The sequence below is a fragment of the Bos mutus genome, chromosome 7 (assembly GCF_027580195.1).
Source record: "Bos mutus isolate GX-2022 chromosome 7, NWIPB_WYAK_1.1, whole genome shotgun sequence".
NCBI classification, from domain to species: Eukaryota; Metazoa; Chordata; class Mammalia; order Artiodactyla; family Bovidae; genus Bos; species Bos mutus.
Window position 1 is genome coordinate 42354714 of NC_091623.1, and position 110339 is coordinate 42465052.

The 110339-nt window shown below is 39.2% G+C and overlaps 4 protein-coding genes, 1 non-coding gene and 1 pseudogene across 5 annotated transcripts; 4 read left to right on the plus strand and 2 right to left on the minus strand.

Moving 5' to 3' along the window:
* Window positions 1-23884: 23884 nt before the first annotated feature.
* Window positions 23885-24760, plus strand: LOC102285200 (olfactory receptor 7A17). The gene has a single exon (XM_005905660.2). The coding sequence runs from the start codon at window positions 23885-23887 to the stop codon at window positions 24758-24760; it is 876 nt and encodes a 291-aa protein (XP_005905722.2).
* Window positions 24761-44538: 19778 nt separating this feature from the next.
* On the plus strand, window positions 44539-56835 carry LOC102284544 (olfactory receptor 7A17). Its single transcript, XM_014481564.2, is given in 4 exon segments — window positions 44539-45035; window positions 54341-54352; window positions 55882-56276; window positions 56279-56835. Coding segments are annotated over 4 exon segments (1461 nt in total).
* Window positions 56836-62218: 5383 nt separating this feature from the next.
* LOC102284266 (olfactory receptor 7A10) lies at window positions 62219-65816 on the plus strand. Its single transcript, XM_005906117.2, is given in 3 exon segments — window positions 62219-62335; window positions 64834-65536; window positions 65539-65816. Coding segments are annotated over 3 exon segments (1098 nt in total).
* A 1166-nt stretch (window positions 65817-66982) lies between these two features.
* On the minus strand, window positions 66983-76018 carry LOC138988579 (olfactory receptor 1571-like; annotated as a pseudogene).
* An 11696-nt stretch (window positions 76019-87714) lies between these two features.
* Window positions 87715-88543, plus strand: LOC102287854 (olfactory receptor 7A10). The gene is made up of 2 exons (XR_011464893.1): window positions 87715-88066; window positions 88352-88543. It is a non-coding gene; the product is annotated as an olfactory receptor 7A10 (transcript).
* A 2431-nt stretch (window positions 88544-90974) lies between these two features.
* Window positions 90975-98660, minus strand: LOC102287573 (olfactory receptor-like protein OLF4). The gene is made up of 3 exons (XM_070374687.1): window positions 98306-98660; window positions 97839-98020; window positions 90975-91163 (listed from the first exon to the last, which is right to left on the minus strand). The coding sequence occupies exons 1-3, from the start codon at window positions 98658-98660 to the stop codon at window positions 90975-90977; spliced, it is 726 nt and encodes a 241-aa protein (XP_070230788.1).
* Between the last annotated feature and the right edge of the window lie 11679 nt (window positions 98661-110339).

The following is a 110339-nucleotide window of genomic DNA, read 5'->3' on the forward strand; positions in this document are numbered from 1 at the left end:
GAGGTCAGGGGTAGTGGCCTAGAGTGCCAGGCTGAAATGGCACAGGAACGGCCGAGAAGAGCTACCCAAGTCCGAGGTCAGGGGCAGAGGCCGAAAGGAGCTACCCTGAGTCTGAGGTCAGGGGTGGCGGCTGGGAGGAGCTACAACACGCCCCCACACCCAAGACCAGGGGCGGCAGCCGGGAGGAGCTACCCCATGTCTAAGGAGTGGTGGCTGCATGGGTATAGGAGGGCCTAGAGGAGCTATCCCTAGGTCAGGAAGGTCAGGAAGGGCAGCAGTGAGGAGATATCCCTCATCCAAGGTAAGGAGCAGTGGCTGCGCTTTGCTGGAGCAGCCATGAAGAGATACCCTATGCCCAAGGTAAGAGAAACCCAAATAAGATGGTAGGTCTTGCAAGAGGACATCAGAGGGCAGACACACTGAAACCATGCTCACAGAAAACTAGTCAATCTAATCACACTAGGACCACAGTCTTGTCGAACTCAATGAAACTAAGCCATGCCCATGGGGCAACCCAAGACGGGCGAGACATGGTGGAGAGATCTGACAGAATATGGTCCACTGGAGAAGGGAATGGAAAACCACTTCAGTATTCTTGCCTTGAGAACCCCATGAACAGTATAAAAAGGCAAAATGATAGGATACTAAAAGAGAAACTCCCCAGGTCAGTAGGTGCCCAATATGCTACTGGAGATCAGTGGAGAAATAACTCCAGAAAGAATGAAGGGATGGAGCCAAAGCAAAAAGAATACCCAGCTGTGGATGTGACTGGTGATAGAAGCAAGGTCTGATGCTGTAAAGAGCAATATTGCATAGGAATCTGGAATGTCAGGTCCATGAATCAAGGAAAATTGGAAGTGGTCAAACAGGAGATGGCAAGAGTGAACATTGACATTCTAGGAATCAGCAAACTCAGATGGACTGGAATGGGTGAATTTAACACGGATGACCATTATATCTACTACTGCGGGAAGGAATCCCTTCCTTCCATCATGGTCAATAAAAGAGTGGGAAATGCAGTACTTGGATGCAATCTCAAAAACGACAGAATGATCTCTGTTCGTGTGCAAGGCAAGCCATTCAATATCACAGTAATCCAAATCTATGCCCCAACCAGTAATGCTGAAGAAGCTGAAGGTGAACGGTCCTATGAAGACCTACAAGACCTTTTAGAACTAACACCCAAAAAAGATGTTCTTTTCATTATAGGGGGCTAGAATGCAAAAGTAGAAAGTCAAGAAACACCTGGAGTAACAGGCAAATTTGGCCTTGGAATACGAAATGAAGCAGGGCAAAGACTAATAAAGTTTTGCCAAGAAAATGAACTGGTCATAACAAACACCCTCTTCTAACAACACAAGAGAAGACTCTCACAGGGACATCACCAGATGGTCAACACCAAAGTCAGATTGATTATATTCCTTGCAGCCAAAGATGGAGAAGCTCTATACAGTCAACAAAAACAAGACCAAGAGCTGACTGTGGCTCAGATCATGAACTCCTTATTACCAAACTCAGACTTAAATTGAAGAAAGTAGGGAAAAATCACTAAACCATTCAGGAATGACCTAAATCAAATCCCTTATGATTATACAGTGGAAGTAAGAAATAGATTTAAGGGCCTAGATCTGATAGATAGGGTGCCTGATGAACTATGGACTGAGGTTCATGACATTGTACAGGAGACAGGGATCAAGACATCCCTGTGGAAAAGAAATGCAAAAAAGCAAAATGGCTGTCTGGGGAGGCCTTACACATAGCTGTGAAAAGAAGAGAAGTGAAAAGCAAAGAGAAAAGGAACGATATAAGCATCTGAATGCAGAGTTCCAAAGAATAGCAAGAAGAGATAAGAAAGCCTTCTTCAGTGATCAATGCAAAGAAATAGAGGAAAACAACAGAATGGGAAAGACTAGAGATCTCTTCAAGAAAATTAGAGGTACCAAGGGAACATTTCATGCAAAGTTGGGCTTGATAAGGGACAGAAATGATATGGACCTAACAGAAGCAGAAGATATTAAGAATAGGAGGCAAGAACACACAGAATTACTGTACAAAAAATATCTTCAAGACCTAGATAATCACGATGGTATGATCACTCACCTAGAGCCAGACATCCTGGAATGTGAAGTCAAGTGGGCCTTAGAAAGCATCACTACGAACAAAGCTAGTGGAGGTGATGGAATTCCAGTGGAGCTATTTCAAATCCTGAAAAATGATGCTGTGAAAGTGCTGCACTCAATATGCCAGCAAATTTGGAAAACTCAGCAGTGGCCACAGGACTGGAAAAGGTCAGTTTTCATGCCAATCCCAAAGAAAGGCAATGCCAAAAAATGCTCAAACTACTGCACAATTGCACTCATCTCACATGCTAGTAAAGTAATGCTCAAAATTCTCCAAGCCAGGCTTCAGCAATATGTGAACCGTGAACTTCCTGATGTTCAAGCTGGTTTTCGAAAAGGCAGAGGAACCAGAAATCAAATTGCCAACATCTGCTGGATCATCGAAAAAGCAAGAGCGTTCCAGAAAAATATCTATTTCTGTGTTATTGACTATGCCAAAGCCTTTGACTGTGTGGATCACAATAAACTGTGGAAAATTCTGAAAGAGATGGGAATACCAGACCACCTGACCTGCATCTTGAGAAATCTGTATGCAGTTCAGGAAGTAACTGATAGAACTGGACATGGAACAACATACTGGTTCCAAATGGGAAAAGAAGTACTTCAAGGCTGTATATTGTCACCCTGCTTATTTAATTTATGTGCAGAGTACATCATGAGAAACTCTGGACTGGAAGAAACACAAGCTGGAATGAAGATTGCCGGGAAAAATATCAATAACCTCAGATATGCAGATGACACCACTCTTATAGCAGAAAGGGAAGAGGAACTAAAAAGCCTCTTGATGAAAGTGAAAGAGGAGAGTGAAAAAGTTGGCTTAAAGCTCAACATTCAGAAAACGAAGATCATGGCATCCGGTCCCATCACTTCATGGGAAATAGATGGGGAAACAGTGGAAACAGTGTCAGACTTTATTTTTTGGGGCTCCAAAATCACTGCAGATGGTGATTGCAGCCAAGAAAATAAAAGATGCTTACTCCTTGGAAGGAAAGTTATGACCAACCTAGACAGCATATTGAAAAGCAGAGACATTACTTTGCCGACAAAGGTCCGTCTAGTCAAGGCTATGGTTTTTCCTGTGGTCATGTATGGATGTGAGAGTTGGATTGTGAAGGCTGAGCGCCGAAGAATTGATGCTTTTGAACTGTGGTATTGGAGAAGACTCTTGAGAGTCCCTTGGACTGCAAGGAGATCCAACCAGTCCATTCTGAAGGAGATCAGCCCTGTGATTTCTTTGGAAGGAATGATGCTAAAGCTGAAACTCCAGTACTTTGGCCACCTCATGCGAAGCGTTGACTCATTGGAAAAGACTCTGATGCTGGGAGGAATTGGGGGCTGGAGGAGAAGGGGCCAACAGAGGATGAGATGGCTGGATGGCATCACTGATTCGATGGATGTGAGTCTGAGTGAACTCCAGGAGTTGGTGATGGACAGGGAGGCCTGGCGTGCTGTGATTCATGGGGTCGCAAAGAGTCGGACACGACTGAGTGACTGAACAGAACTGAACTGAATACTCCATTGTGTATATGCACCACAGCTTTCTTATCCATTCATCTGCTGATGGACATCTAGGTTGCTTTCATGTCCTGGCTATTATAAACAGCAGTGCGATGAATATTGGGGTACATGTGTCTCCTTCAATTCTGGTTTCCTTGGTGTGTATGCCAAGCAGTGGTAATGCTGGGTCATAAGGCAGTTATATTTCCAGTTTATTAAGGAATCTCCACATTGTTCTCCCTAGTGTCTGTACTAGTTTGCATTCCCACTGACAGTGTAAGAGGGTTCCCTTTTCTCCACACCCTCTCCAGCATTTATTGCTTGTAGACTTTTGGATATCAGCCATTCTGACTGGCGTGAAATGGTACCTCATTGTGGTTTTGATTTGCCTTTCTCTGATAATGAGTGATGTTTTGCATCTTTCATGTGTTTGTTAGCCATCTGTATGTCTTTTTTGGAGAAATGTCTGTTTAGTCTTTGGACCATTTTTTGATTGGGCCATTTTTTTTCTGGAATTGAGCTGCATAAGTTGTTTGTATATTTTTGAGATTAGTTGTTTGTCAGTTGCTTCATTTGCTATTATTTTCTCCCATTCTGAAGGCTGTCTTTTCACCTTGCTTATAGTTTCCTTTGTTGTGCAGAAGCTTTTAATTTTAACTAGGTCCCATTTGTTTATTTTTGCTTTAATTTCCAGTATTCTGGGAGGTGGGTCATAAAGGATCCTGCTGTGATGTATGTCGGAGAGTGTTTTGCCCAAGTTCTTCTCTAAGGGTTTTATAGTTCCTGGTCTTATGTTTAAATCTTTAATCCATTTTGAGTTTATTTTTGTGTATGGTTTAGAAAGTGTTCTAGTTTCATTCTTTTACAAGTGGTTGATCAGTTTTCCCAGCACCACTTGTTAAAGAGATTGTTTTCTCTCCATTATATATTCTTGCCTCCTTTGTCAAAGATAAGGTGTCCATAGGTGCGTGGATTTATCTCTGGGCTTTCTATTTCATTCCATTGATCTATATTTCTGTTTTTGTGCCAGTACCATAGTGTCTTGATGACTTCGGCTTTGTAGTAGAGCCTGAAGTCAGGCAGGTTGATTCCTCCATTTCCATTCTTCTTTCTCAAGATTGATTTGGCTTTTTGAGGTTTTTTGTATTTCCATACAAATTGTGAAATCATTTGTTCTAACTCTGTGTAAAATACTGTTGGTATTTTTATCTTGATAGGGATTGCATTGAATCTATAGATTGCTTTGGGTAGTATACTCATTTTCACGATATTGATTCTTCTGATCCATGAACACGGTATATTTCTCCATTTATTAGTGTCCTCTTTGATATCTTTCACCAGTGTTTTATAGTTTTCTGTATATAGGTCTTTAATTTTCCTACCTTTGAATCAAAAATGTCTGGAAATTCCATTTCTTTGATGGGGTACCATAGGTTTATTAAGAATAATTACTTCTCAAATTAAATATGGCATCCTAATTAATTTCTCCTCTTTCCCTGAAGTGATGAGTTGCATTATTCATTAAAAAAATACATTTAAAAACTAAGATAATTTGTATTATTTTTTTTAATTTGGTTGAATCAGTGATACAGAAAGATAAGTTTATAGGAGGATTTTTGCCTATGCAGTAGGTTGGAACCCAGCCCTCTTTTTGTTCAAAGGTGAACCTGTGTGTCTATATACACTGCTTTGCCCAAAAGGTTGATTTTTTCCGCCCATACCACAGCATCCTGGGCTTTCCTGGTGACTCAGAAGGTAAGAAACTGCCTGCAATACAGGAGACCCAGGTTTGATCCCTGGGTCAGGAAAATCCCATGGAGAAGGAAATGACTACTTTCTTGCCTGGTGAATTCCACGGAGAGGGGAGCCTAGTGGGCTACAGTCCACAGGGTCCCAAGGAATCAAACACGACTGGAAGCAAATAGCATGCACACATATTGGATGACATATTTTAATATTTTCATTGAATTATTTCATTGCTTCCTTTTGAAAACTTCCAATGATTCTTATAAATATGACTCTTCCCATTGCTCTAAATAAAATAACTCAATTTTTTTCTAAATTTCATCATAAACACTAAGGGGGAAGCAGATAAACTATAACTCTTATATATCCCCTATATATTCAATACAAAGGCATTTCTTCAACTTCATTATTATAAATTACTCATAAGACAACTTGAATCTACCTGTTCATGGTATTCAAGGTAAGCACCAGCATGCTAACCTTGGTGCAGCAATGTTTCTGCACCAACATACATGTCCTGAAAAGCTCTCCTGGGTAGCTGGAAAGGATATCTGTGAAGTCATCCTTTAATACTGTTACCTGACAAAAAGATAAATAATGCTACAGTCAGAAGGGTTATCTTCAAATATAAGAATAAATGTCAAAATTAAGATCAATATAGTCATAGCTGTGGTTTTTCCAGTAGTTATGTATGGATGTGAGATTTGGACCATAAAGAAGGCTGAGCACTGAATTGATGCTTTTGAACTGTGGGGCTGGAGAAGACTCTTGAGAGTCCCTTGGGCAGCAAGGAGGTCAAACCAGTCAATCCTGAAGGAAATCAACCCTGAATATTCATTGGAAAGACTGGTGCTGAAGCTCCAATACTTTGGCCATCTGATGTGAAGAGCCAACTCATTGGAAAAGTATCTGATGCTTGGAAAGGTTGAAGGCAAAAGAATAAGGGGGCAACAGAGGATGAGATGGTTGGATTGCATCACTGATTCAATGCACACATTGTTACTCTTTTTCAGTCACCCAATAGTGTCTGACTCTTTGCAAAACTCTTTGCAACCCCATGTGCTGCAGCACGCGAGGCCTCTCTGTCCTTCATCATCTTCCAAAGTTTGCCCAAGTTCATGTCCATTGCATTGGTGATGCCATCTAGACATCCCATCCTCTGACATCCTCTTCTCCTTCTGCCCTCAATCTTTCCCAGCATCAGGGATTTTTCCATTGAGTCGGCTGTTCACATCAGATGAACAAAATACTGCAGTTTCAACTTCAGCGTCAGTCCTTCCAATGAATATTCAGGGTTGATTTCCCTTAAGATTGACTGATCTGATCTCCTTGCTGTCCAAGGGTCTCTCAGGAATCTTCACCAGCACCACTGTTTGAAGGCATCAATTCTTCAGCACTCAACCTTCTTTACAGTCCAACTTTCACAACCATACATGACCACTGGGAAGAACATAGCCTTGACTATCAATGGACATTTGTTGGCAGAGTAATTAATGTCTTTGCTTTTAGCACACTGTCTAGATTTGTCAAAGCTTTCTTGCCAAGAAGCAAATGTCTTCTGATTTCATGGCTTCAGTCACCATCAACAGTGATTTTAGAGCCTAAGAAGAGGAAATCTGTCATCACTTCCACTCCCCCCCCCGCCATTTGCCATGAAGTAATGGGACCAGATGTCACGATCTTAGTTTTTTTTTTTTTTTTTTATTTAGTTTTAAGCCAGCTCTTTCACCCTCATCAAGAGGCTCTTTATTTCCTCTTCACTTTCTGCCATTAGAGTGGTATCATCCACATATCTGAGATTGTTGATGTTTCTCCCACCTGTCTTGATTTCAGTTTGTAACTCATCTAGCCCAACTTTTCTCATGATGTACTCAGTGTATAGGTTAAACAAACAAGGTGACAGCAGACAGCTCTGTTGTACTCCTTTCTCAATCTTGAACCAAACAGTTTTTCTATTCAGGGTTCTAACTATTGCTTCTTGACCCACATACAGGTTTTTCAGGAGACAGGTAAGATGGCCTGGTATTCCCATCTCTTTGAGAGCTTTCCACACTTTATTATGATCCACATGATCAAAGACATAATTAATGAAACATAGGTAGGTGTTTTTTTGGAATTCCCTATCTTTCTCTATGATCCAGTGAATGTTGGAAATTTGATCTCCAGTTCCTCTTCCTTGTGTACATCCAGCTTGGCCATCTGGAAGTTCTTGCTTCACATAATGCCAAAGCCTGTCATGAAAGATTTTAAGCATGACCTTACTAGCATGCGAGATGAGTGAAGTTGTTTGATGGTTGGTATATTATTTAGTATTACCCATTTTGAGAATTGGAATGAGGATTGACCTCTTAAAGGATGATACCATCAACGTGTTGCATTCAATATGTCAGCAAATCTGGAAGACAAAGCAGTGGCCACAGGACTAGAAAAGGTCAATCCTCAATGGACATGAGTCTGAGCAAACTCAGGAAGATAGTGAAGGATAGGGAAGCCGGGCATGCTCCAGTTCATAGGGTAGCAAAGAGTTAGACATGACTTAGTGACTGAAAAAAACAAAAACAAAGAGGAGCAGAGTATATTCACTGATGTCAATTCTGTTTGTTCTGGTTATTTAATCAACAATTTCCTCAGTTATTGCAGCATAACAAGCCAATCTAAAATAAAATGATTTATCATCATGTCTTTATTATTGAATGGGGCAGTCAGGTGGGGAGTGGTACCGAGCCCTGCCTGGCACCTGATGAATCTATATTCAGTTGTGAGTCTCTACATTGTGTTTCTAAGGCTCATCCATGAATCTGCCTGTGACTCTTGTGCCCTTTTCCCTCAAACATATTTATACTCATCTTACTCCATGTTTATAACTAAGTTACCCATTTACAGAAAGTAAATGAGCTTTTAAATGTGAATATTCTTAATTTAAGGTCACTGTTGCTATGTCCATATATGTTGTTGTTTAATGGCTGTCATGTCTCCAACTCTGTGACCCCATGGGTTGTATCCCACCAGGCTCCTCTTTCTATGGAATTTCCAGGCAAGAACACTGGAGTTGGCTGCCATTTCCTTCTCCAGGGGATCTTCTCAACCCAGGGATCAAACTCAAGTCTCCTGCATCAGCAGACAGATTCTTATAAACACACGCACAAAAATAAATAAATAAATAAACCCCCCAAATAAAAGGAATCTTTCAAAAGAAAAATGGAACTGTAGGAATCAGACTTCCTGACTTCAGACTATACTTCAAAGCTAAAGTACCAAAACAGTATGGTATTGGGACAAAAATATAAGTGTTCATCAATGCAACAGAATAGAAAGCTCTCAGAATTAAGCCCACTTACCTAAGATCAACCAATCTATGACAAAGGAAGAGAAACTAAACCATAAGCATAGTCTCTTCAATAAGTGATGCTGGGAAAACTGAACAGCTTCATGAACAAGAATGAAATTAGAACATTCTCTCTAACAGCATACAGAAAATAAACTTAAAGTGGATTAAAAACCTAAATATAAGACCAGATACTATAAGCTCTTAGACGAAAACATAGGCAGGACTTTCACTTAATCGCAGCAGTATCTTTTGGATCTCTGTCCTAGAGTAATAGAAATGAAAATAAAAATAAAAAATGGTACTTAATTAAGCTTAAATGCTTTTGCACAGTGAAGGAAACCATAAGCAAAGCAAACAAAAATTTTTCCTAAAGATGTGACCAGTAAGAGTTAATCTCCTGAATATATCAAACATCTCATGCAGCTCAATATATATTAAAAAATTCCAATTAAAAATTAGCAGAAGGTCTACATATTTCTCAAAAGACACAGATGTCTAAAAGGCATATGAAAAGATAATCAAAATCACTATTGTGTGCTGTGCTGTCACTTCAGTCATGTATGACTCTCTGCGACCTTTTGGACTTTAGTCCCCCAAGCTCCTCTCCAGGCAAGAATACTGGAGTGGGTTGCCATTTTCTTCTCCAGGGGATCTTCTCAACCCAGGGATCAAACCCACATCTCTGGGTTCTGTAATAACCTATAAGGGAAGAGAATTTGAAGGAACATATATACATATATATATATATATATACACACACAAACACACTTGTGTGTGTGTGTATGAATTATTGTGCTGAATACCTAAAACAAAAATGGTAGTGTAATTCAACTATACTTCAATAAAAATAAATTAATAATTGTCAATGATTTTTAAAAATTTACAAAGATGTTTACCATTTTATCTTTTAAAAATATCCTACTATTGTACATGGTATTTACTGTTGCAAATTGTGGGTTTATTCCCTTAGCTCATTAAATCTGAGATATCATTCCTTTCTCTTTTGAATACATTGACTTTTTCTGCTTTAATTGTAATTCTGGGCATTATGGGGATTTAGCAGTTGGACGGCTGCCAGAATTGATTAATCTTTTTCCTTTTCAGGTCTCTGAGGGTCTACTTGAGCTCACTAGATACTTTTTTTGCCTTTTATGGCCATTTTCCTCTATCACTGTTTCTTTAACCAATTTTTAAAGTTTCTTTAATTACAAAACACAAAATTATCATATTAAAAGGGAGACATATTTACATATGCATTAAATGATATTTGTGTGTGTGTGTGTGTGTGTGTACCATTTTACGCTCAGTTCTCAGTCATGTCCAACTCTTTGTGACCTCAAGGACTGTAGCCCACCAGGCTCCTCTTTCCAAGGAAATTTCCAGGCAAGAAGAATACTGGAGTGGGTTGCCATTTCCTTCTCCCAGGGATCTTCTGGACCAAGGGATCAAACCTGTGTCTCTTGTGTCTCCTGCACTGGCAGGCAGATTTTTATTTTTCACCACTGTGCCACCTGGGAAACCTCAGGAAATGATAAGGGATAGAATTTGGGTACTATATCTATATATTATATAGATATAATATACTGTTGAAGTAAATCCCATTATGTTTCCTTCTCTGTCTGATTTATAGGCAGATTTCCCCTTTGCCATTTCCTACTTTATCATTTTTTTTTTTTCAGACTTGATGCACAATATTTAAAATTCCCATTTATTTTAGGGGCTTTTGAGAAACCTATATGCAGGTGAGGAACCAACAGTTAGAACTCGACATGGAACAACAGACTGGTTCCAAATAGGAAAAGGAGTACATCAAGGCTGAATATTGTCACCCTGCCTATTTAACTTCTATGCGGAGTACATCATGAGAAACGCTGGGCTGGAAGAAGCACAAGCTGGAATCAAGATTGCCAGCAGAAATATCAATAACCTCAGATATGCAGATGACATCACCTAATGGTAGAAAGTGAAGAGGAACTAAAAAGCCTCTTGATGAAAGTGAAAGTGGAGAGTGAAAAAGTTGGCTTAAAGCTCAACATTCAGAAAACTACGATCATGGCATTTGGTCCCATCACTTCATGGGAAATAGATGGGAAAACAGTGAAAACAGTGACAGACTTTATTTTTGGGGGGCTCCAAAATCACTGCAGATGGTGATTGCAGCCATGAAATTAAAAGACGCTTACTCCTTAGAAGAAAAGTTATGACCAACCGAGATAGCATACTGAAAAGCAGAGACATTACTTTGCCAACAAATGTCCGTCTAGTCAAGGCTATGGTTTTTCCAGTGCTCATGTATGGATGTGAGAGTTGGACTGTGCAGAAAGCTGAGTGCTGAAGAATTGATGCTTTTGAATTGTGGTGTTGGAGAAGACTCTTGAGAGTCCCTTGGACTGCAAGGAGATCCAACTAGTCCATTCTGAAGGAGATCAGCCCTGGGTGTTCTTTGGAAGGAATGATGCTAAAGCTGAAACTCCAGTACTTTGGCCACCTCATGCGAAGAGTTGACTCATTGGTAAAGACTCTGATGCTGGGAGGGATTGAGGGCAGGAGGAAAAGGGGATGCCAGAGAATGAGATGGCTGGATGTCATCACTGACTCGATGGACGTGAGTCTGATTGAACTCCGGGAGTTGGTGATGGACCGGGAGGCCTGACATGCTGCGATTTATGGGGTCGCAAATAGTCGGACACGACTGAGCGACTGAACTGAACTGAACATATATTTCTAAAGAATAATTTCTTCTCAAGTGACAGACATTATTCCAAGTAATTTTTATTTTGTATTACTGAAAGAATAGTCACAAGTTACATTATTCATATGGAAAAACACTACACCTAATAGCTGGGGCAAGACATAAAGTTTTGTGATAGAGGAAAGCTGATACCACTGTTTTCACTTCTGTGTACATCGTCCCTATGTTAATCACTGTCTTAACTGCCCTTCTTAAAAATGGAGTACTTAAGTTATTTTTTTTCATATTGGTGGTTATTCAGTTTTATTCTTCACTTTAGTATGTTCTCTCATTCATTTGTGTTCACAGTGCCTAGCCTAGTCTGTGGGACAATGATTATCAACTATGTGACTCCAAGTGCAGTCTACAACAGGAGTCACCTGTTGTAAAACAACTCATGCAAATGGTTACTAGAGGGCCTAGCCAGGGTCCAAATTCAAATAGATTCACTTAGTATTACCTTTGAATCAGGGAAAATGTTAAAAATGATAAAATTTTAATTTACATTTTATATTTCTGAGCAAAATATATCATTTTCATTTTCTATATCTGTTCATTGAAGTATGGGTTTTGGTATCTATGGGAACAAATCTTATTTCAGTAGGGTGAAGGATTGGCTGGTTTACACTTTACAAAAACTGTTAACACTTTTTAAATTGAAGTATCTACTTGTATCTGTTTGCAAACTTCCAGTGCTGCATAGAAATGACTCTTTCTACTGCTTTAAACAAAATATATCCTCTTTTCAATTTTTTAATAACCATGAATAGGAAGTGGGCCTCCCTGGTGGCTCAGACAGTAAAGAATCTGCCTGTAATGTGGGAGACCTGGGTTGATCCCTGGTTCGGGAAGTTCACCTGGAGGAGGAAATGGAAACCCACTCCTGTATTCTTGCCTGGAGAATTCCATGAACAGAGGAGGCTGGTGGGCTACAGTCCATGGGGTCATGAAGAGTCAGACACGACTGAGCACCTACATAATCATATGTAATATCCATTTATCCTCATGATCAAAGAATGACTCATTAGAGAGCTTCAATTTATGTCTGTACATGTGACTCAGGTCAGCATTTTGTACAGAGAGGCACATGTCCTTTTGACTCATGATTTCCTGGAGGGAACTTCCACAGAGTCTCTCATAAACACAATTATCTGTATTTAACCACGAATGTTATCTTCAAATATCAATAAAAATACTTAGAATGATATAAAACAAATTATTATAATTTCCCTGTTTTTCCAGAAGTTTTCACTTTTGTCTCAGGTTCAAAGGATTTGTTAACAAAATAAGCCACTCATTATACCCAAGTAAATATTACCAATATTTATTAGAGAATTATCTAGCTTACTTTTAATATATTAACATTAAAAGAAAAGTAGAAACAGCAGTGGATGCATCCAGACTCAAACAGCACTGAGAAGTCCCGTGACACAGCTCATCTGGAGTCCCCATCGAAAACGTTTCCAGGCAGTGTGTCCTATCTATAGGTGAGACTTCAAAGATTGCAGTTTGGGGTTCCCAGATATAATCCCAGGACTCAAACTAATATCATCATTAGTGTGTGAGCAAATTGCACCTCTGATTTCATGTTTATGCTGTTGGTTTTGTCATGTGAAACTTGAAAAGTGGTTAAGCCTGGGGCCTGTTGGCCAGACCATCTCCAGGCGCTCAACAGTCTCAAGATTCCTCCCCCATCTCATCTAAGGTGCTGCAAGTCTTGCACTCACAGTAAGCAGTCATTCACAGTCACCCATATTCAGGTCAGTGTCCAGGCAGGTTAGAAGCAAGGTCAGAGGCCTGCTCTGTTTTGCCCCTGAAGCCTAAACAAGTCTATTTAATTTATCTAACATTCCTCAGTTCTGTTAGCTTTTATTGGTTGGCTCTTACTGCATAAGAAGCTAACTTAAAAACACTTATATTATGATAGTTCTAAAACAACTCTATTAGTTCTATTGGTTGGCTCTTACTGCATAAGAAGCTAACTTAAAAACACTTATTTTATGATAGTTCCATTACCAATCCAGTGATTGTTTGGTGAGATTTTTCCAACCTCTTCTGGGCTGCCCATAGATCTAATTCAGCTGTCATTTGTTTCTGAAGCTTATGCATGATGTTGCATCTGTACTCTTCTCCTTTCTTCAACCAATATATGATGTTTACTCCATTTATATATGTATGTTAACCCTTTATGGGAGAAATAGTTTACAAATTTAAATTGGCTTAATTTCACTATTTCTCTATCAATATATAACACTTTTCTTTCTTCATAGTTATGTTAGGAAACCTCCCACTCTGGCTAGGCACCACAGTAACCATTGGCATGAGTTGTTTTAAGACAGGAGGTCCTGGGAAGGAACATGGAACTAATAAGCCGTCATGAACCGGAAGAGTTTGGGGAAGGTCAAAAGGAGACACTACATATCTGACCACCTCCCAGAATCCTCACTAGCATCCATCTTGGCTGAATAAGGTGGGCATCACCCAGAAGGACTCTGAGTGAGAATGATTGTCTAAAGACAACCCAGAAACTAATCCCATCACCATAAAACCAGAGAGCCAGTGGCACAGCAGTTCTCCTAGGTTCCCTTACCCTAGTACTCTCCACCTGGCCACCCTTTCCCAATAAAATCTCCTTGGACAATTCATTTCTGAGTGTTAGACAAGAGTCCAGTTTCAGGGGCCCTGGAAGGGGTCCCCCTTCCTGCAACAGTTATAAGGTGACTCTTCTAGCAGTGTCTGGAGTGAATCAGCTATATTTAGATATGACCTGACTCATGAACACTAAAATTTTAATTTTAATTAATTTACAAGAGTACAATCATATTCAGTAATCTTCACATCTCTCTGTGCTTGAAAAAAAAATGTACAATCTGCCAAATTAAAGGATTCTTACAAAACTGATAATACATAATATATGGATTCATTTGTATGCAACTGAAGAAGATACTGAATAAGTTTGAACTGCTTTCTCAAATAATTGTTAAAATGTAATCCACCTGGGAATAAGACCCTTATTTCTGAAGGCAGTATGGGATAATACAACTTAATTCAGATGAAAGTTGTGAAATACATGAAATGGTGGATATATTTTGAGTCCAAAGAAAACCTTCAGGAGTAAGGAGTGTGTGTATATATACATGTATGTGCATTCGTGAACATCCCTCTTTCAACTAAACAGACTCACACATTGTTTTAGGAAGCAGGTGCACCCCTCCAGCTCCCCAAGAGTGGGCTCTTGTCTAAGACTTGGAAAAGAATTGTCTAAGGAGACACGTGCTGACAAAGTAAGAGACTTTACTGGAAGAAGGCACCCGGGCAGAGAGCAGCAGGCTAAGAGAACCTAGGAGGACTGCTCTGCCACTTGGTTCACAGTCTCAGGTTTTATGGTAATGGGATTAATTTCTGGGTTGTCTTTGGCCAATCATTCTGACTCAGAATCCTTCCTGCTGGTGCACGCATCATTTAGCCAGGATGGATACTAGCGAGAGGGATTCTGGCAGGTGGACAGACTTGGGGCATCTCCTTATGACTTTTCCTGAACTCTTCCAATTGGTGGTGGCTTATTAGTTCCGTATTCCTTACCAGGACCTCCTGTTGTAAAACAAGTCATGCAAATGGTTACTAGAGGGCCTGGCCAGGGTGGGCTGTTTCAGTCAGTATGCTTCCTCTGACACTGTGTCTTGAAATGAGTCTCATTGGGTTTAAATCAAGACATCTGGAGGGCTTGGATCTTTCAGGATGCTCCAGGTGAGGAATAATTCTTTCTCCTATTTCAATTTTCAGGGACCACCTGTATTCCATATATCTTGGAATGATATATATTCTTATATCCTTCCTCCATCTTCAAAGCCAGCAGCATAACACCTTCACATGTTTCTCTGACTCCAGTTCTTCCTCTCATTCACACTTAGAGGGTCATTGTCCTTACACTAGTCCAAAGTGAAAATTCAGGCTAATTTTTATATCTTAAAATACATTTCAGTTCAGTTCAGTCACTCAGTCGTGTCTGACTCTTTGTGACCCCATGAATCGCAGCATGGCAGGCCTCTCTGTCCATTCACCAACTCCCGGAGTTCATTCAGACTCACATCCATCGAGTCAGTGATGCCATCCAGCCATCTCATCCTCTGTCGTCCCCTTCTCCTCCTGCCCCCAAACCCTCCCAGCATCAGAGTCTTTTCCAATGAGTCAACTCTTCGCATGAGGTGGCCAAAGTACTGGAGTTTCAGCTTTAGCATCATTCCTTCCAAAGAAATCCCAGGGCTGATGTCCTTCAGAATGGACTGGTTGGATCTCCTTGCAGTCCAAGGGACTCTCAAGAGTCTTCTCCAACACTACAGTTCAAAAGCATCAATTCTTCGGCGCTCAGCCTTCTTCACAGTCTAACTCTCACATCCATACATGACTACAGGAAAAACCATAGCCTTGACTAGATGGACCTTTGTTGGCAAAGTAATGTCTCTGCTTTTGAATATGCTGTCTCGATTGGTAATAACTTTTCTTCCAAGGAGTAAGCGTCTTTTAATTTCATGGCTGCAATCACCATCTGTCATGATTTTGGAGCCCAAAAAAATTAAGTCTGACACTGTTTCCACTGTTTCCTCATCTATTTCCCATGAAGTGATGGGACCAGATGCCATGATCGTAGTTTTCTGAATGTTGAGCTTTAAGCCAATTTTTTCACTCTCCACTTTCAATTTCATCAAGAGACTTCTAGTTCCTCTTCACTTTCTGCCATAAGAGTGGTGTCATCTGCATATCTGAGGTCATTGATTTTTCTCCCAGCAATCTTGATCCAGCTTGTGCTTCTTCCAGCCCAGTGTTTCTCATGATGTACTCTGCATATAAGTTAAATAAGCAGGGTGATAATATACAGCTTTGACGTACTTCTTTTCGTATTTGGAACCAGTCTATTGTTCCATGCCCAGTTCTAACTGTTGCTTCCTGACCGGCATATAGGTTTCTCAAGAGGCTGGTCAGGTGGTCTGGTATCCCCATCTCTTTCAGAATCTTCCAAAGTATATTGTGATCCACACAGTCAAAGGCTTTGCCATAGTCAATAATGCAGAAATATATATTTTTCTGGAACTCTCTTGCTTTTTCCATGATCCAGCAGACGTTCACAATTTGACCTCTGGTTCCTCTGCCTTTTCTAAAACCAGTTTGAACATCTGGAGGTTCACAGTTCACTTATTGCTGAAGCCTAGCTTGGAGAATTTTGAGCATTATTTTACTAGCATGTGAGATGAGTGCAATTGTGCAGTAGTTTGAGCATTTTTTGGCATTGACTTTCTTTGGGATTGGAATGAAAACTGACCTTTTCCAGTCCTGTGGTCACTGCTGAGTTTTCCAAATTTGCTGGCATATTGAGTGCAGCACTTTCACAGCATCATCTTTCAGGATTTGAAAGACCTCAACTGGAATTCCATCACCTCCACTAGCTTTGTTCGTAGTGATGCTTCCTAAGGCCCACTTGACTTCACATTCCAGGATGTCTGGCTCTAGGTGAGTGATCACACCATCGTGATTATCTGGGTCATGAAGATCTATTTTGTACAGTTCTTCTGTGTATTCTTGCCACCTCTTCTTAATATCTTCTGCTTCTGTTAGGTCCATACCATTTCTGTCCTTTATCAAGCCCATCTTTGCATGAAATGTCCCTTTGGTATCTCTAATTTTCTTGAAGAGATCTGTAGTCTTTCCCATTCTGTTGTTGTCCTCTATTTCTTTGCATTGGTCGCTGAGGAAGGCTTTCTTATCTCTTCTTGCTATTCTTTGGAACTCTGCATTCAGATGTTTATATCTTTCCTTTTCTCCTTTGCTTTTCATTTCTCTTCTCTTCACAGCTATTTATAAGTCCTCCCAAGACAGCCATTTTGCTTTTTTGCATTTCTTTTCCATAGGGATGGTCTTGATCCCTGTCTCCTGTACAATGTCACGAACCTCAGTCCATAGTTCATCAGGCACTCTATCTATCAGATCTAGTCCCTTAAATCTATTTCTCACTTCCACTGTATAATCATAAGGGATTTGATTTAGGTCATACCTGAATGGTCTAGTGCTTTTCCCTACTTTCTTCATTTTAAGTCTGAATTTGGTAATAAGGAGTTCATGGTCTGAGCCACAGTCAGCTCCTGATCTTGTTTTTGCTGACTGTATAGAGCTTCTCCATCTTTGGCTGCAAAGGATATAATCAATCTGATTTCGGTGTTGACCATCTGGTGATGTCCAGGTGTAGAGTCTTCTCTTGTGTTGTTGGAAGAGAGTGTTTGCTATGACCTGTGCATTTTCTTGGCAAACTCTATTAGCTTTTGCCCTGCTTCATTCTGTATTCCAAGGCCAAATTTGCCTGTTACTCCAGGTGTTTCTTGACTTCCTACTTTTGCATTCCAGTCCCCTATAATGAAAAGGATATCTTTTTTGGGTGTTACTTCTAAAAGGTCTTGTAGGTCTTCACAGAACCATTCAACTTCAGCTTCTTCAGAGTTACTGGTTTGGGCATAGACTTGCATTTCTGTGATATTGAATGGTTTGCCTTGGAAAAGAACAGAGATCACTAAGACACATTACTAGTAGCTATATTTCATCTACTGTCTTAATTATCCTGCTATGTAAACTAATATATTAGAAAGTTATTTGGTTTAGAATGTGATGTCTTTTGGAGTCCTTTATTTTCTCTATCACAAACTCTTCTTAATATGTATATTTTATTTATGATACTCAAGAGCTCTTATATTTAAAAGATCTGCCACATAATTCACTGCCACCTATAAAATGAGTGAATTTTTTTTTCAAAATTACATACATAAAAGAGCCTCTGTGGAGTAGACTAAAGCTATATACACTTGACCCTAACATAGGAGTGCTGCCTTGATGCCCAAACTGTCGTCCACAGACCAATACTTGCAGTTTCAATAACTAAGAGCTTATTTGAAATCCATTCCATGGGCCAATTAGAGACCTCATGAAACAGATTTTGCGTTTCAACCACAGACCTTGGTGATTTTTATGCAAAATGAACTTGTAGAAGTTCTGGTCCAAAATAACTTTTCTTACCTTCTTACTGTTGGTATTTGGGACAGTACAATTACTTTTATTGGACTCTCTCTTGTAGTATATAAGAGATTAACAGAATCCCTTTGCTGCTGTTTAGTCGCTCAGTTATGTCTGAATCTTTGCAACCCCATGGACTATAGCCCACTAGGATCCTCTGTCCATGAGATTTCCCAGAGTGAGCATCCCTTTAAACATTGCCAGATATTCCTAGGAGAAAAATCATCTATGGTTAAGAACCTCTGCCCAGAATCTGAAAACTGGAAGTATCTTCAAGGTTTCATCCCTCACTTGGTATGTGCCTTTAAGCAGAACATTAAATCCCTCTGAGTTCCATCTCTACAATGGAGAATGAAATTCATATAAGTTCTAACTCATAGAACAAAGTGTTTTAAAAATTAAATTTGACGGTCTCTATAGTATGTAGGTTAGTAGTGCATAAGAGTATATATAAAGGTCTTCAATAGTTACAAATATTTTATAAAGAAGGATAAATGACAGCTCTTAACTTCTGATATAAGCAGGGAATCCATATTGGAACTGCAAAACTTTCATGAAACCAATGATTATAATACCCAATACTTTTATTAAAGGAGTAAAATTATCCCCCTCTAGGATGAGTGGGAATAGTCACATTCAGAGATTTCAGAGGTTGTGTTCCACCACAAATCAAAGCATTGAAGAACCAAGGTACCTGGTCAAGACAAACCTTCAATATTATACTTTTGAGAATATTTGAACTCAGGGATGTGATGAAGTGCTGGGAGTCAGAGCTTTGGAAGAAGGAGAGATAAAGGAGAAGGAGTGATGAAAACTGGATTCATCTAATGTAATGCAGTCTGCTAGGAATGGAGAAGCAATAAAAATATTCATTATGTCCATATCAGCATCCCCAAGGGAAATCATGTACTTGGAGGTTGGAGTAACAAGAGGAAAACATGACTAATGAGCTGATATAGAAAGATGTAAATACCTCCTTGGCTATAGTCCTCAGCTTGTGCAACTTTGGACAGAATGTGGTTGCTGCCTTTGCAGTCCTAAATCTAGCTGGGTGATCAATGCTTGATCCTCTTCCCTATTGTGTGGTTTGGGAACAAAACCTGTCTCCATTGGCAATCATTTATGAAGGAATTTTGACTTCCACACCAAAAGCTTCTTCCCAGAGTCTCCATGCAGGTGAATCTGAGAGCTTAATAGGCACTTCAGGAGAGGACCGGAGAGCAAGGAAGCCGTGAACTTGTCCCAGAGGTCACCTAAGAGCCAATACAGCATAGCACAGAGGCCAGAGATCACTCAGGTTGTTTGCTGGCTTTCTTAATAATGCATTTATTTATGATGCTGACAAAGGAACATTGCATTTAGAAACTCAATTGCCAATGTTGACAATTAAAGTGTGCTAGTGGAAGCCCAGTGGAAGAAAGAATGGGAGCTATAAATTGCTTCCAATGAAAGTAGTAGTTGTTCAGTCACTAAGTCTGGTCCAGCTCTTTGCCACCCCATGAACTTCAGCACGCCTGGCTTCTCTGTCCATTGCTATCTCCCTAGTTTGGTCAAACTCATGTCCATTAAATTAGTGATGTCATCCAACTATCTCATCATCTGTCTCCCCCTTCTCCACAATTTTTCAGGTCTTTTCCAAAAGGTGGCCAAAGTATGGGAGCTTTAGCTTCAGAATCAATGTTTCAATGAATGTTCATAATACAATAAATTACAGGACTAGACAAATAGGTTATTACCTGAGAGGGATATCCAGTGAAATAAGGACATTTCTTTTTGTTTTAAGATGAGACATATTAGACTACATATGCTATGGTTTCTCATATCATACAGATATCACTGTTCCTGTCCTTGGGGAAAACAGAAAGGTATTTATGTTTATGATTTTTTTGTGGCACCAAAGAATGTAGCTGAAGTTGGAAGGCTGCCCAACTAAGAAAGCTTTTCTTCATCACATTGTCTCAGGGACCATTTGAGCTTATTAGATATTTTTCCTTCATTTTTTCCCCTCTCTATCCCTCTCCCATAACTTTTTTATTTCTTTAAAAACAGGGCAGAAAGTGGCCATAGCAAAAAGGAACCTCAAATCTATTCTTCTCTTGGAAGCTTATAAACTGGAATTTCTGGGTTTTCCACATTCTTTAGGAGAAAGCTAATCTGATCTGACCAGCTTGAATTGTCATCCCCAATGGCTTAAGGAGGGTGGTTCTGGGAGTGAAATTCATGATAGAAACACAGCCCAGGAGACCATGGTGTGTCTGCAAACCTGTGCCTGTGGAGTGAGAGAAGTTCCTAAAACAGAGGCACTTGGACTCGTGTATTTGTTTTTGTTATTCGCTAAATCATGTCTGACTCTTTTGCAACTCCATGCTCTGTAGCCTACCAGGCTCCTCTGTCCATGGGATTTCCCAGGCAAGAATGCTGGAACTGGTTACCATTTTTTTCTCCAGAGGAGCTTGCCAACCCAGAGATTGAGCCAGTGACTCCTACATTAGCAGGCAGATTCTTTACCATTTGAGCCACCAGGAAAGCCCATTCCCTGTGCCAGGCACACATTTTTTCTGATCCCTCTAGATCCTTCTCTCTCTTTCTTGAGCTGAAAGTGAAAGTGAAGTCTCTCAGTCATGTCTGACTCTTTGCGACCCCATGAACTGTAGCCTACCAGGCTCCTCAGACCATGGGATTTTCCAGGCAAGAGTACTGGAGTGGGTTGCCATTTCCTTCTCCAGGGGATCTGCCTCACCCAGAGATCAAACCCTGGTCTCCTGCATTATAGACAGATGCTTTGCCATCTGAGCCACCAGGGAAGCTCCTTTCTTGAGCTATCTGTTCAATCATCATCTTGTTTGCTGGCCTTGCCTGAACACTCAATACAGAAGAGCACCTCTTGCCTCTCCTTCCTTTATACCTGGTTTTATTTTCTTCATAGAATCTGCCATCAGTGGATATAGTCTATATAATATTTATTTGAATATTATCTTTCATCTTTCTTGGAATGTGGGGGATTTGTTTCTCTGTATCTCTGTTTATTCCCAGTATGTGTTTGAAATATGTTGACTCTCAATATACACTTCTCAAAGTCATGAAAGAGTTTCTCATTAGAACTGTACATATTGTGCTGACAAAAAAAAAAAAAAAAAGTTCCTTCATTTTTTCAAGTAAAATAAAAGACATGTTTTTCCTTTTCACCAAGAACTTTATTGGACAGCATATTCATTGTTTTGTTCCACTACTTTCTGCCATTTTCCAGGCAACTTCATAATTCCATCTTCCTAAAATGTTAAATCTTTTTGAACAGAGAATTGCCCCAGGTGCTTTTTGCAGTCTTCCAGGGAAGTGAAAAAAAATTTTTTCTCTCCATAAAGAGAATTTTGTAAAGACTGAAATAAATGGAAATTTGAAGGTACAATGATGGTGAATATGGTGGATGACTCAGAACTTCCTAGCCAAGAAGTAACAATTTTTTCCTGTTCATCAAAGAAATAAGCAGTCTTGTGGTTTCCTGATGGAAGATTATGCATTTCTGTTCACTAATTCTGGATGTTATTCATCAAGTGCTGCCTTCAGTTGGTCTAATTGGGAGCAGTACTTGTTGGAATTAATCTTTTGATTTTTGAGAAAGACCTCACAATAGAGGACTCCCTTCCAGTCCCACCATATACACAGCATCACCTTCTTTGATGGTTGGTGGTGGGTTAATTTTGCTTGGCCCATGAGCTCTTCCATTCCACATTATTGTGCAGTACTCTTTCCATTGCCCATCACATATTGTTTCAAAAGTAGAATGTTTTCATTAAATTTAAGTAGAGTCACATGTGGAAATGTGGTCAAAAAGGATTTTATTTCTTTCTTTCTTCTTTTTTTTTTTTTGCTTAACTTATGTGATAAGGGCTTCCGTTGTTGCACAGTTGATAAAGAATCTACTTCTATGTGGGAGAACTGGGTTTGATCCCTGGGTTGAGAAGACCCACTGGAGTTGGGAAAGGCTACTCACTCTAGTATTCTGGCCTGGAGAATTCCATGGACTGTATAGCCCATGGGGTCACAAATAGTTGGACACAGCTGAACAACTTTGACTTATGTGACAAGCAACCTAGATGCCCATCAGCAAATGAATGGATAAGAAAGCTGTGGTACATATACACAATGGAGTATTACTCAGCCATTAAAAAGAATACATTTGAATCAGTTCTAATGAGGTGGATGAAACTGGAGTCTATTATACAGAGTGAAGTAAGCCAGAAGGAAAAACACCAATACAGTATACTAATGCATATATACGGAATTTAGAAAGATGGTAACAATAACCCTGTGAACGAGACAGAAAAAGAGACAGTGATGTATAGAACAGTCTTATGGACTCTGTGGGAGAGGGAGAGGGTGGGAAGATTTGGGAGAATGGCATTGAAACATGTAAAATATCATGTATGAAATGAGATGCCAGTCCAGGTTTGATGCACGATACTGGATGCTTGGGGCTAGTGCACTGGGACAACCCAGAGGGATGGTATGGGGAGGGAGGAGGGTTCAGGATGGGGAACATATGTATACCTGTGGTAGATTCATTTTGACATTTGGCAAAACTAATACAATTATGTAAAGTTTAAAAATTAAATAAAATTTTTTTAAAAAGTTAAAAACAGAAAAAAAAAAAAAACATCAAAGTGATTAACAAAACCAAGCTAATGATTGTAAACACTTGATTTGGATATTTTGAGTTTATTAACTCTCTCCTTCTTGGTGTAATGTTGGCTGTTCTCAGTGAACATCTTGATTTTATTGTTATCATGTTTAACTGGTATTCTTGTCCAAGGTGCATTGTACACCGAGAAATCTCCAGCATGAAACTTTGTAAACCTCTTTTGACATGCTTGATCAGTCACATCATCTTTTCCATACATTTCACAAATTTTTTTGTCATTTTTTTTTTTTACCTTTTGTCATTGTGTTTTTACCGTTCTTGAAATAATAAAGAATAGAATTCTGAGAATGTTGTGTTTCTCTTCCATCTTCAATATTAAAATAGCTATACAAAAATTCACCAATTTTTATGTTTTTCTAATGCATGCCGATATGATATCTGTCACGATATAATCAAACACAATTGTTTCAAATGACGTTAAAGACAAGTGAGTGCTACTATATCCATCTTACAGGAGAAAAACAATGAGCAAATCTTTTGGCCCACCCAATACATGAACTCTTTAAAAATATACTGTGAACAGGACAAAATTTTTTAATAACAGGTGAAATGGGGTATACCCTCAAGGAGAATTTATCTGTATATACCATCTTAACATCAATTTCTTGCCAGCAAAATAGAAATTAAAGTAGTTCAGTTATGTAAATTATGCCTGTTCAAGTGAAAATTATTCTTAGTATTTTCTTTTTCCCAATAGTCACTTCCACCACATGGAACCAAGGAACAATACAAAATTTTCAAAACTTCTTCTTCTGGGACTTTCAGAGGAAATAGAACTGCAATCCCTCATATCTGGACTTTTCCTCTCCATGTACCTGATCACTGTGTTTGGAAACCTGCTCATTATCCTGGCTGTCAGCTCAGGCTCCCATCTCCACACCCCCATATACTTCTTCCTCTCCAACCTGTCATTTGTAGACATCTGCTTCATCTCCACCACCATCCCAAAGATGCTATGGAACATCCAGATGCCGAGCCAAGTCATAACCTATGAAGGCTGCATCACCCAGATGTGTTTTTACATTCTCTTTGGATCATTAGATGACTTTCTCCTGGCTGTGATGGCCTATGATCGCTACGTGGCCATCTGCCACCCTTTGCACTACACAGTCATCATGAACCTATGGCTCTGTGGATGTCTGGTTCTGGTGTCCTGGGTAATAAGTGCAACGTACTCATTGTTACACAGCTTAATGGTGTTGCATTTGTCCTTCTGCTCAGACTTGGAAATACACCACTTTTTCTGTGAAACCAAACAGCTTGTCCAACTTGCCTGTTATGACACTTTCCTCAATAACACAACGCTGTGTTTTGGAGCTGTGATTATGGGTGGTGGTCCCCTGACTGGTATTCTTTACTCTTACTCAAAGATAGTGTCCTCTATCTGTGGAATCTCATCAGCCCATGGAAAGTATAAAGCATTTTCAACCTGTGTGTCTCATCTCTCCATTGTCTCCTTATTTTATTTTTCTGGCTTAGGAGTGTACCTTAGCTCTGCTGCTACCCACAGCTCCCACTCAAGTGCAACAGGCTCGGTGATGTACACTGTGGTCACACCCATGCTGACCCCTTTATCTACAGTTTGAGAAATAAAGACATAAAGAGGGCTCTGAAAAGATTATTTGGGATGGAAACTTTTATAAAGGGCCATTTTCTCTTGAGCTGAAGAAATGTCCATGATACCCTGGCTGAAAGCCTCAGAGCCAAGTATTTTGACTCTTTGATTGTTTTGTGATTATAGCAATTGTTTCTTCAATTGACTGCTTGGCATTTACTTTTCTTTGATTTCAGCTTCTCTATACTTCTGTTCTCTGTCATGTATAGTTTTTATTTTGTCACTTTTTGAGTCTCCAAAATTGATTTGAAAATGTGAAATATATGTAAATTTCCAATTTCTTAAGAATAAATTCTTGTTAGATAAAATACTTTACACTGAGTCATTTTTTTTTCACTTTACTAAAAGTATAATCATGAATTGTGCTACTTATATGGAAAAAAGAATAAAAATCATGACAACAAAAACAATTACATAATTCCATAGAAGAGACAAATATGAAACCAGTTTATCACTTTTTAGTTCAGTATAACTTGGAACATCACTACAATAATTACTCTATCTGAAAATGTATTCATAGACATTAGCAGAGAGTGTGTTTCATAACTGGTCATCTGATTTTACTCCCTCACAGTGTACTGTTCTCCATTTAGCTCAGTGTCCATGTTGCCTACAGGACATACTGGCAAAATGGAGCATCAGATGTATGTCTCCAATTGTCTATCTGAAGCAAATTTCAATAAAGACTTTGACATTATAAGGTCTTGATTCAAAGAGGATTCTAAGCATGATGTAGCAAAACTTTATGTCAGATTATTACCATGCCAAATAGTTTTTCATGGTGTTCATTCATGAAGGGGTTTATTGTTGGGGTGAAGTAGTGTTTGGTTTAACTATATCTTTCTGTTTCTGCTTGAAATTTTCCATTACTGATTACAAATATGATTCCTTCCACTGCTCTAAATGAAGTATTTCCCACATTCCAAGTTCTGTCATTTCCACAAAAAGAGTAGTCAATGAATAATATGAAAGTGAAAGTCACTCAGTTGTGTCCAACTCTTTGTGACTGCATAGTCCATGGAATTCTCCAGGCCAGAATACTGGAGTGGGTAGCCTTTCCCTTCTCCAGCAGATCTTCCCAAGCCAGGAATCACCCAGGATCTCCTGCATTACAGGCGGATTCTTTACCAACTTAGCTATCAGGGAAGTCCTAATAATATAAATATTATATGTATGTGTGTGTATATATATATATATATATATATGTGTGTGTGTGTGTGTGTGTGTGTGTGTGTGTGTGTGTGTGTGTATAATCTCCAAAGTGTGGCTCACTAGACAGCTTAAACTCCTATACAGTCCTGTGGTTCAGTAACAAGTTTTGTACAAACAGGTATATCCTTTTAAATTTTCTTGCTTACTTAAAAGGAAACCTCAGTGGAATCCCTTTTTAACACAACTGTATGAAATAAACTTGAATAACAGGGAAATCATGAATGCTATTAAAATATCCCAACAATTGCCTAGGAAAAAAGCAGCATGTTATTATAACTTACCTCAGTTTTGTTCACATTGCTTATTGCAGCAGTTAGCTCTTGCTACATAGAAAGTCATCCTAAAAGCAAATGGTCTAATATAATGGATTTATGATCAAATGGATTTCTATGATGGGGATTTTATCTGAGTTCTGATTTGTCTCCTCGTGGGTCTATTGTCAGCTGTCAGGCTCTATGTTGTGTTATAAAAGCTCATCCATCCAAAAAAGCTTCTCTGTTTTGAACCACTTTATGTGAAAAGCAGAGACATTATTTTGCCAACAAAGGTCCGTCTAGTCAAGGCTATGGTTTTTCCAGTGGTCATGTATGCATGTGCGAGTTGGACTGTGAAGAAAGCTGAGTGCTGAAGAATTGATGCTTTTGAACTGTGGTGTTGGAGAAGATTCTTGAGAGTCCCTTGGACTGCAAGGAGATCCAACCAGTCCATTCTGAAGGAGCCCTGGGATTTCTTTGGAGGGAGTGATGCTAAAGCTGAAACTCCAGTACTTTGGCCACCTCATGCGAAGAGTTGATTCATTGGAAAAGACTCTGATGCTGGGAGGGATTGAGGGCAGGAGGAGAAGGGGACGACAGAGGATGAGATGGCTGGATGGTATCACTGACTTGATGGACGTGAGTCTGATTGAACTCCGGGAGGTGGTGATGGACAGGGAGGCCTAGCGTGCTGCAATTCATGGGGTTGCAAGGAGTTGGACACGACTGAGCAACTGAACTGAACTGATGTAAAATTCTTCCTTTTATATATGCAGGTTAGTTTAACAAGAAAAAAGATGGGTTTCTCAAATGTTAACTATTTTATCTAAATTTCACCATTACTATATCCATAAGTGATGTTTTGTTTCTTCCTAGTTAGAGGAGCTGGTGGTAGTTTAGTCAGTAAGTTGTGTTTTGTGACCCCATGGGCTATAGCCCATCAGGCTCCTCAGTCCATGGGATTTCTCAAGCAAGGATACTGCAGTGGGTTGTCATTTCCTCCTCCAAGGGGTCTTCCTGACGCACGGATCAAACCCAGGTCCCCTGCACACTCTTCACTGGCTAAGCCAATGGAGCTGACTACCACTAGAGCACGTAGAGGAGCAATCTCTCACCAGTTTTAGGTTTGACTCAACTACATGTGCTTAACATACTATGCTAAACAATGTACCAATGAAATGTTTAATTCTTAACTAATTTATTAAAGTGTAATTACATAGAATAAACTGCACATGTTTAAAACATGCAATTTTCTGGATTTCAAAAAAATAAAAACATCATTCAATTTGTGTATGATTTCAGAAGGTGCACAAGATGTTTTAATTCATTTTTAATGTTATTGTTGATCATACAATTTGCTCTTAGCCTAAGTTTTGCTTATTTCAGAATAAATTTTGAGATGATTAATTCTAACTCACTTGAACGTTGCGAAAAATGAATTAAATATATAGAAATACTTTGCTGAGTCCACTATTTTCAAGTTTAGAAGTACATGTATGTTATTTGTATACACCTTTCTCTCAAACAGTCACACTCATCCATACATATACATGGACACAGTCTCATTTGTAATCCCATCCATTGTTTTAGAAGAAAACTTGAGAGAAAGTTGGAAGGATAGTCATGAAAGAATAAATGCTTGAATTAACATAAATTGAATATAAAAAGTTTAACAAGAAGATGTAAAATAGAGTGTATGATCTTAATTTTGATAATGACTTACTTTTTTAAATTTAAATTTATTTATTTTAATTGGAGGCTAATTACTTTACAATATTGTATTGGTTTTGCTATACATCAACATGAATCCACCATTGGTGTACATGTGTTTCTCATCCTGAACCCCCTTCCTCCTCCCTCCCTGTACCATCCCTCTTAAATTCTCCAAGACCTTAAAGTCAAAACCATATTTACATTTGTTGTTATTGTTTAGTCCCTAAATTGTGTCTGACTCTTGTGACACTGTGGACTATAGCCCTGTAGGCTCCTCTGTCCATGGGATTTTCCAGGCAAGAATACTGGAGACAGTTGCCATTTCCTTCTCCAATATTTATATTGGGCAATGTGAAATTCCCTGTACCACCTAATGGGGCAAAATTTCTCCAAACTGACTCTAATTTTCTTATACTTAAAATAGGAATTCAACACAGAATGCCTTTTAAGGGAAGCTCACTGACTGTATTGAAAAGCTTAAACTCAGCTCAGAGGGACAATATCTGATTGAACAAATATCTGTATTGAAATTCTAGAAAGTCAGGAAACTGAAATGGATCTCTTTGGCTAAAATTGAAATGTTGGCAGGTCTTTGATCCTCATGGACACTCCAGAGGACAAGTATTCCCTTTCTTATTTTATTTACATTGGTCACCAGCATTCCTGGGCTCATGGTCCTTCCTCTATCTTCAAACACAAATGCATAGCATTTTAAACTGCCTATCTAACTTCACTTCTTCTTCTTTCCCACTTTTAAAGGGTTACTGTGATTACATTAGTCCAACTTGGATAATCTGTGCTAATCTTCTTATATCAAGATTAATTAACAATCTCATTGCATCTGCTATTGTAATTTTTCTTGCAGTGCAAGCTAGGATATTTAAAAGTTCTTGGGAATATGATGAGGACATAGTTTTTGAGGATTTTATTCTGCCTGTGTTTTGTCACTTTGACTCTTTACAACCTGGTGAACTGTAATCCAACAGGTTCTTCTTTCCATGGAACTGTCCAGGAAATAATGTTGGAATAGCTTGCCATTTCCTGCTCTAGGGAACAACCCAACCCAGGGACTGAAATTGCCTTTCTTGCTTCTGCATTGGGAGGCAGATCCTTTACCACTAGCACCACCTGGGAAGCTCCTTTATTCTGCCTACTGCAAAGTATTTTTCAGACAGAAATTATTTGATGTTACTCATTTATTTTACATAAATAAAAAATCAAATAAATTTACCACTATAAAGTAAGTGAAACTATTTTCTTTCAAAATTACATATACGAAATATTTTTGGTAAAGACCTAAGACTACCAACACAGGAGTCAAATTTAGGACCACTGTCTTGCTGTTCAAATTGTGGTCCACAGACCAGGATCTGTGGCATCAATAACATTTAGCATCTTGATAGAAATGCAGAGATCCTGGGCTACATGAATCAGACTTGTTGAATCATGATTTGAATTTGAACTACAACCTTAACAATTTGTGGAAATAGTGAATTAGAGACATGCTGGTCTAGAATAAATTTTCTCACTTTCTCACTGTTGACATTTGGGGCAGTATAATCATCTGTGTTGGATGCTGTCCTGCACAGATTTTCAGTGGCAGCCCTACAGATAAGCCAAATATCACCAGTTGTAAAATGGTCTTTGGTTGACAATCGCTGTCTCAGAGTTTGAGAGAACTGGAAGAATCCTGAGAGAGTCCAGTCAAAATGCATTGTCTTACTTGTTTAAAACTTTGATTAGAACATTAAACCTGTCTGAATCTCTTTTGTACAATGGAGAATGAAGTGCATAAGAGGACAACATCAGAGAATGATCTTCTATAAAATTAAAGCAGACTGTAATTTCCAAGGAAGGTAATGGTATATAAAAATATCTAAATATGTCTCATAATAACAAACATTTTGTAATGAGAGGCTAAATGATGGCTCTAACTTCTGAAACCAAGTATGAAATTTCTTATAGCTTTGGGAAAAGATTCAGGAATGCAAGCATTGTAGTGCCCAAAGTTTTATATGAAAGAAAAATGTTATTCCACTTGTGAAAAGGGGAATAACAATTTTCTAGAGCTATCAAGAGCTGTCTAGTCAATGATTGGTAGATTTGAGGGACCTAATCAAGAGAGAATTCACAGTCTTAAACTTTGAGGAAACTTTAACTCAGGCTGGGACAATGTGCTGAGAGGTTTAGACCTCCAGATGCAGGAGAGTTCATGAAGAAGGAGGAATAAAATCTAAACTCATCTTCCTTGTAACGTGGTCTCCTAGGAGCAGAGAGTCAGGTGGAAATAGTTCCTTCTGTCCAGACCTGTGTTCCACAGGGAAATCATGACATAAATGTGGGTTACAACAGAAAAGATACCTAATAAGAATACAAAGTGAGCTATAAAACTCCTCTGCTGCAATTCCCTCAGCCTGAGAAATCTTGGACTTCATAGGATGTGTTTCCTTTGGAGACCTAAGTCTGTCTGGTCTTCAAGTCCTTCCTGCTGTTTTGTGAGACAGAGCTTCAGTCTCCAATATCAACCCTCCAGGAGGCATTCGAACTTCCACACAGAGACCTTTCTCTCAGTTCCCATCCAGGTGAGTCTGAGAGCCCAGTAGCTATTGCAGGAGAGGATTGGTGCTGGTGCTAAGTCGCTGCAGTCATGTCTGACTCTTTGTGACCCCATGGACTGTAGCCCACCAGGCTTTTCTACCCATGGATTCTCCAGGCAAGAATACTGGAGTGGGTTTCCATCTCCTACTCCAGGTGACCTTCCCAATCCAGGTATCGAATCCATGTTTTTTGTGTCTCCTGAGATGTTTTACCACTGCACCACCGGGGAAGCCAATGGGAGAGGACTGGAGAAAAAGAAATCCTTGAACCTCTATCAAAGGTCACCTGTGAGCCAATCCAGTCTAGTTCAGATATCAAAGGTTATTGGCCAGAGAAGCAAATATTGGCCTCAGTAAGGCAGGCTCAGTGTTGACAATTCAATATAAAAACATGTCCATTAAGAAGAGGGAATGGGAGGCATAAAATGCTCCAAGTAAAAGTGGAACATAAGTGTTATGATATTACTAAATAACAAGAGTAGAAAAATAACGTTATTAGTGGTTGAGTGACATACAGTGAAATGAAGGCATTTCATTTTATTTTAAGATGGACATTTTGACAGTTTCCATATTAATTAGAAAGATCCTAACCAGGGGATTTATGCAAATATATCCCTACAACAGCATTTTTTGTAACTTATGTATCCTAGTATCTCTTCTCTCTCTTTCTGGATACTCACATAAAAAACATGTGAACATGGGCAAACTAAAGAGATTTACTTTGCCGTTATTTTGTTATCTGTGAGGTTGTATATATATTTCCATTTGTTAACCGTTTGCTTTCTCCACAAAAAGTTGTCTGTGAGAACCCTTAGCTTTTGTATAGTATTTCTGGATTATAAGCATAAAAAATAATTTGAGGTTTTACTTTTTCACAAAATTATTGTCTGCAGTTCAGTTATTTTATGTGTCTATAGATATATTTATGGGGATATTTGAGATTCTAAACTATGTATGGTTAAATTATCAACCATATGGTGTTCTTCCCATTGCTTATAATTTTTTAAAAAAATTTTTTTCTGACTGAAATAACTGACCTATCACTTTATATTCTTCATGTGCAAAATCTTGTTTTAAACAAGAATAATAATAAATGTTCTCATGCATACTGTGAATAAATAAATTTGTACACATATCTCTAACTTTATCTATTTTTCTGTATTGTTCCATTCAGCGTTTGTGATTAAATGTATTTCTAAAAGTTATATTACCTTTGGGCATCATGTAGAGAACATTCTTCTTTATCTTTGGAATAAAAAAGGTCACCTTAATCTTCCATAGGGATTTCCTGGTGGCTCAGGATGTAAAGGATCTGCTCACAATGCAGGAGATCCAAGCTCAATCCCTGAGTTGGGAAGATCCCCTGGAGGAGGAAATGGCAACCCACTCCAGTATTCTTGCCTGGGAAATACCATGGACAGAGGAGCCTGGCAGGCTACAGTCCATCGGGTTGCACAGAGTCAGACAAGACTGATCAACTAACACTTCACTTCAATCTTCTGTAAATGTATTTGAATCCATATATCTTTATATGAGAATAAATTATAACTAGACTATTCCTCTCTCCTCACATTTTAAAATCTGTTCTGCTATAATCTTTTATTTCCAAGTCTTTGACAATTTAATATTGAACTGTGGCCCATATTAATGTCATTAAATTATTCCCATTTTATATCTTCATATAAATGAACTGTAGACTTTCATTCAGTTTTGTTATATTCAATTATTTTGAAATCTTCATACTTAATTTCATTCTCATTCACATTTTCACATAGGTTCTTGGTTTCTTTTAAAATTTCTCTTTCTGTGTTATGTATGCATATCTATTCATACACTTTTCTACAAATGCATAAATGCTCTTTATATTTCAGTACAGTCTTTTTTCTACCTGTTTCCCATTTTCCTTATTTATCAGTATGCACCAGGGGCTTTCTTCCTATGCAGTACTAGTTTATTATTTTCAATAGCTATTTAATAATTCATGGTAGGGGATGTGCTATTTACACTATGAATGATCTTCCATAATCTTTCCCTTTAAAGTGCTATTGTATCATTGCTACAAAAATATTTGAGATGGTTAAGTTCTAACTATTGTTCTGACTGGGAGAAGCTATGTTTCCAGAGAACACTGAGAAATGCTCGTACAAATGTCTGTCTGTCACACTGAGGAGGGATGGCTGGAGGCCAGGGATGCTCTAGACATCCTATAAGTCACAGGACAGACCCCGCCACAGAGAACACCTGCTTGAGAATGTCAATAATGCTGAGACTGAGAAACTTTGAGTTAAAGAACTTCTATACTTGTAATATCTATACCATTCTTCAGAATGTTTTCCCAACATTGTAACACTATAAATTTCTGTCAGCAGGAATAGATAGTACCTGTTTGCTCCTTGTTTCAAGGTACCACTGCAAACAGCGTGATGGCTCTTTAAGTGTTTTCCAAGGCTGTGGGGTGTGGAAAAGTTTGTTGTTTTCTAAACTAGTACTGAGTTTGATCATAGTCACATATTTGATCACCATTCTAGTTTGCCTGTTATTATCATATGGCGATATATTATATGTATATTGCTTGTGTGTGTGCTTAGTCACTGTTGTGTCCGACTCTTGCAACCCCCTGGACTGTAGCCCACCAGGCTCCTCTGTCCATGGAATTCTCCAGGCAAAAATCCTGGGGTTATTTGCCATTTCCTACTCCAGGGGATGTGAAATATTTTTATGGCCAAATATTTATGTTTATGTATACATATACATTATATGTTTATTACTCTACCATTATCAGCCTTTCAAATAAATTTTTAAAAGCTAGGGTTTTTCAGTTGGCATTTGGAGGATGTTCTGGCCATACAAATACTTCACCTTTTATTTAGTTAAATATGGTTATCTTTTTACTTGTCAGTTTCTTGCCTTAATTAAAATTCCTTGCTCCACCTATAGATTGTAATATGTAGTTTTCTAGATGTTCACCCAAAATTATTACTCTTACAGTGAATAGATAATCCCTGTGATTTTTTTGGTAATATGAATGAGGGAGGGGGAAAACTTCATTTTCTTCCAGGTACATATCCACTTTTACCAACTTTTATTCAATAATCTAGCCTTGCCAAATAAACTGAAATATAACCTTATCATATATTCAGTATACATCTATACTGAGACCTAATTCCTGATTCAGTCAACAAATAATAACTGAACATCTACTATATGCCACTGTTTCTAGGAACATTGTCTATTATATTCACTTATGCCTATAGCTTTGCCAATTTAATTACTAATCCATGTGACATCATTAAGTCATTACAATTTTTGCCACCTTTCTTTTATAAATTTTTGCCACCTTTAGTTTTTTTTTTTGAAGTATATTTGATTTACAAAATTATATTCATTTTAGATGTGTGACATGATGACAGCATTATTATAGATTATACACCATATAAAGTTTTTATAAAATGCTGGCTATATTCCCTATGCTGTACAAAGTATCCTTGCAATTTATTTATTTTATACATAGTAGTTTGTGCTTCTCAATTCCATGCTTCTATCTTGACACTTCCCTGTTCCTTTTCCTCAATGGTGACAGACAAAGCAAATGTTAATGCTTATATGTAGAATCTAAAAAAAAAAAAAAAAGAATATACCCAACAGACTCACAGATGTAGAGAATGAACTACTTTTTCGGTTAGTTTTTGATGCTCCATTAAATTTTGTTTAATATAGTTTCTCTGAAACTAATCTATTTAACCTGGCTTCATTCTATCTGCCCTTCTTTTTATTTCATAATTTCACATTTACTTAAATGTTTTCTGTGTAAGTACAGATATAGTCACACATCTTTCTGAAAATAAGAAATGAAAAAGTAAGTGAAGTCTCTAATGATTAAGATCTTACATTATAGTGGCAACATTAGGCGTGCTAAATTGCTTTAGTCATGTTTGACTCTGATCCTGTGGACGGTAGCCCACCAGGGTCCTCTGTCAATGGGATTCTCCAGGCAAGAATACTGGAGTTGGTTGTCATTTCCTCCTCCAGAGGATCTTTTGACCCAGGGATGGAACTGGCATCTCTTATGTCTCCTGCATTGGCAGGCAGGTTCTTTACCACTAGCGTCACTTTATTTTTAGATGGCAACATCATAGTACAGTGAAATAAACATGTGTGTGACATAGTGTTCTTGGGCTTAAATCATTTGAAGAAAGTTACCACAATAAAAGAATGGATATTCAGGATGTGCTCAAGATTTACAGAGCAGGGTCTGGAAAAGTCTTTGCATTTTGGACAAAGACAGGAACCAGGATTAAAGTGTACCCATGTATTTATAAAAGGAAAATAAGACAAAATATTAAACCCAAAAATAACAGACAAGCAATTGCCTATAGTCTATAAATTAATTAAATGCAAAACAAAAAAAGGGCTTTATTATTCTTTGTAAATCACATCAAATTTCATAACAATGATTAAAAACCTGGCCTCTGGACTCAAACTCTTTGGGTTAAAATACCAACTGTCTAGCTTTGAGACCCTGGGAAAGTCATTTCACTGCTCTGTGCTTCAGTTTCCTATCATCAAAAATTCAGATAATAATGAAACTGCTTTGTAAGTTGTGAAGATTAAGTGAAAACAATCCATTTAATGCATTGGTTCATGTTAAATATTCAGTTAAGTGTTAGCCACTTGCTGTTGTTAGCCATAAGTCGTGTCCAACTCTTTTTCCACCCCATGGACTGTAGCCTGCCAAGCCTCTCTGTCCAGGGGATTTCCCAGGCAAGAATATTGGAGTAGGTTATCATTTCTTCCTCCGGAAGATATTCCTGATCCAGATATTGAACCCAAGTCTCCTGCATTGGCAGGCAGGTTCTTTACCACTGAGCCTTCAGGGAAGACCTAAATGTTAGACATTAATATCTTTTATAACATCATGCTCAATAGATATTTATTAAATAAATGAACAGTGAGATATTAAATTCATGTTTCAGGTTTATCTGTATTAGATTAATGGTATTTGAAGATATTTAATATGAAAAATATTTATTAAAAATGTTAATTAAAAACATGCTTACAAAAACAAACAAAAAAAGCAGTGCCCTATAAGAAAACTGAGACAGGGCTTGCTTCATTCCCTATCAGATTGTTCTCAGAGAGACAGTAGTCTTGAAGCAGGATCTTATTTCCCTGTCCTTGTATTGAATTTAGCTATTAGTCCACCAAGAAGTGAAAGTGAAAGTCACTCAGTCATGACCGACTCTATGGAATTCTCCAGGCCAGAATACTGGAGTAGGTAGTGTTTCCCTTCTCCAGGGGACCTTCCCAACCCAGAAATTGAACCCAGGTCTCACTCAATGCAGGCAGATTCTTCACCAGCTGAGCCACAAGGGACACTCAAGAATACTGGAGTGGGTAGGCTATCCCTTTTCCAGCAGATCTTTCTGACCCAGGGATCGAATGGGAGTCTCCTGCATTGCAGGTGGATTCTTTACCAACTGAGCTATTAAGGAAGCCTTAGACCACCAAGGCTAGAAGCAAAGTTCCCTGATTCTCACCCCGTTTGAAAGCAAAAATGTTTCAAGGAGGCAAAGACTGCAAAACAGGTACAAAGTTTATTATTAAGAGACACAGCACAAAAAATGGAAGGATACCCAGAGAAGCAGTTTATTTATTTAAATCAGCACAGAAATACACCCCCAGAGAGGAGTGCTGGTGTCCTGAATAAGGAGCACAGTAAAAAGGTGATTTAAATCATATACAAAGGACAGTCCTTCTGGGTCTTTGCTTACATTTGGCCAGTCAACTTGTTTTCTTTATCACACCTGATTGGTCCTAGGACCCTCACCAAGATGCATACAGAACTTTTTGCTAAGATGGGTCCCATCACAGACCTGTGGGTGCGTGTCCACACTTATTTTTGGATGGCACCCCCTCCCTTCTCGACTCCCAAGGAGCCTCCCTGCACACGTGCAGACACGGAAGTCTTCCTTGACCTTAGGAGTGGGCTCTTTATCTCTTTACTTCAGCAGAAATCAGCTTCTGCCTCTAGCTTTGTCCTTGGAGTATCTGGGTGAGAGCAAAACTTCAATTTTACTCCATTTGACCAACACCAGCTATCCAGTCCAGGCGCAGGGCTCATCTATCTCCTACTTCAAGACCACAAAAATGAAAAAGTCTAAAAATATGGAAAAGTTTCAGGACAAATCTTATACTGCTTAATGCAAGACATACTAAACTCTTATTGTGTCTGTATATGCCCTTTTGTGAACTGTTGATTTATTCCTTTTGCTTATTTTTTCTTGGATATTCAATCTGTATGGTGTTTCACATCATACACATATCACTGTCTGTGTTGTTGGAATACAGGTACTTTTTCCTCTTGACATCAAGGAAATCTTACAGGGGCTGGAATTTTGCCAAACCGAAGAAGTTATTCTTCATCACATTGTCTTAGAGAACATTTGAGCTTAGTAGATCATTTTCCCACAATATCCATTTCATTTCTTTTAGTCTCTCTTGTACTTAAATACATACACACATACTTTATGGCACCGCTAGTGCAGAGGCACTACTGCTCTTCTTTGTGGCACTGCTACTCTTCATTGCGGTGCACTGGCTCCTCATCTTGGTGGCTTCTCCTGTTGCTGAGCATGGGTTCTAGGCGCACAGGTTTCAGCAGTTGTGATGAATGGACTTAGTTGCCAAGTGGCATATGGGATCTTCCGGGAGCAGTGCTCAAACCTGTGTCCCTCAGGTTGGCAGACAGATTCGTAACCACTGGACCATCAGGGAAGCGCTCTCTCTTACTTTTTATTTTTAAAAATACATAGCAGAAAAACTCATACCTAAAAGGAACCCCTAGTTTATTGGTCCATGGAAAGCTTAGGAAGTGGAATTTCTGGGTACCATTTATACATTATTTAAGAGAAAGATAATCTGATTTGACCAGCCTCAATTGTAATGACACAGGCAGGTAGTTCTGGGTGAGAAGTGCATGGTAGTAACACAGCCCAGGAGGATTTGGTATGTGTCTGTGCCCTGTGGCTTGAGAGCAGTTCCTAAAGCAGAGGCACCTGGGCTTATATATTAAGGTGACGTAACACGGAGGTCAGAATTCAGTCAACAGATAGTATTAAGAAATTTGTTTGAATTCACAGGAAGCCTTGGCAACAAATTAATCAAATGCAAGAAAGAACATACAAAAAGGGATTCTCTGTGGACTGAAATGTAATATGTATCAGGGAAGCCACCTTGTTCCTCAGCATCCCTGACACCATCTCTAATCACTCCCCATCTTGCTTATTCCTCTGCCCCAGTGGCTTCCTTGTTTGCATTTGAACACGTGGAACAAATATCTTCCTCAGGTCCATGGCAGTGGCCATTCCCTCTGCCAGGCACATGCTCCTCCTGATGTCATACTACACCATTCTCTTTCCTTCTTGAGGTACCTGCTGAATTATCACCTGTTTGCCAGCCTTATTTGAACACTCAGCACAAGATAATATCTCCTACCAAGATTTTTTTTTAATACATGGATTTGTTTCCTTCATAGCATTTGTCACCACCTGACATACTTATTTGCATAACATTTTCACTGTCATTGGATGGTGGGGTATTTATTTTTAAGCACCCTATGCTTATTGCCTATGTGTTCTCGGAATGTGGTTGGCACTTGAAATATGTTCCTCAAATACATGCAAGAATTTCTTCCTACAATTGCAGCATGTATGATATTTTTGAGAATATGCTGAGAATGGGGCAAAATTTCCTACGCAGAGATGAAATGAGTGGGGCATAATCTCAAGAAGAACTTATCTATAACCAATTAAAATCAATATTGACTGCAAAATAAAAATTGTCCAGGTTAAGTAATATGGGTAATGCCCATTGGTGTGAAAATTATTCATGTTCTGTTTTGACACCTTTCTTAATAACTCAGTGATGTATTTTGCATCAGTGCTGCTGGCTGGTGATCCCCTTGTTAAATTAGTATCCTCCATATATGCAATCTCTTCACCTCAGTGAAAGAATAAAGCATTTTCCACCTGTGCATCTCAGCTCTCAGGTGTCTCTTTATTTTATTGTAGGCGCTTAGGAATATATCTTAGTTCTGTGGCTACCCACAGCTCAAACTTAAGTGCAAAAGCCTCAGTGATGTACATAGGTGTCAAACTCATGATGGGCCCATTTCTCTAGAGTTTGAGGAATAAAAACATAAATGAAGTTCAGAAGAGTTCCTGTATGATGACAAGAATAAAATGGACAGATATCCTGGGTGTGATAAAATACTCTCAACTGCACAGTTCAAAGCCTTGGAACTAAAAATTGTGGTACTTTGATCATTGTAGAATCAGCTTTGTTCTGTCCATTTACTTCCTGGGATTTTTATTTTTTAATTAAAATTCTTTATGCAGTGTCTGTAACTCATTTTATTAAACTTTCTCCTCAGTCTAATATAAAGCCAGTTTTTTTTTATTTGTATATTTTTAAATTTACAAACTTTGCCGATCTTTGCATAGAAATATATGGAAATTTTCAATTCTTTATAGGGTGAGACATCAATTTCTCAATGATAATTTCTGTTCTGACATTTTTCTTAATAACATGGTGATGCATTTTTTATCCCAAGTAATTTTTTCTTGTTTTCCCAAAACAGTAGTTGTCGTTATATTACTCATTTTAAGAAATACAATTAAAAACCAAAATAATTTGTAGAATTTTTTACTAGAGGAAAATCTGAGACCATAATTTTTTTCACCTTTGTGTAAATCATTCCTTTGCATGTCATATTTTAACTGTTTGTTCTGATAAAGTGAAAGTGTTAGTCTCTCAGTTGTGTCCAACTTTTGTGACCCCATGAACTATAGCCTGCCAGGCTCCTCTGTCCATGTAAATTTCCAGGCAAGAAAACTAGAGTCGGCAGCCATTTGTAGACTTAAATAATAGTGTGTGTATATGTGGGCATTGAGTTTTACTCTCCTTAAAAGGATCCTATTCTCTTATTCAGCTCCATGTCCACAGTGCCTGCTCGAGTGACTGTTGAAATGGTCACCAAATACACATCAGCAGGCGGAGTCTACACTGAAACAAATTTGATTAAATAAAATTTATTTATTTAATGTTACTTATTATACTTAATATGGCTTTTGAGTTAGGAAAAACATGAATACAAAGAAAATTTTTAAATTTTCTTTGTATTACTAAGTGAAATACTTATTATGCTATACATTCACACATTGAAGTATGGAAGATCGATGTCCCTGTGGAAGGATGTGTTTCACTGAGGTGATGGTTTGTTATGCTTAAGTTGTTTTTTATTGAATTTTCTTCCTGATTTCATCTTGAAATATTTCAATGATGCCTGTAGATGCTACTCTTTCCGTTGCTCTAAACAAAATTAAAATTTTTATGATCATTAAATGTTCAGTGATTAACAATATAAATGTCATTCATTATTACATATAATAGATATATAATATATACTATATAATATACACTACATATTGTAAAATACATATTATATAGTATATATACCATATACAATATATATTGAATATTGTATTATATATTATGATATATAATATATATCATAATATATAATACATAGTAGTGTTTATATTTGTGTGTGTGTGGTGTGTGTGTGTGTGGTGTGTGTGTGCACACTCAGTTGTTTATGACTCTGCAATTCCATGGACTACAGCCTCCAGGTTCCTATGTCCATGGAATTTTCCAGGCAAGAATACTGGAGCTAGTTGCCATTTCCTTCTCCAGACGACCTCCCAACCCAGGGATTAAACCCAAACCTCCTGCATTCCAGATGGATTCTTTACCACTGAGCCACAAGGAAAGCAGAGGCCCTGTGAGTCCCACCCATATCACCTTGATCCTTTATATTTCTGAGGTTTTAAGTACAACTGCCAATAGTTACCTCCTAAATCTCTTTACCTGGGGGCTTTACCTGACCAACAAAATCTCTCTGCCTACTTGCATGGCTATCTGACAGTGACAGTGGTATAATAATTGCACCCTCAGGAGAGGAATTCTACATTTTCATTTATTTTCTTGGGCTCCAAAATCACTGTGGATGGTGATTGCAACCATGAAATTAAAAGATACTTCCTCCTTGGAAAAAAGCTATGAAAAACCTAGACAGTGTATTAAAAAGCAGAGACATCACTTTGCTGACAAAGGTTCCTATAGTCAAAGCTATGGTTTTCCAGTAGTCATGTACAGATGTGAGAATTGAATCACAAAAAAGGCTGAACACTCAAGAATTGATGCTTTAGAACTGTGGAGCTGGAGAAGACCCCTGAGAGTCCCTTGGACTGCAAGACCAAACCAGTCAATCTTAAATGAAATCAACCCTGAATATTCATTGGGAGGACTGATGCTGAAGCTGAAGCTCCAACATTTTGCCACCTTATGAGAAGAGCCAACTCATTAGAAAAGACCCTAATTCTGGGAAAGACTGAATGCAGGAGGAGAAGGGGATGACAGAGGATGAGATGGTTGGATGGCATCACTGACTCAAGGGGCATGAGTTTGAGCAAACTCTGGGAGATAGTGAAGGACAGGGAAGCCTGGAGAGCTACAGTCCATGGGGTCACAAAGAGTCAGACATAAGTTAGCAACTGAACAACAACAACAATATGAACTAGATTCTCCTGACATCTAACCTGGTCTCCTTGGAACAGAGTATCATAAGAATAATTTCTTGTCTAACTAGACCAGTGCCCACAGGGAAGTGTTGTGCTCAGAGGTGGGAGTAACAATGGAAACAGTGCCTAATGAGCAGACACAGGGAGTAGTAAGTATCTCCTCTGCTGCAGTCCCTCAGTCTATACAACCTAGACCTGCACAGGACATGGGTTGTTGGTTTTGAAGTCCTACATCTGAATAAGGACCAATGCTTCTCTCTTTCCTTCTGACCTGCCTGGGAACAGAGCTCCAGTCCATCATTCACCATCCAGGGAGGAATTTGAATTTCCACACAGGAACTTTCTTCTCATAGTCCCCATCTAGGTGAGTGTGAGAGTTCTATAGGTACTTCAAGAAAGGTTCAGAGAGAATGGAAGTAGAAAACTTTTACCTGAGGTCACCTGAGTGCCTAATCATCTTATAACAGAGCAGAGATATTAGTCATGCTGTTTTGCTCGGTTGACTAATTATAATTTTCTTATTTAATGTTCAAATGAGAAGTGTCTGATAGACTCAGCAACACAAGAGTCTTTGCTGACAATTAAGCGATGGGAATGGAAGTCTGATTCGGAGACATGAATGAAGGAGGAATTGGGACCTCAAACTGGTTCAGGTAAAGTAGAGCAGGTTAGAAGTTCATAGTTACAGAGAAAAAGAAACCTAGGTTTGGAGGCATGAGCGGTGAAACATACACCTTTTTTCAGCATTCTAAGATGGGATATATTTGACATCTTCCATTTTTCCCCACATCTATTGAATTAGGTATTGCCTTGGAACAGAGTTCTTGAGACATACATTTCACAGTATCTTCTCTCACATTGAGTGTTCACATGAAAAAGCTGTATTTGATATGCAAGATGATATACTACTGAGCTTTAGTTTGCAACTCTTCGTTACCAAGTGGTGGGAAGGCAATGGAGACATTTGTGAGGTAGAAGAAAATAATCAGCCAAACTCATCACAAGTTATGATCATTCACTTAGTGACATGAAACAAGTATGTTAAGTTTTGTATACACATTGAGTAAATTTGTCTACCAACTTAGACGAATGGATACCTCTTCCCTCACTTTTTGTGTAAAGATATTAACAGTTAGAATGGGTCTGTAGTCTCACTAATTACAAACAGCTGATAGATGGTAGTTCTGAGATTCAAACAGGGTTTTCTGACTCAAAAACTTTTCATTTAAAATCATTTAGAACCTCTATACCACTTAAGTTTAAAATCCTCATCTATTGTTGAACATTGTATATTTTCTGTTGTAAATTGTGGGCTAATTCCCTTTGCTCCTTTTTCTAGTAGAGTTCAGTTAGTAAAATGCATTATCATTACAAAGATAATGATTCATGTTTCCTTTGATAAATTCCTTTAGGGTACCTTATTAAGTATTCTGGGCATCAAGGGAGTATAACTGGGATTGGGATGCTGCTGAAACCAAGGAGTCTCTCTTTTTCACTGTCTCCCAGAGACTGCCTGAGCTTATTAGATCTTGTTTTGTAAATAAAGGGGTTCAGCATGGGGGTTACCATAGTGTAGATCACTGAGGCCGTCAGACTTATCCAAGAAGATGAAATACCTGCAGAACTGAGATACACATACTCCAAGGACAGTGCCCTAAAGCAAGGCAACCACCAAGAGGTGGGATCTATAGGCAGTGTTTATTTTCTTCCACATGTTCTATTCTTTCTTCTCTCTCAGTTTTTTTTTTTTTTAAACTGCTTGTCCAGGGATCAAACCTGGGTCTCCCGCACTACAGGTAGATTCTTTACCATCTGAGCTACCAGGGCAGCCCAACATAAATTTTCTTTTCAGAGAAGGCAAAAAAAAGAGCTCATATTAAATGGAATGCCACTTCCTCAAGAGGCTTTCCAGCTTTAATTTAGGTACTATTTCTACATTCTTTATGGCAAAGATAATTTGCTATTAATAGATAGCAAAATGTCCTAATTATTGTTACTGGAAGTAGGAAAAGCCAAGAAGTAACAAACCCAGCAAACCATAATATGCTGTATTTGTGTGTGTTTGCAATGAGCTTTTCTCTGGGCAGTGATACCTGAGTTTATGTACTCCAAAATGGACAAATCCTGCAATGTTAACAGCAGAAGGGCATAAGGAGTGGATCCACTTCTACTCAGAGGAATGAATCAAAACAAACAAAAAAATGTGAGAGGAACAACATGTGAATTAAGGTCTCACCTGTAGCAGGGAGGTCGCCTTGTTCCTCAGCAGCCTCTGACACCATCTCTCATAACTCTCCCTCTTGCTTATTCCTCTAGACACTTTGCCTTCCTTTTAAGTCTAGAATTTGAAGCAAGTGACATACTTAGGACCTTCTCACTGACTCTTTCTCCAACAGGGCACACTATTTCACCAGGTAATTTTGTGTCTCTGCTTTGTCTTTCTTCAGGCTTCTGTTCAAATTTCTCCTAGTTTGCAGATCTGGTTAAACTTGCATTCAAATGTAACACCTTCATTCACTCTATTTATACTTATTTTTTCCCCTAAAACCTATCACCAGGTATATACTTTTTGTTTGCTAATTTATATTATTCCTTTATTATTTATCATTGGGAGTCTCATTGTCAACATCCTATAATTTTAGCCCAGAATACAGTCAATTATTGTTTAATAGTTAATTTATGTCTGACTCTTTTGCAATCTCATGGACTATAGCCTGCCAGGCTCCTCTATCCATGGGATTTCCCAGACAAGAATACTGGAGTGGGTTGCCATTCCTTCTTCAGGGGATCTTCCTGACCCAGGTATTGAACTCTCATCTATTGCATTGGCAGGTGGATTCTTTAACACTGAGCCACCTGAGAAGGCCAAGAGACAGTATTCAACATAAATTCCTCAAATGTATGAGAGAATTTTGCATTTAAACTGTGTAATAAGAGTACCTGTTGGTGGAAAACCTGCCTATGGGAATTTCTATTCATTGTTGTCACAGCTTCCCTGGTGGCTCAGACCATAAAGAGTCTGCCTGCAATGCAGGAGACCAGGGTTCAATCCCTGAGTCAGGAAGATCCCCTGGAAAAGGGAATGGTAACCCACTCCAGTATCCTTGCCTGAAGGATCCCATGGATGGAGGAGACTGGTGGGCTGTAGTCCATGGGGTCGCAAAGAGTCAGATATGACTGAGCAACTGAACTGAACTGAATTGATAACACTTATGATGTCACAGAAGGCCATTTAAAATGACTGAATATAATTTACAGCATTTCACTATGCTAAGGTGTATATGTGTAAAAATTAGTCATTTTTCTTTCTGTCCTAGTAGTGATCACTACCACATGGTACCAGGCAACAATACACAAATTTCAGAATTTGTTCTTCTGGGATTCTCAAAGGAACCAGAATTTCAGCTCCTTATATTTGGCCTTTTCCTATCCATGTACCTGATCACTGTGTTTGGAAATCTGCTCATCATCCTGGCTATCATCTCAGATTCCCACCTCCACACCCCCATGTACTTCTTCCTCTCCAACCTGTCCTTTGTAGACATCTGCTTCACCTCCACCACTATTCCAAAGATGCTGCTGAATATAATAACTCAAACCAAAGTCATTACCTACGAAGACTGCCTCACCCAGATGTATTTTTTCCTACTGTTTGTACAGTTGGACAATTTTCTTCTGACTGTGATGTCCTATGACCGCTTCATAGCCATCTGCCACCCCCTGCACTACACAGTCATCATGAACCCTGTTCTCTGTGGACTGCTGGTGCTGATATCATGGCTAATAGGTGCCTTGAATTCCTTGTTACAAAGCTTACTGGCATTACGACTGTCTTTCTGTACCGTCTTGGAAATCCCCCACTTTTTCTGTGAATTCAAAGATGTGATCCAACTTGCCTGTTCTAATACCTTTCTCAATAATGTGATGATGTATTTTGCAATTGGGCTGTTTGGTGGTGGTCCATTCACTGGGATATGTTACTCTTACTCTAAGATAGTTTTCTCCATATGTGGAATCTCATCAGCTCGAGGGAAGTATAAAGCCTTTTCCACCTGTGCATCTCACCTCTCAGTCGTCTCCTTGTTTTATTGTACAGGCTTAGGAGTGTACCTTAGCTCTGCTGTTACCCATGGCTCACACTCAAGTGCAACAGCCTCTGTGATGTACACAGTGGTCACACCCATGCTGAACCCCTTCATCTACAGTCTGAGAAACAAAGACATAAAGAGATTTCTAAGAAGATTCTTTGGGATGGCAGCTGTAAAAGGGCCAATTGTCCTGGGGCTGAAGAAGTGTCAGTTATTACAGCACTCAAAGCATTAGAGGCAGAAATTGTGATTCTTGATCAGATTGCAGAAAGAGCTCTTATTCCTTACATTTATTTCCTGGTCTTTCTATTTCTTTGATTTCAACTTCTCCATATAATTTAAGTAAGTCACTTGATTAAGCTTTCTATTCTGTCTGGTATATGGATACCTTTCCTTTCTTCTCTAAGTTTCTTATTTTTTTCTGAAATTGGATAAGGAATATTTGAAAATTTCCATTTACTTCATGGGAAAATTTTTGTTCCTCATTTTTTCCCTTTAAATGAGAGCTATCTTCCCAAGTAATTTTTTTTTTAATTTTCCATAAAGAATTGTCTTGAGTTGTATCACTCACATAGAAAGACCACACTTAGCAGCTAGAGTAACCTATAGAATTCCATTGCAGAGTGAAATCCAAACCAGTTTGTTATTTTGAGTCTCTCATTTTTTGTCTATATCATAACCTTATTTCCATGATATTTTGGTAATATCAACTTTATTCATACTATTGAGTTTTATAACTGCTCTTCTGGGGTTATATGCTGCTTGTTCAACCTGTGTCCCTAGTATCTACCATGCTGTTGCTGTTAAGTCGCTTCAGTCGTGTCCAACTCTGTGTGACCCCATAGACAGCAGCCCACCAGGCTCCCCCATCCCTGGGATTCTCCAGGCAAGAACACTGGAGTGGCTTGCCATTTCCTTCTCCAATGCATGAAAGTGAAAAGTGAAAGTGAAGTCGCTCAGGTTGTCTACTTGAAAGTTATACAGTCGTGTCTGACTCCTAGAGACCCCATGGACTGCAGTCTACCAGGCTCCTCCGTCCATGAGATTTTCCAGGCAAGAGTACTGGAGTGGGGTGCCATTGCCTTCTCCGAGTATCTATCATAGTCACCTATTAAAAATCATCATCAAATGTGTATCTTCCAGTAAAATCTATATTGAAATGCAAATGTGAATAAACAGACTGACCTAATATGGTCTTTGTGCTCCAAAATCACTTCTAATGGTGACTGCAGCAATGATATTAAAAGACTCTTGTTCCTTGGAAGAAAAGTTATGAAAAATCTAGACAGCATATTACAAAACAGAGACATTACTTTGCCAACAAAGGTGCAAATAGTCAAAGCTATGGTTTTTTCAGTAGTTTTGTATGGATGTGAGAGTTGAACCATAAAGAAAGTCAAGCACTAAAGAACTGATGCTTTCAAACTGCGATGTTGGATAGGACTCTTGAGAGTCCCTTAACTGCAAGGAGATCAAGCCAGTCAATCCTAAAAGAAACCAACCCTGAATATTCACTGGAAGAACTGATGCTGAAGCTGAAGCTCTAATACTTTGGTAAACTGATGTGAAGAGCAGAGTCATTGGAAAAGATCCTGATTCTGGGAAAGATTGAAGGCAGGAGAAGGGGATGACAGGATGAGATGGTTGGATGGCATCACCAACTCAACGGACATGAGCTTGAGCAAACGCTGGTATATGGTGAAGGACCGGGAAGCCTGGCCTGCCGCAGTCCATGGGGTCACAGAGTCAGACATAACATCAACTGAACAACAGCAACAGTATGGTCCTATTGTCACAGATAACCTTAAATATGTCATAGCAAATTTTCAACCTTACATGTAAAAAATTTCTGTCTATATATCTACTCATTGAAAAGTGGAAAATTGGTGTCCAAGAGAGAGGGAGTCTATACACTGGAGTTAGTGATTATTTGGTGTGTTTTATAATTGTTTTCCTGGATCACTCAATTTTGACTTTAAAATTTCCTGTCCTGATTACAGTTATGACTCCTCTGTTGCTCTGAACGAAGGATCTTCACTTTTCTAAATTTCATCATAACCACTAAAGAATCATGAGCAGTGAATGAACAATATCAAGCTGAATGATTTCATATGTCCTTCCTCCTCAGGAACCTTCATTCTTCAGGATCAAAGGATGACTCACAAGCAAGCTGAAATTTCTCCTAGTCATGTGATTCCAGATCACCATTTACTTTGGCACAACGTGCATATCCTTCCAACCATTCCAAGTTTCTTAGAACAAGTTCCTCATTAAGGAGAAACCAATGAACCAATTGATAATCTAGTTATCTGAAACAAGTTTAAATAATAATCATGAATATTGTCCCCAAATCAAGATGTATGCCAAAAATAAAAAGCAGTGGGTTTTTATGCGTGCTCTCATTACGGTTTGCTTTGTTGTTTCAGTTAGCTATTGCTGCATAACATCCTATATCATATAGTTTATTACAATGCCTTTCTTATCAAGTGAAATTAAATAGCTGGAGGTGCTCTGATCACTATTCAAATGCTCATAAGTCCATATAGCTGAGTACAACATTGTGTACATTGTGTATCATCCTATCATCCCAATGTGCTCACTCCATACCTGTGTGCTCACCTCACATCAATAAATTCAAGAATAGTAGATTTTCAACAAATCCCCAAGGGATGAACCATGCTATTTATATCTGTATTAGATACTGGTGTGTCCCACATTTATCATCTTGATTCTTTCCATATATGAAATTTCTCAGCCCAACTACAAACTGCCAGCTTCTGTAATTATTTGCCCAAGAGCTTTATTTGACAATCAACTTTGCCTGGTCTGTCAACTTGCATGACTATCTAGTAGTTGCAGTGAAATAATACCCCCTGCAATGTACTTCTTCTCATACAGCAAGTCCATACCTGACCTCTAGAAATTGATTAATATTTTTTGCCACTCCTGTTAGTCTTTTCCAGGCAAGTTGTTTCTCACATCCTCATTCATGACTCTCACTGAGGGTGTCTGTCTTTCTTTATGTTTCAAGTTAGCTAGTTTCTCTGGCATCATGCCTCCTCTGAGGTGGAACAGGTCAATGCCATGTGCAACGTTTGGTCTTCTGATTTCTCCCACAAAAAAAGTGAAAGCATATGAGTGAGAGTCAAGCTTCCCCAGCTGTGCAGGAGACTCAGTGACTACATGTCCATCCAGAAAACTGACATAACCTTCATGACAAGGGGGTGGAGAGAGACTGGAATAACAGCAGCCGGGACTCTTGAAGGGAATCATAGATAAGCAGATTCTAACAACTGCTTCATGAATTCTATCAGGAAATGTTCTAAAACTGTTGATGGTTGTAGATATCTAAGAATGTGCTAAAAAAATTGAATTGTACATTTAAAATTGGCAAATTGGATGGCATGTGAATCATACCTCAATAAAGCTAATTTTAAAAGTTAAAAAATCTTTAAAGAAGGAAAAAGGAAACTATAGTCCAATATATTGGATGAATATACATGAAAAATTTCTAAACAAGATATTGTAAACCAAGTTCTATGGAGCATTAAATGGATCATAACCAAGGATCACATGGGGTTAATCTCTGGGACACAAGTGTGGTTCAACAAAAGCATATCAATCAATGTAATACACCATATGAATGGAATTAAATAACCATAGATGCAGAAGAATAATTTGACAAAATTCAACATTCTTTCGTGATAAAAATTCTACCAAAGTCAATGTAGAAGGAATGAACCTCAACAGTAAAATGACCATATATGAAAAGCCCATAGATGACACTATACTGACTGGTAAAAATTGAAAACATATTCTTTAAGATCAGACACAAGACAAGAGGGTCCACTCTTACACTTCTATTCAACATAGTCCTGAAAGTTCTCATTAGAGTACCTAGGAAAGAAAATAAAGGCATCCTAATTGAAAAGAAAAACATTAATTTTTCTGCTTGAAGAAGATAAATCTTTATATCTATCTATCTATCTATCTATATGAAAACCTTAAGTCTCCATCAAAAACATTATAACATGTAAACAAATTCAGTAAATTTGCAGGATAGAAAATCAATATGTAAAAATCAATTATGTCTATATACACTAACAATGAACAATCTAGAAAAGAAAACTCTCAATTACAATAGCATCAAAAAGAATGTAAAAATATTCAGAACCAAGAGGTCAAATTCCTATACACTAAACCATTTTTAAGACTTTCATGAAAGAAGTGGAAGTAGGCACAAATAAATGGAGCAATATCATATGTTCTTGGATCAGAAGAATTAATATGTATAAATGGTAGACAACAAATTAAATAATTACTTTTCCTATATTAATGTCTCAAGGACATCGCAATCTAAAGCACATTTACATTTATGCAATGAGAAAATCTCTATCATCTAAAAAGTGTGAATATCCCCAAATTGAATTTAAATTTCCTCTTCTACTTAAGAGGAGATTACAACACAGTATGTCTTTCCCCAGGGGAAGCTAAATGAATACACTCAGAAATGTAATCTCAGTTTCTTGAACAAAATTTTATTGGCTAAATGTCTATGGTGTTGGTGGTGGTTTAGTCGATAAGTCGTGTCTGACTCTTCGTGACCCTACGGACTGTAGGCTTCTCTGTCGATTGGATTCTCCAGACAAGAATACTGGAGTGGGTTGCCATTTCCTTCTCCACCTGATCTTCCTGGACCAGGGACTGAACTGGTATCTTCTACATTGTAGGTAGATTACCAACTGAACAACCAGGGAAGTTGAATAAATATCTATAGCCAGTTCCTAATGCAAATGTAAAATTACCACACTAATGATTTAAACAAACACATTTATGCTCCTACAATTCTGGAGGTCAAAAGACTGAATGAGTCTCATTGGGCAAAGTCAAAATGATTGTGGTACTGGATTTCTTCTGGAAGCTATAAGGAAGAACATATCTACTTTCCTATTCGAGTAAATATTACAGAGGGAAAAAATCCAAATATATACCTTACAATTAACAAACATTTCAATGTGAGGTACTAAATGACAATTCTTAACTTGTGATATAATTATGAAATTCCAAATGATTTTGAACAATGTGGCATGAAACTGAGGTGTGCAGAGCTCAAGGTTTGTACCAAAGGAATAAAGTTATCCTCCTTGACCTTGTTAAAGAGAAGAGCAATTTTCTCTAGCCATCAGGGGCTGTGTCTCTACTACAAAATACTTTATAGACTCAAGGAATCTAATCTATGCAAGTATGTAATGTAGTCTTAAATTTGGAGAAAATCTTAAGTCAGGTTTGAGATGAGGTGCTGGAAGGTTAGACTGAATAATTCAGAATGTCCACAAGGAAGAACTATGATAATAAGCTGTGGATTCTCTTGACTCTAACCTGGTCTCTTGGAAACCCAGAGTCTCCAAGACATTCTCTTCCGTCTTCAGACTAGTGTCCCACTGGGAAATCATGTGCTTAGGCTTTGGAGTAACAAGACAGAAATGTGCTGATGAGCAGACAAGGGGAGCTATAAATATCTCCTCTGCTGTATCCCTCAGCCTGTACAACCTTGGACTGCATGGGGCATGGTAGTTGCTCTTGGAGTCCTAAGTCTGGCTGGGAGACTCTTGTCACCCTCCTTCCTGCTGTCTTTTGAGGAGCCAGAGTGTCAGTCTCCATCATTAACCATCCAGGAGGAGTTTGGAGTTCCCCTCAGTGACCTTCCTCTCAGAGTTCCCAACCAGGTGAGTTAGCAAGTCCAAGAGGTACTGCAGAAAAGGATCAGAGAAAATCAAATCCAAGAACATATCCTTGAGGTCACCTGATAGCCGCTTGCTGGGCCCAACGCTAAGATATTGCTAGTTGTTTGCTTTTCTGATTAACTAATTAATACATTTATTTATCATGCTGAAAAGGGATGTGAGCATGCACCTTCACAGGGGTGACTATTGACTATTAAGTGAAGGTAACCCATTAGAGTCAAGAATGGCTGGTGTATAGTGCTTCTAGTAAAAGCAGGACTTATCTAAGGGGTTTTGGAAAAAAAGAAAGTAAATAAAAATCATTTGGTGTGGAGGTAGTCCGATGAATTGTGGGTATTTCTTTTTTTTTTAATTTTTAAGATGGGCTACTTTTGAAACATTTCTATATTTGTAAGAAAGATCCAGACCAATGTATTGTTTGCAAATATTACTTTGTAATAAAAGTTCATGATACATTAATGTTACATTATCTCTTTTTCACTCTGGGTATTCAGATTAAAAATATCTTTGAGAATTAGAAAGCAGTATGCTAAATAGCTTTATTTTGCAATTATTTTCCTGTGAAGCTGAATACTATTTATGGATTACTTTTTCATTTGTATTCTCTATTATAGTCTATACAAAATCTTTACATTTGTGTAGGAAGGGTTGGAGAATTTTTATTCTTGTTTTTTATTACATTGTCCCAAATAAGGAACTGGAGTTTTTCAACCAAATCTCTGTTTAAGACTGAGTTCTTTTTATGAATGTACAGGTGTATATGTAAGGGATTGTGAGTGTTTATTCATAGTATGTGGTCAAATATATCACTCAGTCTATTCTGTTTTCTCCATATTTTTCCTTACTGAAAAATTGAGCTGTCACTTTAGTATTCTTAAAGATCTTTGATAGAAACAAAAATGAAAGTGAATATTCTTCTGTATGTATGGAAGCGTGCTCAGTCACTAGGTCATCTCTGACTCTTTACGACCCTATGAACTGTAGCCCTCCAGGCTCCTCTGTCTATGGATTATCCTGACAAGAATATTGAAGTGGGTTGCCATGCTCTCCTTCAGGGAATCTTCCCAAACAAAGGATCAAATCCTCATCTCCTGTGTCTCTTGCATTGCATAAACTTATATGAATCAGTATATTCTTATATAGGATGAAAATAAAACTAGGCACTGCACTGCTTCTTCCATGAGTTTAAAAGACCTTCCCTTATATCCTTACACTGCACTGCTTCTTCTATGAGTTTAAAAGACCTTCCCTTATATCCTTACATTTCCAAGTCTTTGGAAATTTAATCTGTAGCCAGAGACCCATGATGTTACTGTCAAATTTTTATCATATAATTTTGCTGTATAAGTTAGTTTTGGATTGTCATTCAATTTTGCTTCATATGGTTGATTCAGTTCAGTTCAGTTCAGTCACTCAGGTCGTGTCTGACTCTTTGCAACCCCATGAACTGCAGCATGCCAGGCCTCCCTGTACATCACCAACTCCTGGAGTCCACCCAAACCCATGCCCATTGAGTTGGTGATGCCATCCAACCATCTCATCCTCTGTTGTCCCCTACTCCTCCTGCCTTCAATTTTTCCCAGTATCAGGGTCTTTTCAAATGAGTCAGCTCTTTGCATCAGGTGGCCACAGTATTGGAGTTTCAGCTTCAGTATCAGTCCTTCCAATGAATATTCAGGACTGATTTCCTTTAGGATGAACTGGTTGGATCTCCTTGCAGTCCAAGGGACTCTCAAGAATCTTCTCCAACACCACAGTTCAAAAGCATCAATTCTTTGGTGCTCAGCTTTCTTTATAGTCCAGCTCTCACATCCATACATGACCACTGAAAAAACCATAGCCTTGACTAGTCGGACCTTTGTTGACAAAGTAATGTCTCTGCTTTTCAATATGCTGTCTAGGTTGGTCATAACTTTCCTTCCAAAGAGTAAATGTCTTTTAATTTCATGGCTGCAATCACCATCTGCAGTGATTTTGGAGCCCAGAAAAATAAAGTCAGCCACTGTTTCCACTGTTTCCCCATCTATTTCCCATGAAGTGATGAGACCAGATGCCATGATCTTAGTCTTCTGAATGTTGAGCTTTAAGCTAACTTTTTTCACTCTCTTCTTTCACTTTCATCAAGAGGTTCTTTAGTTCTTCACTTTTTGCCAAAAGGGTGGTGTCATCTGAATATCTGAGGTTATTCTCCCAGCAATCTTGATTCCAGCCTGTGCTCTTTCAGCCCAGCGTTTTTCGTGATGTACTCTGCATATAAGTTAAATAAGCAGGGTGACAATATACAGCCTGATGTACTCCTTTTCCTATTTGGAACCAGTCTGTTGTTCCATGTCCAGTGCTAACTGTTGCTTCCTGACCTGCATAGAAACCACTAATTCTAGTCTAATTGAATTCTTACTGACACTCTCTACATTATAAATTCTTTTTAAACTTCTTTTCCTGTAGATATATAATCTATATATAATGTATATATTTGCATATATATTCATATACTTGTATTTCAATAAATAAATAGAATTATGTGCATGTCATATGCACTCTTTATTTTTTAATGCTGTCTTGTTTCTTCTTTGTGTCCACTGTTCCTTCTTACTCATTAAAACCTTATGGACTTGCCTCCAGTCCACCAGTGTTTTGCTCATTCACTATTTCAATGTCTGCCTAATATTCGATGCTATGGCTGTGCTACTCACATTTTGAAAACTCCTGGATGTTTCACTCCTGGACACTCTTTCACACTTCCTTTCATCATTTTCCCCTTTGCACATTCATCTTGCAGCGTTAGCTTCGTATTTATTGCTTAAACACTTGCATCAAGCAGCTTTCTCTTTGCCCTGTCATTCACAGGACTGAACATGGAGACTCATCACCACTGGCAACCATTCTTTTGCAAATAGGAAGGTGAGGCTAATCTTTTTGTGTGTATTGTCAACCACCTCAGGAAGATAAATACCACTCTTCCCATTATTTGGGTAAACACGTAAAAATATAGAATGATTAAATTGCCTTTTATAAATAGATACTACGTGGTAGATCCAAGATTTGATGAAAGGTTTCCTAATTTTAAAAGGATGTGTCTAATACAATTTAGAAGTGTATTTTACCATTTCCCTTTAAAATCCTTTCACTGTTTTTGTATATTGTGCATTTCCATTTGCAAGTTCTGGGTTTATTCTCTTCACGGATTTTTCTATGGGATGTTGAATTGATAGGATGACTTATTATCATAAAGATGTAACTCTTTTTTTTTTTTCAATCTGGAGATGTATATACATATATTCCCTTGCGGCTCAGACAGCAAAGAATCTGCCCCGAGTGCAGGAGACGCGGGTTTGATCCCTGGGTCAGGAAGATCCTCCCTTGGAGAAGGGAATGGCTACCCTTTCCAGTACTTTTGTCTGGAAACTGCCACGGACAGAGGAGCCTGGCAGGCTACAATCCATAAGGTCACAAAGAGTCAGACATGATTGAGAGACTAACATATATATATAATATGTATATATGTTCAGTTCAGTTCAGTTCAGTCGCTCAGTCGTGTCCGACTCTTTGCGACCCCATGAATTGCAGCATGCCAGGCCTCCCTGTCCGTCACCAACTCCTGAAGTTCACCCAGACTCAAGTCCATCGAGTCAATGATGCCATCCAGCCATCTCATCCTCTGTCGTCCCCTTCTCCTCCTGCCCCCAATCTCTCCCAGCATCAGAGTCTTTCCCAATAAGTCAACTCTTCGCATGAGGTGGCCAAAATACTGGAGTTTCAGCTTTAGCATCATTCCTTCCAAAGAAATCCCAGGGCTGATGTCCTTCAGAATGGACTGGTTGGATCTCCTTGCAGTCCAAGGGACTCTCAAGAGTCTTCTCCAACACCACAGTTCAAAAGCATCAATTCTTCGGTGTTCAGCCTTCTTCACAGTCCAACTCTCACATCCATACATGACCACAGGAAAAACCATAGCCTTGACTAGACAAACTTTTGTATGTGTATATATATGCATGTATATATATTATATATATATATATTTGCTTTATTAGTTATTCTGAGCCTCAAGCAGATGTACAGAGAGCAAGGAACAATACACTGGATGATGTTTTCCCCATGTTTTGAAGTTTTAGTAATAGCACAAAAGTCACTTTATTTTTCAGCATCCTCTGACACAATCCTTTATCGTCCTCCCTCTTACATTCCCCTGAACACTGGCTTACTTTTGAGCTTAAATATCTAGAAAAAGATCTTCAGTATCATTGCAGGTTCTTTTACCTACAGGACATGTACATGACCTGATAAACTCTTGTCATCTATTGTGTCTTCCTTGAATTCTGTTTTCAAACATCATCTAGTTAGCAGATTAACTGAACTCTCAATGAAAAATAAGTGCCATCCACTCACTTTTATACCTGCATCTTTCCTTTATTCATAGCACCTAACACCACCCAGCATGGTATATATTTGCTTACAGTCTTTCTCTGTAATGGGACTATAGGGATTTTTGAAAGGCAAAGTCCAGGACAAAAACTCACAAAGAAGTCATAGAGACCCATGTAACAGGATGAATCCCATAGAAAATATATATATTGGCAACTCACTCCAGTGTTCTTGCCTGAAAAGCTCCATGGACAGAGGAGCCTGGTGGCCTCCAGTACATGGGAGTTGCAAAGAGTGGAACACAGCTGAGCCAATTAGTATGCATGTACACACACACACACACACACACACACATGTAGCTTAACCTCAAAATATTAATTGTAAAATTCCACCTATTTTAGTAATGGCTATTTGTATGAAAATTAGTCATATATATATATTTTTTTTCTTTCCTAGTTGTCACATCAATCTTATGGACCTAGTAATAATACACAGATTTCAGAATTTCTACTTCTGGGATTATCAAATGAACCAGAACTGCAGCCTCTCATATTTGGACTTTTCCTCTTCATGTACCTGATCACTGTGTTTGGAAACCTGCTCATCATCCTGGCTGTCAGCTCAGACTTCCACCTCCATACCCCCATGTACTTCTTCCTCTCCAACCTGTCCTTTGCAGACATTTGTTTCACCTCCACCATCATCCCAAAGATGCTGTGGAACATCCAGACTCACAGCAAAGTCATAACCTACGAAGGCTGCATCATCCAGATGTATTTTTTCTTACTGTTTGGGGGATTGGATGTCTTCCTCCTGACCATGATGGCCTATGATCGATATATGGCCATCTGTCACCCTCTACACTACATGGTCATCATGAAACCCGGCTCTGTGGTCTCCTGGTTCTGTCATCTTTTATTATGAGTTTCCTATATGCCCTGATGCAAAGCTTAATGGTGGTACAGTTGTCCTTCTGTACAAAGCAGGTAATCCCCCACTTTTTCTGTGAAGCCAACTTGATGATCAAACTTGCCTGTTCTGACACCTTCATCTGTGACATGGTGGTATATTTTGTATCAGTGATGCTGGGTGGTGGTTCCCTTGGTGCTATTCTTTACTCTTACTCTAAGATAATTGCCTGCATAAATGGAATCTCATCAGCTCAGGGGAAGTATAAAGCATTTTCCACCTGTGCATCTCATCTCTCAATTGTCTCCTTATTTTCTTGTTCAGTCCTGGGAGTGTACCTTACCTCTGCTGATACTCACAGCTCACACTCAAGTGTGATCGCCTCGGTGATGTACAGTGTGGTCACACCCATGCTGAATCCCTTCATGTACAGTCTCAGGAATAAAGACATTAAAAAAGCTCTGAAAATATTTGGGAAGGAAACTAATAAAGAGTTAATTGTTCTGGGGCTGAAGAACTGCCACTGATTGCAGGGCTTAAAACTCAGAGCCATAAATGGTGAATTTTTAAAATTTCATTTTGAAGTAGAAGTTGCTCTTTCTATTTATTTCTGGAATTTTTATTTCTTTGGCTTCCATTTATCTATATAAGTTAACTCACTTTATTAAGCTTTCTTCTCTCTGTGATACTGAGAGTTTTCCCCTTTGTTGTCTTCCTATTATTCCTAATTTATTTGCCATCTTGGAAAAGAAATATTTGGACATTCCCATTTATCTCGTAGGACTATATGCAATTCTTAATAATTTTTCTCAAATGAAAAATGTAATCCCATGCAATATTTACTTAGGTTTCCTAAGAGTACTAGGTTGTACAAACTCTATGAAAAAACACACTTGGAAACAAATACAATTGATAGGTTTAACAGTTCAAGTCAGTTGCTCCCTTGTGTCCGACTCTTTGTGACCCCATGGACTGCAGCATGCCAGGCTTCCCTGTCCATCACCAACTCCCAGAGCTTGCTCAAATATGTCCATCTAGTTGGTGATGCCATAAAACCATCTCGTCCTCTGTTGTCCCCTTCTCCTCCTGCCTTCAATCTTTCCCAGTATCAGGGTCCTTACCAAAGAGTCAGTTGATAAGTTTATATGACAGGAAAATCTAAGACCACAGCTTTTCACTATATGTCCACCAATCATAGTATATTACTAATTTAGTTGCATTTCATAATAATATAAATTAACATACAGTGTCTTATAGCAGCCTATTTGTTTTTATTCTCCTGACTAGGGTAATCCTCTTCTCTAACTCACCTTTGTGTACACAGCTCCAACACTAGCTCTTGATTAAAATCGATTATCAAATACATGTCTGTTAGTGATTTCTGCACAGAAACAGAAATTAAAATAAAAAGGTGAATTGATATTACCTTGAACTGTTGTTGCTTAGTCACTAAGTTGTGTTTGACTCTTTTTTTTTTTAATCTTTAACCCAAAGTCTTTTAATTCTTCATGTCTTTTGTATCCATTCTTTACATTTTAACCATCATCACATTGTACTGATTCTTCTTTTTTTTTTTTTTACTTTACAATATTGTATTTGTTTTGCCACACATCAACTTGAGCCATGGGTGTACACGTGTTCCTTGACCTGAACCCTCCTCCCACTTCCCTCCCCACACCATCCCACTGGGTCATCCCAGTGCACCAGCCCCAAGCATCCTGTATCATGCATCAAACCTGGACTAACGATTCATTTAATATATGATATTATACATGTTTAAATGCCATTCTCCCAAATAATTCCACCCTCTCCCTCTCCCTCTCCCACAGAATCCAAAAGACTGTTCTATACTTCTGTGTCTCTTTTGCTTTGACTCTTTTTTTGACCCCAAGGACTGAAGCCTGTCATGTGCCTTCTATTGATATTGCTGATAATATGGCTCCTCCTTGCCTTGCTCTAAATGAAATAACTCCCTGATTTAAAGTATTGCCATAACCACTAAAGGTATCATGATTAATCATTATCAGTATCTTTCATTATATATCCCCTCTACGGTCAGAAATCTCTTCATCTTTCTGGTCAAAGAATGCCTCAAGCAAGAGCTTGAATTCCTGTCCAAGCATATAAATCAGGGTCATCAGTTTTCCTACACAAAAATGTATATCCTTTCAATCTTTCTTGGTTACCTGAAAAGGAATCCCAATAGGATAATCTTTTTAATACAGCTGTCTGAAAAGAAGTCATGAATGTTGTCTTCACATATGATAACAAGCCAAAAGTAAGCAGCAGCAGATTATTATCATTGCCCTCACTTCTGTTCACTTTGATTAGATATAAGTTAGCTAATGTTGTGCCAGATATCCAAAAAGCCAGTGATCAGATTCTATGGTGAAATGTTGTTATGAGCTCTGCTGTTCTCCTCCTGAGTCTATCTGGGTCTCTACCCTGTGCTTCTGCATCTCATTAATGATGTAAGATGTGGTCATGGTGCTCTTCTCTCTTGAACAAATATATTATCAGTTTCTGCTATTCACCTATTTTACCTTCTATTTTACTGGGAAAAAAGTGCATCAAGTATGAATTGCCTTAATTTAGTACTACTGTTTCCAAATAGGAAAAGGAGTTCATCAAGGCTGTATATTGTCACCCTGTTTATTTAACTTATATGCAGAGTACATTATGAGAAACGCTGGACTGGAAGAAAAACAAGCTGGAATCAAGATTGCCGGGAGAAATATCAATAACCTCAGATATGCAGATGACACCACCCTTATGGCAGAAAGTGAAGAGGAACTCAAAAACCTCTTGATGAAAGTGAAAGTGGAGAGTAAAAAAGTTGGCTTAAAGCTCAACATTCAGAAAATGAAGATCATGGCATCTGGTCCCACCACTTCATGGGAAATAGATGGGGAAACAGTGGAAACAGTGTCAGACTTTATTTTTCTGGGCTCCAAAATCACTACAGATGGTCACTGCAGCCATGAAATTAAAAGACGCTTACTCCTTGGAAGTAAAGTTATGACCAACCTAGATAGCATATTCAAAAGCAGAGACATTACTTTGCCAACAAAGGTTCGTCTAGTCAAGGCTATGGTTTTTCCTGTGGTCATGTATGGATGTGAGAGTTGGACTGTGAAGAAGGCTGAGTGCCGAAGAATTGACGCTTTTGAACTGTGGTGATGGAGAAGACTCTTGAGAGTCCCTTGGGCTGCAAGGAGATCCAACCAGTCCATTCTGAAGGACATCAGCCCTGGGATTTCTTTGGAAGGAATGATGCTAAAGCTGAAACTCCAGTATTTTGGCCACCTCATGCGAAGAGTTGACTTATTGGGAAAGACTCTGATGCTGGGAGAGATTGGGGGTAGGAGAAGAAGGGGACCACAGAGGATGAGATGGCTGGATGGCATCACTGACTCGATGGAAGTGAGTCTGAGTGAACTCCAGGAGTTGGTGATAGACAGGGAGGCCTGGCGTGCTGTGATTCATGGGGTCGCAAAGAGTCAGACTCGACTGAGTGACTGATCTGATCTGAGAGTCCCTATATCTACATTTTCCTTTTTCACAGGCAGATGAGACATCCACTAACACTGCTCAGTGTGAATCAGGTACCCGGGGTTCAGGTTCCTCTTTGATCCATGCCCAGCTGTATTTTATTTCTGAAGGCAATGGCACCCCACTCCAGTACTCTTGCCTGGAAAATCCCATGAATGGAGGAGCCTGGTGGGCTGCAGTCCATGGGGTCGCTAAGAGTTGGACACAACTGAGCGACTTCACTTTCACTTTTCACTTTCATGCATTGGATAAGGAAACGGCAACCCACTCCGGTGTTCTTGCCTGGAGAATCCCATGGACGAGGGAGCCTCATGGGCTACCGTCTATGGGGTTGCACAGAGTCGGACACGACTGAAATGACTTAGCAGCAGCAGCAGACTTATTTAGTCATGTGTGGATGTGAGAGTTGGTCCATAAAGAAAGCTGAGCACCAAAGAATTTGATGCTTTTAAACTGTGATGCTGGAGAAAACTCTTGAGAATTCCTTGAACTGCAAGGAGATCAAACCAAATCCTAAAGGAAATCAACCCTGAATAATTCATTGGAAGGACTGGTGCTTCAGCTGAAGCTCCAATACTTTGGCCACCTGATGTGAAGAGCTGACTCATTGGAAAAGTGGAAAAGACACTTATGATGGGAAAGATTAAAGGCAGGAGGTGAAGGGGCAACAGAAGATAAGATGGTTGGATGGCATCATTGACTCAATGGACATGAGTTTGAGAAACCCCATGAGATAGTGGAGGACAGATGAGCCTGGCATGCTATAGTCCACAAGGTCACAGAGAGTAGGACAAGACTTAGTGACTGAACAACAATGATAAACTTACTGGCATTATTTACATCCTATAATCTGCACATAGTTAAAATGCACTTTTTAACAAAATATAGAAGTCTTATAGAAATAACAGGACACGCTGCACAGTTTTGTTTATGTATAGTTCAGGAAAGTTCACAATAACTCTAACATCATTTTTAGGAAACTGTCAAAAATTTAATCTCCTGGGTCTTACTGTCCTTGTTTCTGAATAAAATGTGAGATAGTAAACATAACTTCAGACAAATGTTGTAAGAAATTAATTGTGTGGATATATTTTGATGGGTACAAACGAAACCTTCAAAGAAGGCAGTCATGTATATATGTATTCATTTATACAAATTTTTATTTCAAATAAACATGTGCACACTGATTTGTACACAGTCTAATGTTTTATGTTGGGAGGAAATGTGTGAGAAAGATGGAGAGGAAACATGTAAAAATAATGAATGCTTGTCTGAATATAGTGTAAATGGTAGACAACAAATTAAATAATTACTTTTCCTATCTTAATGCCTCATGGACATCACAATCTTAAGCAAGTTTACATTCATGCCATGAGAAAATCTTTATCAGATAAAGAGACTGAATATCCCCAAATTGAATTTAAATTTCCTCTTCCCACTTAAGATGGGATTATAACACAAAATATCTTTCCCCAGGGAAGCTCAATAAATGAACTGAGAAGTATAATCTCCATTTCCTGAACAAAATTTTACTGGGAAAAAAATATCTGTATTCAATTTCTAGTGTTAAGATAAAACTACCACACTAGTGATTTAAATAAATAACTTATGCTCTGACAATTCTGGAGTTCGGAAGCATGATATGGGTTTCTCTGGACTAAAATCAACATGTTTGCAGGGCTTGATTTCCTCTGGAAGCTAGAGGGAAGAATCTATTTATTTCCCTATTTTGCATTCAGACTATCGTAGGAAAAGAATATAAATATATTCATTACAATGAACAAACATTTCAATATGAGGGATTAAATCAGAACTCAACTTGTGATATAATTAAGAAATTCCTAGTGATTTTGGACAATGTGGCACCAAGCTAAGCTGTACAGTGCTCCTCCTTGTCCTTGCTGAGGAGGAGAAGAGCAACTTTTTCTAGACATCAGGGGTTGTGTCTCTACTACAAGTCAATATTTGAAGAGTCAAGGATCTACTCCAGGAAGGAATGTGATCTATTCCTAAACTTGGAGAAAATCAGGTTTGGGATGAGGCATTTTTCAAAGGTTAGACTGAAGAAGTCAGCAAAGTGCATGAGGAAGAACAACGATAATTAGAAGTTGATTCTCTTGACTCTAACCTGGTCTCTTGGGAACACAGAATCTCCAGGACATTTCCTTCCCTGTTCAGACCAGTGTCCCACAGGGAAATCATGGGCCTAAAGGTTGGAGTAGAAAGAGGGAAACATGCTGATTAGTAGACAGGGGTAGCTGTAAATATCTCCTCTGCTGCATCCCTCAGTCTGTACAACCTTGCAGTGGATGGAACGTGGTTATTGCTGTTAGAGTCCTACATTTGGCTGGGAGACTCATGCAAGCCTCTTTTACACTGTCTTTTGTGGGACCAGAGCTTCAGTTTCCACTATTAACCATCCAGGAGGAGTTTGGACCTTCTCGCAGTGATCTTCCTCTCAGAGTTCCCAACCAGGTGAGTTGGCAAGTCCAGGAGTTACTGCAGGAAAGGGTCCAAGAAGATCAAATCCATGCATGTGTACCTGAGATCACCTGAGAGCAAACCCAGAGCCCAGAGTTTGCTAGCATTGATCTATATAAACTGTCAAGAGAGGTAATGGGGAGCTGCTATATAACACAGGGACCCAAGCCCAGTGTTCATGCTAATCTTTTTACATAGATTGTCAACCATCTCCTTAGGAGAATAGGGGCTTCCCTCATGGCTCATATGGGAAAGAATCTGTCTGTGATGTGAGATAACTGGGTTCAGTCCCTGGGTTGGGAAGATGCCCTGGAGAAGGGAACGACAACCCATTCCATATACTTGCCTGGAGAATTCCATGAACAGAGGAGCCTGGCAAGCTACAGTCCATGGGGTTACAAAGAGTCAGACACGACTGAGTGACTAACACTTTCAGGAGGATAAATACTCCTATTCCCACTATTTGGGAAAAGATGTAAACTTTTTGAATGGTTCAGTTGCCTCTTGAAATTCAAACAGCTAATATGTGGTAGATCCAAGATGCAGTGTCAAGTTTTTAATTTCAAAAGTTGTTATTAATATAGTTTAGAAGTTTATTTTACCATTTCACCTTAAAAATCTCCCACTATTGTTGTATATTATGCATTTCCTTTTCTAAATTGTGGATTTATTCCCATTGCTTATTTTTATAATGGGATGTTGAATTGATAAAGTGACTTGATATCATAGTGATATCTCTTTTATCATTTACATATTTTTTCTGCTTTATTAGTTAATCTGTGTATCCAGGGGATACACAGAGTGCAAAGAACACATGGGCAAGAGACTCCCCGTGTCTTGAAGTTTTAACAATATCAGGGAAGCCACTTTATTCTTCAGCATCCTCTAATACAACCCTTCATCACCTCCTTCTTCAGTTCAGTTGCTCAGTTGTGTCTGACTCTTTGAGACCCCATGAATCGCAGCACGCCAGGCCTCCCTGTCCATCATCACCAACTCCCGGAGTTCACTCAGACTCACGTCCATCGAGTCAGTGATGCCATCCAGCCATCTCATCCTCTGTCATCCCCTTCTCCTCCTGCCCCCAATCCCTCTCAGCATCAGAGTCTTTTCCAATGAGTCAACTCTTCGCATGAGGTGGCCAAAGTACTGGAGTTTCAGCTTCAGCATCATTCCATCCAAAGAACACCCAGTGCTGATCTCCTTTAGAATGGACTGGTTGGATCTCCTTGCAGTCCAAGGGAACCTCCTTCTTACATTCCCCCAAACAATGGCTTAAGTTTGAAACTTGTATATCTGGGGAAAAAAGACCCTCAGATTTTTTCACAGGTTCTTTTCCCTTAAGGACACACATGCCACCCTGATAACCTCTTGTCACCAGCTGTGTCCTCCCTGAAGTATCTTTTTAAATATCATTTTGTTTATAGGATTCCTGAATTCCCAATAAAAAATAACAGCCCTCTCTCTTATGAAAGTAAAAATGTTAGTCACTCCGTCATGTCCAATTCTTTGCTACCCAATGGACTGTAGCCTGCCAGGCTTCTCTGTCCATGGGCTTCTCCAGGCAAGAATACTGGAGTGGGTAGCCATTCCCTTCTCCACGGGAGCTTCCCAAGCCAGGGATTGAACCCAGGTCTCCTGCATTGCAGGCAAAATTCGTAACCATCTGGGTGAACACTTCATAGCAGCTGCCACCACCTGGCATGAAATGTATTTGCTAATATTCTTTCCTCATTCATGATTACATTGTAGGACTTTTGTAGGACAAAGCTGAGACAAGAATTCATATACAGGGAAGCCACGAAGAATCCTTTAAAGGGATGAGATTCAAACTCTATGTGTGTGTGTGTGTGTGCTTAGTTGCTCAATTGTGTCTGATTCTTCTGAAACCCTTTGGACTGCAGCCCACCAGACTCTTCTGTCCATGGGATTTTTCAGGCAAGAATACTGGAGTGAGTTACTGTCTCTCTGTCTCTACATAAATCTAGATATAGATCTCTCTCTCTCTCTCTCTCTCTCTCTCTATATATATATATATATATATATAGTTCTAAAGAACCAGTCTGCCAATGCAGGAGACATAAGAGATGCAGATTCGATCCCTGGGTTGGGAAGATCCCCTGGAGGGCAACCCACTCCAGTATTCTTGCCTGGAGAATCCCATGGACAGAGGAGCCTGGTGTTCTACCATCCATAGGGTCACAAAGAGTCAGACATGACTGAAGCGATTTAGCACGCATGTAAGTTTTCAGTTAAGCCATATATACAAGTGCTGCTAGGTAGTGGCTTCCTCATTGGTGTGTGTGCGTGTGTGTGTGTGTGTGTGTGTGTGTGTGTGTATGGCTTAATTTAAAACTTTAATATATACAAGCTATATATATATATATATATATATATATATATATATATATATATATATAATTGTAGTATTTCACCTAGCTAGTAATGCCCATTTGTATGAAAATTAGTCATATTATTTTTTTCTTTTCTAGTCATTATATCTACCTTATGGAACCAGTAATAGCACACAGGTTTCAGGATTTCTTCTTCTGGGATTATCAAAGGAACCAGAACTGCAGCCTCTCATATTCGGGCTTTTCCTCTCCATGTACCTGATCACTGTGTTTGGAAACCTGCTCATCATCCTGGCTGTCAGCTCAGACCCCCACCTGCATACCCCCATGTACTTCTTCCTCTCCAACTTGTCCTTTGCAGACATCTGGTTCACCTCCACCACCATCCCAAAGATGCTGTGGAACATCCAGACTCACAACAAAGTAATAACCTATGAAGGTTGCATCATCCAGATGTATTTTATATTACTGTTTGGGGGACTGGATGGCTTCCTCCTGACTGTGATGGCCTATGACCGGTATGTGGCCATCTGTCACCCTCTGCACTACATGGTCATCATGAAACCCTGGCTCTGTGGTCTCCTGGTTCTGTCATCTTTTATTATGAGTTTCCTGTATTCCTTGCTACAGAGCTTAATGGTGGTGCAGGTGTCCTTCTGTACAAACAATGAAATCCCTCACTTTTTCTGTGAACCCAGTCAGGTTGTCCTACTTGCCTGTTCTAACACCTCCATCTGTGACATGGTGATGTATTTTGCAGGAGTGCTGATCGTTGTTGGTTCCTCCGTGTGTATTCTTTACTCTTACTCTCAGATAGTCTCCTCTGTATGTGGAATCTCATCAGCTCAGGGAAGTATAAAGCATTTTCCACCTGTGCATCTCACCTCTCAGTTGTCTCCTTATTTTACTCTTCAGTCCTAGGAGTGTTCATTGCTTCTGCTGATACCCACAGCTCACAGTCAAGTGTAATCACCTCGGTGATGTACACCGTGGTCACACCCATGCTGAACCCTTTCATCTACAGTCTCAGGAATAATGACATAAAAGGAGCTCTGAAAATATTATTTACAAAGGAAACTATAAAAGAGATAATTGACTTGATGTTGAAGAACTGCTGTTAATTCACAACTTCAAAGCCGTAAATTGTGATTATTTGAATCACATTTTGAAACTAGAACTTGCTCTATTTATTTCTGGAATTTTTATTTCTTTGGCTTCCATTTATCTAAAAAACTTTAACTACCATTATTTTGCTTTATTCTCTCTCTGATATTGAACACTTTCCCCCTTTTTTTTTTTGTCTTCCAAATTTATTCCCAACCTCAAATATTAAATATTTGAAGAATCTCATTTGTCTCGTGGGACAATATGCATTTCTCAGTATTTTTTTCTCAAATGTCATATTTAATCCTATGTAATCTTCCATTAGTTTTCCTAAAAGCATAACTCTAGGCTGTACTAAACCTATGGGGGTAAAGAAGAACACATTTGAGAAAACAAGGTCATTTATATAAGTTTATAGGAGAGGAAAATCTGAGACCACCATTTTTCACCATATAAGCACAACTGCTTGTGTATCAATAACAGTTGTTTTTCATAATTATATAGATTTAACATATAGTGCTCCAGTGTTCTTGCCTGGAGAATCCCAGGGACGTAGGAGCCTGGTGGGCTGCCGTCTATGGCGTTGCACAGAGTCAGACACGACTGTAGTGACTTAGCAGCAGCAACATATAGTGGGTTTAGCTAATCATTTGTTTTCATTCATTAATTTCAATTAATTAATACCCAGCAAAAATACTGGAGTGAGTATTCTTTTTCTTATACACCCTGTATGCACAGTGCCAACACTAGCCCCTAACTTTGTCTACCAAATGCATGTCTCCTAGTGATGTCTCCATGAAAACGAATATTTGAATAAACCATTGGATTCATATGACCTTGAATATGATGAAGCAAGCTTTAACTTATACTTTGTATCACTCTGCATAATATTTATTTTTCAAAATATACACTTACTTTTTGAAGTAAGATATATATCACTTGTTTAAGGGGGGTTTATTCTTTGGTGTGACCTTTTGGGAGGTATGTTTTAAGGTTTTTCATTGAATTACTGTTGTTGTTGTTGTTTTTTTTCTTGAAATCTTCCAGTGATGCATACAAACATGATTCTTTCTATTGCTCTAAGTAAAATAACTCATCCTTTTCTAAATTTCATTATGAACACTAGAGGGACAGTGAATAACCACAATCATCTATTATATATCTCCTATACAGGGACATTTCTTCAATCTTTATTATCATAAATGATTCCCAAGACAATGTGAATCTTCTTAGTCATGTGATTCAGGGTCAGCTGAGTTTCTGCACCAACCTGCATGTCCTTCCAAGTTCTCCTAGGTAGCTGGAAAGGATATCAGTGTAGTCATTTTTTACTACTGTTACTTGTGAAAGTGAAAGTCTCTCAGTCGTGTCCAACCCTTTGCGACCCCATGGACCATACAGTCCATGGAATTCTCTAGGCCAGAATACTGGAGTAGGTAGCCTTTCCCTTCTCCAGGGGATCTTCCCGACCCAGGGATTGGATCCAGGTCTCCCGCATTGCAGGGAAATTCTTCACCAGCTGAGCCACAAGGGAAGCCCAGGAATACTGGAGTGGGTAGAATATCCCTTCTCCAGCGGCTCTTCTAGACCCAGGAATTGCAGGCAGAGATTTGTATCATAAATAATGATACAATCAGAAATGCTATCTTCAAATATCAGAATAAATGTCAAAAATAAGATAAGGTAGATTATTTTCATTGCCTTCAGTTCTGTGCCTTTGGGTTATTGTATCAGTTATTGCAGCATAACAAGCCAACATAAAATAAAATAACTTGTCATAATGACTTTATTATTGAATGAGACAGTATGATAGGGAGTGGTCCTGAGCCCTGTTTGCCACTTGATGAGTCTTTATTCAGCTAGAAGTCTCTTCATTGTGTTTCTAAGGCTCCTCCATGAAACTGTGTTTTGTGTGTTTTTTGTCTTGAACATATTTATGGTCAGCTCATTCCTTGTCTATATCCAGTTTACCCATTTACAGAAAAAATGAGTTTCTGAAATGTGAATCCCTTTACCTAATGTCACAATTCCTATATCCATATATAGCACTTTGCTTTCTTCCCAGTTAGAAGACCTATATTCCATACTTCACTCTAAATATTATCTGACTTATTAATTTTTAATTAATACCTCAAATTTAATTTTTTCCTGTTAACTAATTTATTAGAGTATCATGCTGTATGCTCAGTTGTGTCCAACTCATTGTGACCCCGTCAGGCTCCTCTGTCCATGGGATTATCCTGGCAAGAATACTGGAGTGGGTGGCCGTGTCCTCCTCCAGGGTATCTTCCCAACCTAAGGATCTAACTCACATCTCCTGAAGCTTCTGAATTAGCACTGGATCTGTTTACCACTAGTGCCACCTGGGAAACCCTATTAGAATATAATGATATACATTAAGCAACATATATTTTAAAAGTACAGGTGATAGATGGACGAGAAATACTTTCTCTGAGTCACCTCATGTGAAGAGTTGACTCATTGGAAAAGACTCTGATGCTGGGAGGGATTGGGGGGCAGGACGGGGAGGGGACAACAGAGGATGAGATGGCTGGATGGCATCACTGACTCGATGGATGTGAGTCTGAGTGAACTCTGGGAGTTGGTGATGGACAGGGAGGCCTGGCTTGCTACGATTCTTGGGGTCGCAAAGAGTTGGACATGACTGAGCGATTGAACTGAACTGAATGTCAGTAAAATGGTATATGATGGTGTGTGTGTGTGTGTGTGTGTGTGTGTGCTAGTCATTCAGTCATGTCTGACTCTTTGTAACTCCATGGACTGTAGCCCACTAATCTCTTCTGTCCATGGGATTCTCCAGGCAAGAATACTGGAGTGGGTTGCCATGCCTTTCTCGATATGAGGTATATAAGGATTTCTAGCATTCTTCCAACACTGCTGCTGCTGCTAAGTCACTTCAGTCATGTCCGACTCTGTGCGACCCCATAGACGGCAGCTCACCAGGCTCCCCTGTCCCTGGGATTCTCCAGGCAAGAACACTGGAGTGGGTTGCCATTTCCTTCTCCGATGCAGGAAAGTGAAGGTGAAAGTGAAGTCGCTTAGTCATGTCCGACTCTTCGTGACCCCATGGACTGCAGCCTACCAGTCTCCTCTGCCTGTGGGACTTTCCAGGCAAGAGTACTGGAGGGGATGCCATCGCCGTCTCCTCTTCCACCACTAGAAAGATCAGTTTGAATAACTGTCTGTATACAACAGTACCTTTGTAAGTGTCAGGATTCTAGGCTGTTGATTATAGTACATTAATAAGAGAAAAAATTAGTAAAGACATTTTTCTGTTATCCTCATTACAACTTTTCCACAAGTGGGCAACAAAGCATTTTAGACAGACACCCTCCCCATGACAGAAAGAAGCTGAAGTGTTTGTCTGACCTCATTGTAACCCATACACCAGGCCACCCCCTGCAGCCTCAGGCTCCAGGCAGACTTCCCCAGCCTGAGGCTCCAGTAGAACAATGTTCCATGCCCCACAGCTGAGGACATCCTGCATTGACCCAAGCTGTAGGCGGTCCTGAGAATAGGATACCATATGATTGTTGAGACCTTAGGCTCCAAGCTCATCTAAGCACCAAGTCAGCATGACTCCTGTTTAACCAGAGCTTTCAGTCTACCCCAGCATGAGGCCAGCTCTTGCAGCCCAACTGCCAGGCCCATTCCAGTGTTCCCTGATGCCTCATCAACCTCTCCAAACCCAAAGTCAAGGTCTATCCCCAGGGCCCCAAGCATCAGACCTTATCAATCACCTGCCCAGACATAAGACCTGCCCATTTTAGGACTCCAGAAGGAAGCTGACCAAAAGACATAATCATCTGGCCCATGACAGACTGTCTGGTGAAGGACTTTCTATGCCAAGACAGGAAGAGATACCAACTTCTTTAAATGCACACTGATGCAAGGCTGTGAGGATCACAAGTACTCAAGGAAAATAAGAAACCACTTAGAGGACTTCCCAGGTGGCGCTGTGGTAAAGAATCTACCTGCCAAGTCAAGAAACACAGGAGACATGGGTTCATGCCTGTATCCAAAAGACCACTGGGTAGGAAATGGGAAACCACTCCAATATTCCTGCCTGGAAAATTCCATGGGCAGAGGAGCCTGGCATGCAACAGTTTATGGGGTTGCAAAAAGTCAGACATGACTGAACACACACAGACTGCAAGAAAACTAATACAGCTCCTATGAATGCCCCTAAAGAAATAGAGCTCTGTAAACTGTCTAACTAAATATATATAATAATCCTCTTAAAGAAATTTAATAAACTGCTTGAAAACAAAACACAGAAAAAATCAAACAAGGAAAACAATGACTGTTTCTTTTCTGTGCAGAAGTAACTGGGCTTATATTTTCAAGATGACCCTTAATAATACAGAGACCAGAACTCAACCAACATGGTAACAATTCATGGGATGTCTTTGCAACCAGATTAATAAGGTGTAAAGGTACATGGTGTGGAGGAGGGACACCTGTGACTTGAAATTACTTCATCAGGGAGGTCACCTTGTTGCTCAACATTCTCTGACATCATCTCTCATCACCCTCCATCTTTCTCATTCCCCTACCAGACACTGCCTTCCTTTCCTATACTTGACTGATTGAAACAGGCACCTTCCTCAGGACTTTTGCAGGGGCCATGCCCTCTGCCAGTCATACACTTCCCCAGATGAGTTCATTCCCCCTGCTGTCTCTTCCTTAAAGTCTCTTTTGAAACATAATCTTGACTGCAGTCCTGCCAGAACACCCAATAAAAAATAGTGGCTGCTCTTCACTCTTTCTTTTATACCTGCTTCTGTTTTCTTCATCACACTTGTCACCATCTGACCTATTATATCATTATTTTATTTGTTTGTATTCTTTCTCTGTTACTGGATTGTATAGATGTTTTTTCCTCGGTATCCAATACTCCTTGCCTGGGTAGTGCCTGAAAAATATCTGATACTCAATATATATTCCTCAATTAAATGAAAGATATTTTTAATAAAAATGGTATAAATTATGCTTGAAAAAGATCCTGAGACTAGTAAAGGAATTCCTGGCAAGAAATGGAAATAGAATATCCTAAAGGGGCTGCTGCTGCTAAGTTGCTTCAGTCGTGTCCGACTCTGTGCGACCCCATAGATGGCAGCCCACCAGGCTCCTCTGTCCCTGGGATTCTCCAGGCAAGATACTGGAGTGGGTTGCCATTTGGCACTGATTCATAAAGAAAATATTAAAATGAAACTTCTCTGCTTTCACTGTTTATAATAGCCAGAACATGGAAGTAAACTAGACGTCCATCAGCAGATGAATGGATAAGAAGGTTATGTGGTACATATACACAATGGAGTATTACTCAGCCATTAAAAAGAATATATTTGAATTAGTTCTAATGAGGTGGATGAAACTGGAGCCTATTATACAGAGTGAAGAAAGCCAGAAAGAAAAACACCAATACAGTGTACTAATGCATATATATGGAATTTAGAAAGATGGTAATGACAACCCTGTATATGAGACAGCAAAAGAGACACAGATGTATAGAACAGTCTTTTGGACTCTGTGGGAGAGGGAGAGGGTAGGATGATTTGGGAGAATGGCATTGAAACATGTATAATATCATATATGAAATGAATTGCCAGTCCAGGTTTGATGCATGATACAGGATGCTTGGGGCTGGTGCACTGGGATGACCCAGAGGGATGGTATGGGGAGGGAGGTGGGAGAGGGGGTGTAGGATGGGGAACACGTGTACACCCATGGCAGATTCAAGTTGATATATGGCAAAACCAATACAATATTGTAAAGTAATTAGCCTCCAATTGAAATAAATAAATTTATATTAAAAAAATAAACTTCTCTGCTTTAAAATTATATGACAGTGACTGGAAAAGGTCAGTTTTCATTCCAATCCCAAAGAAAGGCAATGCCAAAGAATGCTCAAACTACCACACAATTGCACTCATCTCACACGCTAGTAAAGTAATGCTTAAAATTCTCCAAGCCAGGCTTCAGCAATACATGAACCGTGAACTTCCTGATGTTCAAGCTGGCTTTAGAAAAGGCAGAGGAACCAGAGACCAAATTGCAAACATCCGCTGGATCATGGAAAAAGCAAGAGAGTTCCAGACAAACATCTATTTCTGCTTTATTGACTATGCCAAAGCCTTTGACTGTGTGGATCACAATAAACTGTGGAAAATTCTGAAAGAGATGGAAATACCAGACCACCTGACCTGCCTTTTGAGAAATCTTTATGCAAGTCAGGAAGCAACAGTTAGAACTGGACATGGAAAAACAGACTGGTTCCAAATAGGAAAAGGAGTATGTCAAGGCTGTATATTGTCACTGTTTATTTTGACTTATATGCAGAGTACATCATGAGAAACGCTGGACTGGAAGAAACACAAACTGGAATCAAGATTGCTGAGAGAAATATCAATAACCTCAGATATGCAGATGACACCACCCTTATGGCAGAAAGTGAAGAGGAACTCAAAAGCCTCTTGATGAAAGTGAAAGTGGAGAGTAAAAAAGTTGGCTTAAAGCTCAACATTCAGAAAACAAAGAATATGGCATCTGGTCCCATCACTTCATGGGAAATAGATGGGGAAACAGTGGAAACAGTGTCAGACTTTATTTTTCTGGGCTTCAAAATCACTGCAGATGGTGACTGCAGCCATGAAATTAAAAGACGCTTACTCCTTGGAAGGAAAGTTATGAGCAACCTAGATAGCATATTCAAAAGCAGAGACATTACTTTGCCAACAAAGGTTCATCTAGTCAAGGCTATGGTTTTTCCTGTGGTCATGTATGGATGTGAGAGTTGGATTGTGAAGAAGGCTGAGAGCCAAAGAATTGATGCTTTTGAACTGTGGTGTTGGAGAAGACTCTTGAGAGTCCCTTGGACTGCAAGGAGATCCAACCAGTACATTCTGAAGGAGATCAGCCCTGGGATTTCTTTGGAAGGAATGATGCTAAAGCTGAAACTCCAGTACTTTGGCCACCTCATGCGAAGAGTTGACTCATTGGAAAAGACTCTGATGCTGGGAAGACTGGGGGCAGGAGGAGAAGGGGACGACAGAGGATGAGATGGCTGGATGGCATCACTGACTCTATGGACATGAGTCTGGCTGAACTCCGGGAATTGGTGATGGACAGGGAGGCCTGGCGTGCTGCAATTCATGGGGTCACAAAGAGTCAGACACGACTGAGCAACTGAACTGAACTGAACTGAACATGAGCTTGTGTGAATATTAATCTTTAAAACACTTTATTGGCAGTCACTTGTACCACATGGAACCAGAAGTTACCCGAAATTCAGAATGACTTCTGGAATTTTCAGAGGCACCAGGAATGCAGCCCCCATATTGGGACTTATCCACTCCAAGCACCTGGTTCATTGATGGGCTTCCCAGGTGGCACAGTGGTAAAGAATCCACCTGTCAATGCAGAAGACACAGGAGACTTGGGTTCAATCTCTGGGTTGGAAAGATCCCCTAGAAGAGAAAATGGCAACCCATTCCAATACTCTTGCCTGGAGAATTTCATGGACAGAGAAGCCTGGCAGGCTACAGTCCTTGGGGTCACAAAGAGTAGGACATGACTAAGCCTGTGTGCACACACTGGTTGCTGCTGCTGCTAAGTCACTTCAGTTGTGTCCGACACTGTGTGACCCCATAGAAGGCAGCCCACCAGGCTCCTCTGCCCCTGGGATTCTCTAGGCAAGAACATTGGAGTGGGTTGCCATTTCCTTCTCCAGTGCATGAAAGTGAAAAGTGAAAGTGAAGTCGCTCAGTCGTGTGCGACTCCATGCGACACCATAGACGGCAGCCCACCAGGCTCCCCCGTCCCTGGGATTCTCCAGGCAAGAACACTGGAGTGGGTTGCCATTTCCTTCTCCAGTGCATGAAAGTGAAAAGTGAAAGTGAAGTCGCTCAGTCGTGTCCGACTCTGTGCGACCCGTAGACGGCAGCCCACCAGGCCGCTCTGTTCATGGGATTTTCCAGGCAAAAGTACTGGAGTGGGGTGCCATTGCCTTCTCCTGTGTGCACACACTGGATACATAAATGTAAATGCAGTTTTATTTTGAGAGGTTAAGACAGGAAAAGTAATTCACATCAAAGACAAGGTCTCATATTCTTTTTTTTTTTTTTACTTTACAATATTGTATTGGTTTTGCCATATATCAACACGAATCTGCCACGGGTGTACACGTGTTCCCAATCCTGAACCCCTCTCCCACCTCCCTCCCCATACCATCCCTCTGGGTCATCCCAGTGCACCAGCTCCAAGTATCCTGCTGGGCATACACACTGAAGAAACCAGAATTGAAAGAGACATGTATCCCAATCTTCATATTCTATTTCAAATGTTATTATCTAGATTTCTACATTACTTAAAGTCCATATTAATAAAGATATTCATTATTTTCATTTTATTACTCTCCATTTTCTGTAAAGGTTATTCTCAATATAATAAATGGGAATATATATGGGTCTGTGTGTAAGTACATGTTTGTGTGTGAGTGTGTTTTTTAAAATAAAATATATACAGATAATTGGAAAAGACTCTGATGCTGGGAGGGATTGGGGGCAGGAGGAAAAGGGGACAACAGAGGATGAGATGGCTGGATGGCATCACTGACTCGATGGATGTGTCTGAGTGAACTCCGGGAGTTGGCGATGGACAGGGAGGCCTGGCGTGCTGCAATTCATGGGGTCCCAAAGAGTCAGACACAACTGAGTGACTGAACTGAACTGAACTGAACTGAATGCACACATATACATACACCCCTTACCCTTCAATGTATTCTTTGGACTATACAAGTATTTTTGCAGTTTTCATTTCTTTTCTCACAGCATCCCTTTTCTGCATGGCCTTCAGAAGTAAAGAAACAGAATGTTTGGGCATTCCCTTTATAATAATTACATAACAAGGCAGAAAAACTTATTCGTATACTTCCTCAGGTTGGCTTTCCCTGTGGTAAAGAATCTGTCTGACAATGCAGGTTTGATCCCTGGGTCAGGAAGATCCCTGGAGAAGGAAATAGCAACTGACCCCAGTGTTCTTGCTGGGAGAATCCCATGGACAGAGGAGCATGATGGGCTACAGTCTAGGGAGCCTCAGAATCAGTCACGACTGTGTGATTAACACACAAAGGGAAATTAGAAGGAAAAAAAAAAAAAACAACAACTTGGCACTCATAGATATAACAAAACTTAAGAGAGTAAATTTAAGTTTAAAAAAAAAAGAGTGAGTTATCTAAATTATATAAAGAGGTTAAAATCAAAATATAAATTCCAAGAAAAATAGAAGAGATACGTTCTATCTTCACAGTCTGACAAAACATTGGCAACATTTGGCTAAGAATTTGAGCTTTGCTATCACAGGTACTCCTTAAGCCCTCGGACAACTGGACCCTTTGTACTTACCTTTCCAAAGAACATGTTTAGACCCCTCTTTAAGTTTTTATTTCTCAGGCTGTAGATGAAGGGTTTCAGCATAAGTGTGACCACAAAGTACATCACTGAGGCTGTTGCACTTGAGTTTGAGCTGTGAGTAGCAGCAGAGCTAAGATACATCTTAAGCCTGTACAATAAAATAAGGAGACAACTGAGAGATGAGATGCACAGGTAAAAATGCTTTATTGTTCCCCTGACCTGATGAGATTCTGTGTATGAAGGAAACTTCCTTAGAATAAGAGTAAAGGATACACATGAAGGAACCATCGCCAGAAACAGAGCTACAGATTACATCACCACGTTATTGATAAAGGTGGCAGAACTGGCAAGTTGGATCATCTGACTGAGTTCACAGAAAAAGTGTGAGATTTCTAAGACATTACAGAAGGTCAGTCACAACACCATTAAGTTTTCTAACAAGGAATGCAGGACATTGATGACCCAGGACACCAGCACCAGCAGTCCACAGAGCCGGGGGTTCATGATGACCATGTAGTGCAGGGGTGACAGATGACCGCATATTGATTAAAAGCCATCACTGTCAGGAGAAAGATATCCAGTCCAGCAAAAAAGTAAGAAAAAATGAACGTGGATGCACAGCCTTCATAGATGATAACTTTGCTCTGTCTCTGGATGCTCCACAGCATCTTTGGGATGGTGGTGGAGGTGAAACAGATGTCTACAAAGGACAGGTTGGAGAGGAAGAGGTCTGACTGGACAGCAATGATAATGAGTAGGTTTCCAAACACACTGATCAGGTGCATGGAGAGAAAAATAACAAATAAGAGGGTTTGCAGTTCTGATTCCTCTGAAAATCCCATAAGAAGAAATTAAGAAACTGCTGTTAGGTTCCTTGGTGCCATGTGGTGGTGTAGACTATGAGAAAAGGGGAAAATAACATGACTAATTTTCACACAAATTGGCATTACTGCATTGTTGAAATGCTATCATTTATATTTTACCATAAAGAAATTAATTTCAGTATTTTGTGCATGGATTTCATGCACTGTAGGGAGCTTCCTATGTCATCTCTAATTAGGTGTGTCAGTACAGGTGGCCATGAGGCATGGGATCCTGTCCCCATAGTCACCTAGGGTTCCATGACTCTTCCTCCTAGTTCCACACCTACAGTGACTGAGGTTGTTGAATCTTACCACACTGAACATGTCATGTGTGTGCATGCTAAGTCACTTCAGTCTGTTTGACTCTTTGTGACAAGATAGACTATAGCCACCAGGCTCCTCTTTCCATGGAATTCTCCAGACAAGAATACTGGAGTGAGTAGCCACTTCCTTCTCCAGGGGATCTTCCCTACCTAGGGATCAAACCTGAGTCTCCTGCACTGCAGATGCATTTTTTTTTTTACCATCTGAGCCACCAGGAACATGCCATAGCACCCTTATAACCCCAGCTCCACCACCTACCATCACTCTAACCTTATGGCTTCATATGTCCCAGGAGTTCCCAGGTGCATCAGAAAATCTACCCACCCAGAGTACCAGGCAACATGCCAGCCACACTGTCAGCAGCAAGGTAACAACAGTCCAAGAGACACCAGAAACAATAACTAAGTCTCAGGATGACACCTCTGATAGAGGCGATGGAAGGTGGAACGAGCAGAACAAAAAACAAAGGCAGTTCAGGCAGAAGAAATTTGTAGTTGCTATACTGTCACCTACTGGACAATGAAAGTAAAACCTCAAATTTTTATGGTTGACCTTCTTTTGTTTTTTAATTTAATTTTATTTTTAAACTTTACAATATTGTATTGGTTTTGCCAAATATCGAAATGAATCCGCCACAGGTATACATGTGTTCCCCATCCTGAACCCTCCTCCCTCCTCCCTCCCCATACCACCCCTCTGGGTCATCCCAGTGCACCAGCCCCAAGCATCCAGTATCATGCATTGAACCTGGACTGGTGACTCATTCCATATATGATATTATACGTATTTCAATGCCATTCTCCCAAATCATCCCACCCTCTCCCTCTCCCACAGAGTCCAAAAGACTGTTCTATACATCAGTGTCTCTTTTGCTGTCTCGTATACAGGGTTATTGTTACCGTCTTTCTAAATTCCATATATATGCGTTAGTATACTGTACTGGTGTTTTTCTTTCTGGCTTACTTCACTCTGTATAATAGGCTCCAGTTTCATCCACCTCATTAGAACTGATTCAAGTGTATTCTTTTTAATGGCTGAGTAATACTCCATTGTGTATATGTACCACAGCTTTCTTATCCATTCATCTGCTTTTAACTGATTCTGAACCAGGGAAAGGTAAAAGCTGGATTTAGAAAAGGCAGAGGAACCAGAGATCAGGTTGCCAACAACTGCTGAATCATAGAAAAATCAAAGGAATTCTAGAAAAGTATCTTCTTCTGTTTCATTGACTATGATAAAGCCTTTGACTGTGTAGATCACAATAAACTGGACAATTCTCAGAGATGAGAAAATCAGACAACCATACCTGTCTCCTGAGAAACCTATATGCAGGTCAAGAAGCAACAGTGAGAATATTACATGGAACAACTGACTCGTTCAAAATTGGGACAGGAGTACTTTAAGGCTCTACATTGTCACTGTGCTTATTTATATGCAAAGTACATTACATGAAATGTTGGGCAGGATGAATCCCAAGCTGGAATCAAGATTGCAGGGTTTATTGTCACCATCTTTCTAAATTCCATATATATGTGTTAGTATACTGTATTGGTGTTATCAACGACCTCAGATATGCAGATGATGCCACTCTAATGGAAGAAAGTGAAGAGGAACTAAAGAATTTCTTGATTAGGATGAAAGAGGAGAGTGAAAAAGCTGACTTAAAACTCAACATTCAAAAAACTAAGATCATGGCATCCAGTCCCATCACTTTGAAAGGCCTGGCTGCGAGCCATGAGCTACACCGGGATTTGTGACCTCCAGAGGAGAAGATTTTGATCCGGGGCTAAAGACAAGGCTCGATCACTCAAAGCTTTCATGTAATAAAGTTTTATTAAAATATTAAAGAGACAGAGGAAGTTTCTGATATAGATATCAGAAAGGGACAGAAAGAATGCCCCTCTTGCTATTTTTTTAGAGAGGAGTTATATACCTGGGAGAAGGCAGTGGCACCCCACTCCAGTACTGTTGCCCAGAAAATCCTATGGATGGAGGAGCCTGGTAGGCTGCAGTCCATGGGGTTGCTGGGAGTCGGACATGACTGAGCGACTTCACTTTCACTTTCCACTTTCATGCATTGGAGAAGGAAATGGAAACCCACTCCAGTGTTCTTGTCTGGAGAATCCCATGGACGGAGAAGCCTGATAGGCTGCAGTCCATGGGGTCACACAGAGTCGGACACGACTGAAGCGACTTAGAAGTAGTAGTAGTAGTAGTAGTAGTTATATATCTGTTAACAAGTTGCTAGTCAAATAAAGAATCACCTCAAAACTGAAAGAGTTCCGCCAGGCCCCTCTCCTATAGCATGCATTTTAAGATAACATTGGCACAAGGTGAATTATCCCCACCATAAAACAATTGACATGAATCTTAAAGAAAGGTGGATTTCTAATTAAATAAATAGCTTCATGAGCATAGATTAGGAGAACATTTCCATGAGTAAGACATACTGGTTTGTCGGGCCATTTTCTGTTCAAGGTTTGAGTCTTAGGCTGAACCTTTTGGAAGAAAGGCAGATTCCAAGGCAAATACATAGTTCATTAACATAGCTTAAGAAAAACATTTCCATAAGAAAAATTCATTGGTTAGCTAAAGGTTTGAGAAAAGTTAAGTTTAGGGGGAACCAGGTGTCATCATAACAACAAAGATGTATGGCAAAACCAATACAATATTGTAAAGTAATTAGCCTCCAATTAAAATAAATAAATTTAAATTTAAAAAAAGAAACCTCCTTTTAATTTTGTATAGAGAAGGGGGAAAAAATCTGCCACTTGCAGTTTATTTCCTTCACTTGGGGGCACCTAGCCTTCCTACCTGTTACCCTCTCAACTTCATGGCTAATAAATGTGGGAAAAGTAGAAACAATGACATAATTTATTTTCTTGGACTCCAAAATCATTGTGGATATTGAGTGCAGCCATGAAATTAAAAGACCCTTGCTCCTTGGAAGAAAAGCTATGACAAACCTAGACAGTGTATTAGAAAGAAGAGACATCACTTTGCCAACAAAGGTCCATATAGCCAAAGCTATCATTTTTGCAGTAGTTATGTATGGCATTCGGTCCCACCACTTCATGGGAAATAGATGGGGAAACAGTGGAAACAGTGTCAGACTATATTTTTGGGGGGCTCCAGGATCACTGAAGATGGTGAAAGCAGCCATGAAATTAAAAGACTCTTACTCCTTGGAAGGAAAGTTATGACCAACCTAGATAGCATATTCAAAAGCAGAAACATTACTTTGCCAACAAAGGTTCATCTAGTCAAGGCTATGGTTTTTCCTGTGGTCGTGTATGGATGTGAGAGTTGGACTGTGAAGAAGGCTGAGAGCCGAAGAACTGATGCTTTTGAACTGCGGTGTTGGAGAAGACTCTTGAAAGTCCCTTGGACTGCAAGGAGATCCAACCAGTCCATTGTGAAGGAGATCAGCCCTGGGATTTCTTTGGAAGGAATGATGCTAAAGCTGAAACTCCAGTACTTTGGCCACCTCATGCGAAGAGTTGACTTATTGGAAAATACTCTGATGCTGGGAGGGATTGGGGGCAGGAGGAGAAGGGGACGACAGATGAGATGGCTGGATGGCATCACTGACTCGATGGACATGAGTCTGGGTGAACTCCGGGAGTTGGTGATGCTCAGGGAGGCCTGGTGTACTGCGATTTATGGAGTCTCAAAGAGTCGGACACGACTGAGCAACTGATCTGATCTGATGTACAGATATGAGAGATGGACCATAATAAAGAAGATTAAGCATGAAAGAATAGATGCTTTTGAATTGTGGTGCTGGAGAAAACTCTTGAGAGTCCCTTGGACTGCAAGGAGATCCAACCAGTCCATCCTAAAGAAAATCTGTCCTGAATATTCATTGGAAGGACTGGTACCGAAGCTGAAGCTCCAATACTTACCATGTGATGTGAAGTCAGTCTTTCCCAACTCCATGTGAAAGATAGTGATGCTGGGAAAGATTGAGGGCAAGAGGTGAGGGGAATAAGAGACGATGAGATGATCGGATGGCATCACTGACTCCATAGACATGAGTTGGAGCAAACTCTGGGAGACAGCTAAGGATGGGGAAGCCTGGAATGCTGCAGTTCATGTGGTTGCAAACAGCTGGACATGACTTAGGGACTGAACAACAAGTTCCCTACTTCAAATGCTCCAGTACAGGAACAACTCATCACACACTAGAAAGAAGTAAAGTAACGCTACCACAGAAAGAAAATAATTCCCCAGAAACAAAGCCTCAAAGCACAGGATATTGCATTCTGGTGTTAGTTGCTCAGTCATGGCTGACTCTTTGTGACCCCATGGACTGTAGCCCACCAGGCTCCACTGTCCATGGAATTCTCTAGTCAAGAATACTATTCCCTGCTCCAGGGGATCTTCCCAACTCAGGGATCAAACCAAAGTCTCCCACATTGCAGGCAGATTCTTTACCATCTGAACTCAAAGTATCTGCCATGAAGAAACTACCATTTGAGTTCAAAGAATCTGCCATGAAGAAACTTCAGTTCAGTTCAGTTCAATTCAGTCGCTCAGTCGTGTCTGACTCTTTGTGACCCCATGAATCGCAGCACGCCAGGCCTCCCTGTCCATCACCAACTCCCGGAGTTCACTGAGACTCACGTCCATCGAGTCAGTGATGCCATCCAGCCATCTCATCCTCTGTCGTCCCCTTCTCCTCTTGCCCCCAATCCCTCCCAGCATCAGAGTCTTTTCCAATGAATCAACTCTTCGCATGAGGTGGCCAAAGTACTGGAGTTTCAGCTTTAGCATCATTCCATCCAAAGAAATCCCAGGGCTGATCTCCTTCACAATGGACTGGTTGGATCTCCTTGGAGTCCAAGGGACTCTCAAGAGTCTTCTCCAACACCACAGTTCAAAAGCATCAATTCTTCCGTGCTCAGCCTTCTTCACAGTCCAAGGCTCACATCCATACATGACCACAGGAAAAACCATAGCCTTGACGAGACGGACCTTTGTTGGCAAAGTAATGTCTCTGCTTTTGAATATGCTATTTAGGTTGGTAAAACTTTTCTTCCGAGGAGTAAGCGTCTTTTAATTTCATGGCTGCAGTCACCATCTGCAGTGATTTTGGAGCCCAGAAAAATAAAGTCTGACACTGTTTTCACTGTTTCCCCATCTATTTCCCATGAAGTGATGGGACCGGATGCCAAGATCTTCATTTTCTGAATGTTGAGCTTTAAGCCAACTTTTTCACTCTCCACTTTCACTTTCATCAAGAGGATTTTTAGCTCCTCTTCACTTTCTGCCATAAGGGTGGTGTCATCTGCATACCTGAGGTTATTGATATTTCTCCCAGCAATCTTGATTCCAGCTTGTGCTTCTTCCAGTCCAGGGTTTCTCATGATGTACTCTGCATATAAGTTAAATAAACAGCGTGACAATATACAGCCTTGACGAACTCCTTTTCCTATTTGGAACCAGTCTGTTTTTCCATGTCCAGTTCTAACTGTTGCTTCCTGACCTGCATACAAATTTCTCAAGAGGCAGATCAGGTGGTCTGGTATTCCCATCTCTTGAAGAATTTTCCACAGTTTATTGTGATCCACACAGTCAAAGGCTTTAGCATAGTCAATAAAGCAGAAATAGATGCTTTTCTGGAACTCTCTTTCTTTTTCCATGATCCAGCAGATGCTGACAATTTGATCTCTGGTTCCTCTGCCTTTTCTAAAACCAGCTTGAACATCAGGATGTTCACAGTTCACATATTGCTGAAGCCTGGCTTGGAGAATTTTGAGCATGCTATTGATACTTCACAGAATAAGCTTCTCTAAATTTAGACAGACAATCCATACAATGTGCTAAGATGGGTTAAAATATTTTATAATGAGGGGATAAATTACAACTATTTACTTCAGATATAAATATGGAATTCTTAATGGTTTTAACTGAGCTTCCCAGGTGGTGCAATGGTGAAGAATCTGCCTGCCAATGCAGCAGACACAAGAGACATGAATTTGATCCCTGGGTTGGAAGATCACCTAGACTAGGGAATGGCAACCCACTCCAATATTCTTGCCTGGAAAATTCCATGGTCAGAGAAGCCCGGTGAGTTACAGTTTGTGGGTTCTCAAAGAGCACACACACTGAGCGACTGAGCACAAACACAAAACATACACATGAGAAACCAAAGAGGGCACTGCCCAATGTTTTGGATTACATAAACAAAGTAGTCCCTCTTATAAAAAGGGAAATAAAATTTTGATAAGAATATTATGGGCTGTGTCCTTACAAAATGTCAATGCACTGACCAGCAAAGAGAACGATTCAAGACAGTTACCTCAGTCTCACTTATTGGAGAAATCTCAAAGTTGGGGTTGGGATAAGATGCTGGGAGTTTAGACTCTGGCAGGATTAGAGATAATGGAGAAGAATTAATAAAAACTGAATTTGCCTGGCTTATAACCTGGTCTCCTGGGAACAGAGAATGAACAGGAAAAACAAAACAAAACAAAACTTTTTGTCCAGACTAAGTCCCACAGGGAATTCATGTGCCTGTAGGTCATTTATCAAGAGGGAAATGTACCTAATGAGCACATGTAGAGCATTGTAAATGTCTCCTCTGCTGCATCCCTGAGCTTGTACAGCCTGGGCGTGGAGTAGACTAACTGTTGCATTTGGAGTCCTAAGTCTGAGTAAAGAAGCAGTGCTTTACCCCCTCCTTCCTGCTCTCTCAGCTGAAGACAGAGCTTCAGTCTCCATCATCATCCACCCAGAAGGGATTCAGACTTCCATAAGGAGCCCTCTGTTCATAGTCCCATGCAGGTGAGTCTGAGACCTCAAAAGATACTGCTAAAAATGTTCAGATAAAAAGAAATCCAAAAAATGTACATTAGAAACAACTCATCCTAACTCAGTGTCCAGAGACCACTATGGCTGTTTGCTTGGTTGATTAAAATATCAATATATTTTATGATGCTAGAAAGACAAGTGGACATTGAATTCAATGACAATGTTCAGTGGAATGGAATGGAAGCCCAAAGAGAAGAGGGATGAGAGGCATAAAGTGTTTGAGTAAAAGTAGAACTTATGCCCAATATTTTATTAAATAATTGGGGTGAAAAATATTGTGCATGTGTGCTTTCTAAGTTGGTTCGGTTTTGTTCAACTCTTTGCAATCCTATGGATTTCAGACCACCAGGCTCCTCAGTCCATGGGATTTTCCAGGCAAGAATACTGGAGTGGGTTGCCATTTCCTCCTCCAAGGGATCTTCCCGACCCAGGGATTGAATCTGCATCTCTCACATTTGCTGCATTGGCAGGGAGGTTCTTTACTACTAGTGCCACCTGGGAAGTCCTAAATATATCGGGTATTAGCTTTGGAGTGATGCAGAATGAATTTAAGACATTCTTTTATGACTTTTATGGTGGGGATTTTTTTTTTCTCACCAACTGGTTGTTTGCCATTTAGTTATTTTATTAGGTACAAATGTATTTGAGAGGAATTGTGAGTCTATATAAATTTTGTGTGGTCAAATCTAGCAATCATTGATATTATGTTTTATGCATTTCTAGTATATCAATACTACAAAAATATAAGGAAGTGAAGTTCAAATTCTGGCTCTAATTGTGGATGACTTCGTCCCCCAGGGTACATCTAACAATGTCCAGAGTCTTTTATGACTGTGACATATTGAGGGCTCGATAAATGTCAGGGATGCTGTAAACATCCCACAATGCACAGGACAGACCCTCACCTCAAATAATGATCTGGTCTAGAATGTCAATTGTGCCAACTCTGGGGAACCCTGAATTAAAGAATACCTGTATTTTGAATATTTATTGCTATCTTCAATTTTTTCCTTAAAATGTTGTAACATTTTCTTTACATTTCCTGCCAGAGAAGTTATAGAGGACTCCTAGTTCAGAAGCACTCAGCCCCAAACTGACAAATATATTTTCCACAGGAGAATGATATGAAAGAGATTCTGTGTTGCTTTCTCAAGTCATATACTAAATTAGAGCAAAACTTTGAGTATGTGGTCACCATTTTGATTTCCCTGTTATTATTTTATACCCATATATTACACATCATTCTGTCTATAGTAAATAGACTTTCAAATACTTTTTTTAAACAAATGATTGCTTTTCAATTGACTTTTGGGGCATATTCTTGACCAAAAATTTTAAGAATATTTTAGTTAGATTGGTGGGTGAGTGGAAGGGAGATTATATACCAAAACATTCTATGAATGTAATATATCATATTATTCTTATTTGTAGGTCACTGTCAATGTAATTAATTCATATCAATGTCATGAATCATTACTGTTATATCTACTGCTCAATTAATTTTCAATACTTCATTTAATTTTTCTGATTACACTTGCTTCAGAATCATACTATTTAACCTGGTTTCATTCTCTTTTTCATATTTTTACTTCCTAGCTTTTCATTTTTCTAAATTACTTTTGGTACAAGTGCACATCTAGTCACACACTTGTGTGTATAATTCAATGTCCTCAGATGACTAATACAAAGAACATTACTCAGTGATAAGAGTAAAATTGTTACACTGTGGGTAGGTGTTATATGGATGGACCATACAGATCATTAGTTGTTGGATGAAAAGCAGAAGTAGGACTAGAGTGTGCCCACAGGACTTATGGGAAAAGTGATCAAAACCCAAGCATAACAAAGAGATGATGCCACATATGAGAGAGTCTTGCCTTGTCTACTGTCAGACCTATAAAACCAATTAGTCAAATAGGTATTAAGCGACCCCAGAAAAATAAGTATTTCTGCCTGATATTAAAGAAGGTCAATATTCAATCCATATTTCATTATGCTTTCTATATATCCATTTGTGAAATGTTGGCTCAGTCCTTTTGCCCACTTTCTGTTGGGCTATCCAATCTTCAAATGTTTCAAATCATAAAGATATCACTATTTTATCATTTGAATAAATATTTTTGATTTGTTATTATTTTTCCTGGATATCCAGGAAAAAATAAATTAAAACAAACAAACAAACAAAAAACACAGCACATGAAATGTCACCAGGACCGAAGAAACCTCTTTACCACAGTCTCTCAGGAGACATTTGAGTTTTTTAGGTCTTTATTCCCTCTTGTGTCCATTGCTCTCTCTCTCTTTCTACCCCCTCCCCAATCCCTCTTTGTCTCCTGATGTACACATATACTTTAAAATTCAAGTTTTGAGACAAGATATATATATATATATATATATATATAGAGAGAGAGAGAGAGAGAGAGAGAGAGAGAGAGAGAGATGTACATACATGGAACAAGTTTTTTATTTTATATTGGAGTAAAGCCAATTAACAATGTTGTGATAGTTTCAGATGAACAGCAAAGGGACTCAGCCATACTTATACGTGTATCCATTCTCCCCTAAACTCCCCTTCCATCCAGACTGAGACAACATGGAGCAGAGTTCCCTGTGTTATGCAGCAGGACCTTGTTGGTTATCCACTTTAAATATAGCACTGTGTTCATGTCCATCCCAAACTCTCTAACTGTCCCTTCCCCTCATCTTTCCCCCTGGCAACCATAGGTTCACATTCAACTACTTCTTAATGATCTTTAATACAAGTGTAAAATGGCCATACCAAAATTAAATTCCAAGTATATTGGTACCAAGAATACTTACAAACTGGAATTTTTGGATACCACTTTATATAACCTGATCTTATCAATGGGAGTTGTATCAAACTCTAACTTAATCAAGGTAGCTAGGGATGAGGGGTGAAAAACATAGAAGTAACATAGCTTAGATGGCCAGTGTCTACTGTGTGTGTGTGTGTGTGTGTGTGTGCCTGTGTGTGTGTGTGCGTGTGTGTGTGCCTGTGTGTATGTGTGTGTGTGTGCACGCATGTGTGTGTGTGCCTGTGTGTGTGTGGTGCCTGGTGGAGTATGAGAAGTCCTCACAGCGGTGGTACTGAGTTCATGTATTCCAAGGTGACTCCAAGAATCTGCCTGCATTCAGGAGACCTGGGGCCAATCCCTGGGTTGGGAAGATCACCTGAAGGAGGGCATGGGAACCCACTCCAGTATTCTTGACTGGAGAATCCCATGGGCACAGGAGCCTGGAGGGGTGTAGTCCTCGGGGTCATAAAGAGTCAGACATGCCTGAAGCAGCTGGGCACAGCAAGGTCAACAAAAGTGATCCATTTAAACACATTGGACATCCCTGCAATAATTTCATAAAGTACTAGTTACATGCAGTGGATGAAAGTCTTATGATTTGAAGTTTCAGCACCACCAGGGAAGTCACCTTGTTCCTCAGTGTCCTCTGACACCATCTCTCCTCATTCCCTCTTGCCCTATGCCCTCCCTACATTGGTTTCCTTTTTTCTCTTAAACTTGAACACTTTAAACAAGCACTTTCCTCAGTACATTTGCACTGGCTATCCTCCCTGTCAAGCATACACTTCACCTGATATGTTCATGGCTCCTACTCTTTCATCCTTGAATCTAAAAAACAGCATGCCTTCTCTGCTCTTTCCATAAAACCTTTCAGGTTTCTTCATAGCAACAGTCAACATTCAAAAGTTAACTTATAAGCTATATATATACATATTCAATATATATTCACATATATATTCACATATATATGGACTTCTCTGGTGGCTCAGCAGTAAAGAACCCGCCTGCAATGCAGGAAACTCAGAAGACCGGGGTTCTATGTTTGGGTGGGGAAGATCCCTGAGGAAGACATGGCAACCCACTCCAATGTTCTTGCCTGGAAAACCTCATGGACAGAAGAGCCTGGAGGGCTACAGTGCATGGAGTGGGAAAGAAGCCCCTGAGCACACACACACCCACACACATATAAGACTTAGGTTTACTTTGTGACTGGATTCTTAGAGATTTTGTTGTTTAGAACCTTATACTCATTGCCAAGACATCACCTGGAACATGATCATCACTCAGTTCATAATCCCCAAATGAATGAAAGTATTTCTTATGTGGAATAGATGACATCCCGGGAAAGAAGCAGCAAGTGGGACAACCTTGTCAGTTCCAGATGACACAGAAATTGCCTAAAGGGGAGCAAATCCATGAACAAAGCAAAACTTAGTTAAGCAAATATATTTAAATACAATTAGGCAAAATATAAATAATAGTTTTTCAATGATGTGAGCAATGTCTTTTTTTGTGAAAATTAGACATGATATTTTCCCCTTTCCTTTAGGTCACCTCCACCACATGGTACCAAGGAACCTAACACATGTTTCAGGTTTTCTTCTTCTGGGATTCTCAGAGGAAACAGACCTGCAGCCCATCATATTTGGGCTTTTCCTCTCCATGTACCTGATTACTGTGTTTGGAAACCTGCTCATCATCCTGGCCGTCAGCTCAGACTCCCACCTGCACACCCCCATGTACTTCTTCCTCTCCAACCTGTCCTTTGTAGACATCTGTTTCACCTCCACGACCATCCCAAAGATGCTGTGGAACATCCAGACCCAGAACAAAGTTATCACCTATGAAGGTTGCATCACCCAGGTGTATTTTTTCACACTTTTTTTAGGGTTGGATGACTTCCTCCTAACAGTGATGGCTTTTGACCGATTTGTAGCCATCTGCCACCCCCTGTACTACAAGGTCATCATGAGTGCCCAGCTCTGTGGACTGCTGGTTCTTGTTTCCTGGGTCATCAATGTCCTACATTCCTTCTTGCAAACTTTAATGGTGTTGAGTTTGTCCTTCAGCAGAGAGGTGATAATCCCTCACTATTTCTGTGAACTGAAACAGTTGGTCCAACTTGCCTGTTCTGACACTTTTCTTAATGACATGGTGATGTATTTTGCTACTGTCCTGCTGGGAGGTGCTCCCTTAGCTGGTATCCTTTACTCTTACTCTAGGATAGTTTCCACCATATATGAAATCTCATCAGCTCAGGGGAAGTATAAAGCATTTTCCACTTGTGCATCTCATCTCTCAGTTGTCTCTTTATTTTATTGTACGTGCTTAGGAGTATACCTTAGCTCTGCTGCTACCCAAAGCTCACATTCAAGTGCAACGGCCTCGGTGATGTACACTGTGGTCACACCCATGCTGAACCCCTTCATCTACAGTCTGAGGAACAAGGACATAAAGACTGCTCTGAAAGCATTCTTTAGGAGGACAATGATTAAAACACCAGTTGTCCTAAGCTGATGAAGGGAGCATGACTGGAAGATTTAAAACCTCACAGGCAGAAATTGCAATTTTTGAGATCAGATTGTGGAAGCAGATGTTGCTTTGTCCTTTATTTCTTGAAATTTCCATTTATTTGATCTCACCTCTTTCATATAATTTATGTAACTCATTTGATTAAGCTTAGTGATTTCCCTCTTATTCAAGAGTTATTTAAATAAAGGATAGTCATGAGTTGTACTGCTCCTATGTGGGAAAACTACTGAAAACATTCACCGCTATCTGTGTGTTTATAACAAGGAAAATTTCAGACCATTGATTTCATGTTTGTGTACATCATTCCTTTGTATTATCACTTTAGCTGCTTTTTCTGATGTTTTGGACTTTGACATACACTGTGTATTGCTAGTTGTCACTGTATTTTATTTGCCTCTTTAGGATTCTCTTCCTTATTCAGTTTTGTTTCCACAATACCTATCACGTGTGTCCATGCTTTGCTCAGTCATGTCTCTTTGTAACTTTTTGACTGTAGTCTGCCAGGCTCCTCTGTCCATGGGATTCTCCAGGCAAGATAACTGGAGCGAGTTGCCATTTCCTCCTCCAGGGGATCCTCCTGAACCAGGGATCAAACACCATATCTTAGGTCTCCTGCATTGGCAGACAGGGGTTCTTTACCACTAGCGTCAGCTGGAAAGCCCCTGAGGCATCAAGTTCAGTTCAGTTCAGTCGCTCAGTCACGTCTGACTCTTTGCAACCCCATGGACTGCAGCACTCCAGTCTTCCCTGTCCATCACGAACTGCTGGAGTTTACTCAAACTCATGTCTGTTGAGTCAGTGATGCCATCCAACCATCTCATCCCCTTCTCCTCCCACCTTCAATCTTTCCCAGCATCAGAGTCTTTTCAAATGATTCAGTTCTTTACATCAGGTGGCCAAAGTATTGGAGTTTCAGCTTTAGTATCAGTCCTTCCAATGAATATTCAAGACTGATTTCCTTGAAGACTTGTTGGATCTTCTTGCTGTCCAAGGGAGTCTCAAGAGTCTTCTCAAACCATAATTCAAAAGTATCAATTATTTGACCCTCAGCTTTCTTTATAGTCCAATGTTCACATCCATACATGACCACTGGATAAACCATATCTTTGACTAGATGGACCTTTGTTGGCAAAGTAATGTCTCTGCTTTTCAATATGCTATCTAGGTTGGTCATAACTTTCCTTCCAAGGAGCAAGTGTCTTTTAATTTCATGACTGCAGTCACCATCTGCAGTGATTTTTGAAGCCCCCCAAAACAAAGTCTGACACTGTTTCCACTGTTTACCCATCTATTTTCCATGAATTGATGGGACCAGGTGCCATGATCTTAGTTTTCTGAATGTTGAGCTATAAGGCAACTTTTTCACTCTCCTCTTTCACTTTCATCAAGAGGCTCTTTAGTTCTTCTTCGCTTTCTGCCATAAGGGTAGTGTCATCTGTATATCTGAGGTTATTGATATCTCTCCAGACAATCTTGATTCCAGCTTGTGCTTCATCCAGCCCAGTGTTTCTTATGATGTACTCTTCATATAAGTTAAATATAAAGCCTTGACACACTCTTTTCCTTATTTGGAACAGTCTGTTGTTCCATGTCCAGTTTTAACTGTTGCTTCTTGACCTACATACAGATTTCTCAAGAGGCAGGTCAGGTCGTCTGGTATTCCTATCTCTTGAAAATTTTTCCACAGTTTGTTGTGATCCACACAGTCAAAGGCTTTGGCATGGTTTATAAAGCAGAAGTAGATGTTTTTCTGGAACTATCTTGCTTTTTCAATGACCCAGTGGATGTTGGCAATTTGATCTTTGGTTCCTCTGCCTTTTCTAAGTCCAACTTGAACATCTGGAATTTCAAGAAATAGATGGACAACATGAAAATGAAATATTTTGCAAAGTAACATTAAGTGTATTTAAACATTCTTTTTTTATATCACACATATCTATTATATATTATATATTATTAAATATATATTATATTATTATATTATAATATATAGTATAATACTATATAATATATATTATATTTATTCAAACTTGTGTTCTCTTGTAAACTCTACCTGAAGACATGTATATGGTAATATATTTGAATCGTTCAATATAATTATGTGTGTGATATTAAAAAAATGTTTAAATACCCTTAATGTTACTTTTGAGTTTTAACATCCTGGAGGCTCAGCAGGCTGAAGGATTCAGGTTAGAACCTTCATGTTTTTCTATCTTTGTCCAGTAGGTGGCGACATGATATAGCTTTTTTTTTTTTTCCCCCCCATTTCTATCTGAGCTGCCTATGGTTATGAATCTGCACTTTAGACCCTCCATGGCCTCTGTCAGAGGAGTTACCCTGTGCCCTAGCTATTGCTTCTTGTGCCTCTGGGGTATGGTACCTTGCTGTTGTCAGTGCTTCTGGTGTGCTGCTTGAGATGCAGGGTGGGTAGTTTTCTGATATGCTTGTGATGCTTTTCTGTGTAGCTTCTCTGAGATCTCCTGAGTCACAGCTTCTGCGTATGAGGCAGGATGATGGTAGTCGGCGGAGCTGGGGTGGTAGGGGTTCTGTGGCATGTCCAGTGTGGAAAGGTTGACCAGCTGTAACACTGCAGATATGGAGGTGGGAGAGGGGGCACAGGGTCATGGACACCTAGGTAGCTGGGGGCGGGGTCCCATGCCCCACTGCCACCTCTGCTCCTCCCTCTGCTGCAGGCACCCGATGCTGGTATGCCACAGTTGGTGCCCCCTCTCCTGCTGCTTCTACTTTCCTTGGGGTTGAATTTATAAAAACCAAAAGGAAACACAGCCAGTAAGCTCTGAGACTGAATCCATAAGACACCTAAAAGAGGACAAAGCCAGGAAGCTTTGTGATGTTGGTTTTAGTAATATCTTTTCTAGATGTATATCTCCTCAGGCAAGGGAAACAAAACCAGGAGTAAACAATGATACTATATCATACTAAGAAAACATTGTATAGAAAAGGAAATCATTAACAAAATGAAAAGACAAACTACCAAATGGAAGAAGATATATACAAGGGATATATCTGATAAGCAGTTGATGTTAAAATATACAAATAACTCACATAAAAATAGCAACAAAAGAACTAGATTTTAAAATGAGCAAAGAATCTTAATAGGTTTTTTTTTTTCAAGAATACTGGAGTAGGTAGTCTATCCCTTCTGCCTGGGATCTTCCTGACCCAGGGATCAAACCAGTGTCTCCTGCATTGCAGGTGGATTCTTTACAGCAGAGCTACCAAGGAAGCTCTCAAAAAGACATGCAAATGATCAACTGACACAGAAAGAAATATTTAATATCACTCTAAAAAATCCCTTACTTACAAATGACTTCTGTTGCAAGAGTGTGTTCGTTAAGTCCTATTTGTTCATCAGATCAGATCAAATCAGATCAGTCACTCAGTCGTGTCCGACTCTTTGCGACCCCATGAATTGCAGTACACCAGGCCTCCCTGTCCATCACCATCTCCCGGAGTTCACCCAGACTCATGTCCATCGAGTCAGTTATGCCATCCAGCCATCTCATCCTCTGTCATCCCCTTCTCCTCTTGCCGCCAATACCTCCCAGCATCAGAGTCTTTTCCAATGGGTCAACTCTTCGCATCAGGTGGCCAAAGTACTGGAGTTTCAGCTTTAGCATCATTCCTTCCAAAGAAATCCCAGGGCTGACCTCCTTCAGAATGGACTGGTTGGATCTCCTTGCAGTCCAAGGGACTCTCAAGAGTCTTCTCCAACACCACAGTTCAAAAGCATCAATTCTTTGGCGCTCAGCCTTCTTCACAGTCCAACTCTCACATCCATACCTGACCACAGGAAAAACCATAGCCTTGACTAGACAGACCTTATAAGTCCAACAAAGTTAGCCTAGGCACCTAACTTTTACAGATAATGCCAAACGCGAGAACTAATTTACATGGCTGGATATGTGAACACATGGTCACATTTTAAAAGTTAGCAACTTGAAGTTTCATATGTAAGGGACTTACTGTAATTACTAAGGAAATACAAATCAAAACCACAGTGAGAATTTATCTCATGCCTGTTACAATGGCATTATCAAAAAGACAAGAAATAAGTGTTGGTGATCATATGGAGAAAAGGGAAACATTTTTATTGTAGAGAGTATCTTTTCTCCATCATATGCTATTGGCTTATTTTAAGCTAATTGTCCATATATGTGTGCCTCGTTGGTATGAATTTAAATTGGTACAGCTACAATGGAAAACAAAATATAGGTTCCTCAAATAATTAGGAACTATCATATGATTCAGCTTCTCTGGTGGCTCAGATGGTAAAGCGTCTGCCTGCAATGTGGGAGACCCGGGTTCGATTCCTGGGTCTGGAAGATCCCCTGGAGAAGGAAATGGCAATCCACTCCAGCACTCTTGCCTGGAAAATTCCATGGATGGAGCAGCCTGATAGGCTACAGTCCATGGGGCCGCAAAGAGTCTATTCCACTCCTGAGTATTTATTCCCAAACATGAAAGCACTAATTTTTAAAGATAAATGAACCCTTAAGTTGATCACAGTAGGATTTAAAATAGTCAAGATATACGGAAAATATCTAGGCCCATCAATGTATGGGCTTCCCTTGTGGCTCAGCTGGTAAATAATCTGCCTGCAATACAGGAGACCCTGGGTTGGAAAGGCTACCCACTCCAGTATTCTAGCCTGGAGAATTCCATGGACTGTGTAGTCTATGGGGTGGCAAAGACTCAGACATGACTGAGTGACTTTCACTTTCTATCAATGGATGAATGTATAAAAAAGATGTTATACATCTGTATATGAGTATATATGTATATATATACATACATACATACATACACAATGGAATACTACTCAGAATGAAAAAGATGAAAGTTTTCATTTGCAACAATATGGATGAAATTTAAGGGTGTTTTACCAAGTAAAATAAATCAGAGAGAGGAAGACAAATATCCTTTGATTTCACTCATATGTGAAATAGAACAAACAGACAAACAAAGCTAGTAAATGAGCACTCCAAAGCAAACAAGAGCTAACATGTAGGTACAGAGAACAGAGTTCTTTGCATGAGGGAAAGGGGACTGAGGGGAGGGTGAATTGCTTAAAGGGGATGGACATTATCATGATGAATGGAAACTGAAATTTTGCTTGGGAGTGCTCTGTCCTGTACACAGAAGTAAAAAAAAGAAATGTTTGTACACATGAAACTTATATGACATTATCTCAATGAATGATATATCATTAAAAATAAATGAAAAAAAAATACAGACACATATACATTGGTGTTTTCCAAGATCATTCATCTACTAAAATTGGAAGAAAAAATAAATCATTACTGAATTGAAATTATACCTGTTTGTTGAGGTGGCCCTAAGTGAAGCTTTCTTTGTACCTATGTCTTATGAAATGTGACACTGAAGCACTTTTCATTAGGAGGTGGTGTCTCTTTATCCAGCTTTGTATCTGGGCTAGACTTAGGAGTTTTATTTGCTTGAGCCCATAGAATTCTAGGTTCATCAACCTCATCAGAACTGATTCAAATGCATTCCTTTTTATGGCTGAGGAATATTCCATTGTGTATATGTACCACACTACTTCACTCATTCATCTGTTAACAGACATCTATGTTGCTTCCATGTTCTAGCTATTGTAAATAGTGCTAAATGAACAATGGAACACGTGTGTCTTCTTCAATTTTGGTTTCCTCAGGGTATATGTCTAGGAGTGGAATTGATTTATGTCATCAAGTGTTCTGCCTATGTTTTCCTCTAAGAGTTGGTGATGGACAGGAAAGCCATGTGTGCTGCAGTCCATGGGGCACAAAGTGTCAGACATGACTGGGCAACTGAACTTAATTGAAAGGCCAACACTGTGAAGGTGAGAAAATTTATTCCAGAGTAGCATTTCTCTAAATTCACTATTCCTAAAAATTTCCAAGGATTGTAGTTTAATTTCAAATTATTTTTCAGCAGGTCTGATTAGGCACCCACAGACCCTTCATATCTAACAAGATGCTAAGTGCTGATGCTTCAGGTCCTCATCTGTGGATCACAGTTTGGGTAGCGAATAAGTGGTCCTATGTTAGATTCAGTTATAGAAAGACTTAGGTATTCAACAAAATCTTCCTTGTATGTAATCTTGAAAACAATCCAGGATGTCTTTTGTTTGTTTGTTTTCTTTTATTTTCTGGCCACATGGCATGTGAGACCTTAGTTCCCCAACCAGGGATAGAACCCATTGTCCCTTGCATTGGAAGCACAGATCCTTAACCACTGGACTACCAGGGAAGTACCTTCCGTGTATGTAATTTTGAAAGATAAGATTTTCACTCATTTTTATAGGTAGTGATAAAGTTTTTGTTGATTTTTATGGAAATATTAAGTGACATAAAATAATTTCTATTAGAAAAAGACTTTGCAGTAGGCAGAACAAGATCCTCCAAAAGATGTCCACATGCTAAGAACTTTGGAATACCCTAACTAACATAGCTGGCATAATTACAATAGCTCATGAAATACAGTTTATCTTGATGTAGGACTATTAGCACAGATATGCAGATTGGACTAGTATAATCACAATAGATTTTCTAAATGTGATTGAGAAAGGAAGAAGACTTGGAGTCAGACATTTAAAACTGTAGCCATCTGGATTTGAGGACAGAGGAGGAGCCATGAGTTAAGCAATGCTGGTGACCATTAGAAGTAAAATATTAACAAGATATTGAAAACAAGATATTGAATGCATTCTCCTCTGGAGCATTCAGAAGAATCACAGTGTTGCAGACATCTTCATTTTTGCTCAATGGGACTTCAGGATTTTTGTCTCATAGAACTTTATGATAGGTACTTCTAATTTGGTAGTGTTGTAATTTGTTAAAGAAGCAATAGGAGTCTAACATAGATATTTGTCCAATCATATGCTGTTCCTGCTAACATATTATATTTCAGATGGTAAAGAATCCACCTGCAATGCAGGATACCTGGGTTCAATTCCTAGGTTGGGATAATCCCTTGGAGAAGGGAACGACAACAAACTCCTGTATTCTTGCCTGGAGAATTCCATGGAAAGACCATTCATGGAGTCAAGAATTAAAATTTTCTGGCTGTGCATTGTTAAGGGTAGTATGTTAATCATACAAAAATTGGTGAGAGACAACTCCTCTAACTAGGAAGAAAGCAAAGTGACATATATGGATTTAGGAACAGTGAAATTTAAATATAGCAATTAACATTTGAGAAATCCAGTTTTGTTTGTTATTCTTATAAACTAAAGACTGTTGTTCAGTCACTAAGTCATGTCCAACTCTTTGCAACCCCATGGACTGCACCACGCCAGGCCTCCCTGTCCTTCGCCATCTCCCAGATCTTGCTCAAATTCATGTCCAATGAGTCAGTGATGAAATCCAACCATCTAATCCTTTGCCACCTCCTTCTCCTTTTACCTTTAATCTTTCCCAGCATCAGGGTCTTTTCCAATGAGTTGACTCTTCGCGTCAGGTGGCCAAAGTATTAGCACTTCAGCCTCAGCTTCAGTCCTTCCACTGAATATTCGGGGTTGATTTCCTGTAGGACTGACTGGTTTGATCTCTTTTCAGACCAAGGAACTCTCAAGAGTCTTCTCCAGCACCACAGTTGGATAGCATCAATTCTTTGGTGCTCAGCCCTTTTTATGGTACAACTCTCATCTAATCACGATCCATGATAAACTAAAGACTAACCTACTTACATAAAAGGAAGAAATTGACATAAAGTTGTTCAAGACAGAAGACCACTACAACTGCACACACCATCGTGGAGGAGCCTTTAAAACACAAAATGGAGCCTGACAGCTGACAATAGACCCATGAGGAAACAATCATAACTCAGATCAACTCCCTGTCATAGAAACTCATTAGATAAAAGATTCATTACACTAAATCATTGCTTTTAGGATGATGTGCTATGTTGCAACAGCTAACTAATACTACAGTCCAAGTGAATAGAACTGAAGGAAAGGCAATTGTTGTGATTATGTCATACAATTTTATTAAAAAGGGATTCCATTTAGGTTTCCTTGTAGGTAAGCAAGAAAGGTTAAAAGGATATGCTTGTTTGTGAAAAACTTGTGCCTTTATCACAGGACTAGATGGAAATTTAAATCTAGAGAGCCATAATTTGGAGATATATATCATCTATATAATATTATATATATCATGTACATCATATAAATATGATATTTAAATTATTCATTCACAACTCTTTTACTGGTTATCACAGAAATGGAATGGGGGAAATATTTCGTGTAGAGCAATGGAAGGAGTCGTTTATTTGTAGGCAACAATGGAAATATTCAAGCAGAATGATATAAGTACCCCCCAAAAATCCTTCACCTCCACGATAAACCCCTTTACAAACAGACACTAAATCGTATACATCAATAAGTAAATGGACACCATGAAAACATCTCTTGCAAATATATAACCTGACACAAATTTTTGCTAACTCATACTTAAGGTCTTCTATGACTCTAGGTCTTATGTCAAACTCTTTATTGAAATCTTTGTTTCACATAGATGCCAATCAGAGTCGTGTGTTTGATGCTCAGTTTTACCAGTAACTCCTGTAGGCAATGTGGACACTGAGCTATTAATAAATAGAGACTAGTACACTGTTAGGGAGTAAAATCAGATGACCAATTATGAAATACACTACCTGCTAACATTTACATTTTTGGGAAGAGCAGTTATGGTAGTGACCTTCCAAGATATGAAGAACTAAAATGTGATAGACTGTATTTTCATATTTTATTCTTCTATGAAATTATATAATTGGTTTGGTTTCCAAGGTAGTTTTTTTTTTTTCCCATAGAAGTAGCAAAATTCATGATGATTCCTTTAGTAAAAAGAAAGAAAGTTTAGTATATAGTGTATCATTTCAGAAGAATATTCTTAAGAAATGTGTGAAGTCTCATGAGATAAATGGAAATTTACATATATGTTTCACATGAGGTTTTGAATCAATTTGAGAGAATAGAAAAGTGACAAAAGAAACAACTTAGATAACAGAGAACAGCAAAGTTAATCAAGGATGTTTTTAAAATTGTGTAGAGAAGTTGAAATCAAAGAAATGGAAATATCAGGCAATAAATTGAAGAAGCTTTTGCTATTATCACAATCTAATCAAAGAATCACATATGTGCCTATGAGGCTTTGAGCCCTGCTATCATGGGCAGTTCTTCAGCCCATGTCCTTCAGCCCAAGGACAAATGGCTCTTTTATAAATGTTACCATTCCAAAGAATCTTTTTAGAGTCCTCTTTATGTCTTTATTTCTCAGACTGTAGATGAAGGGGTTCAGCATGGGTGTGACCGCAGTGTACATCACCGAGGCAATTGTACTTGTGTGTGAGCTGTGGGTAGCAGCAGAGCTAAGGTATACTCCTAAGGCTGAACAATAAAATAAGGAGACAACTGAGAGGTGAGATGCACAGGTAGAGAATGCTTTATACTTCCCCTTAGCTGATGAGATTCCACAGATAGAGGATGAAATTTTAGAGTAAGAGTAAAGGATACCAGCCAGGGGAACACTCCCTTGAATTACAGATCCAAAATACACCATTATGTTGTTGAGAAAGGGGTCAGAACAGGCAAGTTGGATCAGCCATTTGATTTCACAGAAAAAGTGGTGGATTTCCAAGTCTGAGCAGAATGACAGCTGCAACACCATTAAGCTGTGTAACAAGGAAAACAGGGCACTCATGATCCAGGACACCAGAAGGAGCAGTCCACATACCCAGGGCTTCATGATGACCAGGTAGTGCAGGGGGTGACAGATGGCCACATACCGGTCATAGGCCATCACAGTCAGGAGGAAGTCATCTAATCCTGCAAAAAGTAAGTAAAAATAAACCTGGACGATGCAGCCTTCATAAGTAATGACTTTCCTCTGTGTCTGAGTGCTTTGCAGCATCTTTGGGATGATGGTGGAGGTGAAACAGATGTCTACAAAGGCCAGGTTGGAGAGGAAGAAGTACATGGGGGTGTGGAGGTGGAGGTCTGAGCTGACAGCCAGGATGATGAGCAGATTTCCAAACACAGTGATCAGGTACATGGAGAAGAAAACCCCAAATATGATGGGCTGCAGTTCTGTTTCCTCTGAGAAACCCAGAAGGAGAAATTGTGAAATTTGTGTCTTGTTCTCTGGTTCCATATGATGATGTGACTATTGGGAAAAAATGTGTATAACATGATAATTTTCACTCAAATTGATATTACTCAAATAGCTAAAATACTGTAATCTCCATTTTGCTGACAAAAAATTGATGTTAATATGCTGTATATAGATAAATTCTCCTTGAGGATATACCTCATTTTGCCTCTAACTCAAAGTGTTTGTCCCATTTGAGCATATTTCCAAGCAGTTCATGTTTCAGTTTTATTGAGCAACATATTGAGAGCATAAATATTCTAAGCACATATAAGTGATAAATATGTGCACATATACGGGATAAAATATCTCTATATTTTAGACATATTTAAAAACAAATCTTTCACAATCCAAGGATGGTGAAAAATGATATTCAAATAAATATATAATATGTTAGAAGATGACAGATGTATGGAGAAAACAGAAACATGTGTAAAGGAGAGAGTACTAAGAGACATTATTTTACGCTGAGTGTTCAGGCAAGGGCTTAAAACAAGGGTTTATTTGAAGAAACATTAAGAAAGGAAGAGAAGGACCTATTGTGATACTAGGAGAAGGTACTCACTAGAGTGAAAGCAGGAGGAACAATCACTGCAAAGGACCTGAGGAAGATGCTGGTTCCACATGTTCAGATCTAAACAAGGAAGCCAGTGGGAGAGAGGAATGAATAAAAGGAGGAGTGATTAGAGATGGATAGATCACAAGCTGGAATCAAGATTGCCAGGAAAAATACCAATAACCTCAGATACGCAGATGACACCACCCTTATGGCAGAATGTAAAGAGGAACTAAAGTGCGTCTTGACGAAGGTGAAGGAGGAGACTGAAAAGGCTGGCTTAAAACTCAACATTTAAAAAACTAAGATCATGGCATCTGGTCCTAGCACTTCCTGGCAAATAGATGGGGAAACAGTGGAAACAGTTAAATAGTTTATTTTCTTGTGTTCCAAAATCACTGTGGACAGTGATTGCAGTTATGAAATTAAAAGATGCTTACTCTTGAGGAAAAAGGCTATGACAAATAGCATATTAAAAAGTAGAGACATCACTTTGCCAATAAAATTCTGTATGGTCGGAGCTATGGTTTTTCCAGTAGTCATGTATGGATGTGAGAGTTGGACCATAAGGAAGGCTGAGCATCAAAGAATGGATGCTTCTGAACTGTGGTGTTGGAGAAGACTCTTGAGAATCCCTTGGATGGAAAGGAGATCAAACCAATCAATCCTGAAGGAAATCAACCCTGAATATCCACTGGAAAGACTGATGCTGAAGCTGAAACTCCAATACTTTGGCCACCTGATGCGAAGAACTGAGTCATTGGAAAAGCCCCTAATGTTGGGAAGATTGCAAACAGAAGGAGAAGCAAACGACAGAGGATGAGATGGTTGTATGGCATATCGACTCAATGGACATGTGTTTGAGCAAGCTTCAGGAGATAGTGAAGGACAGGGGATCTTTGTGTGCTGCAGTCCATGGGATTGCAAAGAGTCAGACATGACTGAGCCACTGAACAACAACAACAACAGGAATGCTGAGGAACAAGGGGGCTTCCCTGCTACAGCTGACACTTCAGTCCACAGAGAATCCTTCTTTCCATGTTGTTCCCAGCACTTTATGGATTTAGTTGCAAGGACATCCTGTGAATTATATCAGATCCTCTGCTTAGTACCATCTTTGATTGAGTTTTGACCACCGTCACCTTAGTATGCCAACTTAATTTATGAGCTCAGGTGCTTCTGCTTTAAGAACTGTTCCTATTCCACAAGGCACAGGTTCACAGACACAGTATCACCTCCAGAGCAGCTACTGTCACGAATTTCTTATCCAGAACCACCCTCCTTGGGCCATGAGTGGTTATAGCTCAAGCTGGTCAGATCAGATTAATTTTCTCCTATGTGTGTGTGTGTTTGTGTTAAGTCACGTCAGTTGTGTCTGATTTCTATCCTGTAGCCCACCAGGATCCTCTGTCCAAGAAATTTTCAAGGCAAGAACACTGAAGTGGTTTACCATGCCCTCCTCTAGGAGATCCTCCTGACCCAGGGATTGAACCTCCGTCACTTTACATCTCCTGTAATTTTCTCCTAAACAAAGTTTAAGTGGTATGCAGAAATTCCAGTTCATAAGCTTCTGAGACAATAATAAATTTGAGGCTCCTTTTAGCTACAGCCACTTTCTGCCCTGTATGTAAAGAAATATAAAAAGTATGAGGGACAGTTAAAATGAAGGTAGAAGAGCTAACAAGCTCAAATCCTTCCTGAGACAATGTGACCAAGAAAAGCTTCCTTGGTTTGGCAAGATTCCAACCTCAGCTGCATCTCCTAGATGCCCAGGAAAAATCAGAAAGAAACATACCTCTTTTCCAGGGAAAGAAACAGTTATATCTATATGATGTGAAAAAAACATACAGATTTAATATCCCAAGAGAAAAATAACCAACAAGAGTAGACTAACAATTCAAAAATGAAAATGTACAAAACACAACAAAAGTTTCATTTGTGTTATTTGAAGCAGTAGAAAATTGTCTTTCCTGTGCTTTACCAAATGATTTGACCTCTCTGTGTCATCTGATACTGAATTAGGCAAGTTCTATCTCTCTTTTCTTGTTTGAGTGAACTCTCAGAGATGGTGATGGACAGGGAGGCCTGGCGTGCTGCAATTCATGGGGTTGCAAAGCAAATGAGTGGCTGAACTGAACTGAACTGAACTGATCTCTCTTTTCTTCTGGGTCATAATTTGTTACTCTTGGGCTTAATGGTTTGACTTTTTAATAAATCCAACACTTTAATTCTAGTTCTGGGCTTTGTCCAATATACAAAAGCCTTTGCACACCATACTCCATAAATCTTGAGCAGGTCAGAAAAATTTATTCTCTTATTCTGGATAAACTTCTTTATGTGATTTAAGCCTGAGGACACTATATTTTATTTCACTGTACTGTGACCTTGCCACTATAATTTAAGATACTAATCATCAGAGACTTAATTTGCTTTATCATCAGAGACAACTGCCTGTTCACTTATTATTTTCTCAAAGGTATGTGAATATATTTGCATTTATTTAAAAATGAACTTAAGAAAATGAGTGAATTATGAAATGACAAAATATGGCTAAAATATGAAACAAATAAAAGGGTGATTTCATATAATCATAGTAAAGAAAACTGGAACAGCAAAAACTGACTGAAACATGATTTATAATATGAGTAATTAAACATTTATGACATGAATTAATAATTTAGTAAAGACCTTGACTCAAGAGAACATATAATGACCCAGAAATTTCTGGCAGATATCAGATGCTTTGTTATAATGTGTTATGATTAGAAATTAGGTCCCCTTAGGTATGAACACTATCCTTTGGGATGGTTGTATTCAATTTGGTTGGAAAAGGCTGGATTGTTGAATAAAAACTGGAATAAATGGCTATCTAGAAGGAAATTAAGTAGTTCCTTCTCTGACATATCTTTTAAAAAGGGACTAAAGACCCTAGAGTAAAAGTGAGCAATCCATTTTAGATGCATATATAAAAGTCCACAATGGAACTACATTTTTACTGATACTAGAAACACAGAGAGTTTTAAACTCAGATTTCCTCAATCTCTGTGCTATTGGACATTCTCTGCCTGTTCCTTCTCTGGGGTGGGGTCTGTCCTGTAAACTGCAGGATGTTTAGAAACATCCTTGCCCACCACTTATTTTTCATCAGTGTGACAGCAAATAATGTCTACAAATATTGGTCAAAACACCCTGGGGAACACAATTATCCTTGGTTGAGAAGCACAGTATTAAATAAAGACTCTCAAAATATTTTTGTAGCAGTGATATAATAGTCACTTATGAATAAATAATGTTATAGGCCACCAAATGTGGGAGTCACACAGCCACACCATGTGATATTATATAGATATTAAAATAATGAACCAACATTATACTGGTTGATTGGAAGCAAGTCCCTGAGGTATTATTGAGAATGAAACAAGTGAGGAACAAATTGTAGAAAACATTAAACATAATGACTATTTGTCACTAAAATATAAAGACCATTTATGATATATCCATGATGGTATTGATGCATTTGTGTAAAAGTATATAAGTGTGTTTAAGAACACATTTTACAAAGATATTTTTCAAAACCTAAGAACTTTTGAAACAAATTATATTGATGAGAGTGCAATTATGTAAAGTGTATTGTTTTCTGGGCAACGTGCTATGTGCTAAGTTGTTTCAGTCATGTCCAATTCCATGCGACACTATGGACTATAGTTTGCCAGTAGCCGCCATCTGTCCACAGGATTCTCCGAGAAAGAAGACTGGAGTGAGTTGTCATGCCCTCCTCCAGGGGATCTTCCCAACCCAGGATTTGAACCTGCATCTCTTAATTCTCCTCCATTAGTAGACAAGATCATTATCACTAGCACCATCTGGGAAGCCCCTTTATGAACAATAGAACATAATAAAATTGAATGAAAATCTACAATTAACTGATCAAAAGACACAAAAGAGTAAAAATTTAACAGTATTACATGGATCACTAATTTAAGATCAAATTGCCAAAGATTTGGAAATGAAACAATATAACATAAGAACATTTACAATGTAAGGAAGAAGAAGTATCTAAATTATAATTTTATCTTAAATGTAGATAGAAGAATTCAAATATGCTTAGAATATAAGCAAATGGTAAAAAGTTAAGATCAGGTGATGCAACTTATAGGAAAAGGTTTAATGAGAAGGCCAAAAGGAATAATAAGGAGTAACAGATGAGAAACTCTTAATAGGAGTAAATATGTATAAAAAATTATCACCACTAAGGATGCTGAAGAACTCTCACTTTCCTTTCTTGCTTACAGCAAGAGTGGACACATTAAGAATATTAAAGTAATTAAATTATTACAGTAAGAAAAATAAGAATAAAAAGCAATGGGTGGTATATACTGTGCAGCATGATGACTATAGTTCATAATACTTTTTTTAGCATAATTTAAAGTTGGAGAAGACTCTTCAGAGTCCCTTGGACTGCAAGGAGATCCAACCAGTCCATTCTAAAGGAGATCAGTCCTGGGTGTTCTTTGGAAGGAATAATGCTAAAGCTCTGATGCTCAGAGGGATTGGGGGCAGGAGGAGAAGGGGACAACAGAGGATGAGATGGCTGGATGGCATTACTGACTCGATGGACGTGAGTTTGAGTGAACTCCGGGAGATGGTGATGGACAGGGAGGCCTGGTGTGCTCTGAATCATGGGGTCGCAAAGAGTTGGACACGACTAAGTGACTGAACTGAACTGAACTGAAAGTTGCTAAGAGACAGTATATCCTAAAAACTCTCATCACAAGAAATAAATTGTAACTATGTGTGGTGATAGATGTTAACTAGGTTTACTGTGGTGATCATTTAGCAACATAAACAAATATTGAACCATCAAGCTGTGTACCTGTAACTCATATACTGTCATGTGTCAATTATACCTAAATTCTTTTGGAAAAGAAATGAAGAGAATGTTGGTATATAAGATCAACAACATTTATCAATTTGTGTAAAATCCCCACAAATACATCTATGCATATATAAAAGAACTAAATCATGAATTTAAGTTTCTTGTTAAAAAATAATTCTTTCTATCAAAAAATGCAATTTTAAAAAGGAATAACAATACTCTGATACCACTATATAAAACAAAATAGTTACAGAGATTTTTTTAAATAGAGTAACACTGCATGGCTAACAAATCCGTAGATATATTTAGCCTCACAGATAAGATAGTTGAAAGTAAGCCTCACTAGCATACATCTTTTCACTTATGTAGCTAAGTATTTTTTTTTTCTTTATATGAACACAAGAGTGAGAGAAGATACTGTAATGTGTGTTTCCTACACAGCTATTGAAAGTGTGTATTTGCAAACAGTCATTAGTTTAGATCTTTCTCCTCCATATGGAGGCACAGTCTAATATGTCCCTTCTTACAATAAAATGAAATGCCCTCACCTCACTGATCGACCCTCTACAGTTAATGCCCTATTTGTCTACTCCTGTTAATTAGAAGAAACTTAGACTCATGCCCCACTTTTACTGGATGCAGTTTATACCTCCCATTCGTTCTTTTGTGGGCTTCCACTAGCATGATTTAATTGTCAACATTACCACTCACGTTTTCAGGTGCACTCTTCCTTTCCAGCATCATAAATATATACATTTTTATTTATGTACCTATTTTATTTAGGAAACCCAGCAAACAACTGCAGTGACCTCTGCAGGCTATGCTAGATTGTGACCTCTGTGACCTCTGGTACATTCCTGGCTTCCATCCTCTCTGATCCTCTCCTGCAGTGTCTGTGGAGCTGTCAAACTCACCTGTTTGGGAACTCTGTGCAGGAGGTTTCCCTGTGAAAGTCAAAATTTCCCCCTAAGTAGCTGGCAATGCAGATCAAAGCTCTGTCTCCCCACAAGACAGCAAGAAGAGATCAAGCATTGGCCTCTCAGCCAGATGTAGGATTGCAAAAGCAACAACTACATCCTGTCCAACCAAAGAGGCACAGGCTGAGGGACTGCAGCAGACGGGTTATTTACATCTTTGTATATTGGCTCATTAGACATGTTTTTTTCTTGTTACATCAGCCTCTAAGTATGTGATGTTCCCTGGTGACACTGGTCTGGACAAAATTGATTCTTTCTTCTGATTCTCTGTTCCTAAGAGACTCCAATATAAGATAAGTAAATTCAGTTTTGTCATTCCTTCTCTGTTAACTCTTCTGCTTCCAAAGCTCTAAGGTTTCTGACACCTTATCACATCCCTGAGTTAAAATTGTCTCAAAAACATAATATTGACCATTGGTCTTGAATATGTCCTTTGGATCTTCAATGCCTTGATTTGTGGTGGACACACAATCCCAGAAATGTCTGACTATTGCCCTCTTCAAAACAAGGGATAACTTTGCTTCTTTAATATAAAGCTAACTTGGGTATTATGACTTGGTTTCATGAAAGTTTTGCAAAGCCAAAAAATTTCCTACTTACATCAGAAATTAAAGAAGTCTACTGCCATTGCAGGAAAAGTAAGAGATGCGGGTAGTATCCCCAGGTCAGGAGGACCCCGTGGAGGAGGGTATGGCAACCCACTCCAGTATTTTTGCCTGGAGAATCCCATGGAGAGAGGAGTCTGGAGGGCTACTGTCCATAGAGTCACAAACAGTTGGATACAACTGAAGTGACTTAGCATGCATGCACCACTAGCTTAGCATATTATAAAGACTGTCTACTTTAAATTTTACTATAATATATTCTATGAAATAGTACTTTTATGAACTCCTTTCTCCATTACAGAAATGTAATTTACAGGATAGCACCCAGTTCTGTAATAGTCAACACTGTTAAGGTGAGAATATTTATTCCAGAGTAGCATTTATCTAAATTCACTATTCCTAAAAATTGCCAGGGATTGTAGTTTAAGTTCAAATTATTTTTCAACAGATCTGATCAGGGGCCTACAGACCCTTCATTTCTAACAAGATGCTAAGTGTTGCTGCTTCAGGTCCTCATCTGTGAATCACAGTTTGTGTAGCAAAGAAGTGGTTCTGTGTTAGATTCAGTTATAGCTAGATTTAGGTATTCAACAAAAATCTTCTCTGTATGTAATCTTGTAAACAATTCAGGGTGTCTTTTCTTTGTTTGTTTTCTTTTATTTTCTGGCCACATGGCATGTGAGACCTTAGTTCCCCAACCAGGGATAGAACCCAGTGTCCCCTGCATTTCAAGCACAGATCTTTAACCACTGGACCACCAGGGAAGAGCCTTCCATGTATGCAATATTGAAAGATAAGATTTTCATTTAATTTCATAGGTAGTGATAAATTTTGTATTGATTTACATAAGTATTATTAAGTGACACAAAATAATTTCTGTTAGAAAAAGACTTTGCAGTTCAATGCACGATGCTGGATGCTTGGGGCTGGTGCACTGGGACGACCCAGAGGGATGGTATGGGGAGGGAGGAGGGAGGAGGGTTCAGGATGGGGAACACATGAGAAATAAAGGAATAAAAAATTTAAAAATTAAAAAAAATTAATAAAAAAAAAAAAAACTGAGTAGGGATTTAGGGCTCAGGCAGTCAGCCGAATTTCCACCCAGGGGGGGCCAGTTCCTTCCCAAGAGTCCTGGCCATGGGGAAAGGGCCACGAAAGAGAATTATTTTATTAAAGAAAAGAAAAAAAAAAAAAAAAAAAAAAAAAAGAAAAAGACTTTGCAGTAACCAGAATAAGATCCTCCAAAAGAGATCCACATGCTAAAAACTTTGGAGTATCCTACCTTACATATCTGGCTTAATTACAATTGCTGATGAAATACAGTTGATCTTGATGTAGGAATATTAGCACAGATATGCAGATTGGACTAATATAATCACAATAGATTTTCTAAATGTGATTGAGAAAGGAAGAAGAATTGGAGTCAGACATTTAAAATTGTAGGCATGTGGATTTGAAGACAGAGGAAGGACCATGAGTTAAGTGATGCCGGTGACCATTAGAAGTAAAATATTAACAGGACATTGAGTTTATTCTCTCTGGAGCATCCAGAAGTATCACAGAGTTGCAGACATCTTCATTTTTGCTCAATGAGGCTTCAGGATTTTTGTCTCAAAGAACTTTATGATAGGTACTTCTTTTAACCTGCTAGTGTTGTAATTTGTTAAAGAAGCAATAGGAGTCTAACATAGATATTTGTCCAATCATATGCTAACATTCCTGCTAACATATTATATCTCAGATGGTAAAGAATCCACCTGCAAAACAGGAGACCTGGGCTCCATTCCTAGTTGGGGCTAATCCCGTGAAGAAGGGAATGACAACCCACTCCTGTGTACTTTCCTGGCAAATTCTAAGGAAAGATCGTGCATGGAGTTCCAAAGGCCGGACATGACTGAGAGATTCACACACATTAATTTTAACACATGCTATTCCTAGCAGCTGAGTTTAAGTTTTTGATTCTAACACTGAGCTTCCTTATAAAGTCATTATATGTTAAACTCATATCTTAAACAGGAGAAAATTTCAGTCACTCTGGAGAGATTTTGCCCCCTTAGCTGGTACAGAGAATTTCGCTTTGTCTAAATGTAAATATGGTTCTGACTATGAGAGATTTAGAATTTAAGATAGGAAAAGTAAATAATTATCACAATTAACGGCACACATTCTACTTTAAATCTTCGTCTTCTGCATTAAAATGTTGCTCTGGAAAAAAAAAATCTTTGTTTTAATATTTCTATATTTTTTCTAAATCATGTTTATTCCAGCATCCATTTTTTTTTTTTTTTTTTTCTAACCTTCCAACTGTCTCTCATGTTTTCTTTCAGCACAGTGGGTGGGGTTACAATTGAAATGGTGCATGCACATCTATGTGCATGTGTGTGCTTATTTCAGAGAGGTATATACAGACATATATACACATATACATATTCCTAAACTTGAACAATGTTTGTTGATTCAGCAAAGTGTTTCTATGCTGCTGCTAAGTCGCGTCAGTCATGTCCAACTCTGTGCGACCCCATAGATGGCAGCCCACCAGGCTTCCCTGTCCCTGGGATTCTCCAAGCAAGAACACTGGAGTGGGTTGCCATTTCCTTCTCCAATGTATGAAAGTGAAAAGTGAAAGTGAAGTCGCTCAGTCGTGTCCAACTCTAGCGACCCCATGGACTACAGCCTACCAGGCTCCTCCATCCATGGGATTTTCCAGGCAAAAGTACTGGAGTGGGGTGCCATTGCCTTCTATACATTTCTTTAATTCCTCACAACATCCAAGTGAAGTTAGGATTGATCATCTCACATTTCCTTCTGAAAGATAAAATTAAGGCTCAGGGCATTTCCATTATTAATAATAACTTTACAAAGAAATTAGAACTTATTGTGGACCTTTTAAAATTATATGCAAATGGAACCATGTAATATACTTCTGGCTTTTGAAATTTATTTATTTATTCTTATTTTTTAATTTATTTTAATTGGAGGCTAATTACTTTACAATATTGTATTGGTTTTGCCACACATCAACATGAATCCACCATGGGTGTACACGTGTTCCCAATCCTTAACCCCCCTCCCACCTCCCTCCCTCTGGGCCATCCCAGTGCACCAGCCCCAAGCACCCTGTATCCTGCATCAAACCTGGACTGGTGATTCATTTCTTATATGATATTATACATGTTCCAATGCCATTCTCCCAAATGATCCCACCCTCGCCCTCTCCCACAGAGTCCAAAAGACTGTTCTATACATCTGTGTCTCTTCTGCTGTCTCGCATACAGGGTTATCATTACCATCTTTCTAAATTCCATATATATGAGTTAGTATACTGTATTTGTGTTTTTCTTTCTGGCTTACTTCACTCTGTATAATTAGAAAATTGCATATTTTAAAAATGTATAGTTTATTATATGTAATTACACTCTAATGAATTAGTTAAGAAGCAAAATTTTCTGACTCTGCATTATTATGGGTAGTATGTCAAGCACAGGTAGTTGAATCACACTAAAGTTGGTGAGAGAGAGCTCCTCTAACTGGAAAGACAGCAAAGTGATATATATATAGATTTAGGAACAGTGAAATTTAAATATAGCAATTAACATTTGAGAAATCCAGTTTTTTTTTACATATAACTTATAAAGTAAAAATTGTTGTTCAGTCACTAAGTGATGTTCAACCCTTTGTGACCCCACAGACTGCAGCACACCAGGCTTCCCTGTCCTTTGCCATCTCCCAGATCTTGCTCAAATTCATGTCCAATGAGTCAGTGATGAAATCTAACCATCTCATCCTCTGCCACCTCCTTCTCCTTTTACCCTTAATCTTTCCCAGCATCAGGGTCTTTTCCAATGAGTTGACTCTTCGCATCAGGTGGCCAAAGTATTAGCACTTCAGCCTCAGCATCAGTCCTTCCACTGAATATTCAGGGTTGATTTCCTGTAGGACTAATTGGTTTGATATCCTTTCAGACCAAGGGACTCTCAAGAGTCTTCTCCAGCACCACAGTTGGATAGCATCAATTCTTTGGTGCTCAGCCTTCTTTATGGTCCAACTCATCCAGTCACTGTACATGATAAACTAAAGACTAACCTACTTACATGGGGCTCCCCTTGTAGCTCAATCAGTAAAGAATCTGCCTGCAGTGCAGGAGACCCAGGTTCAACCCCTGGGTTGGGAAGATCCCCTGCAGAAGGAAATGGTGGCCCACTTGCTTGGGAAGTCTCATGAACAGAGGAGCCTGGTGAGCTGCAATCCATGGGGTCGCAAAGAGTTAGACACGACTGAGCGACTAACACTTACTTACTTAACCTATTTATGTAAAAGGAAGAAATTGACATAAAGTTGTTCAAGACAGAAGACCACTACAACTACACACACCATTGTGCAGGAGCCTTTAAAACACAAAACAGAGTCTGACAGTTTACAGTAGACCCATGAGGAAACAATCATAACTCAGATCAACTGCCCATCATAGAAACTCATTAGGTAAAAAATAGATTATACTAAATCATTGCTTTTAGAATGACTTAGTATGTAGCAACAGCTAACTGATACAATAATCCAAGTGAAAAGAAC

Excerpts from the sequence above, each read along its gene's own strand:
- LOC102285200 (XM_005905660.2), top strand. The coding sequence starts at position 23,885 with ATGGAACCAAGGAACAATACAAAATTTTCAAAACTTCTTCTTCTGGGA.
- LOC102287573 (XM_070374687.1), bottom strand. The coding sequence starts at position 98,660 with ATGTACCTGATCACTGTGTTTGGAAATCTGCTCATCATCCTGGCTGTC. Across the intron at positions 98,021-98,305 it reads TCTGGTGTCCTGGATCATGA|TTGTCTCCTTATTTTATTGT; the intron begins GTGCCCTGTTTT and ends CTCACCTCTCAG. Across the intron at positions 91,164-97,838 it reads TAAAAAGATTCTTTGGAATG|CTGGTCAACCTTTCCACACT; the intron begins GTAACATTTATA and ends GCAGTGTTACAG.